General features: G+C 24.5%; 2 protein-coding genes and 6 non-coding genes across 9 annotated transcripts; 5 read left to right on the top strand and 3 right to left on the bottom strand.

Annotated features, from left to right (window-relative positions):
• Positions 1-7,766: 7,766 nt before the first annotated feature.
• On the top strand, positions 7,767-29,118 carry LOC145830030 (sodium/hydrogen exchanger 8-like). 2 transcript variants are annotated; one of them, XM_082937924.1, is made up of 17 exons: positions 7,767-7,965; positions 8,306-8,496; positions 10,184-10,264; positions 10,506-10,564; positions 11,195-11,278; positions 11,807-11,943; positions 17,871-18,014; positions 18,261-18,401; positions 20,684-20,787; positions 21,104-21,220; positions 21,536-21,618; positions 22,241-22,352; positions 23,734-23,879; positions 24,315-24,392; positions 27,319-27,440; positions 27,754-27,844; positions 28,564-29,118. In XM_082937924.1, the coding sequence occupies exons 1-17, from the start codon at positions 7,838-7,840 to the stop codon at positions 28,684-28,686; spliced, it is 1,941 nt and encodes a 646-aa protein (XP_082794050.1). In that variant the 5' UTR covers positions 7,767-7,837; the 3' UTR covers positions 28,687-29,118. The 2 variants fall into 2 exon arrangements, with proteins under 2 accessions (XP_082794050.1, XP_082794051.1); XM_082937925.1 differs by lacking the exon at positions 24,315-24,392 and having other exon boundaries at positions 28,564-29,116.
• A 1,632-nt stretch (positions 29,119-30,750) lies between these two features.
• On the top strand, positions 30,751-30,823 carry Trnam-cau (transfer RNA methionine (anticodon CAU)). The gene has a single exon. It is a non-coding gene; the product is annotated as a tRNA-Met (tRNA).
• Positions 30,824-40,438: 9,615 nt separating this feature from the next.
• Positions 40,439-42,354, top strand: LOC145849713 (methyltransferase-like protein 27). The gene is made up of 2 exons (XM_082954743.1): positions 40,439-40,597; positions 41,693-42,354. Exons 1-2 carry the CDS (start codon positions 40,443-40,445, stop codon positions 42,210-42,212), a joined length of 675 nt encoding a protein of 224 aa, XP_082810869.1. The 5' UTR covers positions 40,439-40,442; the 3' UTR covers positions 42,213-42,354.
• A 5,558-nt stretch (positions 42,355-47,912) lies between these two features.
• Positions 47,913-47,985, top strand: Trnam-cau (transfer RNA methionine (anticodon CAU)). Its single transcript has one exon. It is a non-coding gene; the product is annotated as a tRNA-Met (tRNA).
• Positions 47,986-49,849: 1,864 nt separating this feature from the next.
• Positions 49,850-49,922, bottom strand: Trnam-cau (transfer RNA methionine (anticodon CAU)). Its single transcript has one exon. It is a non-coding gene; the product is annotated as a tRNA-Met (tRNA).
• A 3,614-nt stretch (positions 49,923-53,536) lies between these two features.
• Positions 53,537-53,608, top strand: Trnap-cgg (transfer RNA proline (anticodon CGG)). The gene has a single exon. It is a non-coding gene; the product is annotated as a tRNA-Pro (tRNA).
• Positions 53,609-54,830: 1,222 nt separating this feature from the next.
• Trnaq-uug (transfer RNA glutamine (anticodon UUG)) lies at positions 54,831-54,902 on the bottom strand. The gene has a single exon. It is a non-coding gene; the product is annotated as a tRNA-Gln (tRNA).
• Positions 54,903-58,596: 3,694 nt separating this feature from the next.
• On the bottom strand, positions 58,597-58,669 carry Trnam-cau (transfer RNA methionine (anticodon CAU)). The gene has a single exon. It is a non-coding gene; the product is annotated as a tRNA-Met (tRNA).
• Between the last annotated feature and the right edge of the window lie 60,894 nt (positions 58,670-119,563).

Below are 119,563 nucleotides of genomic sequence, written 5' to 3'. Positions count from 1 at the left end.
TTATTTTGAAAAATGTGTAAAACATTTTGTTGTCAATGATAGTACGATTTTTAATTTGTTATAAAAAGTAATTCGTTATTACAACATCTGTAATCGGTTTTTTTATGACCATTGTATTTTGTTTACTGTTTGTGAAAATTGATACAAGCAAAGTTACAAAATGTAGGAATAATACAGAAACCTTTTATCATTAACTTTAAAGGTTTTTTTTTTCTAGTTCATAATTTAATCATTTAGAAATTAAAACTTATGATAACATGATATGTTTAGAACAGAAAAAATTACTCTCAGTTTTTACAAAAAGTTTACAACACAAAATTAAAAATTAGAATTATATTTTAGAAACAAAACAAAAGAATCAAAGATACAGCTTTGCGTGATAGAACTTTAAGAATTACAAACATTTTCTTAGGCGCTTACTATTTGTTAACACGAAGGTTTATGAGAATTTGATATATTAAAGATTGAACAATAGTGACATAAGTAATTACAATACCAAATAAACTTATTAAACAAACAAGAAGTAAAGTTTCAATCTAAAGTAAAACTGTAACTTGTCGAGATTTGTATGTTTTTTTTTTTGATAAAATTTTTTGTTTTATTAATAATCTAACTTCAGCTGAGTACTAGTTTAAAGTAACATCGGAAGCAAAAACTTTTGACGGAATAATATTTGTTTAATAACTGATTACAGCTAATTTGTAAAGAAGTGTGTTAAGTAAGTGAGAATATTTAAAATTAATTTCAAGTTTGCACAGCTCTTTTAAATAACTAAATAGAGGAAGAGTATATAAACCTAATATTTATAAACCTAAATAGTTTACTAGTAAAAGTATATTTATTTTGGTATTTAATCTATTTTTCTATATTATTCTGCATAGGTTATTTTGTTCAATAACTAGAAGAAAGTTTTAGAGAAATTTAGATGTTTTAATAAAGTTAAAATGATTATGTTTTTAGGACAAACATTTAAAAAGTATTTTATAAACTCTCTTTTTAAGGGTGGTTCACAGTTCTAAATGTTAAGTTAAAATCAATACAAAACTTTTTTAAACCTATTACCACAGTTTTTTACTTTTTAATAATTTACATTCTTTTACATTTTTTTAATTAAAATAATCCATTCCTTTTGAGTTCAATATACTAATCCAGTGGTTCCCAACCTTTTTGATGCCTCGCACCCCTAAAGTCTCTTAATTTGATCTCGCACCCCTAACACTATATGCTTTAATTATTTATTAGTAATTTGATTATAAAATCATTGATTTCATTAATAAATAATATGTATTGGAAATTTTAAAACATAACAAGGCATGTCGATGAAGAAAACAGTGAGTACTCTGAAAGTGCAGAATATCCTGTTTTAACAAAGCAAAAAGACAGATTTATTTCCCAACACAGCAGTGTCACCGTCAGTACACACAGAACCAATAACTTGCATGTCTAAGTCATGTTTCGCAAAAAAAATTCTTGACTTATTGAAAGGTGTCTTTTGCTTTTGTGGTTCTCTTCAGATCTTCACAAAATAATAAACCTTCTTTTATCTAACTATCGTAATCTTCTTTTATCTAACCTACATATCTCACTAGTACTATCAATTGACTGCAATTTTCAACATCGGTTGATTCGTCCAACTGGATAGAGATTTTTAAAGAACTAGCTTTGATTTCAGCAATGACTTGATCCAAAACATGCGAACTTTAATCTTTAATTCGACTTTGAATAATATTATTAGATAGCGGCACTAACTCAAGCTTTTTTGAAGCTTCTTTTCCCAGAACATCTTCTGTCATTTGTAACACACATAGCTTTATTAACTCTTCAGCAATTGTATGAGGCTTTTTAGATTTAGCTACGTTATACACCACATGGTAAGAAGCCAACAAAAAAGGTTTGCTAGTAGATACAAAACCGAACTTTGGAAGTGTTCCTCGTGATTCATAGCGAATCCTTTTAGATTTCAATGACTCAAAATCATGACCTGAAATATCTGCTCTACCATGTCGTTTGTTAAAATGTTCTTAGATGGCTTCAACTTTGAGTTCGAAAATACAATGTTACATAACATGCATTGCGGTTTTTGCAGGCCTTCAATTGTTTCAGTAAAAGTAAAACCAAACTGAACATAATATCATTCCACTTCCTTATCTTTGACATGATTGAGTACTAATTAAACAAACTGTATTCTAAGAAAAATAAAAAAGTTAATTACTAAGACTTTTTTTTTATACAAAAACAATGCTTCAGTCTATGACTTCGTCATTTAGTTTTTTAAGATTTGAAAAAATATTAGAATGGAGGAAAAAGCACTAGAAAAGTAATAAATATTAGGCTTGAACTTAAAACTAAAGTTTTTACACATTTTGTTATGAATATATGTACTAATAAAAATCAGCTGTTCTAAGTTAAGCTTATGTAATGTTTTATTTTTGAAACTATTAGCAGCTAGAAGCTTTCAAAATAATAAAGGTTTGAGTTAAGATTTTGAAAAGTTAACAGATACTTAGTCTTAAATTGTAAAAATATATGTATAAAAGCAAATACAAAAAAAATTGTATGCTTACAACACAAATAGAAAAAAAGTAGATTGAAAAAGGTAAACGGTTTAAGTTCAAAAAAGGAATGAATAGAAATAAAGTTGATGCATTGAATACTTTTGCTGATTTATAAAAATTGGTTTCACTAAAGCTAAAAACAAGTTTTCTTAAATGGTAAACATACAGTGAACTTTACAATTTACTGTAGTTAAATCTTTAAGCACCACTTTCTGCACAATTAAGCTTAATAAAAGATTACATTATAAATGTAATAGACTTAACAGAACCTGTTCTTAACAGCTAATTAAAAACCTGCTGTATATACTAATTTTTATCTAAGTATATCAATAGAAATAGATGCTAGCTCGTAAACTGTTTTAAAAATTAATTGCCTGCTAAGAAAATAAAATATTAAAAGATTAGATGATTAAAATTTACAGGTGTAAAACTCTAATAAAGCTTTACTGAAACTAGCAGCCATTAAATAAAATTAGTAAAATGAATTTACTTCTAGAAAAGCGCTCTTGATCTATGACGTAATAATAAAATAAATTTATTCAGAAAATTAGCGCCAACTCCTTTTTATAAAAAAATGTACTTTTTAACTTTACAAACTTTATCAGAGAGTAAAAATCTCCTTATTTATCATACAAAAATGAAAAGCCATTTCGCACTCCCTGGAATGCTGCCTTGCACCCCCAAGGGGTGCGAGCACCCCTGGTTGGGAACCCCTGTACTAATCAAAAAGTCTTCATTATTTCAATTTGTACTAACTGTATGTTTCTTCTGAAAACGGAATAAATATCTTTATATTAAATATTTTAATTTAAATTTCTTTATGGTTAATTGCTTATTGAGGCACATTATTTGCTTAAAAAATGTAAAATTAACCAATAAGTTTTTTAATTTTGAATTATGATTTAAAAATAGAATTATTTTGTGATGTCGCATTTTTCCATAATGAAATCCTATATCTGATTAACAATTATACTAAACAAATTTAGCTCGGAATTTTAGGCCATAACACCAGAAACAGCTGGAGTTTTGTAACGATGATATAGCTTACGACCCAAAACAGCAAATAACTTTTTTGCGTTCAGAGATGAAACTAAACATTATAGTTTATTACTGAAGATTATCCTCAATACCTATTTGTTTCGTCTGAAAATGCAATGTTAGAAAGTGCAAGTTAATTTAAAGGACTGCTTGGTTTATGTGAAACTATAAACTTTAAACTAATAAAACCGTTTGTGATTGTGTACTACTTTAATTAATGGTTAAAAGAACTTGACAGAATTTTTCATTTAATTAATTATAGGTTTCTATATTAAACAAAAAGTTTTTCTTGAAATAAATTTTAATTATTATTTTTTCTATTATTATAATCTTATTTGACTTTTCATGATAGGAAAAGTTTACTTATAATCATTATGATATCTCGTGAATTAGTTTCTTTAAATGTTTGTACAAAAAAAAAAACTAATAAAGTCTAAAAATAAAAGGCTATATTTAAATCACTCAAAAGCTAATTTACGTTTTTATTACTTGTTAATGTTTTAAAACCGAATTTATTGATCGAAGCAACACCAAAAAATACTTTTAAAGAAAAGATGTGATAAGTGTTGAACTTATAATCTATAAAACTTACTATGTTTGTAAGACAAAAGATAAAAATAGTTCAAAAGGGTATTTTACATTTAAACGCAAGATATATGCTGCAACACATATAAATTTGTATGGTAATAAAACAGAACATCCAATCTTAAATAATAAATATTGTAAGTTTTAACTCCAAAGTCACTTTTAAATTTTTGTAATAATACATTCCTACACTAACACTTGATTTTTGCATTTTGACTTAGTCTTGACACTAAAAACTCTTGAAGTTAAACGCTTAAAGATCAATTACAGTGGTCGAAACAGATACAAAAAAAAAAACTTTTTTTTTCTCTCTTTAACAATTAAAGTAATAAACAATGTGTTACTTTATAGTAATTAATCTTAATATTTTAACAAAATAGGCACACATTAGTTTATATTAATATAGTTAGTAAAAAAATCAAGACGTTTAGAGTGTACTAGCTCTTATTTTCTAAAACATGCACAAAATTAAATTATTTCAAAAGTAACATCTTATTTTGTCTACGAAAACTCTTACTTAATTCAATGCTTAAAAAAGCTAACTCGTAATTTTAGATACGTATTTCAATTGAAAATCATTGAAATGTGTTAAAAGTTTTAGATTTGAAATGTACATTAGACTTAAAAATTTTCTTTATGTACTTATAAAATACTTATTTAGGTAACTCTTGCGTCTTTTACTTTTGGTTACTAAGCTATTTGTTACTAGTGACAGCAGACTATTTTCATCAAAGTACAAAAAAGTATACACACAATAAATTCCCCTTATAAAGAATTAGTCAAGAATGTTTACTTGTTTACACATGATTTACAACTGACATCACAAGTAGTAATTTTGCTGATATATGTACATAACTTGTCATAAAAAAAAATGAAGTGTTTAGTATACATTTTTGATTTATCTCCTTTAGACTTTGAAGAATTGTTTAATTCAGAAAAATAGTTGATAATTGTTTTTTGGTCAAAAAGTAGGTGAAGTTATGAAAGTAATTTTAATGGAAAATTATTAGCCACAATTTTGTATGCTTATTGTGGTTAAGCAGCAACTTTTAAGTGTTTTAATTAATACAACTATAACATGAAAGCCAGTGTTTACTATTTTACAAGCAAAATACAATTAACTAACCTTGTGTTATTATTTTTTTAAAAACCACCAAAACTCCTTAAAGCTGAAATAAGAAATGAAATAAAATGTGGTTTTTAGTTAAAGTTTTGAAAATTAATTAAAACTTTATGTTTAAAAAATCTAGTTTAAAAATGGTTAACTTGTACTGACATATTAATACACCACTTTTTGGAGGACATTAGAAGAGATTTAGAGGGTAGTTCTGAATAAAAATTAGTAAGAACCCTATTTGTTGCAAAGTTACTATACATATAGTTATATAAAATAATATATGTACTATGGAAGCTGAATTAAGTCTAAAATAAGTTGTCTTGTACATCTGTTTCAGTGTTAACAACTTGTTTGTCAGCAAACTACAAACACAAGTACAAAGTTTAATAAAATTTAGCTGTTATGTAATAATATACATATACTCAGCAAAACAGCTTTAAAAAACAAGTACTGCAGTAGATATTTGTAAAAATAAATTTAAATAAAAATAAAAATGCGCAATTAAAATATTTTATTTACTACCAGGTTTACAGGTTTAAGTAATAAAGTTAAAGAATAAAGATTGCTGAATTTACATTTCAGTAAATCGAGCAATCTTTTTTAGTTATGAGAAATAAATATAAAAAATTAAATTTATAAAATCAATTTTTAATTTTAAGTTAATCAATTGATTAATTGTAATGGACAAACTTTCATTAAAATAAGTTAATTTTGGCAACTGCGCAAAAAAATAGCATTCTTAAGTAAAATCAAACTTTGTTAATTTTATTACTACCAAATAAATATTTTAAAGTTAAGAAGTTTAATTTATAAATCTATTCAATGATACTAAAAAACAAGGTATATGTGCACTGTGCAGTAACTTTGTCAAAATTTAGGCTCTATTTTAAACAGGGACTGCATTGTAATAATAATAAAAAGTGTATATTAAAAAGTGTATAAGGCAGAGGTTGGGAGCCTTATATAAGTTCTGGCAAATTTTTCTAGATAAATGTGCTTTCAGGCTGCACTGTTCAAAAAAGTCTTCCACAAGCGCATTTATTGCAAAATATTTGTTGTTATCAGGTAAAAATACTATTTTAAACCAAGGTTTTGATAAAATAACCAACAGTAGAGCAATATTAGTAAGTAATCATTAAATTAAGATCCTAGTTGTGACCTTTTTTTAACACAAAAACTTTTCATTCTGTTTTAAAATGTTATCTGAAAAGCACCTCATGGTCTACGTATTTTGACTTTGAAGGCCTCATTAGTCCTTTTAGACCGTGGGCTGCTGACCCCTTGTATAAGGTGTTGTTTGTATATAGGTGATTCTTCCTAATTGTTTAATTCCAAGCAGTTTTTTAAAGAAATGTTTAGTTGTAAGCATATTTTAACATACATAAGCTGTTTTAAGTTTTTATGAGTTAATATATATATAAGTTACATTAATTTATATGATTCTCAATAAACTTTTATTTTTGCTTTTATGTGTGTTTCTAAGACTATAAACATTTTTTACAGAACTAATTATTTTATTGTACACCAAGATAAAAATAAAAGTTGCTAATTAGCTTTACTCTGGTTTGAAACTAAAATAAAGTTTTATTTATAATGTATAAATTGGTATTGAATTAAAATTTAAACACTCATTATCCAACTTAATATACAAACAATGAAAGTTCAGGGCTCATTAGTTTGTTTTACTTAGTAGAATAGATTACTATATAATTTAGCCACTATATTAAAAAATAAACTTTATAGAGAATTTTAATTGTTAAGCAAGATATTTCAAAGACTACATTTTCAATGATGTGTCATGAAAATTTGATGTTTGGTTTTTAAGATTAATTTTAACTTTTTGTTTAAGTTTAAGTTTTTGGTGCATTTTGTTAAGTTAGACTTAATAACTTAAACAGTAAATTTCAAACATAAATTAAAAGATGATAAAAGTTTTCAAAAACATATAAACAATTTCATTACATGCAGTCAATCATGATATTAAAATAGTCTTTTTGTTAAATTATTTGTGTTTAAATGTTAAATAAAAAATAAAAAAAAGTTTTATTCTGTGATTTGTGGTTAAAATTGCTTTTATATGCAAAATAGTTTTAATATGACTTAATCAAGTATAGCTTTCAGTTATTATTATATAGTAACATAATTTTAACAACTGAGAAGTTAGAAAAAAATAGCAAAGTTATAAAGATATTGATAGAAATAAACAGAGCTGGAAAAACTATTTTGGTTGAAGTAGTTAATTAAAAGAACTAGAAGATAAAATATTTTTTCACAATAAGGCATATATGTATTTATATTTACTATAAGTTTTTTTTGATAAGTATATACAGTTTATATACTCTGTATCTATAGACATATAACTAAGTCTATATTAAATTAAGTGTGTAAACTACTAAGAAAAATGTTTTTGCTTGTACTTTCATGCTTGAAATTTTTTCATTTTTAAACAACAATGTTTTATTACAGCTATAGTTCTTAATTTTCAACTTACAAATAAAAGACAATTTGAAACAATAGAAGTTTAAGTAATTGCTTAGGAAGAATGATAATTAAAGTAGGTTGCGTACTGCTGCTGATATGTTTGTCAGTCAACAGCCAAAAACCAGCTCTTGTTGAGGAGAAAGCAAAGAGTCTTGTGATACCTGCTCCTGATAAAAGTGCACCACAAAAGTAACTTGTTATTTAAATTAATCTAGACATTTAATGTACACTTCTGTATTTTATAGGCTTTAGACTAGCTAACAATAAAACCTTTTTTTCAAAAATTTTTGTGAAATGAATTATGTTTTAAAACTTTATGAAAATATTTAATACATTAATCTGCTTTTTTTGCTTATTATGTTTACAATAAGATTCAATTAGTTAGTTTCTAGATGTGGCTTTAATGATAAAAAGTACTAAATGATAACTCTTTTAAAAACTTTCTATGTTTCTGTAGGCTTTCAGATGTAATAAAACCTAAAAATTTGACAAAAGCAAAAAAATGTTTTATTAATATATAAACAAAAAGGCAACTGGAAATAACAAAACCGATCAACGCAACAAACACGACTGAAGTGAAGGAGACAACCACAGTTGAAGCGACAACAGTGCAGCAACCGGTAGTGCAGGACACACTGGAGAAGATACAAACTGGCCACAAGGCAGAAGTGCAGCAACAAAACGACAGCACTAAAATATCGTTCATTTTGTATGTGCTAGGTTGGTTGTTTTTATTTCTATTGTTATTTTATTCATTTACTAAAATATCGTTCATATTGTATGTGCTAGGTTGGTTGTTTTGTATCTTTATTCAAATATATTTGAATAACTTTATCACAGTATCCCAAATGTCATTATGTTAGTGTTTGTTAGATTGGTTGAATGTTATAAAAGGTGTTTAAGTCTATTTTGAACAAAAAGTTTGTGTATTCATAGAATTAAAATTTTTCTTCTGAACAAAGTTTTTAACATAAAACACTTGAAGTAAATCTGGCATTTCAAAATATCAAAGCTCCAAAATATTATTAATCTTGTATGTGTTAGCTCTTTTTGAGTTTTCTATTTGAATGACCAATTGTTATTTTTTGTTCAATATACAAGATTATCTATGTCTCGCAAATGAATAAAGTAATTGGCACTTCAATATATCTAAAAACTAAAAAATTTGTAAAAACAGTTAAAAATCTTTAAATGTGAACTGTTTGTAATTCTGTTAAAACTGTTTTGGTTTTTTATAAAGTTGTAAAAAGCTAGGTAAATATTTTTTAAAGTATGACATATTTGTTTATTGACTGTTTTGTTAATAGAATATCTAAAAGAATAATTACAAAAATGATGATGACAAACTTAACAACTCTTAAAATTGTTTTTCTTCATTTTCATTTGATAACTTTAATTAAGCTTACAAATATAGAGAAGTATTACTATTAAAGTAATTGACTAATTTTACTCTTCCTTAGTACTACTTTGAATGTACTAAAATTTAAAATATGTTTATAATGCTTCATTAAGAATTTGTAAACATGCTAGAAAAATATATGAAGTAGAAATGTATTAAGCACATCAATTAGAACAATATGTTCTAAATTTTAGTTTTCGTTTGTTAATTTGTATTTGAATATTTCCCTATACATACAGAAACTTAAAATTATTTACATATAAGTTATATTTACAATTACTGCTTTTTATTATCAATTAATTTTTTCGATTTGAATTACTGATCTTTGATTAGTTGCACCTTGTACCAAAATTGTGCCTACTAGGGTCAATATATTTAAAAAAAAAACTTATTTAGTAAGTAAATAGTCATTTACATTAATTGTGTTTTGTAAAGTTTGTTTTTAATGGTGTAAAACGTTTTGAATAGTGCTAAAAAATTTAACTATTTTTATATAATTTTGTGTATTTATTCATGTTTAAACTATTTTTTGTATCTAAATTTATCACTTTCTTAATTTTGTTTTAAAATTTTTAGTGTTTAATAAATCTTTTAGTTTAGTTAAAGCAGGTTTTGATATTAGTGAACACAATACAAAACTATACAAGCTACAAAAATGTATGTTAGCTAGTAAATGTACAAAAAGAGTATAAATAAGTTTTGGAATAACGTCTGAAAAATATAAGTAATGTATAACTGAAATAGTATAGGTCTGACAAATAAAATTGCTTACTTAGGCAATTTGAAGTTGCATATTTTTTACTTTAAAACAATCAAATATTAACTTAACTTTTAGGTTAACTGTAGGTTAACTTTTGTATTATAGGTTAATTTTTGAAAAACACAAGTAATGTATACTTAAAGTAATATAATTCTAAGAAATAAAAATACTTACTTAGGCAATCTAAACTTACAGATTTTTAACTTTAAAACAATTAAATATTTACAAGTTTTATAAATTATTAACAGGAATGTGCATTCTACTTACACATTGGCTGATAAAGTGCAATTTCCACGTTCTACCCGAGTCCATTGCTGTGGTTTTCCTTGGTTTGTTTTTTTAAATATATGGAAAAAAAAATCAATAACATGTATTTGTAAATGTTTTCAAACTATTGCTACTACTTTCATTGTTTTTTTTGGACTGTTTTTACTAAGTATTTAAAATATTCAAAACGCTGTTTTAAAAAAATCAAACAGTAAAAGTTTTAAGTTGTTTTTTTAATAAAAAACATATAATAAGTTTCACAAAACTGAGTTTTTATTTAGCATATACTTATATAACAAACAGGAATGATCATAGGAGGTGCCATTAAAATAATGAAAAACGCTGGCCTAAATGATTTTCAGGTAATAAAAATTTATTGAAGTAGATTTTAAAAAATTAGCTGATAGTTTTTATTTTTAGATGTAAATTTCCTAATACTCTTTTTATTTCAACAGCAATATATGTAGTAAGCAAAGCTAATTGTTTTTAAAGTTTGTCACTTTCCATTCATTAGTCATCTTAATGAGTTTCAAACTGCTTACTATAAATATTATGACAATAAAAGCTCGTTGTTATTTTTTTGTTTGTTGAAATATAAGTATTAAATTAGTTTTGGTCATACAATAAAAAAAGTTTTGCTAAACATATCCATCAAATCTTAAAACTGTTTTAAATAATGTCTTAATCTTAATATAGTACAAAAATTATTTTAATAAAAAATTACACTAAATTAAAACTAAAATTTTCCTTAATAGTTTTGCTAATTCTAGACATATTTGTTTTAATTTTAAAACTTGTAGCCTTAACACAAACTAAAAAAACTTCATTCTTTTTTTCAATGTAATATCAGTTTCCATTTTTTCCATGAAAAAAAACACTTCTTCACAAATTATTAATATAAGCAAGTATTTTATTATTCTAACATGCTTTAATTGATTCAAAGAAATTTATGAATAATGTTTAATAAATTTAAAATTATAATTTATTAACAGGAAGCAGAAATTTTGTCTCCTCAGAATTTTTTCCTCATGATTTTGCCACCTATCATATTCGAAGCTGGATATTCTTTACATAAGGTGGTTATTTCAATTAAAATATTTGTTTTGTACTTGATAAAAAAAGATGTTTAATAACATACCCTATTTCACTGATAGGTTTTTTAGCCTTTGTATATAGTTATTTTTAAAAACAATCTGATAATTGCTTCTAAAAAAAGTTTTAAAATAAATTCTTGACGTTTTATAAATATTTCAAAACTATTAGTTTAAATAAAAAAAGTTTAGCTTCTATTTATTTAAAAAATATAGCTTTTAAACTGTACAATATTTTTTCTTACTTTAAAATCATTACTTATAATATAGTACTTCTAAACATGTAATTCAAGATGCGTGCTAAAAGAGGAAATTTAAATAAATTTAAGATAGATTTTATCAAATAAAAATATATTTCAAAGTTTTATTTTGACTAAGATAAAAGGTAAATTAAAATTTATTTTTGAAATAAACGTATTGGCTAGCAGTTTAAATACAGTTTTGTTTAGCGTATAAAAAAAAGTGTTTTCAACTTATAATGAAATTGGTAACAAACATGTATTCTCACCCCAGGGAAACTTCTTTCAAAATTTCGGTTCCATTCTGGTGTTTGCAGTGATTGGCACTTTCATATCAGCGATGATCGTGGGTGGGGGGATTTACCTAATGGGGGTGGCCGGAATCGCGTACAACCTCACGTTGACTGAAAGGTTTGTTTGAACTGAATATGTAAAAATATGAAAAAAGATCTTGAAAAGTTCTTATACAGTTCTTACTCAATTTTACTCAATATATATATATATATTTATTTATACTTCAAACTAACTGGCTGAAATCGCTTACAATCTCACCTTGACTGAAAGGTTTTTTTGAATTGATATGTAAATATCTAAGAAAAAAAATTCTGACTCAGTCTAGTTTTATATTCATAAACTTATAACTATTGTTTATTGTTCATGTTTTAGGTTTGTTTATTATAAATATGTGTACGCTTCATAATAATATTTTATGTACTGTATAAAATTTTGTGTACTTGTATGAGTTCTTATCTGTTTTAACTTATCATTGTCCCTAAAGATAGTTTGATGGTAAAACATTAAAATTTGGAACTTAAATTAAATAGTGTCTGTTTTTACCAGAAAAAAAAAGATACACATGTTGTTAAAAAGTTGCTTTCAAAAGTATTTTAAACTTATGTAATGTACTGACTTGTTGTTATAAATAATTAAACCTCATTCTAACTGAAAAGTGTGTGTTGAAATTATTGTGGTTACTAATATCAACATGTATGTAACAAATATGTATTTTTCAATACACATTCTAAATGAGTATTCTAAATATACACTATAAATGTATATGCATTAGAAAAATATTTTTATTTTATAAGCACAAGAAATATTTGTTTGTAAATTAAAAAAGTCTTATTGAAAGTTTTTTGTTATGAACTAAATGTTTTATTCAATTCAACAGTATTAAAATATTCAAAATATTTTTTACTAGTATTAAAGTTAGTGTTAAAAAGAAGTAAAAAAATAAATTTATTATCATATCAACTTACATTTCAAAAAAGATCAAAAGAGCTTCCAAATCAAATTCTTTAAAAATTTAAAGTTTTGAAAATTATTTGGTTACAAAAATAATAATAATTAATATTTAAGTAATAGGTTGTATCAATAATATAAACAACAAATCTTTTTAAATAGTTTGAAATTCATGGCTATTACAATCTATAAAGAAGTAGTGGTATAAATAGATATTTAGTAGTGTTTTAGTAAAATATTACTGTAATACTTATTTAGCTTTATACAATTCATGATAAACAAGAAAAAGTTTTTTTCAAAGTATTAAGATATTTACAGTTGTATGCAATTAAAAAAAGGTTGTGATATTGTTTTTTTTAGTAATAAAGCTAAACAAAATGTTAATTTTTTTTGTTGTGTTGAAACTACTTTTTAAAAATTAGTTTTTCACAGTGTTTTTATGTGAAATTTCAAAGCAATTATCTTAAGCAAAAATAAAAATCAACAATAGTTATAACTTAAAGTATCTTAATACTCTTATAAGTAGGATGTAGATAATTCATTATTATAAATCAGTTTTTTACCAAGTTATCTGTTAACAATTTTTGCACATATACTAGACTATCATATGAGTCAATATTTATTGTTATATATAACTGCAAAGCTTGATTTTATTTACTAAAATACATGACATTATTTTTGCAAATTGTTTATGATATCTTTCATCTAAAGTCTAAACAATACTTTAATATTAAATAAGTTGATTAAAAAACGGCAACATTTATTTTTAAGAGATTAGCTTTATTTAACGTTAAGGAAATTTTGTTAGAAAAATTATATTATAAACTTATAAGCTCTTTTTATAAGAATACTATATCATATACAACTGACTAAAAAGTTAAATTGTTTTACCTAAATTTTTAAATTTGCATGCTCATTTAAGTTTCATCTTTACAAATTTATATAAAAATAAGTTTTCAAGGTTTTTTTAGCTATCTTAACTGTGAATATACTTTAATGATTAAACAACCTAATAGCTAAAGTTAGCCCTGTAAACTATAATACATTTGTTTTTATATGATAACATTTAGTTTTGTCATGTTTTTACTATAAATTCTAAAAACTTTAGCACAATAAATATTTTAACACAATTAAATCAGATTGTTTATTTTATATCGTAATTTTTATTGTATTTTCAACAAAGCTAACCTTGCAAGTACTGATTATGTAATTTCTTTGTTTTTATAATTAGTATCTTTTGTTGTTTGTAATATTGATTTAGTTTAGATTACAGCTAAATGTTTAGATAATTAATATTCAGTTATTTCAATTGTTCTATTGCTTGAAATTATTTTTTTTTACGTTGAGCTAAAAAAAATTTCACAACTTGTAGGAAAACTACTTTTTATATAATTTAATACATTTCTTAAATAACTTTGAGTATAAAATTTTTAGTGTAAATTAAAGTTAACAAAAAAAATTTGATAATACGACACATTTTTAATAACTTTGGTTAATTATAAAACTTAATATTTTTCTAACTTTTGTGTTGTGTACATTGGTTTACAAAAGCTTATAAGTATTTGAATACAATATCAGTGAATTTTGTTTGAAACATGTTTAATCCTTTTACAGTGTTGTGTAATGTCTTAAATCGGATAAACATTTTTTTACTCAAACCAAAAATGTTTACATTTAAAGGAATAGTTCTAAGCTGCTGTTTTTTAACACGTTTATAGTCTTTAATAAGTTAAAGAATTTTTTGTTTGTAATTTTCAATCCCGTAATATAAGATTTAAATTGACTGCAAATAAAGTGTAAGTGCAGCAGTATTACAAGCAATTAAAATGACTTGTAATGCATTCATGCAATGTAGCCATACAACTTTTTATCACTTGTATTAAAAACTAGTATTTCTAGTTTTTAATCGTACAGTGTTATGTATAACTTGTAAATTTTAGTCTTTTAAAGTTTAGAAACCAAGGAACTTATCTGATTGTAATTTTAATTTTGAGTTTTCTTAAAGTGTAAACTTTGTTAATGTGTTACAAAAAAAAAACATTTAAAATATTAATTATTGATGTACTGTAAGAAAGCAAAAAAAAAAGCTTTTTAATTTCAACATTTAAGATTTTAAGAATTTTATTCATTGAAACAAACCTTAAATAAAACTTATTTCTTTAAAGGATATAATCAACTACAAGAATTAAATTTAAAACTAACAATTGCAAATTTTAATAACTTTTATTTCAGATAAGGTTCATGGTAATAAGTTTTTTTTTTCATCTTAACTAGAGTAAATACTTTATAATTTTGAGAGAATTTTTTAGTTGTTTTTTGCTTGTATCAACAAAAGTATTACACAATTAAGTCTTATCTTATGTAACTTTCTTACAAAAGAAATGTTTTAAAAGTTTTTCTAGTCGTTATGAAAGCATTTTTTGTTGCAAAAACTGTTTTCTGCAATAAATGCAAATGTATTTTTTTCTCTGCGTAAAGTTCGGCATTGAACTTATAGTTTTATTTTTACAATTTTTTATACATTTTCAATAAACAGATTTAGTTTACAACGTTTTTAATTTCTAATATACTTAAAACTAAAAAAGTCTAATTTTGAAACAAATTTAAAATACTTCTGTTTATACTTTGTCTCACGCTATTTGTATGTATATATAGAGGTAAAAAAAACCTTAACATTTAGAATTTAAATTTATGTTGTAGCACATGCTTGTTCAATTTTAAATGTTTTTCTAAAATTTGATAATTGATCTTAAGACTATTTTTTTTTACAAATCAAATATTAATTAGTTATTAATAGTTTGTAATTACTTTTGCTTTATAAAAATTTTCAGTGATTGTTAAGTTTAAGTTAATAAATTTCAAGAAGAAAAACTTGTAGTAATTCCAAATGCGTTATTTGGAATTATGTTTTCTTAAATTCTTTTATACGTACTAAGTATTAATTTTAATTTTTATTTTCTCTTAACAAATTGTTGTTAGACAAATATTAATCAAATAAAAATCATAACACATACCTAACTCAAATATTAAATAATTTTCAAAATAATAAGCTATATTAATATTTTCTAACCTTTAAAAACTCAAAAAGCTTTTCTCTTTTTTGTTTTGTTTTGAACAATATTACGGTATTGAGTTTATTGAACAAGTATTTTGACGAATGTCATCTCGAGTGCTGTTGAGAACAACTGAGTAAATATTAAATTTATTTTAATCTGCATTCGAGTGTTTATTCAACTTGAATGGAATTATTAGCTTATGATTTTAATTGATTTTCATAAAAATGTCTGCTCAATATGTAAAAATGCACAATTTTTTTTTAAGTTGATAAAACAGTCCTATAAAGTCACTGTATTGACTGAATTAAAAATTAAAGGTTTGTTTAATGATTTATAATGTACTGTACATATTTAGTGATTTTTGTTTTTAGGTCAAACTTAATTTCCTCTAATTTGTCATATAACGTTTGAGTTTAGGCAAACTTGTTTTTATTATATTTAATAGTTTAACTTTTCAAAAGTTTCATACTAACTTTTTAGTAAGTAAATTCTAAACTGTTTGATGATTTGATTTATTTCAGAAAAAAATAGGTAAAAAAAAAGTTTTATACCAAATTTATTTATCTGCTAAGATATATTTGTACAAAATTACTTGAAAGTAAATTTGAAGCATTCTTTTTTGTAAGTATTTTTCTCTTAAGTAAGTTTATAAATAGTTTAAAAACTATTTGGTTTAGTTGTATACCTTTTTATACTAGAAACAACTCAAGAGTTTATAAAATAAAATGAACATAAGAGTTAATAAATCAGTTTTATACTACAATCCACTAAAAATTATTAAGAAAATGAAATGTTTTAAAACGTATAATTCAAATTTTGAAATTATGTATAAAAATGATAAAAACCTTTAGTATTTTTGCTAAATTGTATATAATTAGCACCTTTGAGTTCAAAATTTTTCAACTATTATAGTTTTTAAATGTTGAGAAACTATTATATTAAAAAAAAATTTCAGTAAGTTGTACTTATTACACATATTTATGTAGAATTAAAAAACATACTGTTGTTCTATTCATACTGATATTTATCTAATTAAGTTATTCAGATTTTTTTTTTGATCTTAGTAATCATTACAGTATATAAGCCTGTATACGTACACATTGAACTGTTTATTTATCTATTTATTTATGTTCAATTTCATCTCATGAGTTTTGCATACGTACCCTTAGTATCACAGTTGTTGACCCGTTACCTTAAATTTATTTACCAAGAACTAAATATTAAATAAAAATATGTACCAATATTAAATTAATTTACAATTTTGCATATGGATCACTAGTATCAGGCGTTGGCCTGGTGGCTAAAAGTTAATAATTGCGAAAGTAATTACTAATTAACAAAACTACTTGCATTAGATATTAAATTAGCTTTTTCTAGTTTTGTATACGAATATCTAAAACGTTTTTGTTTGATTTATTTAACTATTACGATGTAAGGCAATATACATGTTTTTGTATAGTTATTTAATTAGTTAAATTTTAAAATTTTCAGTTTTGCATACGGGTTACTAGTATCAGCTGTGGACCTAGTAGCTTAAAATTAATATTTGTGTAAATAGGGTCACAAGTATCAGCTGTGGACCTAGTAGCTTAAAATTTATATTTGTGTAAATAGGGTCACTAGTATCAGGCATTGGCTAAAAGCTAATAACTAGGTAAATAATTGCTAATTATCACCAATAGTTGCATTAACTACAAATTAACTTTTTTAGTTTTGCATACGAGTCACTAAATGAGTTTTAATTAAGTATTACAACGTATACGTGTTTTTTTGTTTAACTATATATTTAGTTTAACTTAAACTTTTCAGTTTTGCATACGGGTCACTTGTGTCAGCTGTTGATCGCTAGCTTGAAATCAATGATAATTGATAGTTATCAAATTTATATCAATTAAAAAGTCTAGTACCTAACTAAAATTTTTCAAGCTTTGCATACAAATCTGTAGTCTCAAAGTTTTTTGGCTCAAGAGCTTGAACTTACTAATAATGAAGATAGATATTAAATAAAAAGGTATGTACAAATACTAATTAATTCAACAGTTTCGCATACGGGTCGCTAGTGTCAGCTGTGGACCCGGTAGCCACAATCGCCATATTCAAAGCGTTGAAAGTCGATCCCACACTTAACATGTTGGTATTTGGTGAAAGTATACTCAACGATGCTGTTTCCATCGTGCTTACAAGGTATGTTCAATTTGCAACTCTTTTAAATTATTCTACTTTTATTCTTATAAACTGAACGGTGCTGGTTCTGTTTCTGTTGTTGAACTGTTGATTATTTTTTTATACTTATGACACTTGACTCTATGTATAGTTTTTATTTGTTTTAAATCATACTAAATTAAAAGATACAAACATAAAGAACTAAAACACACAAACAAGATTTTAATGAATAAAAAAAAATCCCCTAACATAAAACATTTCTCACAGCACGTTCCAGGGCCTCGCTGATCACAACCACTCGAGCACTGACAATTCAACGATATTCTGGCAAGCGGTGGGATCCTTCCTCAAGATGATGATCGGATCCTCCGTGCTCGGAGTCATGATCGGCCTATTCAGCGCTCTCATATCCTTTTGAATTTTTTATATAAAAATATATTAACAGTTTAAATAATATTAGTAAAAAAAATTTTAAACTTCGCAAAATTAGTGAGCAACAAATTATACACTTATTTATTGAATAGTACATATTGTAAGTATGTAATCATCATATATGCTCCATATCTTTTTGAATTATTTTGTATAAATACATTAACAGTTTAAATAGTATATGTAACAAAAATATTTGTTGAACCCACAAAATTAGTGAGCAGTAAATTGTTTGTGAGTAAACACTCATTTAAATAAACATGTGCAAATTAAATATTTTGTTTAATGTTAAAAGCAGTTTTCTGTTTTATTATACTTTTAAAAGTCGTAATTTTTTTGCCACCGAAACCTGGTGGTAAACAAAATATTTTATTTGCACATCTTTATAAAAATAAGCTTTTTACATTTTAGTAAATTGAGCAACCTTTTAGTTAAGACAAATAACTATATATACACTTATTTATTGAATAGTACATACTATAAATATGTAAATAGTATAGATGATCTATATCCTTTTGGTTATTACATTTTTATAAAATAAAATTATAAGTAGGATATAAATATATAAAGAATAGTATGTGTAACAACTATGTTTTACAATAAAAACTACAAGTAATTATTTTACAACTAAAATCGGTTAGAATTATTAAAATATAATACTTAAATATTACTAGTTTCTTTTATCATGATCAATTATATTCCTGGTTGAGAAAATTATAATTTTAGCATAAGAAAATTGTAATATTATGGTGTGCTAAATTAATTAAGGACATAAATGGTGTAAAGTTAAAAATAAATAATTGATAACCAATTAAAAAATGTCATTTACTGAAATTAAGCTACTTGTTGAGTTTAAAAATTTTTATAAGCGGAAAGTAGGAATTTATGTAATTACAAATAATTTTAAGTGGTGCTTAACTAATGGGTCATTTGTGAACAAAAGATTACTATACACATTTTAAATTAAACAAGCAACTGCACTTGGATAACCATTAAAACTGAATACTACCTTGATTTGTATGAAAAATCTTTTCAATTCTGATTTTTTCTCTTTTAAATAATTAGTTTGAAAAAGTAACTTGAATAATGCACTATGTACTGACTGGTTTACAGTTTTCAAAAAGTAAAACTAAAGTTTCTTTTTTTATTATGCTTGAAAGTTTTTTAATGAATGTTTAAAGAAATTATTTACATATCCCTGTATGTTTAATTTACAGTTAAGTAAGTTACTAAAAATATTTTATTATAAAGTAAAAGTGATAGTTGATTAATTGGAAAAATGTTTTATTACATCTCTTTTTATTAATTTTAAAACTTAAATGTTTTCTAAAAAAGTCGAAATATTGAAGTGAGACATATTATATCATGTTTACACTAAGATTTTGAGAAAACTGCTTCATTCCATAAACACTCTAACGATAAAATAAATATTTATGATAGTTTTGATAAACTCAAGCTTCTTAAGTGAGTGTTTATGTTGTGTTTAAGCAGTTTACAAAAATTTCTATCCGCTTTTTAAGTGGCAGGTTACGTAGATAAACGTAATAAAATCGATATTTCATCATACAAGAAAATTTAAACTGAAACTTTTTATAACTTTTTTGTGTTAAAAAAAGCCAGTTTTTTTATCTTTTTTCGAAGTCATAAATAATCTTATAGATAATATAAAAAGTCCCCATCATATACTATCTAAATGGCTCTGTAACAATAATAAAATTCCTTTAACTCATTAATGATGTAAGTAATAAAATGAAAGCATGCCTAGTGTACTTCAAATGTGTCTTAACTCTGTCAAAATTAATTTGTGAACTATATAAAACAAATATATCATATTAGTAAATTTGTGATATTTAAAATAACTTTATAATATAAGTATCAGTTATTTATTCTCAAGTAGTTACATAACTTATTCTAACCTTCTAAACATATGTCATTAGTAATTTAATTATGTGTCCCTTTTTGAACATTTATTATATATGATACAGTATTATATAGAGCATAAGTTGGTTTAAAATAAAACCTCTATTTAACTATCTAAAATAATCTTTACACAAATTGATAATAAACTATTGTGTGTATGAATATCGAAACTACTTATTTATATATATATATATATATATATATATACATTTTCTTTAAAGTATATAAGACTAGTATTGTTTATAAGTTAGCTGATGCTTTAATTTATTTATTTGACCCAAAACTTTTACACAATAATTGATCACAAATCTGAATTATTTCTCCTTAACTCCTTCACACATCACTAAACACGTGGATTTGAGAAAAACCCCTTCACTGGAACTAGGAATGATGTTCATATTCGCCTACATTCCATATGGGTTTGCGGAAACATTCAAATTGAGTGGTCAGTTTTTTATCATTTATTTTTAAGTTATTTTAATAGTTTATTTATATTTTAGCTTAGCTAGATCATTTGAAATAATTCTGTGGCTAGTTGTCGGTTTTATTAAGTTTATCTTTTTCTCTGTTTGTTTGTTAGTAATTATTTTAATTGTAGTTAGCTATTATTGAATATTGTTTGTTAGTACTTGTGGTGATTTATATACCTTTTGGTTTCACTGGAAATTTTTAATTTGGGACTTGTCTGATATATTAACAACATATTTTACAAACCAAATTTTTTGGATTAACGAAATTTCAACACAGTGACAATTCAACAGGTATCATGGCGATATTACTTGCAGCAATTGTGATGTCACACTACACCCACAGCAATTTGTCTCTGGTGACACAAATAAACATGCAGCAGACGTTGCGTGCTCTTGCCTTCATGACTGGTTTGTATTCACTTTACTCAAAATAGTGGCATAAAACTTTCTTTGGTTATTTGAATCTAAAAACGTTGAAAAAATAGTCTTGCAAAAAAGAACAAAATGAAATAAAACAACTCTAATAGTAATTTTCATAAAAAAAATTATAGTATGAATTACGGTAATGTGTTCCAATGTAGTTTAATATTTGATAGATACAAACATGTATTTTATTTTTACTTTTTACCAGAAACAAGCATATATATAAATTTAAACAGAAACAAGTGCTTTTAATTGTTTTAATATTTGAATAGAAATGAAATTGTTTTTACTTTTTAATAGAAACAAGCGTATTCGCCTACCTCGGAATGGCAATATTCAGTTTCGAACACAATTTCCAACCTGCTTTCGTTATATGGAGCATTGTGAGTTTAATTTATTTATTACTGGGCTTAAAATATTTTAGTCTTGACGTAAAAGTTTGAACTTCAAAAACGCGAGTGTTCTAACAAGAAAATTTGTTCTTCTAAACATTTTAAGAATATAACATTAAAGAATAATTTAAATAATTTTACATTTGAATGATCAGTATGTTAGTTCACATTTCTAAGCAGAAAGCTTAAAACTTAAGAATTTTATTTCTAAGGAAGTTATAATTTCAAGTTTTATTTTTTTAGATATGTAATGTTGTTTAACTTAATAAAACATTAAAGTTGAAAGCAAAGATTAATATGTCAATAGATATCTATCTGAAAAATTAAAAAAATTGGTAGTCAAATAGGAACTTGTTTAATACTTTACAAATAAATTATTATAACTTAAAAAGAGAAATAAAAACTTACAAAACTTATAGTTAACAGATTTTGCAATTTAACTGTTCTAAATATATAAAATACTTTTAAACTAATTAAGTTTCGAAAACTGTTTGCTATTAACCTTTGATTTTTTAATTTTAAATTTATTATTACTAAAATGAGGAAGTTGTATTACTTATACTTTTTATGTTTGACAAATAAAATTATTCTAACTTATTTAATTTATCGACAGATATTGCTCCTTATAGGCAGGGGGCTTAACATTTACCCGCTATCGTGGCTACTCAACCATTTCAGAGAAACGAAAATAACCAAGAGAATGCAATTCATCATGTGGTTCAGTGGTTAGTTTTTATTAACAGTTAAAAGTATGAAGTGGTGATAATAATGGATAGAAAATTAATTGGTTTGTATTATGTTAAGTTGTTTATAATGTAAGCTTGTGCAGTTTTTGCGCTAATGATTGTTAAGTTGTTTGAAACAGACAAAAAGATTACATTTAGTATGTAGCTTTAGTGATAATCATTTAAAATGAAACCAAATTTTATTAATGTTAAAGCTTAACAATGGTAGTAAAAAGTAGAACTATGTTTGATAAAAGTGTTTCATTAATAACATTTTTTATAAACTATTCGGTTTGTGGTAAATGATGGTCTTACTTGCTGATTTAAAACCTCTTTGTAAAGCAACTTTTAATATTATTTGTTTTAATTATTTTCTTTTTATTAAAAATGTTCTAACTTTATACATTTATTTTAAAAGCTTTAGTTATCTGCCTATAACTTTAGTATAAAACTATACAAAAAAAAGAACGATTTATTAGAAAAAATTATTAAATTACAGTCAAACTTACTTTTTTTTTGACTTTTTTACCTCAAAAATATCTCAGTACTTAAAAAATTTTTGATATATTAAATAAGTAGAGTAACTGTTTAATTGCCAGATATAGTTAATAAACTTGTTTTAAATAGAAAATTAAAATTAACTGAGTAAGTGCAATTGTTTTTTTGAACAGTTTTAATATGAATGAAAAAAATTTGTCAAGTTTTAGCGATAATAAACCCAAGGTTAATAGATAAATAGTTTCTCTTAATCATATTAGACAAAAAATGAAATGAAGTTAAACAAATAAACATTATGATGCAATTAATTAATAAAGAAAATAAATTTGCAATTTTAGATACTGTTTAATAAAACTATTATTCATAGCTTATTAAACAAGTACTACACATATAACTTTACATACACATACAAAAATAACCTAACTAAAGGTTCTATAATATATATTCAAACATAATTGATATACAATATCAGTTAAAAATTGAACGTAAAAATCAAAGTAACTACCAAGATAAATAACTAATATCAAAGTGAAATAATTTTTTGTTCAATAGTTTTACTTTTTTTACAACTAGATATTAAATTTTTGAATAATTTTTTCTATTTCACTTTTGATATTTTGCTTAATGACTTAAATAGAATTAATGTAAATAGCATAGTGTTGGGCAATTCAGGAAATAAACAAAACTTTCTATAGAGTGATTACTCATAAGTTTGTAAATAGTTGATTTATAACATACCTCATGAGTGTTTAAATATACGAAAAAATTATATTAAACTAAAAAAAATAATTAATAAGTAAAATAGCTTTAATTTAACACCTCTGAACTGCAAGACATTGGTATTTACTTTTTTATTTTGAAAATAATTAAACTTTAATTTCAGGACTGCGTGGAGCCATTTGTTACGTACTGTCACTCCATCTCGAGTTAGATTCTCCCGACAAGCGAAACGTCATAATAACTACGTCACTGATCATCGTCATGTTCACGATACTGGTGCTGGGTGGCGCAACGTTCCCCGTTGTCAAGGTAAATCGATTGTTGCTAGGGTGGTATTATCTGTTGCTATGCTGAATTCATATTTTGTTAAGCGTTATAGAAGCATAAAACAGTTTGTTTGTTTTAATGGCAATTTAAACCAGTATAAAATTATACTATTCCTCCAAGATTTTTGTTATAGTAAACTTTTTTGAATATAATTGTAGTTGGACGTTTAACTTGATTTGTTTCTATATCAATATCAGTGTTAAATTATAGATCTGTTCTTTTTTTCTGACCTTTTAATACAGAGTTTTTGCTTAAAGATATTTTTAAATATAGCTGCTTTGTTATGGTATTTAGACTAGAAATTGTATAGAGTCATTTATAAATCTTATATTTAAAACAAACACATTTTTTTAAAACTTGCACACAATTGAAAACGATAACAAAAATTATAGTTTATACACATAGTCAAAAATATAGTGCTTCGCAATAACAAGAAAGTACAGTTTGAGTAAAACGGAACTAAACAAATGCGACTGGAGCGACTCTGATTTGCAAGTTTGTATAATTTAGCTCAATGGTGTAGGTAGATTACTTGATTCAAAGTAATCTTAAAACAAATCTTGCTTAAACTTGTCATCAAGGCTTTAGTTAGAGCATCAAGCTGGGACTGTAATTGTTAATAAAAGTTTTTTTTTAAATTTTAATATAAACTTTTGATTTAAAAAGTAAACTGTCATCTGTAAGAGCATTATTTTGGTTTAGATTATAAAATTTTACTTTAAAGATACAGGATTAAGTTTTTGGTTGAGGTATTTAAAAAGTTTTTAATTAAGAAAGTAAATGTTTTTAAATATTCTATCTTCTACATGAGTAAAATCATAATATTGTACTTTATGATAAATACGGTAGGTTTAATTGAAACATTTAGTTTAAATATAGTTAGGCATAAGTTATGTTTTCGTCTAGGTAATAACCTAAAACTAATTAGTTCTTTATGGAATGTAGTTTTTTTTTGCAATAAAATAGAAAGATGTCAAAAAGTGATTTGTTTTATCATTATTTATAGATCTTACAATTTGTAAAAGCGTTTGAAAATAGTTATTGTAAAAGCTTTTTTTATAAATCCAACAACTTTATGTTTTTGCCAACAATTATAACTAGATTAATTCTAATCAGCAAACTATATTTTTTGATGAGTTTTAGTTTGCAAAATTAAAACTACATTCAAAAACAACTCATTTGTAGTTATGTTTTGTGTTACTATTTTGTTTTTAGCTCATCCTCAGATATTTTTCAAGTTAGTACAAAAATATTTACCAAAGAGAGCTGTTATTCAAATATGTTATTACTGTTAACATAGTGTTATTTTAAATATTTTATTTAAGTAAATAGTCTGCATATATACCTTATAGTATTTTGAATGTATTCTTTATTAACTACCTGTTAAGCTTTATTAATAAAAAAGGTTGATAAAGTTTGATTTTTGTCAGCATTTTTATTACTTAAATAGCAATATTATTGTTAGATCTATTAAACTTGTAAATTATATTTATGACTCAAATATAACAAAAGTTGTTGTCAAAAAGTACTTGCTTTGTTTTTAAGAATAACCTAATAAAGTAAATATGAATTATTCAATTTACAGTTTGTTTTAAGTTATCCCAAAAAAATAACCAATAAAAAGTCACACTTACGTTATATAGTATTAATTACCTATATAACACTTTATACTAATAAATATAAAGTTTTTTATGAAAGACTTAAACTTTACTTAAAAAGTATATACGTGGTGCTATTTACATGTTTAATTTAGCTGTTAATTATTAATTTTTAACCATAATAGTCAACAACATCTTGTTTATTTACAAAACTTCAAATTATTTCGAAAAATTGAACTTTGAAATGATGTCTTTCTAGTTAGTTTATAAACATATTGTTTATTAATTTAACACTAAATACTTATAATAGTTAAATTTGCTTTAATTATAACTGAGTTTATATATGGTTTGAAGCTTAATTTCTTATTAAACATTTAAAAAGTCAAACAGTCATTTTTAAATGTATAACTAGTCTTGACATTTTTATCAAGTATTTTGTTAAAACTTTATTATTTGTAGATTCTAATGCGTTTGAGTTGTACAGATAAACCTCTGTTGTAGAGCATAAAAATTTTAGCATACCTTTTACATATATTCTTTTAAGTCTTGCTAGTATAAATAAACAATATGATTTAAAAATACTTTTTAAATTATTTATCATATATCAATAAAAGTTTACAACGAGTAACTTTAAGATCAAATAGAAGCCTTATGTAATAAAATTTAAATAAGTTTAAAGTTATTTACACAATCTTTGCAAAAAGGGGTAAAAATTAAATAGCTGTGCTAAATCAAGTATTATTTATTGAACATAACTACTTCTCATATATTTTTGATTTAAACAATTTTTTCACAATTTTATGCTATAAAAGTTAATACTTATCAACATGAAAAGGTTTCAATGTAAAAAACCATGGTGCATTTTCCATAAATTTGACAGAAAGTGAACGCATTTTAATAAATTAAATAGAACATATATAAAGTTCGTTTCATACAAAAATTTTTGAATTGTATTATCTAGTGATATTCTATTGTTGAAAATTTATCAACCATAAAACGACTTAAGTAACAAAAATGTTTTAAAATATGTAAACTGGTACTCTCTGAATAAATGTTTTATTAAAAGGCTATTGTACGATTAATCATTAGACAAAGGTATTTTTCATACAAAAGTAAGGTCTTAACAAACATGTTCTATCTTAATCATTTTAAGTATTGTTTACAACTAGTTAGAATTAAAAATCCCTTAGATAATAGAAGTACTTAGAAACAAGCTTATAGAGCAAAACTTGAGTGTTATGTGAAAAGAAATATTTATTGTTAATATGATCTTTTAATTAATCTAGCATGTCTAAGACTTTTAATCTAGTTCTAGTTTTTAAAACTAAAAAAATAGTTATACATTTAGATGCTTTTTTACAAAATCAAAATAACTTTATATTCATTTTTATAATGAATTTGTCACTTAAAAACTTAAACACTGGTTACAAAATTACCATAAAAGTTGCTTTATAAAGTAAGTGAGTTAATTTATAAAGTCTAAATTTTCAATTAATTATATATATACTATTTTTTTAAGTAAAATTTAGGAGTCTTTAAATTTTTGTCCATTAATTTTTTTAACAACCAGTTATCCATAAAATATAGCACTTTACTTATTTTATTTAGGTAATAGATATTATATCAATATAATACCAACAATATGTTGTATTTTAACTAAAAAACAAGTTTAACAATAATAATGTTTTCACTAACGTTCTGAAGTATAAAACAAGTTTACTTTTTACATACCTTCACACTTTTCAGGAAACATGTTTTTGAAATAACTTTTAAATTAAGTAAATCCAAAGAAAGATTAATTATTTAAATTTAAATTCAAACAGTTCTTACAAGTTGACGACAAACGTACATATACAAGAGTGACATTGAGCAAAACAGAAGAAATGGGCCAGTGTGTTGAAAGCGACCACATCAGTGAATTAACTGAGGAAGAATATGAGGAAAAGTTTGTTTTGATTTTTAGAATAAACACTAGAAATAGTTTATAGAAATGTTAAAATTTTAATAAAATAAAATCTAGTTGAAGAAATGTTTTTTTTAAGTTTAATAATAAGTTGGACTCAAATTGTTATTTGAAAACTCTTCATTAATCGAGTTTTTGTTTTTCAAAAACACAAAATTGTGTAGCAGTATGTTAATAGTTATTCGAAGTTTAATGTTTTTAACTTAATTATTTTTTTCTCTATTGAACAACTTTAATTTTGAAGCGTTCGCTAACATACAAAACTACAAAAATATCAACTTACTTGATAAAACAGGTACTTAAGGAACAATCTGCATTTGAAAGGGTTTGCTTACTTCGATGCCAAGTATCTAGTCCCCTTCTTTACTAGAAGGATCACAAAAAGAGTTAGTTTTCCAAAAATATTTTTAAATAGATTTATCATGTCATTAATATAATAAAAATAATTTAAAGTAATTGAAAGCAAGATGCAATATTTTTTGAAAGAAAATAATAATAAAATTTTAAAACAACATAAAGTTCTTAGTCATAAGTTTCTCATTGACACAGCTTTAAAGAAACAAACAATCAATAAAACAATTAAAATTGTAATTAAAACTTCGTAACTGATTTTAAACCTTAAGCATGTGATGAGACTGGCCAAAAAACACACAAATCTAAGTACAAAACATTAGATTACCAATGCACGTAGATACCAAGATGTTTCCTATTTAAATTACACGAAAATTGGTTCCAGTAGTTTTTATTTCTATAACTTCACAGGAACTTATTCTATATAGAAGTGAAATGCAACGTCTTACAAACAAATTATACATAAGTAATATTAAAATCAATCACTTCTTCACAGGAACTTATTCTGAACCGTAGCGAAATGCAACGCCTTACAAACAAACTATATATAAGTAATAACAATAAATTCATCATTCTTCACAGGAACTTATTCTGAATCGTAGCGAAATGCAACGCCTTACAAACAAACTATATATAAGTAATAACAATAAATTCATCATTCTTCACAGGAACTTATTCTGAATCGTAGCGAAATGCAACGCCTTACAAACAAACTATATATAAGTAATAACAATAAATTCATCATTCTTCACAGGAACTTATTCTGAATAGAAGTGAAATGCAACGTCTTACAAACAAATGGTATGAGGAAGTGAGAAGCAGACCCTCGCCGGAATCCGACGTCGACTCAGCCGATGACGACGAAATCGACGTGTGATGTCACAATGCTTGAGATGACGTCACAATGTTTTGTTGTTGTTTTCCACATTCTGTTGTTTTCTCTTATGCGAAAAGCTGAAAAACTTATTTAAGATATTTAAATGCGTTCGAGTTTAAAGTGATAGAAAAAGTTATTGAAAATTTTAACAAGAACTAATTTATACATTGTGTTTAGTCAAATTGATTTTTAATTTTATATGCAAAATTTTATTTTTTATGTAAAGCTTTACTTAATCGAAAATCTAGTATATTTATAAAATAAACCAAAAAAAAGCTTGCTACAATTATAAGTTAAGTATACAGTTTAAAAATTATTAATAAAACTTGTGTAACTAACCTGACAAGTTAAACATACGTATTTTAAAATTATTTTATTTACTCTTTCATTTACTTTTTGCAATCTTTACTGTTTTCTATATGGATTTTAGAAACTTTACAAGCATTTAACTTATAAACGATATTTTTATAATTTGAATTATATTTATTTATAAAGTTAAAGCATTATTTTTTTTTTGTGAAAGTTTTTTTAAGTTGTAAACGAAACTTATTTTTATTATTATTATATGATATCTACTTAAAATGTAAAAAAAAAAGTTTTTCAATTAAAGTACTAAAGTTTTTTCTTTTTATATTCAAGTGTCTGAGAATTAAGACCGTTTTTATATATAAATACTGCTTTAATATATATGTTGCCAAATTATTTTATTTCAATTGCTTAGTATTTAAACTAGTGTGTAAACTTTTTATTGCTTTTTAATCTTAATGTATTTTTATTTTATTATTAATTTTTTCCAGTACTAACATATCGTTAATATTTCTGTATTTTTTTAGTGGAATGCTTTGTTTTTTATCAGCCATTTTTATCAAAAATATTCTTTTTGTACCTGTTTTAAGGTACGTAGTTTTAAAATACTTTTATTTACTTTTTTAGTCAATAAACTAAGCGTACGTATAAAAATAAATGTATAAACAAGTTAAAACTTTATCTTGCAATGTTATTTTTTCTACAAAACATCAATAGTTTCATTATACGTATAACTAGACAGTTTTGTAAGAAGCAAGATCAATTTTTATTGTTTAAAAGTTAGAAAAGTTCATTTTGAATCTTTAATTTTATGTTATACTGTTAGAAGTTTTATTTTTTAATTTAAATATTTTAATTTCAAAAAATGTAATACTTGTAACATATTTTTATTTCCTTAAATATTTTATCAAAAATTTTAGAAAACTTAAAAAGTTAAATTTTACAGTTGTATTTCTTAGATGAGTCCATAATTAAATATAAACACAAATTTTCTTAATTACTTATGGTTGAGTTTCTAATAGAAATCAATATTAGTATAACTGTACCAAACCTTTTGAAAAGTTGTGAATAAGATTTTTTTTAACGTTTATAAATAAATTAATGTACAAGTTTTATAAAAAAAAAATTAGACTTTCTTAAACATAGTAGTACTGTTATTTCTTAATTAATTAAAAATTATACAGCACATGTTGTAAAAAGTATTTAGTTATTTTAGTTTAACAAACTATTGAAAACTAATTTTGAAAATAAATAAAGATACAATAATGACAAAATGCTATTCACAACTTTTCGAAGGGTTTGACACATCAATTTATACAACCTCAAAAAATTTTGGATTTATTATTTATGTTTGACTCTTTTACTTAATTTAAATTTTGTTATAAGACTAATCCTTTGCACTAAGATAAAGTTGTTATCTATTTTTGTTCCTAATAGTAGTAAATTTTACATTTTTATTTTTTTCTACTGGAGTAAACTTCTACAATGCAATATCTTGTAGACTTTGTAGTATTTATGAATAGTAATGCTATTATGCTTTTTACCGTTCGTAAGTGTTTTGTTTAGTCTTGTATCGAATTCTTTGATGTATTTACATAGCATACCAAGTATAGTTCGTAAACTTATTATTTCTTACAATCTTCTCGTTAAGAAGATTGTAAAATATTGTTCAATATAACAATATAAACATCTCTTATTATTACGTCACTATTGCAACTACACTGATATATATCCATAATAATGTCTACTTAAGCGTGAGCCCCGTTGGCGCAGTAGGCAGCGTGTCTGTCTCATAATCTGAAGGTCGTGAGTTCGATCCTCACACGGGGCATGTTTTTGTTTAGTGTTACTTAAGAAGAAATGTTTATTATAATTTAAAGTTTTAGTTTAAAACTAAATAAACATGTTGTAATCTAATTTGCTGGGTAGTATTAGAAAAATAATTTTTTGAACTTAATTGGAATGCTAGTGATAGTAAAATAGGAATACTTTAAATAACTTTTAATTTAATATTTAATTTATAACAAAATTGGTACTGTAGACTAACAGAAACTAAAAAGTTTCTTTAATTATAGATTTAAAACTTTTTTTAAATAGAAAATAATAGCATAGATTAACATTAAAAACACTTCTAAAATATTTTAGGTTATAAACTAAAAAATATTTAACAATTAAACATTGAAAAGTACAGGTTAGAGTTTTAAAAACTAAACAACATTTAATTAGTTGACAAACGAATTTTGAAGCGTATACACAAAACTGTATGAAAAACTATAGAAAAAAGAACAATAACTAATTTTATGACCCATCTTTACTTTTTTATAATAAAAATTAATAACTGCTTGCTATTGAAGGTTTTTTACCTTAAGTATTAGTCTATCATACACTTGGATATTTTCACTTAGTACCAGTGGCGTCGCGTGGTATTCTTTTTAGGTGGTGCAGAATTTAAAAAAATATCAATTATTTTGATAAAAATATGTTTTTACTGTCAAGTTTGAAAACAACTGAACTTTTACTACACCTGAAGATAAGCTATGCTTTTAAGGGCATAGGGGAGATGAAACAAGTTGATCTTATTTAATGTAGTTTTTACTAAGCTACAAGATGCTTTTTACAGATTTTAAAAATTCAGTATATGTTTTAAGATATAGCCGGTCAAAGTCAAAGGCAACAAAAGGTTCATAATGGGAGGCACATACTAAAACAGTGTTTAAAAAAATGTTTTACCCCCCCCCCCCCCCTCTATTCCCTTAACATCTAAATTATTTTACTGAAATTACTTTATACAGTTTTAATTTAACTACAAGTCATCTTTTATCAATATAAAAAATTCTTAAAATTTTTGAGATACGGTAATTAACAGTCAGAGGTACAAATGAATCCTTATTTTTATAATATAAACTCAAACAACAAATAAATCAAATCACTAAAATCATATCTTTTTTTTATAAGTTGGCCTCAAAATCTTTAGATGTTTCTTTTATAAAACAAAAAAAAAATTGCTAAATTAGATATTTAAAACACCAAGAAAAAAAATGTTATAACAAAAGTTTTTTTTTTGTATATATAAAAATATATATTGATACTTAAAAATTGAAAACTTCTCTTCAACAAAAGTATAAAGTTTTAAAAAAATTAGGATGAAAAAGTTTAATTAAAAATTGTTTTAAAAATGATGGAGAATATTGTATTTTTTGCTGTTTTGGTTTGCTCCTTGTATAATAAACCATTGTACTCTCTGGCTTTGACTGGTTGTAACTAAAAGTTTAATTGGAAATGTCAAGTTTATTAAAGAGTAACTATTAGCTTTCTGAAAAAGTTAAAATAAGAACAACATGTAAAAAAGTGCCTATACACCCTCCCCCCTTACTCCTCACTAATTTGCACATTTTTTTTTTACAAACATTAACATTTTTATTAACTTTTTTTCTAACATTAATGTTTTTTGTTGGAGGTTTAAAATTCAATAGTTTTTTAAGGGTATCTTTTCTTTTTTTAATATTCATTTGTTTTTCATTTTGATGACAGTATTTTTCTCAGGATCTCAACTTTTTTAAGTTTAGTTGTGAGGCTGTTGAACTTTTCAAGAATTTTAAAGATAATTTATAAATATGTAACCATTATAGAAGTAAAAGTTTGGTTAGTTAGTTTTCATGTGGCCATAGGGGTAAAACATTTATTTTTTAATTTTAAATGGCCTTGTTATTTTCAGAGTAAAAATTAAAACTGCTTTAGTCAGCCTGATATTTTTCTAATTTGGTCTGTTTTAATTTATCTTGGGTCATCTTGAGTTTTTAACATTTTTAAGTTATCCTGATTATGAGGCAAGGCAACCATGTTTCAACAATTTTATCTAAAATTTTTGCTTTGTTTATGAAAAAATTAAACCAAAAGTTATATAAAGTAGAGGTAGACTAAATTTTCCTAAAATGTTAAACTACTCTAAGTAATCAAAGTTTCTAAATTAAGGCTATTTACTTTATTTAAATATGTGATTGTTTCAATAATACTATTTTTTATTTAATATATATCTAAAATATTTTTCTGTAAGAGTGAACTAGAAGTTTATAATAAACTTCTTAATTCATTTTTTCAGAACTTGAATTTTATTATTTATTTTATTAACTTTATGTTAACAATAATCAGTTATAGTTAAGTTTATGTATGCAGATTAAAATAAAAAATCAAATTTTGAGACTTTGGTGATTTAGGGTTTTTATCTTTTTTTTCAAAATATGCAATTTATGACAAATCTTTTAATAGAAGAGATCTGTTAAATTTAAAAAATCATGTGGGTACATAAACTCAAGTTTAATCCTTTGCAGTAGTTTGCTTTGTTTTTATTTTATGTTAACAATAGCTTGTAGATGATACTTAAGCAAGTCCTGTTTTAGGGAATTTTCAACTTAGCTTACTTACCGCAAGATATTGATTTTGCGGTAATTCTTGAAGAAATTTTGCTTTTTTGAGTTCATTTGCGGCAGTCAGCTAAGAGTTTGCGGCAGTGAAGTGGGCAAAATGGTCGTTTTCAAAATTGAAGTTTTAAAAGAGATTTCGTTCAAAAAAATAACGAAAACGTTATAGATACTCATTTTTTTTCTTAGAAAATTTCAAGGTGGTGCAGTTGCGGCAGTGCAACACCCCACGCGACGCCACTGCTTAGTACTAATAAAAAATTATTTAAATCACTTACAGAAATAAAAAAACATATTTTATGAGTTTATTCAAAAAGGTAAAAACAAAATATTATTGAAGTGATTTATTAATTAACGTAGTACAATCAAACAAGATTGTGATTAAATAAATTGATTATATATCTACAGAATATTAAGATATTTAACATATTCATAAACAACATTGATTTAAACTTTACAACGTGTATTTTTAACAAACAAAACCAGAGAAATATATGGAAAAAACACATTCTTCAAATTTATAAACCTTTAAAAGAATAGTGTTTCATGAAATAACGATTAGTTTTTTTTAACCTTACATCTGTAAAAGGGCATGTTTATTATTTTTTAATGTTTTTTTTAAATATCAGTAAATTAATATAAAATACATAACATTTCTTATTTTCCTTTCTTTCAATCAAGCAGTCGGCAAATTTCTCACTGCATCTACCATATACATCAGTTTCAAGTTCTAAGGAGACACGTGTACGTATTTCTGCCATTTCTCATTGCTTAGACTGGTTTATTTTTCGAAACAGGGTGTTTCCCTGATCAGGGTCGTACCTGCCCCAATTATCAGGATTGTACTCGCTGCAGGTTTACTCCAAGTTGCCATACTGTCCCACCCACACCCCTTCGTTCTGCGACCAGTTCACGGATTTTTCTGCGAAAATTATCTTATGACGTCACAAGGTTTAAAATTTTAAACATGTTTAAAGCCGATTTACATTTTTGAACAAAATCTCATTAATTTGAGCAATTTTAAATTGAAGTAAAATATAAGAATTGAACTAAATTTGATGTAATAAATGTAAGAATTCAATCTAAAAAAAAATTAAAGAAAAAGTAAAATGTTTAAGAGACACAAAGTAACTGTAAGCAGCAAACTTTATCTAGTGAGTGTTCAAGAAATTAGAGGAAAAGCAAAGATTTCATTTATAGTCAACATGGAACAACTGTGTATACGTTTTTTCGGCTACAAAAAGGCTATTTTCGTAGGAAACCAACAATAGTGCATTGTAAGTTTGTAAAATAAAGTTAAAAAGTGTATAAATTGTAATCTTAAGCTCCCAACAAAGCTTATCAAAGAAAATGTTACTTAATTTTTTAAATAATACCAATGTAGCTTAAACTTGTTGTAAAAGTCATTAAAAAAAGATAGAATTATAGATTTTAACAAATGTGAAAGTTAATATTATTTTTTAAACTTAGTTAAAAAATTACTAGTTTTCTCTCTAAACAATTTTTTTGTATGACTAGTAGTAGAATAAAAATTTCAAAGTACTTCTTTTATAATCTTAGTAGTATAAGCAACATATAAAAAAATAAACGACTAAGGACTTCGTTACTATATATGATTATATTGCATTTAAATATATGAGTTTTAAAAGTTAACTGGCTAATAATACATAAATTAAAAGTAATAAAAATTTCTATAAACATGCTTATAAGCGTTTTACTAAATTAATCTACTAAACTAAACATAACTTTTAAACAAAAACATAAATACGTAAAAGCTAATTTTAGTGAACTATGTTTTAGCTGCCTGATAATAGTTTTTCAATACTAATTCTTACTAGTTTTTATAAAGCTTCAAACAAGGACTTTAAGACACTATTTTATAATTTTAAGTTGACATAAAATAAACAGATAAAAATTAGGCATGTTATAAAAATATAACATTTTGATTTATAACAATATTCTAAATGTGAAATAGCTAAAATGATACGTCTAATTTAATAGTTGCTTTTTGTAGAGTTATTTATATAAGGTAGCTAAAGTTTAATCTAAAAGTTCAAAAAGCAGTTCTAAAGCTCAAACTGTTTTATTTATACTTTCATTGATAAAAAAAATTATACATTTTATGCAAACTACTTAAAATATAATATATATACAGCTGTTATAAAAAAATCAAAAAAAAAAGTTTAGAATATTCACAACATTTTTTTCGTAAGATTAAAAATTTCAGAAACAAACTAAATTCATTCTGGAGTAAAAAACAAAACATACAAAAAACGTTTAAGGAGTTTCAGAATAAATACTTGACCTTAAAAGTGCGACTAACAGCTGTAAATAAAAAAAAGTGTCATTTACAGTATTACTAGTCTAAAATTTATGTAACGACTTTCTACTTTTGCAAATGCATAGTCGTTGTTCAAACCAGTTTTGTTCTACTTACTCGTGGTATTGTTTTCCTTGTAGTTCCAAATTAGCCGTTATAAGGTACCCAACTTTACCAAAACCACCGATATGACCACATTGTCCTCCTATTTGGTCGAACCTGTAAGCGCCCGATGTGATCTTCAACTTGAAATCACCTGTGTTGATTTTAAGGATTCTTGGTGTTATTGTGGCATCTAAAGTTGAAAACTAAAACATTAAATAAAAAAAACTCTCATTAATTATTACTTAGCAAAATTTTATTGAAATTTAATTAAGTTTTATCGAATAAAGTCGAAAAAAAAAACTAGCACTAAATGTTTAAATAAAGAATGTAATGAACGACTTACTATATAAAACTATCGCAAAATGGAGCAAATCATTTACAGTTTTATAGAATTAAAATAAATCTACTTTAAATTAGTTTTGTAACTTCTAAATATATTAATAATCATAATTGAAATACTTGTTTAATTTTCACAAAAATTATTAAAATATTAAATTTAAAATTAAGAGTTATTTAAGACATACTCGTTATTTATTAGCTAATTTTTTATTTGTTGTTGTTCATTTTTTGCATATTATAATTAGAGTTAAGACACTTTAAACTTAAACAACATTAAGTTAAAATAGTTCTAAAGTAGTTTCTAATAGCTAAAAGATTTGCTTAAATATGTTGTTTAAAAAATAAATGACCTTATAGTTTTCGAGCAACATAGTTAAGCAAACTGAAAAACATTTAGTTTAAATCATTTGGTCTGCTCCTTGTAATTTCTTTTACTAGTTTGTGTTACAAAATAAAATTGGAGTAAAAGCAAGTGATTTGTAACTAGTTTAATTTATAAGTTTTCAATACGCAAAGTATCAACTAAGCTTTTTTAAGTACGTTTAAATTACTAAAGCTTCAAATCTATGCAAAAACTTTTATAGGAAAACCAATATTTAGCATAAGTATGTACTCAAGTTATTACTAATAAGTTTTGGGGTGCATACAAACCTATTTTATTGCTATTAACTCAGCTTAAACTCCTTTTTTCAAGAACATACATTCCAAGCTATTTAATACAATAACTAAAATTATTAAAATTCTAATTTCGGTGATTAATTTTTAAGGCTGTTGTAGTTTAATTCAAATAGACTTATACAAAAGTATCATAATTATAATTTTTATATAAATCTCAAGCGTTGTACTTTTAATTTTTTGTCGTGTTAGTTGTCATCTATGTAGCTAGTTCAAACAACATAAAATGAGCTTATAAAAATACGACGTATAGTTTACTTACTTTAATATGTTAAAATTTAAACATAAGACTACCTTTTAATTTTAACTTGTTTTCCATGTAAAAGTTTTAATCAGACTTAATTGACAACAGTCCTATATTAATGTTGTCAAATATTAAATCGGCTTATGTACTAAAGACTGTTACAAAAATATTTAAATAAAAACAACAAAATAACATACATGTTGTTTTTACAGAATTGTTGGAATGTTTTTCAAATAGCATGTTTAAACTTTAACCTTCAATAAAAACAAAACTAATGTTTTTATTAAAAAAATAACAAATTGTAAAAACAATATATAAGCAAAGCTTTATTTTTAAACAAATTAAAAAGCCTTAGTTTAAAAGCCTCTTTTGTTTAGATACAGTTTTAGAAATATTGCAACAAAACATAAAACAAAATGTTTTTTAAAATCAAAGGGTAGCTTACTAAATTTGAGAAGAACGATAATTTCTAAACGCTAGCTGGATTGTTTGAATTGAAAATTTCAACTTATTTGTTTACTGTTGAACTAGCGAGCGACTAGCAAAGTCATTGTGATGAAGTTTTTAAATATTTGTCGAACTTTAACGTCAAGTGCGAAATTTCGTTGGTTTGTTAGCTTAATAAAGAGGAAATTTCGAAGTTTAGTTTCTGTTCACAACTACTTAGTATAAGTGCGAATTAGTGCAATAAGTTTGTAATATTTAGTTTTGTAAACTTTATGCACTTATGAAAATAAAAAGGAATAATTTTGAATTTTGAAAATAAGTTTAAGCTTTGTAACAATATAGTTAATTACTTTTGGAAGTAAAAATTTTAACTAAATTAGTTTTATCAATGCTTTGCACTTTTATGTAAATTTACAAAAAACAACAACAACAAATAAAACTGTTTTAATGCTTTTCAATTAATCTCAGCTTTTTAGCAATAAAGTGTTAAAGTTTTTTTTTATTCCAAACTGCTTTAAACTGTATATTTATTTTTAAACTAGTGTGTGAGTTAAAGTTTTAAAATAGTTTTAAAACAATTTTTATGATAAGTTTTAGTTAGCTTTTTCATTAAAACAGAACATATGTTAAGCAATTTATAATTTTATAAAAATTTATGTTTTAATCTACATATACTTTTGTTTTATTTTTTTTGGCAACGTTTTTTTAGGTTAACAATAACTAACTTAGTAAAAATAGTTAAAGTGTTTTTAAGTATCATATGCAGTAGAGTTGGTTAATGCTGGTTAATAGTAAGATGTTATAAGAAAACTTTAGGAAACAACTATTTTATCTTGTATGGTATTTTATCAAAGCGTATTTTAATGAAACTAACGTTTAAGGAATTTATAAAAAAATATACATATCTATATTTAACATTTATTTTGTTATTGAGGAATAATTACTAGTTTAAACCTTATTTTATTTCCTATTATTAACCAAAAAAAGTACTGTTGAGTTTTTGTACATAAATTTTATATAGTTTCAAAACGTTTTGCTTTGTTTAAATGTTTTTATTTGTACAAACTGGGTTAGAAAATATAATTAGGTGTTTCTAATTAAATATTACAATTTGAACTCATGACTGTTAATGTTAGTAAAAACTAATATATAAAGTATAATGTTTAAAATTGTAGCGATAGTAAATCATAGAATTTCATGAAAAAATAATTTTAAAGTAATGTTTACCAACTTTGATGTTTTTAGTAAAAAAACATGGTAAACAAAACATAACTTATTTGTTTCTTGCATTCTGCAAAACATGTACGCAATAGCAAATGCAAAAACCGCAGCGCATGAATTTCCAGTCTCATAAATACGCTGCAGGAATTCTGTGGTAAAATATTTGTATTCTGCGGTATTTCATATTTATTTTTTTTGCGTTACTTTTTAATGTTTTTTATACCAGTACTTGGAGTAAAGAAAAAAAGTGTTTAATTCTATTTTAATTATTAGTTTTTTTCACACTTTTTATATATATTTTGCATGAATCCTAAGAGTATTCTAACGAAAGTAGATGATTTGTTTTGTTTTATACTTTTGAGGAAGTTAAAGCAAAAATTTTATGTTTTGTTTTCAATATAAAATGTTTTTATTGTTTAATTTTTACTTTTAATAAATCGTTTGTTATAACAAATACAGCCAAGTAAAACATAGAAATTCAAAACAAAATAGCGTTGAAGTAGTAATTATAAATTTTAAAAGTTTCCACAAACTTTGATGCTTATATTCAAAAACAAAAACATGGTAAACAATCATAAATGTACTTGTTTGTTGTTTTTCTGCAAAACATATATGCAATAACGACTGCAAAAACCGCAGCGCTGTATTTCCATTCAAATAAATATGCTACTGGATTTTGTAGTTAAATATTTATATTCTGCGGTTTACATATCGTATCTTTTGTGTAGCTTTTTTGTTATCTTTTTATACCAGTACTTAGTGTAAAGTAATTAAAGTGATTAATTCTAGTTTGTTTTTTGTTTTTTGCGCACTAGTTTTATAAATTTTATAGGAAGTCTAAGAATATTTTGACAAAACTAAATGATTTGTTTTATTTCATAGATTTTAAGAGGATGAAGCACTAATTTTGGTTGTGTTTCAGCTAAGAAGTTTTTTATTGTTGATGCTGAATTTTTACTTTCACTTAATTGTTTAATATTTAAATAAAAAAGCTAAGTAAGTTGTGAAAAAGATTAAAATTTTAAATAATCAATTTAAGAATTTTAGAAAAATTTATAATACTTCATTATAAAACGAAGTTCATGTGTATACTTTATTTATCAAAATAAGAGCCTAATAAAAAGCATTTAAATATTGTTTTCAGATGCATTAAAAGTGAGTTTAAATATTAAAACTAGCCTTCACTCTTTAAAATTTCATAAACTAACGTTTAAAACATTTATTTTAGTTAGATACGAAAAACATCTTACGAAAAATTAAATTGTTACAAACGGTTAAAGTCCCGAATAACAAAAAGATACTTTTCTAAATGTGGTTCATAGTTTAATATTTTAATTTAAACATAAATTTTGTTTTAAATTTATGTTTATAGAATGTTTATCAAAACAATGTATGAATTTTTATTAATTACTGTATATTTTAATAAATTTACTACCACTTTATCTATTCAAACTAAGTACTATTATAAAATATTTTACACAAAATTTAATGTGTTTAAAATAGCAACATAACTTAACTATAAACATTTCTTAAGTCACAATACATTAAAACGTTACCAAAATGGTGAAAAATTGTAACACATGTTTAACTTTTTTTTTGGACTTCACAATTAACTATTGCAAACTAATTCTTCACAGACTCTATTTTATTATTACGTCACACAATACAAACACGTCACAACATGGAAGACAAGCTGCAAACGCTAGGCAAGATATACGGGGACTACATTTGCTTCGACAGCAGTGAGACCACGGTGACGAATTACACCAAGCTGGCCGAAGAGTACGAGAAGGATTTCGTGGGGTTGGGTTACGACACGCCCCACGTGCTCGCCAGGTGATTACCCTTGATTAACATTTTGTTGGTTGTAAACAATTTTATTTATTATGAGTAAAATTTGAATGCACTTCAGCTTAATTAGTGGATTAAAGGATAGTTTTTTTTATAAAGTACACCAGCATAAACTAATATATTTTGATTAAAAATTATTAATGATTAGTTTCGTGGTTGGATGTCATACCAAAACAGATCATATTTGAAAATGAAATAACTAACGCAGTTTTTCTTTAACTTTAAAGCGTTTCTAAAAATAAGCCAAGTAACAAAGCTATTAACTTTATACATCAACTTTGTTAATTTTGTAAGCATTCTACAACACTGATACTTAACAGAGATATCTTAAATTATGAGTTTTTTGGATTATTAGCAGTCAGCTCCTTTGAAAATATACGAAAAATATATTGAAACAACCTATACCAAATTTACATAACTTTCTGAAAGACCATTATCCTTTTTACTTTATCAAGTTATTAACATAATGACCAGATTTTAGCTAGTTTGGACCGACTTTTAACACTAGATATGAATAAGTAACAATACATACAGTTAGCACCTAAATAGATTAGTAGACTATTAATTAGATTAATAAAAAATATATAAAATATAATACTAAAAACCTAAAGAGTATTGTTTCTCTATTACACTAACACATGTTTTGAAGTGCACATTGAGTGCATTATCAATTTATTAGTGGATTATAGAACTGTTTATATTATAAAGTTTACCGACTTTTAACACTAGATATGCATAAGTAACAATACATACAGTTAGCACCTAAATAGATTAGTAGACTATTGTAATAGATAAAAAAAATACATATAAAATCTAATACTAAAAACTAAAGAGTATTGTTTCTTTATTACACTAACCGTTAACACACAGAAACATGTGTTAGTGTAATAAAGAAAATATACTGTTTAATTTGCTATTATTATATATTCCAGTAAACTTTTTTCACTCGGATTTTTCTTAACAAATGGTCAAACCTTTCTTAAACTTATACTTTTGATTACATTTATTATGTATTCAAAAATATGATGTAATATTAATTACAGTACATTTATAAATCTAATCTTTATATAAATCAAACAGAACTGCGGTCAAGCACCTGCCCACCAACTCGCCCCAGACCAGGGTTCTGGACGTGGCGTGCGGGACGGGCCTGGTCGGCGACAGCATGGTCGCGCACGGCTACCGCGGCAAGCTGGTCGGCGTCGACGGGTCCGCGGGCATGCTCAAGGTGGCCCGGGACAAGAAGACGTACGAGTCCCTGGTCGAGACGTTCATTTACAAGGACACCCGGTTGGGCGAAAGTGATAATTTCTATGACGGGGTCGTGTGCTGCGGCGGGTTCGGTCCCGGCCACCTGGACCCCAAAGTTTTGCACGAGCTCTTGCGCGTCACCAAGCGACGGGGGGCAGTGGTGTTCGCGACGCGGTACAACGAGCACGCCACCGCCTACGTGGAGGAATTGAGAAAAGTGATGGGGGCGCTGGCGGAGGGGGGTTTCTGGGAGGAGGAGGAGAAGTACGAGGCGAACTACTTCGACGTGGACTTCTGCGACAACTCCAAGCCGCTGCTGGCCACCATCTACTGTTACAGGAAATTGTAATTTTTATTTTGATATTAATGGTAAAAAATATATTTTTGCTTAAAAAACTCTTTTTTCTACAATAGTGTTTATAAAATGATAAAAATTGTGAAATAGTGAAAAGTTGCAAAGAAACTTAAAATTGTTTTAAGAATTATTAAAATTTGTGGGTTTGATTATTGTCTTTCTTCAAAATACTATTTTTATTGTGGTGTTTATAAAAAATTACAATTGTTTCAGATCTACTGTTACTGAAAATTGTAATTTTTATTTTAATGTAATAAATTGTTAAAAGTTGTTGTTTTGATTTAAATGATTAAAGAAATCTTTTTTTTAATTTTTTGCTATATTTTTTTTCATATAGGTGTAGAAAGTTGTGGAAATGTTTTTAAAGTTATTAAAACTTTTGTATTTAAATGTTTTTTTTTTGGTGAAAAACATTAATTTAGGAGTAGTGTTTATAAAAAAAAAACAATTGTATAAAAAGAAGTTGTGAACAGTTGTACTTTTGATTTTAATCATTAAAAAAATATTAACTTACTTTTTTTTGCTTAATTTTTTTAATAGTAGAGTTTATAAAAAATTTACAATTTTATAATCAGTAATGTCTAGTTCTCAAACTTCTAATTAGCTATTATTTACTGTTCAAAAAAAAGAAAAAATTGTTTGTAAGTTTAAAGATTTAAAATTTTTTGTAAGTGCATTAAAGTAGATTTGTAGTAAAAGTATCCAAGTAATGTTATTGATATTATTATGCAATTTTTTTAGAAGCTATGGATAAATATAGCAAAACATTTTCCTTTCATTCAAAACTGTATTTAGCTTTTGTTTTCTTTTATAAAAGATTGTAGAAAATAATGAGAATTTTTAAAACAATTAACTATTTTAATTTTCTACTGTTTTTCAATTAAATTTGTTCATGCTAAGAAAGGTTTATAAATACTGTTATAGGTTAACAGATATCATCTTAAGGCAAAACTGGTAACTGTTTAGATTTATAAAAAGTATTTAATTTAGAAATAATTTTTTTTGTTTCTTTTAAAGTGAATTTTGTACTGTTAGTTTTACTTAACTGAGTTGGTAATTTACCAAAACACTAAAATAATAAGTTAAAATTGTACATAAGTACTGTGGTTAGAACGTAACTAAATTATTATTTTTATAATTTTGATTTAAAATGAATTTATATTTTAAACATTTCTAGAAAGCTTATTGATTTTTTATAGTAAGTAAGCTATTACATATTTTAATCAAACAATATTTTAATAATTTTGTACCATAAGCGTTTACATAGCTCATTAAAACAGTCAAAACTTTATTTTTCAAAAAAAAAAATTAAACTTACTACTGGTTATATGTTGCTGTAGTACTTTAAAAGTTATACCAGTTTAGTTATGCTTTACTAAAATAAACTTAATTTAAACAAATTATTCAAACTGTTTGAAAAGTTCAACTTCTTTATTGCTACTTAGTTTTAAATCAGTAGCTACTTCTGATTTTTCTAATAAAAACATCTAATTAGTTTAATAAAAAAAATTAATATAAGTTGGTAAATTTTCTTTCTGTAAAACACATGATTTAAAAACAATAAAACTATTTATCTTGTTCTCTTTAAAATTTTAATTCTATACAACTTTACTTAATTAAAACTTAATAAATTTACTATACATAAATGTTGTAATACCAAATAATTTCTAATGTAGCTTACATATTATTTTTAAGTACATACTTTAAAATATTTAAACACTTTTTGAACCGAAAAGTTTTGACCTTTAAATATGGCAAATGAGCTATTTTAGCACAAAGCTTTAAAATATAGATTAAAGCATCACTTCTAGATTTTCCTGTATTTAATTGTAAGCAATTTTTATTAAACTAAAGCAAAACTTGTTATTTAATAAAATTTCTTAATTATGCAACTTTGTTTTGTAACAATCGCAAATATTTACTCAAGGCAGTTCAAAATACATCAAATTGAGAAATTATTGTTTGCGCCTAAATTAGTTTAGATGTGAAATTTTTCACATTATAACTTTGTAACTAAATATATTTAGCTAGAAAAACTTAAATTTATACCTTTATTAAATAAGTTAACAAAATAGTTTGTGAATTTCTTGTCAATAAAAAGTTATTTATTAGGCAACAGTAAACACTTCAACACAAAAACAGTAAAGCTCATGATTAAAAATTTGCTGCAGCTAATTATTAAGTAGTTGAAAGTTCAAATGTTTTTATTTAATCAATTACAATCAAAATTTTGTTTACAAAAGTTTTCACTGTAATATAACTTAAAACGTAAATTATTCAAGTTTAATATTTGATTATGTTTATTAAAGTTAATTAAACTAAAAAAAATTGTTTTCATGAAAACTTGTATGTTTTGTACTGATCAAAAAATAACTTATAATTACTGAATAGAAATAAATTAAACTTTGTAAATCCCGGAAAACAATTTTTAATGTTGGTATTTTACATGTAATAAACACCTCTTACAGTGCTTTATATCTTTTATAAGTCCAACAAAGTTATTTTTTAAAATATTGTCATTTTTATTTTGTATACTTTATTTAATTTTAAATTTATTTATAATTAAAACATAACAATGATAAAGTTTTCTTTAATAAAAATTAATATTTTATCATACTGTATGTATGTTGTAAGTAATAAGTTTATCATTAAAAAAGTAGTAAAAATAAACTTCTACCAATCGAAAATATGATCATAAACTAAATAAAGTGTGAGAATTAATCAAAAACCGTTGTAAACATAATAAGATAAATTTCACTAAAAACTTTATAATAAAAGCATTTTGTTTCCGGCACTATTTGAATACACACTGTACTAAAAGTTCTAAATAGTTTGTCTGTCAAAAAATTTATCATTTTAAAAATAGCTTGTCTGCAAGAAGTGTTGTTTTATTATTGAAACACTTTTATCGTAACTAGGATGTACAAGCTTCATTAAATTATGAGTAGTTGCCAAGAAAGTTGGTCAACTAGTAACTTCATGTTTCTCATAAACAGCTCTTTAATGTTTAGTTGAGTCATCCTTTGGTGGATTTGTAAAATTTAATGGAATTTAATGAGCTTAAATTTAAATAAAAAGCAAACAGTTTGTAAATTAAATTTGGAACACTTCGAGTTTTGTTAGAAACCTTACATTCTTAATTTTATGATTTTTTTTACTTTAACAGTTGTAATTTGGGAACAACTCTATTCAGTTTAAGTTAGCTAACTATTAAAAAAAACTCAAAATGCTAATTAGAAATATAACATTTAGTTTTTTATTAAAGTCCTTATTAAAAATAAATTGTTCAATTTGATCAGGGGGATTTTTATTACGATATATTACGTATCGGCTTTGAATTAAATAACAATAAGATTGTTTAAAATCGAAGTTAAAACCCTTTTTTATACCAGCCTAACATTTAAAACTTTAGTTTGAAAATGTATATAACAAATGATTACTTGAACTAAAGTGAAACTTTGTTCTAACACTTATAATATATTTAACTTTAGAATAATTAGTTTTCCTTATAAATACAATTCTATCATTATGCAATTTAAATTACTTTAAATTAGTGTCTTGTCAACCAAGCATAATAAATTTCAACTTGTATTAACTATTTTCATTAGTAGTTAGGGGGATATACTTTATTGTCAAACTAACTCCGGTAATTTTTCTAAAGATTATTGAAATTTAATTTCTTGATTATGGTAATATTTTAACTAAAATTTTAATTTTCTGCTGCAAAAAGTGAAAAAAGTGTTATAAGATTAGCAGAGTATGCTTAAAAACTTAAATGATATATTGGAAACTTGTTTTTTATGTAAAAAAAAATTATATATTTCTTTCATTTTAAATTAACTCTGTTGTAATTTATTTTTGATATAAAAAACAAAATTTAAAAAACCAAACAAAGATGAAAATAAGATTATTTCTATATAAAAATTAACACTTAAACGGTTACTTAAAATATAAAACACAAAATATCTACAAGTAATACTTTTAAATAAATTTAATTGAACAAAAAAAATCTGGTTCAAAAACTACTTTAGTTTGATATAGTTATCATATACACTTAATGTTTTATTGAAAAATAACTTTATAATAATTATTAAGATTTATTTTCAAACTGTTTGATGTTTGACTTTTAAGTTGGTTAATAAAAAACAGCTGAAGACAGTGCACACAATTTTCAATTAAGTTTATAAAATTCACATCATATTTTCTTAACAAATATTACAGTAACCTCTCGCTTATTTACGCACATTGGGTCCACAGAAAAAGTGCGTAAAAATACGAGAGATCGTAAAGATATGAGAGGTACCAAATATAGTTACTACAATGGCTGTTTTTTGATACTGCTTCTAATAAAAAGCAGACTGGGGACTTTCCCATTTTTAACTGTAACTGGTGCTGGAGAGAATTACGAAGAATTAAAGGCAACGTGAAATAAATACTAATGCTTGCTATGCAAAGCAATTGTTACAGAAGAAGATTTTAAACTAAAAAACGTCAAATGAAAGTTAGTGATATGTTTACTAAAAAAACACAATTGAGATTCGTGTTATTTGTAACCTTTATATTTATAAAATATCACTGCTACTTTTTGCTAGGAAGTTTCATTAGATTTACTTTTTAAATGTTTATTCTTATATGGGGCAAGAGTGATGTATCATTTATTTGTGTTTTAAACTCTCATTATTTCATTGTTAAACACAGCCATATTTCTTTCAGAATTTAAATTTAATCTCCTATTGTTAACAAAATTTCTGATATACTTATTTACAACTAATTTTTTATCAACTAGTCAAGGAACATAAGTTTATAAAGTCTAAAGATATAAAGAGCTAATTTAGCATTTAAAAACATATTTTAAATTAAAAATATACAGTAAACCTAATTTGGGCTATATCACAAAAAGTTAAAATTTTTATTTTTTGATTTTTTAGAATTCAAAAATGCGTAACGTCACGAGTGCGTAAAGATGCGAGAGGTTACTGTAATTACAAAAACTGCTTATAAATTTCAATGTGTTTAATTTACGAGCATAAAGTTAATTTTATAGGCAAATTTATAAATTTTTCAAAAAACTTAAAACTTTAATGTCAATTATTTTCCTTATCTTAAGAACTATCTAAAATTTTTATTTTTATTTTAGAGAACGCACCTTTGTCTTTAATTAAAAAAAAATTGGTTTGGGGTTTAAATTATTTCATGGGGTCCCTCCAAAAACAAAGGTTTTTTTTTTATTATTATGGTACTAAAACCAAAAATAAATATTTTTTAAAAAATTTTTGCCCCTTAGTTTGCATGTTATTTAAACTGTTAGATGTTTATTTTATAAATAATGTTAATATCTTTTACGATTTGGCCTCAAAGCAAAATGATGCATATTACACTATCATTTGCCTTGGCCAAATTAGTTTAATTAACTTTGTTGTAATTCACGTTCTTATTAATTGTTTTTTTAACATGCTAATATATATATACATGTATGTATATATATATAATTTTCTTAATAATTTTTATATATTATAAATATATATATGCTAGGTTTTGCAAAGTTGCTGCAATCATTAAAAAGCTATCCATATAAAATTACCTATAAAAGCATTGCTGATAGACATTTAAACTCACCATGAACATGTTCTTATTGTTACGTCACTATCGCAACTACAATGAAATATATACGTAATAATCTGACCTTGAATGTGAGCCCCGTTGGCGCAGTAGGCAGCGCGTCAGTCTCATAATCTGAAGGTCGTGAGTTCGATCCTCACACGGGGCACGTTTTTATGACTAATTTAAATATATCAAACAGTATATTATAATTGCTGAATAACTATTTTGCTTAAGAATAATAAAATTAAACACGAGCATAAAGTTAATTTTATATATATATATATATATATATATATATATCATTGTACGTAGAACAGTGACGTAACAGTAAGAACTATTAATATAACAGTAAGAATTATGGTGAATTTCAATTTATACCAGTAGAGCTTAAATAGGTTAATTGTTATGGGTATTTTTTTATGGGTATAATAATTGCAGCAACTTTAAAAAAACCTACCTATAATTTTGTTTGCGTCGTACTTTTATCATAGGTATTTTCTAAAGTTAAACTTTGTAAACAAAATTAAGGTTGGAAAATTCATTTCATTTCTTTTACTTTAATCTGAAATAATATAATAAGTCAAATATTTTGAAAAATATTATTATTTTACCCTATGTTTTGCTAGATTAGAAGTTTTAATTAATTTTGAAGTATAATTGCTTTACAACTAAAAGTATTGATTTTTTACTTTAATTGTATATAAAGTTTAAATACGACTTAAGTTATAAAGTTATTTACATCTTTAAACTGGTTCATTTGAAAACTTTGGTCAAAGATAAAATTTAAATTAGTTTTATAAATTTATTAAATTCAATACAAATTAACAAATTAAAAAACTATTAAACTTTTCGGTAAACTTTTGCATAATTTCTGCAATCACTAAATTCATAATTAGTTACCCGTTAAAAGATCGAACCCACTTTGAATTTAGTTTGTTTTAGTCAGACCTAGGCTTATACATAAACATATTTCAAAATAAAACTTAAAAGAATTTTTTTTACAAATATAAAACTTATATTGCTCAGACGCAACAAAAACATAAAAAAATATTCATATATTAAACTTAAACTAAAGTGAAACTTTACTCTAACATTTATAAAACATTTAATTTTAGACTAATTAGATTTCAATTTTATTGTTACAGAACTTAAATAACTTTAGATAAGTGTCTTGTCAACTAAGCATAATAAACTTCAACTTATATAAACTATTTTCATTAGTATTTAGCTAGTTATACTTTATTGTCAAACTAACTCCGGTAATTTTTCTAAAAATTATTGAAAAAATAATTTTTTGATTTTGGTAGTATTTTAACTTATGTTTTAATTGTCTGCATGGTTGACTGCAAAAAGCGTAAAAAGTGTTATAAGATTAAAAAAAAATAGCAGAATTTGCTTAAAAACTTAGATGTTATATTGGATATTTTTTTCTTTAAGTAAAAAAAAGTTGTATTATTGCTTTTATTTTAATCTCCTTTCTTGTGATTTTTTTAATATAAAATACAAAAATTAAAAACCAAACAAAGATAATAATAATAAGATTATTTCCATATCAAAATCAACACTTAAACAGTTACTTAAAATATCAAACACAAAATATATACTTGTATTGCTCCTAAATAATTTTAGTTGAACAAATTAAAAAATAAATTGATTCAAGAACTACTTTAGTTTCAAATTGTTATTATATAAACTTAACGTTTTATTGTTAATTATAAAGATATTTTTTGAAACTGTATGATATTTGACTTTAAAGTTGGTTTATAAACAAAATCAGCTAATGACAATTCATAAAAATTTTCAATTAAATATATAAAATGCACTCATCACACTTTATTAACATATATTCAGTACAAAAACTGCTTATAATTTTTCAATGAATTTAATATTATCCATGTTAGAATAATTTTATTCAGCATAATCAATGTTTATTTTAATCGTAGTATATTGTTTAATATATAAAACAAGTATAACAAAATAATAATTTATGTTAAATTTTAGTTCTCGAATATAAATAAGGAAAAAAAACGTGCCCCGTGTGAGGATCGAACTCACGACCTTCAGATTATGAGACTGACGCGCTGCCTACTGCGCCAACGGGGCTCACATCTAACATCACATAATAACGTATATATATATATATATATATATATATATATATATATATATATATATATATATGTATATATATATGATTGTAATTGCAATAGTGACGTAACAAAAAGAACATGTTTATTTTTAATTTCAATTTCTACCAGCAGAGCTTTTATATGTTATTTACCAGGGGCGTAGCGTAGGCAGGGACACTGGCGCATGCGTGCCACCAAAAAAAAAAAGAAAAATGTAAAAAAAAGAATGTAATATCTTTATCCTTTATAGCTTATTTTTTCTGCTTAACTTGCCTTTTTTCAACTATGTTTATCTAGTATTCAAAAAATTTAACGAAATTTTGAATACCAATTAGTGACAAGTTAGGAAAGTATATGTTATTACTCAATATACTGATTCGGTGCGTAATTGCAAATGTGCACCGATGTTGATGAAAAACTACATAAGGAAAAATTTTATAAGATTATTAACTTCATAAGAATTTATACTCAAAAAGCACGCAATCAATATAGCGCACCGCTGTAGTATAACCTTATGGCAGATTATTTTTCTAAAAAAAGTTTACAAAAATACGTCACGCTTAAAGAAAAATTAAACAATTTTACAATTTATTTTTATGCTACATTGTTAAGACTGCTGCTAGTTTTCTAAACTTTATTTTTGTAAACATACAAGAAAAAGCATGTCGGCCTATAAGAAATAAACTTTGTTTGTGATTTTCATTTTAAACAAATACAATCAAATGAATCAAATTTAAAAAGTATACTTTTAACTATTTTACAAAGTTTAAATAAAGTGTAATAACAGTTATAAAGTTGTTTAATTTTAACTTCTTTGTAACTTTATTAAAATTATGTGCAATGAGGTGTTGTTATCACTGTTGTATTGTATATTAAAGAAATTGATATTTTTTTCGTAAATAAAATAGATACTTTCGTTATATTGAATATATTAGTTTTTAAAGATATAGAGTTTACTGTAAGTAATAAAAACAATTTATATTTAGTAAGTTTATATTTTTGCAAGTATAAGTAATTCTAACGAAGTTTGTACTTTTATTTAATTGTTTAATTTTGTAATATATAAATATTTTTTAAAACAGTTAACGAAATTATTTTACTTAATAAATTTATTTTAATTACATTACTTATAAAAAGTTTTTTTATAGCTAATTACATAAGTTTTAATTTAGAGGATTTTTTGAGAAAAAAATTTGCGCACCCCCTGACCAAAATACCACGCTACGCCACTGTTATTTACTAAGGGTAACTTTGTTATATGTTACGGTTTTAAGAAAAAAATAAAAAAGATCTCAACTACTAGAGGAGGTCACTAACGAGGTCTTTGACCGAAACTTAGTTTGTAAAATAAATTCTTGAAAGATTAAATTCATGGGTAACTTTATTGTAGGTATAATAATCGCAGAAACTTTTAAAAACCTACCTATAATTTTGTGTACGTCGTATTTTTGTTATAGGTAGTTTTTAAAGTTAAAATTTTCTATACAAAACAAAGGTTGACAAATTCTTTTCTTTGATTTTTATCATAAAATTTTCATTAAGTTAAATATTTTGAAAAATATTAGTATTATTACTTATGTTATGCCATATTAAAATATTAACTTTCAAATATATTTACTCTACAACTAAAAGTATTGAGTTTTTACTTTAACTGTAATTAAAAGCTTAAATACAACTTAAATTATAAAGTAATATAGCTTTCAAACTCATTCATTTAAAAATTTGTTTCATATATAAAAATCATAAAAGTTTTATTTAAATTATGGAATTAAGTAATAATTAACAATTAAATTTAAAGAAAAATGGTAAATTTTTGAAAATAATCTGCTATCACAATACTCATAACAAATTACCCATTAAAAGATCGAACAAATTTTGAATTTAGTTTGTTTTAGTCACATCTAGACTTATAGATAAACATATTTCAAAATACAACTTCAAGGAAAGTTTAAGTTTTTAAAAATAAAAACTTATATTGCTCAGATTTAAAAAAAAAATTTTATAACACTAAATAAGATTATGAAAAATTTAAACTAACACATTACTTTAGTTTTATTATTATCAAGTTGGTTACACTGACACTAAGTTTTTGGACTACTTATATTCACTTTTAATTGTTTAGAATTTTTGTTTGGCATTTTATATGCTTATGTTGTATACCTAAAAGTTCAAAACTGTTGTTAAACTATTTGTCTAAAGTTTAATGAACAAATTTCTAAGATAAAATAAAGTATTTAAAAGTAAAAAAATTAATTTTTTTACCACACTAAAATACTCGTCTTGTGCGATAAACAACTTTGTAATGTTTCAATATAAATAATTATCTAATTATTATGTGTGGACTTTAATTTTTGACACTAAATGTTTAAAAACACATGACTTAGCTTTAACTAAGTATAAACTTTAATAAAACACTACTATAAAATGTTTGTAATGTTTTTTATTTGTTTTTTATTTCATACTACTAAATAGCTATTAGAAACGTTCATTATTAGTAAAATAATTATAAAAATATTTTTGATAACAAGTTATAAGTCTTTAGATTAAGTTCGAAAAACCCTTTGGTAATGTTTTTATGCATAAATAATAAATTAAAGTATTTTATAAGAAATTTCAAAAGCTTTAATTGCTAAGAGCTTTATTTTTTAATAAAATAGTTTTGATAGTTTTTATATTTTATTAAAATTGGTGAGCAAGTATAAATATCATACGACTGTTTTAATATACATTGTTTTAAAATCATTGTCTGAATAAATAAACATTAACTATTTTCATTATGCCTTCATCTAGGAATTTTTAAATTTTTGATGTAATTAAATTTAACCTTTGGAGCGGATAAAATATTTCATTTTTACTTACTAACTAGTTTTTAATTAATTATCAAGTTTTGATGATTTTATTAATTTTAAAAGTCTTTTTAGTAAAATTTAAAATAACTTTTTAGATTTCTTTATTTATGTGCTTATAAAATGAACGTATTTTGTTTGAAAAGTTCGTAACAACCGTACTCTAAATATTTTACATACATTAGTAATACTGAATTATATAAACATAGTTATGTAAACATACTTTGGTATGCTCACTTTTTAATTAAGTTTTTATTAATTTAAAGTAAAGTGTTTTTATTATTTTCATATTTAAAATAAAGTTATCTTTGTTTACATTAATTTTTTATAATTTTATTTGTTTTTGTCGTTGTAACTATTAAATTAAAATTAAAAAGTTTTATCATTTGGTTACACTGTTTGATTTTTTTTTTAAATAATTTTTTGATATTTGTTTATGAAAAAACAAGTTTATAATTCATAGAATTATAAACCTTGTTAAATTAAAATAAAAGCTGTTTTAGTTATATACACAAAAGCTACTTGTCAGTTTAGCTAAAAAAAACCTTTTTTTTCAGTTACACTTAATTAAAGTTTAAAAGAATGATTAAAAAATCTAGCTATTGCAGATGGCTACTTACATGGTTAAAAAGTTTTTTATTACAAGCAGAAATTTCACTAAGCTCAAATGCAATCACTTTCTCTCATCTTAACATAAAACGTTTTGCACTTTATATACTGCAAGCAATCCATAGTGATGTGTGGCCTGTTGGTCTAGGGGTATGATTCGCGCTTCGGGTGCGCGAGGTCCCGGGTTCAATTCCCGGACAGGCCCGCCCTTTTTTAAGCTTTTTATGTACTACTAATTAAAAACAATTGTACTTAAAGATGACGTGCTTTATCCATTTTAGCAACACTAAATAAATTTCATGCCATATAAAAAACACCTAAAATAGTGATTGTTTACTAGTACTTAGTAGTTACTTGTCATTTAATTTTACTTGGAACAAAAATTTTAGTGTTAGAAAAAAAAAGTAGTAATATTAGCAATCTAAAACAAAATGCCAAAACGAAAATTATACCTTCCTTAATGAAATATGTTTATTGGTTATATGCAGTAGAATAAAACTTAAAACAAATCTAATAACGCCTATAAAGGTAAGTTTGATACAGCTCATTTAAATATGTATATATATGTATATATTTATATATTGGTAGTTTTTTTTTAAAGTTTTGGTCAATCAAAAGTTTCGGTTATTTACAAAAACGTTAGGTTCTAAATTTCTGCATGTTTTACTAAACTAAAGCTTTACTGAGGAATATATGAGATAGAAATATATCATATACGAAACATCTCCATAAAATTGTTATTTATTATACAGTTAGTCAAGTATTTGTATATACATATATATATATTTGTATAAATAATAAAGTTACTAACGAGTTAGCCTCACTATATAAACTAGTAGAACAGTTGTGTTTATACCTATTAGTTTTTTATAAAATATATACTGTCAACTAAAACATTTATAGAAAGCATTTCTTATTCACAATTACTTAACAAAAAGAAGGTTATTTAGTAAAAATAAAGATAAATTATTTAGTAAAAAGTTCAATCAAACATCCAATATAAATTTTTGTTTCACAATAGGGTAATCTGTTAATAAAAAGTATACTCTTTAAAATCAATTTAGTTAAGTGCAATTTTAAATAAATAAATCTAAGAAAATTACACTTCATTATTAAAAACAGTTTAAACTTAACTAATTCATAATATTTGCAGAAATTGGTACCACAACATTATATTTTTAGAAATTTGTTTTGATTAACTTGTTTTTAAGTTTTAGCATATTGTACAAAAGTTTTATGCCTTAGCTTTGTTTTCGAATAAATGATAATAATAGTAACAAAATTTAATTTAACAATTTCAATGTAAAGCTTTATACTGAAAGCTAAACACTTAATTTTATACCTGAAAATTGTATAATCTATACTCAAAACTGTAAAGTTATGCCATACTATAAAAGACTACTATATCAAACTTGCATTTAAAACAAAGGTCCCGCCGAGACTTGAACTCGGATTACTGGATTCAAAGTCCAGTGTGATAACCATTACACCACGGGACCACTTGGCTAATAAAATACAACAGCGTTTATAAATTAAAGCAGTTTCGACGTGCGGTGCTTTCTGCTGAAGCGTTACGAAACTGTTTGTAAACGCTCAGTTCTTGTAAACTACCCAGCTGCTAAATAAGTATTTTAGGAGAGAAATAAATATGTGTTTAATTTGAAAGTAATATTGAAACTTATCACAAAAGTTTCTTTTGTACAAACGTTTGTTAATTTCAAACGTTTACATATTCAACTTTTTACACTAATTCAATCATGTTACTTGGTAAAAGCAAAATTTAAAAGAAGTTAGGTTTAATAAACGACAAGTTTTTACAGAAATGAAAAAAAAAACCTTTAATAATTGTTATAGAGTATTTCTAAATTATAAGTTTGTACTGGGTTTCATAATTTTTATGAATCAATAAGTTAAATTTTAACTAAAATATAAATTAACAATATTTTTAATTTAAATTTTTTGTTTTTAGAGTTTAAAAGTGCAGAATTACTGATAATTTAAAGGATTAGTTTAAAATAGTTTTTGCAGAGTATTAAAAATTAAAAAATATTTAATTTTCTTAACTTAACAAATAATTGTATAAAAACTTTTTGGCATATTTCAACAAACTTATACTTCCACTTTTTATAACTATTCCACAGTATAGTTTAAAAAGTAAATGTATTTGCTCATCTTTTTATTTTATATGAGCTTTACATCAAATAAGCATCCAATGAAAATCAATTAATTATTAAAATTATTAAAAAACTTATTCAAATTATTTAGAAAAAGTAATCAAACTATTTAACAAAACTAAACTTAAGCTTATCAATTAAATAAATTAAAAAAGTAGAAAAAATGACTAATAAAAAGTAATTTATTTACTTTTTTTTTATCATATTTAGAAATTTTATTTATACTAAAAAAAAAGTCATTTAAATTAAAATACTTAGTTGCAGTCATTTCCTAATTATGTACAAAAATATTATGAATTTTAAGATAAATATAGCTGTAATTTACTTAAAAAAAGTATAATTTAAAATAATGACTGGCAAAAATTTTTTAGTAGAAACTTATAAATAAGTACGATTGCAAAAATAATTAAATAGATTAAAGGCTGCAATTAAATTTATTTAAAATGTTTAGTAATTTTTCTTGCTTAAACGATTATACAACTATATATTCAAAAAGATTATTTTATTCACAAATAAACTACATAAGATTAAACTTCTTTTTACAAATTACTAGACTTAATTTTGACAGACATTAACACAGTGCTTAATTATTGTTATACATGAAAACTAAATCATATACTTCTAAAAAGTATTTTAAAAAACTCTATGCTGTTTTTTTACTTAAAAAATTTTATACTTTATTGTATTTTACTTCATAAAACTTACTTTATAGTAGTAGTTAAGTAGACTGAATAGAAACATGAATCAAATTTCTCATTTTATTTCATTCTTATTAGAAAACAGTTTTAAAAATGTAAATAAGTGCAAGTAATGTAGTAACCAAGTGCTAATTAGACTGTAACTAGTGTTTTAAATTGCTTTTCAAAGCTTCAAAGTTATATTTACTTTGAAAAAAACATTTAATTTAAGATAACGAAAAGAGAAAGTCCATATTTTATCAATTAAGCTAATTAAGTCTCGTTTTTTTTGCTTTTAAGTAATAGTGCAAGATAAAACTGTAAATATAACCGCAGCAACGTACTGCATATATTTTAGACGGGAACGGGTTAAAATTGCACGAAAACAAAATTGCACGAGGGGACTAAATTGCACGAAGACAAATTTGCACGGAGGGTCAATTTTGCATGAGTGACAGTTTTTCACGTAGGGTCATTTTGCACGAGAGTAAAAAAAAAACTAAAAAAAAAGTTATTAAAAAAATCAGAATTAAAAAACTAAAAAATAAATTAGTAGAAACAAAAAACAGGAGAAAAAAAGTTATCTACCGAGGGTAAGGGTTAGGGGTAACAATGATAGTTTAAATTAATCTAATATAAATTACTATTAGAGAAAAAGAACAAGAAAAATAAACAAAAATTAATCTAATATAAAAAAAAATCTATCGACCGAGGGTAAGGGTTAGGGGTAATAGTGATAGCAAAACTAAAATAAAAAACAAATAACAACTAACATAAAATATAAACAAAAACATGATTAATAAATGATAAAAAGAAAAAAATAAGTTACCGACTGAGGGTAAGGGTTAGTGGTAACAGTAATAGTAAAAATAGAAAAAAAAAATCAAAAATTATTTTAAACAGTTAAAAAAAAAATTCAACCAGTACAAAAATGTCTTCGTGTAAAATTAACCCTCCAAGCAAAAGTGTCTTTGTGCAAAAGTGACCCCTTGTGCAAAAATGTCTTAATGCAATATTATCTTCGTGCAATTTTGACTCCTTGTGCAAAAGTATCTTTGTACAATTTTATATGCTATTGCAAATTTGACACCTACCCATTTTAGACAGTTGACTTTTAAACAAGAGTTAAATTTTTTTTCTGGCTATACTTTTTTTTTAAGTGTTCTAGTTTAGTGATTAAACGAATTTTACTTGTAAATTTCATTTTTGCTCAACTGACGATGAATAATGTAAACTAACTTCAAGAAAGTTTTATTTAATTAATTTATGTTATTATTAGTTTTTATAAAGAAAAAATTTAACCCTTACAACTTTTGTCAATTGACTTAATTTAAAGAAAGACCTAATAAGGGCATCCAAATTTAACAATAAATGTATATAAAAACAGTAATAGTAACACATTTTGCTTTAAAATATAAATTTAAAGTATTAAAATTATTCTACAAAATAAAAATATTTACAATTAAAAAAAAACACTAATGCTATGCTATCATAATATTTACTTTATTGAAACCTAATGGACCAACTAGTCACTTGTTAATATAAACTTTTATAAAGTATAATTCACAAGAGCTGTTTGTACAAAATTTAAAATTTAAGAATTCGGAAAATTTTAGTTTTATATAACTTTTAAAACAGCGCAACTGTATGGAAACAAAAAATAACTCTAGAATTTTTTCTTAGTTTTACGTTTAAAGAATAGTAATGTAAAGTAAAAAAAAGTTTTATTTAAAAAAAGGATTAAGTAGAGTATACTATTATTATTAAGAGCAGATTAGTTTAATAACAAATAGTTTTAAAAGTTAAAGTTATTATAAGGTTAAAATATACTAGTGGTTGAAACACATTTTATTTAGAATATTTTTAGCTATTTTACTTTTTAAAAAATATTATGTAACAATTATATTAATTAGTCAGAAACCGTTTTTTGATAAGCAAAAATTGTTTTATACCTGTAATTAAACTGATTAAAGATTCTATAAAACTTTTAATTTTAAAAAACTGTATGTTACAAGCAAAATGTGTTCATTAAATTAATTCTAATTCTGTTTTGTTATGTCCAGTTTTAAGTCTGTGTTTTATTATTTTTATGTTGGTTTTTAAGAGCATATAAACAACAAAATTATCGAGTGAAGTTATACCAAATATAACTTATCATCCAGCATGGTTTCAAATTTACTCATTTTTAATGATTCTAGAACTAATACATTTTTAGCGTTAAATTGAAAAAACGGGGCAATTATAAGTCAGTAAAATTTCTAGGTTTCACAAAAACGATAATTAATTTTTTATTTTTACTGTATTGAATAGAATATTTAAACGTCAAAAAATCAACAAAACCATGCCCCGTGTGAGGATCGAACTCACGACCTTCAGATTATGAGACTGACGCGCTGCCTACTGCGCCAACGGGGCTCATGCTCTTGCACACACATATATATTTATAAACCAGCGCGTTTTACGATTGTGACGTAATAAACACGATATGAAGCAGTAATGCAGTAAACAAAATTTACAAACACGTTTAATTTATCACATTAAAGGAATTTGCTTAAGGGGTCAGTCTTTTTATGGGTATCCTTTTAAAAATTTGCACAAATTTATATCGATGTGACGTATTTTTAAACTTTTTTGTATAAGTAAAAAAACTTTTTACGTAAATTTTTTCATAGAATTCTTTTGTTTCTTAAAACTTTAATAGATTTAAAAACGAGCGTGAACTTAGCTTGAGAGCGTTTATCAGGAATTTTATAAAAATGTCCAAAGTTAAGACCCAATTATTTTCCTTATCTTAATAGCTAATTAAAACCTTTTTTTTTTTATTCTAGAGAACGGTCCTTTGTCTTTAATTAAAAAAAATCCATTGAATTGAGGTTTGACTTTTTAAGTGGGGCCTATTTTAAAATTTTGTATATTTTCTAATTTTTTATTTATACAACCTTTTCTCCAAAAAAACTAATTTTTTTTCAAATTCTTTTTTAATATACTTATTAAAATGAGTTTAATGATGTTGTAATTCTTTTTTTCAATTTGTTTTTTATACCATAAGCCTGAATAAACTTTTTCAGAAAAATTCCAATTTTGCACGATTTTCGTTTATCAGATATACAACCTTTTTTGCAAAAATTAAATATTTTTTAATAAATTTAATTTTTAACAGATTTGTATAGTTATGTTTTATGATGTTGTTATATATTTTTTCTCAGTTTATTATTGCTTTTAAAATATACCATACAAGTTTTACCTAAATTCTTAGCAATGCTGTTTGAGGGATTTCTTGCTCATAAAAGTATACCCATAAAAAGACTAAACACAGCTTGAAATTTTTATATGGGCATCCTTTTGAATTCGATCTAAAATATCTAATTTTTTACTTTTATTTTATTCGTATATCTTTAAAAACTTGTTAAAACTTTTATAGATATTAAATTTAAAAAGGATATCCATGAAAAGACTAACACATCTCTTAAACTTTTGATGGGTATCCTTTTTAATTTGATGTAAATATATAATTTTAAACTTATTTTACCTGCATAACTTCAAAAACTTCATAAACTGTTATATATGTTAAACTTCTAAAGGGTACCCATAAAAAGACTAAACACAGTTTTTAAACTTTTTATGGGTATCCTTCAACTTGCCTGGTAACAATTTTTCCGAAATATAGTTAAATGCTGAGCTTAAACAAATTCTACAACTAGAGTTTTATTAAAGTAACTTTGTTTATGCAAATTATTGTTTTTTACTTAAAAACTATTTCTTGTTAATATACCCAAGAAAATTTAAATGTAAAAAAGACACCAACTTTTATAAAAAGTATTATGTGCTTTCCTTAAAATTGTTTTTTTGCACTAATTTCAATAAACAGTAAAATTTTACAAAAACTAGTGGTAAAAAATGATTCAAATAATTTGATCAAAAACAACTTAGTTAGCTTTAGCATGTTATGTAAACTAAATTTACAAAAATGTCTTATAATAGATTGAGTAAACAAATTAACAAAAATAGCTTTACTTTTTCTGTAAGGTAAATTGAATAATTCTTTTGCTTGTTAAACTTTTATTATAATAAACAAATTTGTAAATTGAGCCTTCAGCTTTTTGCAATCAATGTTGCCATTTCCTTTTATAATTTAATTTATGAAATCATATATATGATTTATCTTACCAATAAATTTAACAATTTATATTTTTTTTATTCTACTCTAAAATATTCATTCGTATTTGCAACAATCCTTTGTTTTTAACCTTTTTATATGAAGTTTATGTTTTAAGTTGATTAATCTCTAGAACTTTTTTCTTTCATCATTAAATGCCTCTATTAATATTTTATTTGTTAACAACTCTTTGCTATTGTGATACTTTAGCAAAAAATAAAACATTGAAGTATATCATTATAACTTTTGTTTTGGTACATATTTATACTTATTTGCGAGTTTCTCTTTGGGTTGTTTATGAATACACATTAGTTTTGACTTCACGTAAAAATATTAGTTCGATATTTCAAATAATTTATATACAGTTGCTTTAAAAAACCACAGTTTTTTTATGTTTAAAACTTGTAAATAAACTTAACACGATAAATTTTTGAATTAAATTAGTCAACTTTAAACTCACAACATATAACTTTAAGTTTACTGTAAAAAAATGTTTCACTGTAAGCTTGATTCCTATGAGTTGAATTGAAAGTAAAAGTGTTTAAATTTAATTTCAACCGCGTCTGATAAGAAATTGTTAAATTGACTTTAAAAATTATTTTAAGTAGTTACTTTCGAAAAAAAAAAGAAGCTTAAAGTTAGAATACATATTGCTCAACGATAAGAAAACAACGCTATAAAAGTATATATTAATATAGTACAATCGCAGTGTTTTAGACTTTTGTAAAAAAAAATTGTGTTTTATAGCAAACAACTAATTTAAAATCATGTAGAATAAGACAGTTTAAAAGCATTTTAGTAAACATGTCCCGGACCAGACATTAAACTGTATCCGTGGAGTGTGATTCGACAACCGAAGGGTTTTTAGTACACCTGGTTCTATGAAAAAAAAAATTGATCTTTTTTTTTAATGTTCAATAAACAATGCATACTTTAATATACTCTGCATAAAATATAAAATAAAAACAGTAAGTTGTGCAGCCAACATTCGTGACGTCAGTTCGAAACACCCTGGATTTTTTTTTATTACAGTGTTGTAGTAACAAAATTTAAAATTATAATATAAAGTTTGTAGAGTAGGATATTTTATTAATAATCAGAAAATGACAACAAAGTTTGTTGAAAAGTAACAAAAAATGTATAGTTGAAGTGAAATTCAACAACCGTTTAACGTTTTATTTTAGATAAAAACGTTTGGCTCGTAGTGCGGGTTTCAGAATTTTTTATAACAATTTACTGTTTTGTTGAATAATGCACATATTCGTGTGTATATACTGATAAGTTTATAGTATTCAAGCTCTATTAGCCACTCAATAAATAAGATTTTTGCTAAAAAAGTTGTGTACAGATCAATACAGAGTATTTTTGAAGTTTTGTCTTGTAAGTAAATCACTTATTTATACTTCTTATCTTTGAAATAACTAATATCGGGCTTAATTAAATTTTCAAAATATAAAGTGACAAATAATCAAAAAGCAGCCAAAACTAAGTAAAGTAATAATTTTTGAACTATAAAGTGTAACTTAGTATTGTTTTGGTTTTTTAGTTTTACCTGCTGTACAACTTAATAACCCTAAAGTTCTTTTGCAGACCTTAGTAGGCCAATCTTTTGAGCACTTTTTTTGTATCGTTCAGCAAACAATACTTATATCAACTATAAAACATTAAAACAAGTTTTAATTTTAGCCATTATATTGTAAAGCCTTCACTCTTTTTCGTTAAAATGACTTGTTGCTTAAAAAACAAAAATAAAATGTGATTTAAAAAGAGACTAGGCACTTGCTCTTTTCGTCAGTTTGTGAAAAATTACGCATTCCTGGCAAGAGATGAGCTTTTTTTAAGGTAAAAAAAAATCAGTCCCAAGTCACAGTTAAAACTAAAATCAATTTGCTGATTGATTACGCTGGAAGACTTAGTTTAAGAAATTAAACGGTTTCAAATTAAACAAACAATGTAAGTTCAAAAATTATATTTTTAAAGCTTCATAAGGTTACATGACAATTCAAACGTTTAAAATTTCGGCAATTCAATTTCTTATAAAAATATTTAAAAGACTACATCTCAAAAATAAATATAAATTTGAAAAAATAAAAGTGCGTATGTAGGTCGTATTAATACTACAAGCCATTTTTCATATTAAAAAATAAATAAATTGTTTATTGAGATATTGACAATTTAATATATTTTAAAATATATTTTAACTATATCTCAAAAATAATTTAAAATAAAAAAATAAAGCTTATAGACATTAACAAGAACTTCATACGTTTTTTTTTCCAAGTGTATACTTTGTGTTGTTGCCCAGCAAATGTTTTTTTAACAATTTAAAATATCCGAATTCGATAGTCGTGCCTCCCTTAATAACTTTTGCTTCAACATAGGGGTTGTCCAGATGAAGCAAAACCTATTGTTAAGTATTTCGTTCACACTTACATCGGTGCCGAAGGTCGAGAACCACTTTTTCCGATAAACTTTTGGAGTGTTTACGAAAGAACAAGGTCAAATTGCTTCCGGACAAACAACTGTGTTGAGGGTTGGCACAGACGATTTAAGTCCGTCATGCAGTGTGCCAACCCTGGCGTGTTTAAGTGTGTGCAGACAATTGTCAAGTAACAAAAAACTCAAAGCTTGGAAATTATGAGGTTAAACGCAGGTGAACCTCCAAAAAAGAAACAAAAACAGTACAGAGATCTTGACCAGAGGTTGAAAAGAATTGTAAATAGTCGTTCTGAAAAAACTATATTAAAATACCTTAGAGGTATTGCCCATAACCTTTAATAACTAGCGTTTGTATTATTATTCGTTTTTTTTCATAAATTTGTTTAAATAAGTTCATTTTAATGTCATAAAGATTTAAATTCATTGTTGTGTGCTGTTTAGTTCTTTTGAAAATTTTGACAAATAGTTTATACCAATAACATTTTAGAGTATTTATATAGTATCTTTTATGTTAACTTTTTGTTCGAGATATTTAAGCAGGCAACTTTAATTTGCTTTACACCTGTACCAATTTAGTCTTTTTTTTTTCATTAAGTTGTTTAATTTGGTTTATTTATATGTCATAAAGATTTAAATTTAGTGTTATGTATAATTAAGTTCTTTTGAAGATTTAGAAAAAAAATTTTTGCCACTAACATTTTAAAGATTTATATAGTATTCATTATGTTTTTTTTTCTAGGCATTTAAGCAGACAACTTCAGTTTGCTAATACCTGTACCAGTTTTGTTTTCGTTCGTTATTAAATTCTTTAATATGTTATGTTGCATAACAACTAATATAGTATATTACACCTATTAGATTTAAATCTAAACTTAGTAACTATATTTATAATATCATTATTAATATTGATAAATTAATATCAAGTAGTGTAAAACTCTAGTAAGTTATTACAACTTTATTAAAAGCTTAGAAGCATTGTCTAACTAACATGACCATAACTTTTAAAGATTAAAACAGCTTAAAAAATTATTAAATTTTTATATATGTAAAACGTTAAGATCTTGAAGTTTTCAGTAATAGATAAATACGACATGACACAAAAGAGTGTGTATTTGTATGTTCTAAAAATTTTACAAAACTTTTTTTTTTGTACTATAGTTTCTAAAAATGGTATAAAAAGACATTTAAAAACTTCATGTCTAATTAATAACAACTTAACTGTTTTTCAAAATCAAACTTTAAGTTTTAAATAAGCTTAGCTTATTTTATTCCAAATATAGTTCACAAAGAAACTAATTAAAGTATAAGTGCCTAGGTTTTGATGCCTGGATCCTTCGTATGACAATAAACTTACAATAATAATTAACATAAAGTGATGATCATACCAATTAGATCATCAGACCACAAGCACTTGGTAGACTGAGACCCGATCTGAGTATAACAAGTGTTTGTGGTTTGATGATTGAATAGGTATAATCAAACCTTTATGTAAAACAGAGCTTGCCTCACGGCACAAGATTTTCTGAACTATTTCTACCGGTTTTCGCCAAAGTTGTCATTTAATTAACAATTAATTATTTTTATAGCTAAGACTAAAAAAAATAATACTTTTATAGATAAATATCTTGTTAAGACCTTTCACATAAAAAAATTATATTAAAAAAAACACAAACTAAATGAATTTTAAACGTTTGCCTTTTACTTTTTTGTTATTAAAAGTAACGAAGATGCAGTTGGATTTAATCAGAGTCGGCAGACAATTGTTTATCTCGGGCCAAATTTCATGTTTCAATTTTTTCCGCGAGCCGTTGTTTTATTCAATTTTTGTTTTTAGTCTGTTTTAGTCACGTTTATCTACTTATAGGGATCAGGCCTGGCATGTTTAAAATGTATATTTTTTTCTAAAGTCGAAAACTATTTTTTAAAAAAACTTGTGGCATATTATTATTTCTATCATTATTTACAAGGTTATTTAAATTAAATAACAAATTTTTAATTTTCATGACCACTTATCTGTTTAATAATTAAGAAAGCAATCTATGAAACGTTTTGTGTTTCAGAAAACAACACGGTACACAACAACACAGTGATGCAATAATACAGTTAATAAAATTTGATATCCATTTCCTCTTCTGGTTCGGTTTCATAAAGTGTTGTTTTTTATCTTTCTTTCAGTCTTTTGCATTTTGTTTATAGCCATTTCAGGTTGTCATTTACAAACAACTCTCAGTGACATCTGAAAAAAACTAAGCTTAAAAACAGGTGTAGATCATTATGTACACTTTTTATAATCAATTTCTATTATTTTATTTGTATTTTCTTTTTAGTAGTTAAAAAAAGTCTTTTTTTATTTAATGCACAGCATATCACGTATTTAAAATTTTAGTGATTTGGTTAAACTAGTTAAAATATAAACAAATATTAATACTTTCATTTTAAACAGTGTAAGTTTTTCTTTTAAAACCTTTAAATACCTTAATAATCTATCTAAAGTTTTTCGGGTTGCAACTTTTTGAAACAAAAAAAGTACAACAGTTACTTCAACCCAGTCACCGTGTTTTTAAAAGTTAAAAAAACTTTGCAATATTATATAAGTAATTTATATAAGTATGTAAACTTTTGTTGTTTAAAAGGAAAAGTAAAGTCTAAACTTTAAAGAAAAACTTCTAGATTTACTATCTGTCTTTTTTCACATCTAAGGCTTAAGCATAATAAATGGATTTTAAATGATATTCAGGAACTTAAAAACAAACTATTATAATTTCTTTTTCTTTTTTTGAAAATTTCAATTTAAATTTTGTTTTGTTTAGCGGACCAAATTTACATGCTTGAGGGCCACATATTTACACTTCGAGGGCCGCAGTTTGCTGACCCCTAAATTAAATGGATTAATTTGTAGTATAAATGGTAGCTTTCACTTGTAATACTCAGTTTTTATAAAAATTATATCGTGTGACGTATTTGTTTAAAAATTACTTAAAAGTTCTAAATTATTAAATTTTATACTTAGAAACAGTAAATTATAATTGATTGTCGTGTAATTGTGATTGAGATAATACAAGATTATTTTTTCTGGCACATCCTTTAGTTTTCTAAAAGTTTTAACATAGTCATATTTGTATAGTAAAACTTTAATTTATTTATCTTGACGTTGTTTAACTTTTATTAGCTCTTATGGTTATACTTATATCAAAAACAACAGTTCCTTTAAAAGCTGCTTGCCGGCTGTAGCTATTCAAAATTATATTCAGTAATCAAAAAAACAAATATATTTTTGTCAAAAATTCCTTATAATAAGCAAAAATACCAAATAACAACTCAAAAAACCTCACAAAATAAGTTCAATCTGTAGTACAGTTTTTATATTCTTAGGTCAATTTATAAGGGACAAAAATACAAGATTTTATAAGTGTTTTTTAAATAAAACTTGTTTAAGATTGGTACTTTAAAGTGGTGAGATTTGTTTAAATGATACTTGATTTAAAAAGAAATAAATAAACAAGGTGCTTGTTTCGATTCGGTTGGATTTTGACTTTGGTTGATTTTGTGTCGGTAGGATTTTGATCGGGTTGATTTTAACTCGGATGAATTTTGATCGGGTGGAATTTGAATCGGGTAAATTTTGATCGGGTGGATTTTGACTCGGGTTGATTTTGATTGGGTGGATTTTAAACCGGGTGGATTTTGATCGGGTGGATTTTGAAACGGGAGGATTTAGAGTCGGGTTGATTTTGATCGGGTGGATTTTGAACCGGGTGGATTTTGATCGGGTGGATTTAGAGTCGGGTTGATTTTGATCGGGTGGATTTTGAACCGGGTGGATTTTGATCGGGTGGATTTTGATCGGGTGGATTTTGATCGGGTGGATTTTGAAACGGGTGGATTTAGAGTCGGGTTGATTTTGATTGGGTGGATTTTGAACCGGGTGGATTTTGATCGGGTGGATTTTGATTGGGTGGATTTTGAAACGGGTGGATTTAGAGTCGGGTTGATTTTGATCGGGTGGATTTTAACTCGGGTGGATTTTAATCGGGTGGATTTTGATCGGATGGATTTTGAACCGGGTTGATTTTGATCGGGTGGATTTTGACTCGGGTTGATTTTGATCGGGTAGATTTTGACTCGGGTGGATTTTGATCGGGTGGATTTAGAGTCGGGTGGATTTTGATCGGGTGGATTTTGAACCGGGTGGATTTTGATCGGGTGGATTTTGAACTCGGGTGGATTTTGATCGGGTGGATTTTGAACGCGGGTGGATTTAGATAGTATACCTTAATTTTAGTTTAAAGTAAAGTTTAAGGTAAGAAACTGTGTTAAATAGTATAAAACATTGAAAAGATAGTGTAAAGCTACTTTATATGTGTATTTTAATAAAAAATTTTGATGATGACAAAATATTTTTATCTATATTATGGATATTTTATGTCAAATCAAAATTTATCTACTTAACATGTACAAATTGTTTAAAATCCAAGTTTTTTAGTGAATTTTATTCAAAATACCAGGTTTTTTTTTAATTCTCAAATTCCAGTTTTTTCCAGGATTCCAGGTTGTTTGGCCACCTTGTAAGTAGTGTTTAAGCAATATCGTTTAAATCGGGGTTTCAAAAGTTGGCCATAAGTTTTAAATGGGCACTTTGACTAGTAAACGGGCCGTAAGGCCGTCATTATGCCTATATTTTGGAGTTGATGGTTGTGAGCAAAAAAAGGTCTTATGAGTAATTAAGGGTAGTTTTGAAACTTACACCGGATAAAACAAAAAAAAATATTAAAGAAAAGATTCGGGTCCGACTGGATACTTACTTTATGGATCACGAGTACGCACAGAAGTTTTCAATAACTTTTTTTGAATTTAAGGAAATATAGTCAATTTAAGGTTTATAGATTAAATTCTAGTGATTGTGCATAAATTAAGAAAAAATGATTAGTTTTAGATAAGAGATTAAAGTTTTGGTTGGAAGTTATGAGAGTTGAATTTTAAATAGAATCAGGGTATAAATTCTGTAACTAAAAGCTATATATTAAAGAAAAAAGTAAAATTAAAAATTTTGAATTATGTGAATACCGTTTTTGATTTTTAAATTTCAAACCATAGGGTGAAGGGTTAAGCTTTAAATCTAAGGTTATACATTAGAGATTTAAGAAATAGAACCTTAAGTAAGGAAAGAAGTGTTAGAAATAAGGGGTAATATGTTAACCTTGCAAGAAATAGCATTGCAAAATTCTTACTCACTTAAAAAATCAACCTTGGCAAATCTGATACCTAAATAGTATAGTTTGAAAACAAAACATAGCAGTTATGACACATTACATATTTATGGAAATACATTGATTTTACCTGGAATTTCAAACACAATGACGTTGTTGCCTACATCATCAATGAGTTCTTCAACAAGAGAATCATGACTACTGAGCTGGTTATTGTTGCTGCCTATAAACTTTATACTAACTCTATGATTTGTGCACACTGATTCACATGATGCAACCGAATTGATAGTAATTTGAAAACGATTTAGATTGTTTTTCGTAAAATAATAAAATACAAACTTTCAGAATTTTTAACTTTAAATAGACAGTAAGTTCTATTCATTATAATTTACAAATAAAATATTAAAAATAAAAAAATTTGCCACTTACTATTATTTAGTAAACAATTAAAAATAAATGTTTATAGAACTTAAATATAAAATGTGCTTATAATTAAATGAATTTTCATCGTTTTTAAACATCTTTGAATACATAAATTAATATCTATCTTTATTTTTTGGTACAAAATAAACAAAACACTTAAAAAACTACTGTTTTTACTAATTAAATCAATTAAAAGCTTAATAAAAGTAATAATTGTATTTTTCTAAATTAAAATAAAACTGCTGTTAATTTTCAAGTAAGAAGCAACAGCTATATTTAGCAAAAACTTATAGTTATAGTCAAGATATTCATATTTATTGAAAACAAACACAAATAGAAGTACTTTTCGACTACGCTTATCTGTATTTAACTTGTGGTTATAAACGCTGTATTAATATTTGCTGTTAATAACTCATAAATTTAAACCTAAAAAAAATAATATAATGTAAGACAGCTATACTGATCAACTAAATGGAGTATAAAATTAGTCAATTTAAGTTCAACAAAATAAACAATATGGTCGTTGAGAAATTTAGTTTATTGCACAGCTCTGGTTTTAGGCTAAATATGCGAATTTACCCTGGAGTTTTTAGACCAGGGTTTCTCAAACTTTTTTCAAAGGGCCTCCTTAAATAAAATCAAAAAGCTGTGGCCTCTTCCAACAATATTACTCAAAAAATACAATTAAAAACATTTAAGAATTTTTTTGGCTCTTCATCATCAACCCCAGAATATCTAGTGTAAGTTTCAAATTAAGACCTCATGGCCTTTTATATACAGTTCTAGCCGTACTAACACCATAATCCTATAGAAAACTAGGAAAGCTTTTAAATTCCTAGTGAAATATTACAGTTTAAAACAAGATAATATAGAAATAAAATTATGATCTCTAGAAGATTCTGAAATAATTGGTCAGTAAAAGAAATAAAGAAAAAGCTTAAGAGAAAAACTAGTGAGATTTGAGTAAAATTAAAGAGATTTTTGATGAATATAAAATATACAACCAATGATAATAAAAGACAAAAAGTTTAAAAGAAAAACTAGTGAGATTTTTACTGCACATCAAATATACAACCAGTGATAATAAAAGATAGAAGGAAAAGTTTAAGAGTAAAATTAGTGAGATTTTTAATGAATATGAAATATACAGCAAGTGATAATAAAAGATAAAAAGAAAAAGTTTAAGTGTAAAACTAGTGAGATTTTTAATGCTTATGAAATATACAGCTAGTGAAAATAAAAGATAAAAAGAAAAAGTTTAAGAGTAAAATTAGTGAGGTTTTTCATGCACATGAAATATACAGCCAGTGATAATAAAAGATAGAAATTAAAAAAAATTAAGTGTAAAATTAGTGAGGTTTTTAATGCTTATGAAATATACAGCAAGTAATAATAAAAGATAAAAAGAAAATGTTTAAGTGTAAAAATTAGTGAGATTTTTAGTGAATATGAAATATACAGCCAGTGAAAATAAAAGATAATAAGGAAAAGTTTAAGAGTTAAATTAGTGAGGTTATTAATGCCTATCATATTAAACAGCCAGTGATTAACAACAATTTGTCATTTATAAACTGTAGTTTAGTAATATGCATGGACTTACTAACCATATCAGATATGGTAGATATTTGTTATGTTTGTTTAAGGCAGGGGTCGGCAAACTGCGGCCCGCGGGCCAATTGCGGCCCGCGAAGGGTAAATCTGCGGCCCGCGAGCATGTTATTTTTTTGAATGGCATGCGGCCCGCGAAAGAAAATTTTGTGGCCCGCGAGCATGTAAATGTGGCCCGCTGAGCAAAATTATATTTCTAGTTAAATTTTTCCGGTAATTCGACTTAATTTGATTAGTTTGAATTGAAGTCTCTCTACAACATTTTAAAATAATTTCAAGTAATTACTGCTTTAGTTTAAAAATGTGAAAAAGACAGATTAGCGTTCTAACAGGATATGTTTCTCAGTTTCATAATTACTTCTTTTTACAACAGTAAGTAATTATCTGAAAAAAGAGTGTCAAGAGTGCTTGGATTTAATAAGCTGGTTATATAATACCTCTTTATTAAATAAACTAAATGCAAATATTTTCCATTTTGTATAAAAGTAATGCACAGTAATTAACTTAAGTGTCATTTCTTTATAGCTTAGATATGCTTTTTAAATATTTTTTATACCTCAGTTTCTTTTATAATTTTTTTATTTGTAAATGTTATATTTTAGTTTGAATACATTTAAAATAACAATGTAATAAGAAATAAGGTTCATTTGATTTTTGATTTGACACATTTTAATTTTTTATAAGTTTTCTATGCACACCAACTTAAAAAAATTGTCATATTTTAAACCACTTTTTATTTAATATTTTAGTTATTTTAAGTTTAGTTTATGCATACTTTTTTAACATTGTTATTTATACATGTCATATCTAAATTTATACAGACACATTTAAAATAATATATATGACATAAGTTGATATAGCTTTTGTTAGGTATACAGTCCATTTTTCAAACATTGTTTTTTTCAAGCTAAGTTAATCTTTATGCCTTGCATATTAATACACACAATTGCTGTTTTTTCGAGCTACTTATTTAATATAAACTAAATATAGGGATGGTAAATTTATAAGTCTGTACATTGTTAATCAAAATAGTTCAAATTGAAGCAAATAAACAACTAAACATCGCCACACCCTCAGACTATCACTATTTAAAGACTTCAAATCTCAGGCCAACTAAGCCATTTTATAAGTTTTTGGCAAGAATTGTTTTTTGTATACAAAAATATCAGGAATGTTTTTGTTGACTAAGGCTGGCTTTTTTGCTTGAAAGAGTGGCAAATTAAACTTATGATGTATGTTTTGCTCAATCCACAGTGTTAGTTTAAGTTTTAATATATTGTAAATTTTAAGTCTTGCAGCTGATATAATTCAAAATATTATTAAAATTATTGTTTACATTAAAGAATGAACAATCAGTGTTGCCAAAAAAGTTAAATCCCGGAAAAGCTTTGAATTTGTGAATTTACGGTTAAAAATTCTAGAAAAAAACTTGAGTTTGAGAATTTTTGAAAAAACCTGAAATTTCAAACAATTTTTACATTTAAAGTAATGAAATTTCGATTTAACTCAAAAAAAATTACCAAATAAATGTTTTTTTATTAAAAAGCATATTATAGTAGCTTAACAGTATTTTTTAATATTGATAAATGTTTTAAGACATTTTTTTAAACTTTAATTAAACTTTATACTAAAAATAAAAGAAGGAATTGTACTTCCAAAAACTCCGTATTGGTACATTGAACTTTTACTTGAAAAATTTTAACGATTGTTGTGCTTCGCATTGGAACTAAACAAAGAAATTCTACCAAATTGTCAAAATTAGTAAAAACATCTCTAATAAAAATTCTCAGATGAGCAATAGTTTTTCTATCAGTGCTCTCATGTTAACAGTTTGATTAAAGTCCTAATTTGATTTATACGACTTTATAACCTTAATGCATTTCCTAAACACGACTTCATGTTGTCATTAAAGAAATAAACAAAAGTTTTTCATTACCGCCAACATCAACTTTTTATAAAAGTTTTCAATTATAAACGATAACTCATTTTAGGTAATAAATTTTGCTACATTATTAGTTGCCTTAACAATTTTTTCTGATTTTTCTGTAGTTACTGAAGATAATAATGTGCTTTGTCGGAAATGACTTTGGTGATTTTTTTTATTGTTTCTCGCAATAACTCCTAACTAACGCTTTTTTTACTCTTGTAGCTCGTCTTATATTTTACAATTAATATTTTTAATTGCAATATTCTTATTGCGAATAAAGAATTGCTATCATGCTTAATAAAAATAAAGTTTCTACTTCGCTAATGACTAAATAAAATTTTATACTTTTGTTAACTTGTTTAAAAAACTCAATTGTCCATTCCAGTTGACTTATATATTTTTGGCATGTAGTTTATATACTGTTAATAACCTTTGTTATTTTTTTATGTAGTGAACTTTATACTAACTGAATTTCTACACAAACAAGCTATTTTAAAAGCTTAAAAACTTCGGTGTGTGTGAAGCTTTTATTTCAAACATTTTAAAGAAATCTTCCAATTCTCAAAATAGTTTTTATGACTGTTGTGTAGTTTACTAATTGCATTTTTTTTCTTATTTTCTTACACTTTGTGTACTTTTTGATAATGGTGATATTTTAACTAGGTATTTAAGCTTGATTAACAACTATTTATTAGCTTTTTCAAGTTTTAATAAATTTAAGCTGGTTTGATACATCTCAGACGTTTTTGCTTTTTAGTGGCAACCATGTAAAAGTCTAATTATTAATAGAATATTTTATTAAAGTATTTCAAAATTAATTATGTTAAATCATTTGTTTTAGCTTTCTGGAATACAAACTTGTATTAATTTTATTATGTTAACTAATTGCTAAATTTCTTATTGAATGTAAATTATTTAACTCGCAAAAACTTTTTTCGAAGTAAATATTCTTAGAAATATGAAAATGTGTTGATAATATAACAAATGTATAGAAGTAACCCATAAATTGTCTTTCAAGTTAGGTTTTTATAGAGAGTTAGGTTGTAGGTAAAATTAAAAAAGTATTAAGTTTAACTTAATAAGTGCTTTTGGAAGTACATATTTTATTAACAATATTAGTACATATTTATTAAAGTACATTAGTCAATGTAAATCATAATCTAATGAATATTAATTTGAATAGGCATTCTATGAATAGCTAAAAGTCATTTTAAATAATAAGGTTAATAAAAGTAAAACTTTTCTCTAGTGTGACTAAAACTAAAACCATAAGATTATTCAAATGTCACTAAAACTAAAACTGCGGCCCGCGAAGACTTTGGAAACTTGAAATTTGGCCCGCGACCACCAACTGCCTGCCGACCCCTGGTTTAAGGTTTTATTTTGTTTTTTTTTATATAATAATTTACGAATTTTTTGAAAGAAGAAATTTTTTTAATTTTCTAGTGAATTAAACAAAGAATTTTACATAAAAATGTAATTTTTTAAGTAGTAATCGTGTTTTTTTAATCCTTACCACAGTCATATATTAATAAAAAAAACTTAAATTATTTATATTGAATACAATGTCTCCCATATGCATATATTACTTTTGACAGTTGTTAAAAACAACTTTTTTAGTAGAAAAGTGTTTTCAGGGTATTAATTACTTCTTTTTTTGAAGTTTACTACGAATTTTTAACGCATGGTTAATAAGTTATAGTATAGAATGCAACGTATAGATCAGGGGTCGGCAAACTGCGGCCCGCGGGCCAAATGCGGCCCGCGAGCACATTATTTTTTTGAATGGTATGCGGCCCGCGAACGATAATTTTGTGGTTCGCGAATATGTAAATGTGGCTCGCTGAGCAAAAATATATTTTGAGTTAAATTTCCTTGATTAATTTGGTTTTAAGTCCCTGTATAACAATTTAAAACAATTAAAAGAATTTATTGATTTTGCTTAAAAATATGAAAAAACAGGTTAGCATTCCACCAGGTTTTTTTTCTCAATTTCATAATAACTTTTTTCTTACAACAGCAAATTATTTTCTGAAAAAAGATTGCAAAAAGTGCTCTGAATTACTAAGGTAGTTATATACTACCTATTTAGTAAATAAACTAAATGCAAATGTTTTCCGTTTTGTACAAAAGTAATGCACAGTAATTAACTAAAATTTCATTTCTTTACCGTTTAGTTTTTTTTACACGTTTTTATACCTAAGTTTCTATTACAGATGTTCTATTACTATATGTTATGTTTTAGTGTGCACAAAAATATTTTAAACAACATAGTAATAAAAAAATAAGGTTAATTTTCTTTCGGTTTTGACACCTTTAATTTTTTAGAAGTTTTCTTTGCATTTTGAGCTAATTCCTATGCATACCAATTAACAAAGATGCTCATATTTTAAACCAATTTTTATAAAATACTTGAGATAAAATCTAGTTAATGTTAGTTTTCTAACATAATTGTTTCTACATGTAATATATGTAGTGTGTACAGACACATTTAAAACAATATATATGACATAAATTAAAAAAGTTTTTGTTAGGTATACTTTTTTAATTTTAAAACAATGTTTTTTAGTAAAATAAGTTATTTTTTATGCGTTGCATACTAATATAATCAAAATTGTTCAAATTCGATTAAATAAACAAATAAAAATTGCCACACATGAGACTATGAACATTTGAAGACTTCAAACCTCAAAACAAAAATTGCGTCATAAATTATAGTCATTTTTCAGTTTTTGGCTTGAATTGCTTTTTGATGCTAAAATATCAGGCTAGTTTTGGTCACTCGGACTCACATTTTGCTTTAAGAAGTGGTAAAAAAATTATGATGTATGTTTTGTTCAATGTATTGGTTTGAATTAAATATATTTTAAATGTTAAAGTCTTGCAGCTGATATGTTCTAAATTATTGTTTATATTAACTGTATTCAATTAAGTGTGAGCAACTAGTTTTGCCAAAAAGTCCCGGGAAAGCTTTGAATTTGACATTTTTCGCTAAAAAATCTGAACTAGCCTTGAATTTTAGAATTATCGAAAAACCTGGAGTTTTAAACAATTTTTACATGTTAAGTAATGAAGTTTCGATTATGACACAAAAATTCTACCATATAAATAATTTTTATTGAAAAACACATTTAAAGTAGCTTAATAGTACCTTTTAAACTTTTCTATATAATTTAAGAAATTTTTTTTTACCTTTAACTTAATTTTATAGTAAAAATAGAATCAAAAAGTTGTACTTTAAAAAAATTTATATTGGTGCATTGCACTTATGTATTAAAAATGTCTTTACCTATTGTCGTGCTTTGTATTGGAACTAAACCAAGAAATTCTTCTGATATGTCAAAATTAGTAAAACCACCTGTAATAAAAATTCTAAAATGAACAATATCTGTTGTACCAGTTCTCTCATCTTAACAGATTGATTTAAGTCCTAATTTGAATTATGCCGCTTGATAATCTTCAGACATTTCCTAAACACGACTTCTTGTTATTATTGAAGAAATAAAGAAGGTATTTTATTAGTGCCAACACAAATTATTTAAAGATGTTTTCAACTCTAAACGGTATCTTTTTTTTAGCTATCTTTTGCTACTTTATAACTTTCCTCAACAGTTTTTTTCTGATCAGTCTGTAGTTACTAAAAATAATCATATGCGTTGTTGAAACTGACTTATACGATTTTTTTTTCGTCTCTTGCAATAACTCCAAACTTTTGTATTATAGTTCTATAGCTCATCCTATAATTCACATTTCCTCATTTTAAATGCAATATTTATATTGCAGATATAGAATTGCTATCAAGCTCAATAAAAAGTAGATTTTTCTAATTCATAAATAGCTTAATAAATTTATAAACATTTAAAAAAAAATTTAAATACTTAATTGTCCATTCAAGCTAGCTAATGGATTTTAGTTATATAATTAATTCACTGTTAATAAACTTCAATATTTTTTTATTTTGTGAACTCTATTTTATTTAGGGTTGCCTAACAAACAGGTTAGTTTTAAAAAAAAAACTAAAGTCAGACTAGCTAAAGCTGTTTAAGAAATTGTTATAAAACTCAGGTGTATCTGAAACTTTTATTTCAAGCACTTTGAATAAATCTTCAAATTCTCAGAATAGTTTTTATGAATGTAGTGTAGTTTACTAATTGTAATTTCTTTGTATGTTTACATATTGTGCTTTTTTATAATAATGATACTTTAGTTATGTATTTAAGCTTGATTAAAAAAAAGTTTTTAGCTGTTTTAACTTTTAGTAAACTTTTGATATAATTCAGACATTATTTCTTTTCAAGTGGCAACCGTGTAAAAGACTTATAAATTACTAATAAGGTATTTTATTAAAGTATTCGAGCATAAACTATGTAAAAAAATATTTAGATTATCTATAGTATAAATAGGTGTTAATTTTATTTAATTAACTAATTACTGAATTTTCTAAAGAGTAGTAAAAGCAAACTATTTAAGATGGAAAAACTATTTTCAAAAGTTAATTTTTTTTTAATATGAATAGGGGCTCGTAATATAAAAAAGTATAAAAGTGACCCATGCATGTTTTTCAAGCTCGGTTTTTATAGAGAATTAGGTTGTAAGTAAAATTAAAAAAAATAATTTATTAAGTTTTACTCATTAAGTGTTTAAGAAAATAAATGTTTTATTAAGACTTAAGCATATTAAGCAATGTAAATTCTATACCAATACATGATTATATATTAAGTAAGCATTCTATGTGTAGATAAAATTATTTAAAGTAATAAAGTGAATAAAAGTAAAACTTTCTCTAGTGTGTTTAAAACCAAAACATTAGTCAAATATCACTAAAACTAAAACTGCGGCCCGCGAAGATTTTGAAAACTTTAAATTTGGCCCGCGAGCACCAACTGCCTGCCGACCCCTGGTATAGATGATTTACTAATCTAACAATTAGTTATAAACATAACTAAAAATAGTCAATAGAGTAGCTTAAATACATAATTAGTTTAAAGTAGAGAAAATAGCAAGTATTTATTTCTTTAGTAATTATTTCTTTTGTATAACAGCTCTTTACCGAATACATCTTAAAGAATAAAATTATATCTATAGAAAGCTTTTATACAGAAAAATAGCTAGTGCTTAACAACAAGCTTTATTGCTTAATGAATATGAAACAATTTTTTTTAATAATTCTAAAATTAGATATTTTCTTGTCACTATGTCTACAAACAAGTTTTAAACAATATAATGAAATAGTTTAATTAACATTGTTTCCTGAAACTAACAATTTATTTATCTGTTTTGTGTATTTTTCTGAACTTTGCCTTCAAATTTTGTATCTAAAGTTTTAACCTTATTTTACTTTTTATTTTTATAGGTTTACCTATATGAAAAAGCGTCGATTTTTTTATTTTACTTCATTAGACTAACATATGAATTTTTAAGTCATGCTGAGTTTCGATAGTTATTAAACTTATTTTAAAACTAATCAGTTTATAAAAGTTCAGTAAAAAGTGTAATTTTTTTTAAGGTTATACCACAATTTAGATTCTTAATAGTTTAATATGTTTTTTGTTTATCTCATTAAAGCTAAAATTATGATTTTCTACATTGACATAAAAAACTCAAGTAGTAAAACATTTATTTAAACGTTACACTTTAGTTATTAGGCTTGCCACACACTTTAGCTTCACACTTAACTCAAGATAACTCACAACAGTTTGAAATTTTAAAAGTATTAGGATAAATTAGGCAAGTATAAAATTTTAAATTAAAATTTTCTAATTATTAAATGAATATTAGTTGATTTAGTTTAGTTCAAAAACAAATTTTTAACAATATACTAAGATAATTTAATTAACATTGTTTCTTAAAACTAACAATTTACTTATCTGTTTTGTATATTTTTCTGAACTTTGCCTTCAAACTCTGTATCTAAAGTTTTAACCTTATTTTACTTTTTATTTTTATAGGTTTACCTACATGAAAAAGCTTCAATTTTTTTGTTTTACTTCATTAGGCTAACATATGCATTTTTAAGTCATGCTGAGTTTTGATAGTTAACAAACTTATTTCAAAACTAATAAGTTCTAAGAATTTAGTAAAAAGTATAAACTTATTTTAAGGTTATGTCACAATTTAGAACTCTTAGTAGTTTATTATGTCTTTTCTATACTACACTAAAGCTAAAATTATGATGATCTAAAAATACATAATAAATTGAGACTAGTCAAAAACTTTTTTTTAATGTAGTACTAAGGTTACTTATGACAGGATTGTCACACATTTTGACTACTCAGTTAATTCTAGATAACTCACAAGTTTGAAGTTTTTAAAAGTGTCAGGATAAATTAAGTACAAAATTTAAAAAAATCAAGATGACTTAGGCCAGATTTGTTTTTATATAGTACAAACTCAGGATACTTATAAGAAGTCTAAAAATTTCAGGCCAGTTTTTTTTCTCATTTCTAAATGAGATTTAGTTGATTTAGTTTAAATCTTGTTAACTTGTAAGCAATTTTGTCGAAAAACTTTATTTTTGTTCATTTTTAAAAGTAAATTATTTATTTCAAGGTTTTGAACAACTAAAGAAGGCTCAGGACAGTTTAAAGTCAGTTAGAAAAGTATTTATGACTGAGTGAGAGGCGACATTGTTGGTAACTAAAAGATATTGTTTGCCATTTGATAAAAAGCTTATATATGTATAAAAACTAATACTATATGTTAGAAATCTAATTTGTTTTATTTGTCTGTAACATACCTTGTTTAAGTTGAAATTATGATGAGCTCGAATATTTTTCTAAAACGCAGGCTCAACTATAAAGTTGTAATATTTTTTTACTTTAAAATATATGTTAATCATTAATAAACAAGACTGTTAGTTGCTAGTTGGTTAGGAGTTGTATTAAAATTTTAGTATAAACTTTAGACTCAAGTATTTCTCTGACATTTTTCTGTAAAAGGTAAGTTTTTCCCTAAAAGTTTTATTTTTCTCGATTTTTTCTTCATATACCAATGTTTAATAAGAAGTTAATAAAAATTAATTTATAATTTTGTACTCTAGCTTATTAATATGCTTGGAAATTATACCCTTATCAAATGTGGTAGTTTTATGGATTGTCTGTTTAAGGTTTTATTTTTTATAGGATAATTTATAAATATTTCCAATATATAAATTTTATTAGTACTTTAGTAAACTTATACATAACTTTTAAATAAAATATAATTTTTAGATAGTAGTCATAAGACTGTGGTAAGGATTAAAAAGCATTATTTTCTTAATAGAAAATAAACTCAATAATTTTTTCATATTTGAAACAAGTTTTTTTAGTACATGAAGTAGTTTTAGAATATAATTAATTCTCTTTATGAAGTTTACTAAGAATTTTTAATGCATGGCCATTAAGTTGTAGTATAGGAGACTATCTATAATTATGTTAGTATTCTAACAAACAGTTATAAACAAATATTTAATTATTCAATAGAGTAACTTAAAAAAACAATTAATTTAAAAGAAAGAAATGATGATTTTTTCAAATAAGAACTATTTACTGAGCTCGTCTTATAGAAAATTGTTATACTTTTGAAAAGCTATAAACTATTTTAAGATTAGTTTTTTGTTTGTCATTTTGTCCATAAACAAACTTTAAAAAAATGTACTCAAAAAAGTTATTGAAATATTTTTCTAAAGCCAACAAAACACTTATCTGTATATTTTTAGAATTTGTCTTAAAATGCTCTATCTAATCTAAAGTTTTAACCCTTTTCTTACTTTTGTAATTTTTTAGTTAGATATTTATACCTACTTACAACTTTTTTTAAGGCTTACACAGGCTTTTTAAGTCATGCTAAGTTTTAATAGATCATAAATTGATTTTAAAACTAATCAGTTTATAAAATTTTATATAATGTATTTATATATTTTTTTAATTTTATCAAAATTTAGGATTCATAATAGCTTTTTATGTTTTTACTTTACCACCTTAAAGCTAAAGTTATGACTCTCTACAAATACATAAAAATTGAGACTAGTCGAAAATTTTTTTTTTTAATGTTGTACTAAGATTACTTATGACAGGGTTGTCACATACTTTGACTACTCAGTTAACTCAAGATAATTCGAAAGTTTGAAACTTTTAAAAAGTCTCAGGATAAATTAAGCTAGTATGAAATTTTAAAAACTTAGGATGACTAAGGCCAGGTTTGTTTTTATATGAAAAACTCAGGGTAGTTTTAATATTTCTGAAAATTTCAGCCCCGTTTTTCTCTATCTAACAAATGAACTTAAGTTGGTTTAGTTCTAATTTTGTTAATTTGTAAGCGATTTTATTTAAATCGAGTTTTATTTAATCATTCTTTTTTTTTATTGACTTTGGAAAATTGAGTATTTTTTCATGGTTTTGAAAAACTCAGGAAAGTTCGGACAATTTAAGGACAATATTCCTGACTTAACAAGTGTTAATTTTGTTGTAACTAAAATATAATGTTTTAAATTAAAAAAAAATGTTATATGTGTTAAAAACTAATACCATGTGTTAGGAATCTATTTTGTTTACTTTGTCACATACCTTGTTAAAATTAAAATTATGATGTTCTTGAGTAATATTTTTTGTTAAGAACTTTAGTTAATCATTTAAATAATACTGTTAATTTAATCTTGATAAATGTCAAAAAAATAAAAGCTAAAGATATAATTTATTTCTATTTGTACTATTTTTCTAATAAGAATAGTTGGTACTATGTCTAACAGTAAGTTTAAAACTCGATGTTGTAGACATTATCTTATCATACTCATACTATCTAAGCTTAAGTGGTTCTCTAAATTTACATAACAAAAAAGTAAAAACAACTTATTTCGTGAAAAATATTTGTTTTATCTGATATTTTTAGTATACTAAATGACCTTATATAATAAAGTTAAAATGACTTTTCACTATGTATACACTGCTTTTATTTTTGTCAAAATTAATTAAAAAATACGTTTTTTCGAATTCTTTAATTCAATACCCTGCCTTTACTTTTCCAGATGAAATATAAAATTAAGAAACTATAATTAAAGGCCCGTATAAGCACAATGTTATTTAAGTATGATAATATTTTTCTATACTTTTTAATACTTATCTAAAAACTTAAAACTAAATACTAATTAACACAGTATAAAATAGTAGGATTTTTTTTAATATTTAAACATTTATGCTAAACAGTTTTTAAATCTATTTAGAAACTGTTCAAGTTGTATTCTAACAAAAATCTTATTTTAATGCTAATCAGACATTAGTTTTGCTATTTAAAAAGTTTAGAAAATACCTATAATCTTTTAACATTACTACTATCAGTAATAAAAGCTTAAATAAAACATATTAAACTAATATATTTTAGTAACAAAAAAATATTTTTTTCTGTTATAAGTTGTCCACAAAATTACAAAAATTTACCTATATTTACCTATATTTACCTACCACAAAATATAAAAATTAGCAGCCTACAAAGAATTAAATTTTTTTCAATTAGACAGTTTATCTATTTTAATTTTAAGACTGAAATCTAATCTATATAATTACATATTTCTTTTGTTTAATCATGTATTATTAAACAGTCAAAGATTCTTAGTTTCAGAGACTATACTTTCTATTAAAAAGCAGGAAAAGTTTAATGTATTTTGAAAATTTAATAAGTATAGTATAAAGTAGTTTAATTTTAAATCAGTTTCTAAACTTTTTGTTCAGTAACATTGAAGTAATTTAAAATTAATCTGTTAATAAATGTTTTATTATTAAATTTGTCACATTATATTAGCTTAAATTTGTCAGTTAGTCTTATACTAAGTTGTGAAGTGAAAAAAAAATGTAACAGCTACAATATATACAGAAACTTTATTTCAAACTTTTATTTATTAATGTTTACTTAAGTGTAAAATAATAAAAAGAGATAATCTTACATGTATTCTGTTTTTTATTTATTTTTTTCCTATAGGTAACTTTAATTCATAAGTTTATCAACTAAATGGCTGAGAAAAAACATTCTAGGAAGGTGAGTTCTAAAAAGGACATGTTGGAAAAAGTAAGTGAAATTTATAAAATTTATTTTGACCTAGTAGTCTAGCTATCGTAATCATGAAAAAAAAAATTGCATGTAATAATTTTGGAACACTTTAAAGGATATACCTTTTCTGAAGTTTGCATCAGTAAAGATACATATAATAAGAAGTCTTCGAAAATGACATTAGACTTTATTTGTATTAAAGTTCAACTTTACTTCTATAGATTTCATTCATCTCACACTAACCTACTTAAAATTATATTTTACTGTTATATGTAAGTTTTAATTACTAGTATTTTGAGTATATTGGTCATAGCTTTAATTATTTTATATTTTCAACCTTGTTTTATTGTTTGTTGTCACATTTTAGCCTATAGTCTTACATCCTATTTGTTTTTACACTTTAGTTAAAGTTTATTTTACCGTTAAACAGGTTTTATAAATACATAAAAAATAAATGACCTCTTTATAAGCTTTTTATTAATATTATATTATTTTAATTTTGAAGTAACTTTAATTGCATACCTTATGAGGTAACTGCCTGTTAATTTTTTAACTTCGGAGAAAATTTGTTAAGTCTTATAGTTTATTCCAAAGAAAAAATTAAACAAGTAATTTAAAATAAAAAAATAAATGTATAAACTAGCTAACTATTTTTTTTTGTAACCACTTTTCAAAATATTTGTTATGAATTTTAGAATTATTTTAACATTTTTGCATAAGCTATTTTTTTATAAATTCTAACATATATTAACCATTTTAAAAACTTCTCTATTGTTGCTTATAGTTTGACTCTAAATGTGACTGTTGTTATTGTATGTTAAAACAATATTTACTAAATATGGATAATTAGGATTAATTTATTTTTAATGTTTTGTTTTTAAAATATAATTCTTATTAAGTAACTACAACATAATTTAATGGGTAAATGTTTTTATGAATAAAAGTATTAGAGTTTGTTATTGTTCTGTTTTTCTGATCTTATATATACTAATGATAAATTTTTGAATCTTTTGGTTTAAAACAAAAGTGTCTTAAACTAAACTATAGTTTATTTAACAAAATGTTTATGTTTTGTTGGGACATTTTAATAGTTATTGTATTCAATTTGAAAAAAGCATACATTAAATTGCCCTGTGCAAAAACAGTTTTCAATAAGTTGAAAACTTTTGAAAATTGGTTTAAGTAGTACCCTACTAACTATCTAACTTAAAATAAAAATAGTTCAGAAATAAGAAAAAAAATTGAGAAAAAAATTAAACCTGTTTATTAGTCTATAAATATGCTTTCTTACATATACCATTTAAATTTAGATAATTTTTAAAGTTTTACATAGTTGTTGATGATTTTTTTCAGTTATATAAAGTTAAATTACTCTTTAGATACTACAATTCAGTTTTAAGTTTTTTGAATCTGTTTCAAGTATTAATTAAATCTAACTTAATCATAGAAACTTCTTTAAACAGCATTTACAAATATTAATTAAATCAATTAATCAGTTTATGGGCAATTTATATAAAATCTCTTTCTATTAAACTTTATTTAATTTCAACATAAGAACTGAAAACTTGTATTAGTCATAGAGATATTCAGTTGTACTTGTCTAACATATCTGAAGTTAAGGTCTAGTCTTAGTTCTATAAGCTGCTATCAACTGGAAATATGGTAAACAAAACTCTATTTATAAAATTCCTCTCTCTGTGATCTCTGTTTGTTTCCTGCGTGTTTTTGTTTTCTGCATCATTAGGTGAATAGGTGCAGAATTTAGTAGAGAAACTAAAAGATGTTTTAGTGATATTGATATATATTTTCGTCTACCACTTTGTTTACTACAGGGTTGCAACACACCCATGCTGTCCAGGATAATTCATGCTTGTTTGATTTATTTAAAAACACAGGCTGGATTGGTGGTTGTTGCTTAATTTCATGCTCGAGTTTTATACTTGTTGTGTTTCTTGAAAGTTGTGCTTTATTGTGTCCTTTTGTTGTTATTTAAGTATTTTAAGGAAATAAGCTTTGAAGGTTATGTTTTAAGGTTTTAGCTTAAAAATATTACTTTTTTTGTCATTTTAATAGGCCAGCTCAGACTACCTTGATGTAACTCATGTTTGGTCTATCAGGCTGGTTCTATTGCCTCTGAGAGCAGCATAGCAGCTCTGTTACTAGCAAGGCGTGTGTTATGCTTGTCATTGTTTTTAATTGATTTAGTACTGTTAGTTTAACACATCTATTTGCTTAATTTCGAAAGTTATAACAAGTAGGTGATCTTAGTTAGTAAGAATCTCATAACATAGTAGTAACTTTGTAATGTTAATTTTGAATAATGTTTAAAACCTCTAAAATTTTTAAAATATACTCAATGATGCCTACTTAAGTAGGAATACTAATAAGTTATCACATCTTAGACATTTCTTACGATCCCAATATAATTTAATAATAAAAACTTAAGAAAGTTGCCATTTTATTAAGAAGAACTCGCTATAAAATTACTCAAGTATAAAGTTTTAAGTTTAAACCAGTCCTAAACTTTTCAAATTGTCCCCTTTAAAAATATTAAAAATGCTAGAGCCCCTGCCAACAAAAATACTCTAAAAACTACCATCTAAAAACACCTAAAACCTTTTTATTTGCTCTTCATCTACAACTCAAGAATATCTAGTGTAAGTTTTAAAATTTTACGATTGCCTAAAATTTTTAAAACGCCCCCTTCCGCCCCTTTACTAGTTATTGCCCCCCGACTTACTAAAGTAGCCCACTTGAGGAAGCCCTTGTTTAAACTAATAAATTTGATTCAGTATTTAGAACGCTTTGTTTTTAGGGTTTTAATAACTTTGCTTCACAGTACAGTATATATATATAACTAAATTGTCTAAGTAATCTTTTAAGTCTTGTGCTCTAATTATTTTATCAATTTTGGTTTTAAATTTACTGAATTTTATGTAGATGGAATTTTAATTTGTAAAGAAATTGACTTAATTATGTTCTATTTTGGAAGAGTAACTAAAATTAATCGAGTATATTAGATATGACTTAATTAATGTATTAGATATGAAATGAAAATTATTATTTAACTCATTAGTGTTTAGTTTAAAGTTAATTAACGTAAAAGTTATCTTTACATTCATTTGCAGTTACAAAGCAAAAATTTCAAATTAAATTTAAAAGTTTTAAAGTGTTTCTGCAGGGTTTTCATGAACTTAGGCTGTTGAGACCAAATTGAAACGATTTGTTTTCATTAAAATGATGTAATTAAAGAATATATTAAATCCTCGTATATAGTTGTTGTGAATTGGTAAGTATTCGAGCTTGACGTTAACAACTTTTTTAATTTAAGACCCTTAACATCTAACAAAATAATAAAAGCTTGATAAATTCGGATAGTTTTTTTATTTATGGCTAAAAAGTTTGACAAGGAAATTTGTTCGTAATGAGTTTGATCAGAAAGAAATGACCGAATGGTGAATGTGCTTAGTAGTATATAGTCCTGAATCGAATAGATAATACACTAAATCACTTTTTGTTATTACTTTTTTTTTTCTTTTGTGTTTTCATGTTGTTTACTGTTGTACAGCAAAATAAATTTAATTTTAAGGTTAGTGAAAATTATGCCAAACCGGAAGTAGGCTTCTTCATGATGTTTCGGTTCGCTCTGTACAAGCAGCAAGACCAAACTTTCGTGCAGGCCTTACAATGGATAAGAAGCAACTTCCCTTACTATGAAAACATGGAAATTGCGGGTTAGTTCATCAATTAAATGAATTAAAATGTTAATATAACCATTCGTATTAGTTGTGAGTTAAAACTATAATGATCATTTTTTTTAAATGAAAGATAAAGTTTTAAAATTTTATCAACAAGCTATAGTTAAAAATCATACTTGTTTTTTTTTTCTACCTTGCTATGAAATTTGAAAATGTCTTCGAAATTTAATTGTAGAAATGAAAATGAAATTCAGGAACTGCACAACTGATACACTTTTGGTGAAATCGACCCCGGAAACCCATATAAATTTAACAACTTTTCGTTTAAGTGAAAATTGCCTTGTAAGTTTAAATTGTACTTATTATTAAATTTTACTTTGTACATACTGTTTTATCTTAACCTTGCTATTTGAACAATAACTAACTTTAAATTCAACCGTGTTTGCTTTTAAGCCCTCATTTATTAATTATATTATGCATTTTTGATGCAAAAACTAGCATTTGTGATACAATTTTTTTAAATGAAAAGATCTCCTAATTTTAAATTTTAAACAACAGTATTTAGTAATTTAGTACTTTAGTATAATTAAGTTTAATCGCTCGTGAAAAAACTATTTATTAAAACTTTAAAATCTAAAATTCTTTAAAATAGATATTATTAACTTTTAAATACTGTTCTAACAAGTTATAGCTATTTCTTCTGTCGACTATTTATGTTATAAGTTTTCTAACAAGTACGAAATAGTTAACTACCAAAAAACTTTTAGAAAAGGTTTGGATCAGACTTGGAAAATATTACCAAGAAACTGGAAAAGGGAGAATACAATAAAAAAGTTAGTATGTCATCAATACGTTAACTTAGTTTTTATCTTAAAAAATAATTGCATTATACGATGAAGCTAATTTGTTGTTAGTTAAAAGTATACCAATTCAATGAATTTAACTTTAGGTTAGTGGAAATTACGCGCAACCAGAAATAGGCTTCTTCATGATGTTTCGGTTCGCTCTGTACAAGCAGCAAGACCAAACTTTCATGCAGGCCTTACAATGGATAAGAAGCAACTTCCCTTACTATGAAAACATGGAAATTGCGGGTTAGTTCATCAATTAAATGAAGTAAAATGTTAATATTAACATTTGTATAAGGTGTGAGTATAAATAGAATGATCATTGTTTAAAAGGAAAACCAAACATTTTAAAATTTTTGTAGACAAGCAATAGTTTATAATAAAATTGTACTTGTTTTATCTTACTGTGATAATTGAAAAATGTCTTAAACATTTAATTTTAAGACATGAAGAAGAATTTTAAGAACTGTCCGGGTGATGTTTTTTTAGTCAAATCGACCCCGAGAAGTCATACAAGTTTAACAACTTATCGTTTAAGCGAAAATTGCCTTGTAAGTTTAACTTATCCTTGTTATTTAATTGTTCTTATTGCATACTGTTTTATATAAACCTTGCTGTTTAAACAATAACATACTATTTTTTTAAACCTTGTTTTACTTCCATAAGTTCATTTATTAATTATATTATTAATTTTGAATGCAAATACTAGATTTGTGGTTGAAGTTTTTAAATTAAAAAAAACCATAAGTTGAAAAAATAGTATTTAGGTAATTTAGGATCGTTTTTAGTAACATAGTTTAATCAAGTCGCTTGTAAAACTTTATTTATTGGAATTGTAAAATTTGAAATATATACAAAAATAATATTGATTTTTATACATCAACATTTCCAACAAATTCTAGCTATTTGTTTTTGTCTATCAGTCTATCAGTTATGTTAAAAATTTATAACAAACACGAAATATTAACTATTAAATAACTTTTAGGAAAGGTTTGGACCAGACTTTGAAAATATTACCAAGAAACTGGAAAAGGGAGTATACAATAAAAAAGTTAGTATGTCATAAACACTAAATATTTTAATTTCATTATTACAAGTTTGTTTAATAAGGTTGTAAATTTAACTTTATGTTGATTTCAATTACTTTTTTTAATCTTTGTATAATTCTAAACTAAAAGTTAAGAATAACTGTAAAGAAGATCTAGTAAATCAAATGTTTTCTTTAAAAGTTTTTAGTTGTTTAAAACATTAATGTACTTATAATTACAATTCTGTTGTAGTTTCATAAAAGTTTATTGACTAACGAATATGTTATAAAAAACAGATTTCAGGCAATTTATATTATTATAATATGTATTTTTAAAAGAGAAATCATAAACTTTAGAAATATGTATCGTGTTAGGAATTGTTGTCAAACAATAACTTACTTTTTTCAAAGATAGTTTCATGCTGCAACTACAAAAAAGTACTAAATGTTTACATAAATTGGCGTTTAAATCATATAGTCAATTTTTATTTAGAAAAGCAAAATTGATGGCAGTCCGGGAATATCGTACAATATGTTATTCAGATTTGCTTTGTTCAAAGAACAATGCGATCTGAGTTTTGATCAGGTATTACAATGGATCAGAAGTAACTTTCCATTCTATCAAAAATTACAGTTTGATGGTAAGTTTATTGGTCTAACTAGGCAAAAATAAAAAAAAACTAGCTAACTGTAAACCTTTCATTAAGATTTTTGAAAACATGTGTTAGTTTCTAGTTAATTTTAAATACTTTTTTGAATGACTAAAACATAAATTGTGAAATTTAATTCAAGTGGTGAGAAAGATCTTCAAAAACTCAAAGTCCGACAAGTATTTATCAAAGACAACAAAGGAAAATGGTAAAACGACTTATAGTATTACTGACAGTTGCCTTGTAAGTTTTTTATTGTTATTTGTTTTTATTGATATCAAGTATACACTTAAAAAAAAAAAAACTTATGTAGTAGAGATTTTTCAAAAATAATGTTTGTAGATATGTAGATTTTTAGTTATTCATAAAGTTTAAAATATCCCGATTGTACCAACTTATGTTATATCTATAAATGAACATAAATAAATTAGTTTGAAATATAACGTTTTGTTCCTTTTTAGAAATTAAGTCGTTAAAAATTTTTACAAGTTAGCAAAGTCTCTATCTATGACACAGCTTTTGTAAAACTATCAAACATATAACTAACAATTTAAAATTTTCAGGAAAATTTCGGGTCGGAATTGGCGACAATTGATAAAAAAATTGAGAGTGGTGGTTACAGTAAAAAAGCTAGTTTTAAATATCATAGTTTTATCTAATACTTTATTAATAACTTAGCGTAATCGAAATTTCAACTGTAAAAGTTAATTTTTTCAAGCATTTAGTTTAGTTTTACTTTTTGATTGGTTTGTTAATTTCTAATTTTCTTATAGGAAACTTATAGTTCTGAGTCGCAGGAAAACCAACGAGTTGAAGGCGGAGAGCAGAGTAAAGCAGTTAGTGTTATACTGTTAATCACTTCTAATATTTATAAACTTAAATTATTGTTATTGGTTAAATTAGCCTTAGTTTGTATTATTGTTGTTATTTATACCCAAAACACTTATTAAGTCAATGACAAGTACATTATTAAATCAAAGTATATTATATATGACATGCGTATATTTATTTTAAAATATTTTTTTAGTTTGTTAGTTATTTTTGTGTTATAGGGAAGACCCCTAAATACAGAAGAAGGAGTTGCCAAGAAAAGAGAAAAATCAAACAATTTTAAAGAAGATGTCTTGATTCCACATTTGTCTTTAAACGTTTGCAATCATTTTAGTTTGTCTAAATAAGAATCTACTATTACTCATCTATTGTAAATATTACAGATAAATATTTATTTTAGTAAAAGTTGTTAATGAAAAAATTTTAAGAAAATTAATATAGTTGCAAATGTTAACAAACTAGAACTGAATACTTCTATTAATTGTCATTAGAATAGTAGTACTTTATATAGTTCACTCTTATTTAGAAAAGCATAGTTGAAGATCCGGGTATACCATACTTGATGTTATTCAGATTCGCTTTGTTCAAAAAACAAACAGATTTGAATTTCAATGAGGTGATAGAATGGATCAGAAATAACTTTTCATTCTATAAACAAATGCAAATTGATGGTTAGTTAATTATTTATTTATCCGTAAAATTAAACTTTTTTTTGAAAACTAGGTTAGTTTCAAGTTTATTTTACAAACTATTATTTTTGTGTAACTCAAAATAAAATTATGAAATTTGATTAAAGTGATTAGGAAAAAATTCAACAATTCAAGATCGGACAAATGCTTAAATAGTCATGCAAATGAAACTGGTATAACAACTTACAGTATAAATGAAGGCTGTATTGTGAGTTTTATACTATTACCTTTTTTTATTGAAATATACAACCCTTTGAAAAATAAGTTTGTGTAGTAGATAATTTTTAAGAATATTGTTTGTAGATATATTTAAATATATATACCTATTTATTTAAATGTTTATTCAGCCTTAAAAAATCCAAGTATACAAACATATACTATATCTCTAAATGTGTAGGTATTTAATTAATTATACAATATATGTATTTTAGTTTTGATTTAACAAAAGAAAAAAAAAGTTTAATCAAATTTTTTCAACTCCTTTTTATAATACTTAAATAAAAACAATAACTTTTACTTCTAAAATATAAAGTTTTCTGTAACAATTTGTTCTAATAAATGAATTTAGGTTTTTACATAAATTATGTTAAAACAATAGTCATTTCAGTTTATTTTATTACTTTTTTTTTTATTAGCTCATTAGGTGTTTTTGAACAATTACATTAATAAGTTTAAAGTGTTTCATCTTTTTTGCCTGATAATTTTCAAAAGTTGAAACTATTAAACTCATGAACTATATTTCAAAATTACTAAATAAGATGTACTGATTTTTGTGTATTAAATTTAAGAAAACAAAATAACCGTTATTACTACTATTGTGCTTTATAAATTCATAGTAAGTCAAAATAATATATATTTTTTTCTAATAAACTTATTAATTATTCATAATTTACATAACGTTTACGATTATTAAATTATTACTATAACTAGATCTTGTCGTAATCAGTGTTAAAGTTATTGTAAACAAATCTGATTATAGTCAATATTTTGCTAATACTAAATTTAAGCATTAAAATATTTTAACAAGTTAGTTAACTCTCTCTATATAAGACATTTTTTTTAACTATAGATATCTGACAATTAGAATTTTCAGAAAAATTTTGGATCAGAATTGGAGACAATTGATCAAAAATTTAAAAGCGGTGAATTTAATAAAAAAGTTAGTTCTATAATAGTTATTTTTTTTTAAGTTTAGCTTAATCAAAGTTTGATTTCATATACAACTTAAAGTTTAGTTTGATTTACATTTAGTTCAATTTTCCTTTTTGATTAGTTTATCAATTTTAAATTAATTTAGGAAACTTCTAGTTCTGAGTTGGAAGAAAAACAAAGCGGAGAACATAGTGAAACAGTTAGTAAAGTTCTACTACTTTAATATTTATAAATTTAAGTTTTTACGTTTTATTTCAATTAACTTTAGTTTATATTAATATTGTTATCTTTACCAAAAACACTAACTAAATCATTAGCAAACTAGTATCTCTGTTAAAATACAACCTAATCTTCATTTTCAGACATATAAGTAGTATAGGTATATTTATTTTAAAACTTATTTTCGTATTTTAGTTATTTTTGTGTTTCCAGGTAAAACTTAAAAATGCAGAAGGAGTTGCCAAGATAAGTGTTATGCTTAATAATTCTAAAGAAGATGTCGTAGTTCGACATTTATCTTTAAACGTTTACAATTATTCTAGTTTGCTTAAATAAGAACCTACTATTACTTATTTATAATAAATATAACAGATAAAAAATTGTTTTAATAAAAATTTGTTATTAAAAATACTTATGAAAGTTAAAATAATTTCAAATTGTTACTTAAATAGAACTAAGTATTATAGAAATTGCCATTTTAGTAACAGTACATTATATAGTCTACTTTTATTTAGAAAAGTAAAGTTGGTGATCCAGGTATATCTTACCTGATGTTATTCAGATTCGCTTTGTTTAATGAACAAACAGATTTGAGTTTCACAAGAAGAGTATGATACACAATAAAGTTTACAACTACTGTTTAAACTACTAAGCAAAAATATAAAATATATTTCAGTTACTTTTAAAAAGATTGAAAAGAAACACAAGTATTTACCATTTTTTAAGCGACTAAATAAAAATACAAAAAAAAAAAACCGCTAAATTTTGAGAAAAACTGGAAAACTCAGGTTAGAACCCGGAAAAACGAAAGCTCACGATGGATTTGAACTGGACGAAAAAATGAGATAACATTGGCCGATAGTAGAACGGTTGCTGGTAAGTTGAGCAAAACGTTTGCTTCGACTGAAATGATGAAAAGGTGAAGTAACGATGACGTGATAATTGAAAACTTTGTTATTTTATAAAAAGACACAAAACTGGCAGCTTCGCCCTTATGTTGTGGAAAGCGCGCTGGATTAAGCAAAACTCGTGGTTATATGCAGAATTGATTCGAGAGAATTCTCTTTTCTCAGGGAAAAATTTCCATTTGCGAAAAAAACTTTCTATCTTTAATTGAGCACTTGTTTAACACACTTTTCAGCACTAGTAAATGTTATTTTTAGACTTGATGGTAAATACTCGAAAGAATATGTGTATATCAAAAATAAAAGTGGAGTATTTCTACTTTTACTTTTGGTAATTATTATTATAATAGTTAATAATTTATAATTAATATACATTATTTCTACTAATTTTCAAATAAACATTAGTACTTTTATTTAGGAAAGTGAAACTTCTGAGCGGCCTGAAATATCCTTTCGCATGTTATTTAGATTTGCTCTGTTCAAAGAACACCGCAATCTAACTTTCATGGAAACTATACTTTGGATCAGGAAAAATTTCCCTTTCTATCAAGAGATGCAGCTGGATGGTTAGTTTACTAGTTTATCTATGCGAAATTTAATTAAAGCTAATTCTATTTAAATGTCAGCCATGTGTGTTTAAAGAATAATAGAAGTTTAAAACAGAGACATTTAAATGTTTTTAAAAATATGACTTGTCAAAATTTCTCCTAACTTCATTAGTTTATATTTTGTTAGTTAGTAACTAAGTTTAAAATTTTATTTAAAGATGTGAGAAAGTGCTTCAAAAGCTCAATGTCTGACAAATACTTATCAATGACATCAAGTCAAAGTGGTAGATCAACTTATAGCATTACTGACAGTTGCCTTGTAAGTTTTAATTGTTATATGTTAAAATTTAGATTACTTATATTATGTAATGTTAACAGTTACTTTAATTAGATGTTGTTTTTATTTAAATTAGTTGTAACTTATCTAGATTTTTATGTTTTCAAGTTTCTTTATATTTTGAATAATTCAGCTTTGATCAAACAAAAAAAAAGAAAAACCTGATTTTAAAATTTTTAAATAATTATAATTAACTAAATAGTTATATGAAAAAAGTAGCCCTGTTTGATCACAAATTGTTCTACATTACATGTGTTTAAGTAAAAATATTATTTGGTTATGACATAATTTTTAACATTTTTCAAACGTTTAACTAATTATTATATTTCTTTCAGGAAAATTTCGGGTCGGAATTAGAGACAATTAATCAAGAATTTGAAAGTGGCAAATACCATAAAAAAGTTAGTACTAAAAAATAAAGTTACTTATATAGCTTGTTATAATAAAAAATCAAATAGCTTAGATCGTTTCAGTTTACCAAAAATGCTCCATAGTTTTTTTTTATTAAGTTTTATTTTTAGAATTATAATTTTAGGTTGTTTAAACTTAAGTTCAATTATACTTATTTTAGTGCTAACAAACTTGAGTTTATATTTATCTTTAATTAATTTGAGCTTAATTAAAAATATTAAATTATAGGTTAAATTTATTTAAGATTTTTCAAAAACTATGTGTGCTAACTAACAAATGAGTCATAAACTTTTAAATTAGTAATATGAGCATATACAGTTTTTGAAAAATCATTTGGGGTTTTTATGATTTTAGGAGAAAATCTAAGAGATAAATAAAAGTGCTTCAACAAAAGTGAAGTCTAACCCCATTAAGGAAGCTAAAATTATTCCATACTCATCGTTGAAAATTTGTGAATATGTAATACGATATTTATATAACTTTTAATGATAAATAAAAGTATCAAAAACTTATGCAAAACCATTATAGTTTTTTAGACATTTAAATAAAAAATAGCCTTATTTTATTTAAAAATGTATTGCACACACTGTACAGTTTAATTATTTTAAAAACTATCCTGTTTATGAACCTTAACAACTTAATTTACTAAAAGTTGATTGATAAATTTCTGGCAGTTTCGGAATCCCAAGTTAAAACTGCCCGGATGTCCGAACGAAACTCAAGTAGGTGACGTCAAAAGTCTTAGTCAAAAATCTTCTACACAAATCACGTCAGGTGCTAGTGACAAAAATGATGGGTGCGTAACAAAACCAGCAGATGGAAGTTCAAACCTTAAAATTGCCTCATCAAACAACAGCAAGAAAAGAAAATTGACTGTTACAGACAATTGCTATAACAAACAAAAGAGAAAATTCATTCATAAGGAGTACAGAGGCCCCACCGAGTTCCTATTCGAAGAATTCAGCATCATTTCCGCTGAAACCTTTGAAGAGCTGCAGCTTGGAGTCAGTCCAGTTCAGACAGTTGAATGTAAAAGAAAAACTCAATTTGATGTAAATAAAGTTTGTTTGACTAAAATGTTCCAACTGCTAAACTTAATTTTATAGTGTATATACTATTTAACTTTATTTTGTTTTGTTTCGAACTTTATATAAACTGTCTATTGTTACATAACATATGTTTATGTAAACTAAAAAAGAACTGTTTATTGTTACTTTGATGTTATAAAGAATTACTAATACAATTTAAACAGAAGACTATAAGGAATTCTAAAAAAAAAATTGACATTTCCAGAACGCCACAAAAACATCGTTCATTGAAAAATCCTTCAAAAATTGGTTAGTTTTTTAATCGAACTTTAACTGATCGTTTAATTAACGTTTTATATTTTCAATATTTTAAGAGTAAGACTATATTAAAACTAATATTTTATAAGTGTATTTTGTTTTTATAATACTTTGTTTGAATGCATAATTAACAAGTGTCAAAGCTTTATTTTCAAACTTTAAATTTAAAATTTTTACTTACGGGCTGAATTTTTATGAGTGTGGGTTTAATAGCTTTTCCTTGTTTGTTTGCACTTAACTATTTTTAGATATAATTTGGGATGTTTCCATAATCTTCATATTTAAAGAGTTATTTTCTTGTATTTACACAGCTTTCTACAATTGTAGGTTTAGGAAGTTTTATTTAAATTTCGAATATTTAAAAAGTACAACGAAAATTGATAATTCGTTTTGTTTACGAGTTCACTATCAACTTGTTTTTTGTAATAAATATCACTCGGTATTCTAAGTTAGGTATTTAAATATTAATAAAACAAAAGTTAAAATTGTTTATTTCTGTTCTAGTGTTGTCAATAACAATATTAAAACATGTTTAAGTAAAAACATTAAAATAAACTTACAAGTTATAAATATTAATTTGTACAATATTAAATAGCTGAAGGTGACCACTGGAAACTGTTTGTACAAAAAAATTGTAACAACTCAACAGTGGAAAATTTTAACCCTCTAAACTTTGTTACTGATCCTAGACTACGAAGATCCATAAAAAGAACAAGTTTGTTTATTAATTAAGCTTTTTAGTAAAGTAATATACTTGTAATATAGTTTTAAAGTGAAGTTGTAATTTTTAACATACAAGAACTGACAAAAATATCTTTTATAAGTGTTGTTTAGATTTTAGATTTATACAGATGTTTATTTTTTATTTATTTAGCATGCTCAAAAATATTAACTACTTTTATTAGTATCTTCCAAGACAAGTATTTTCTAGTTAATGTTTTTAATCGTATATATATTTAAAAAGTTTTAATTATAATTTTTCATTACTTTATAAAATTAACTTTCTATTTACACAAATAGTTCAAATCTTAAAAAGTTAACAATTGTTATTTATGTTTTTAAGAAATGATAACAATTTTTAAACTTTGTAAAATAAAACTAGTTTTATAATTTAAAACTTTAAAAACTGTAATCTTAAATTTTAGAAATCCTTAAAAATCAATACGACAATTCTAAAATTTCAATACACTCAAACATAATAACAGTCTTATAAAACATTACAAGTTTTATTAAATTAGTTCATTATTTAAAAAATATCTCAATTACTAAATATCTTTAAAAATATATTTTTATACTTAATTCTGTTTTCATCCATAAATAAAACTTTTACTTATAAATTTTGCTTTAACGGTCATTAAAGTACTTTTAATAACAAGTCTTTAAAAAAATACTATCATCAAATTACACCTTTCATTTGTTGTACTCAGATGAATTAGTCGAAACTGCAGAAAGGAGAGAAAGAAGGTATTTAGAAAGAAACAAACTGCAGAACTCAAAAATGACCTCAAATAATTATAAAAAATTGCAATATGTTGCAGAAGTTCACAAAAACGGCTCAAATCTGCATTCTGATAAAGACAATGAAAGTCTTAATCAATCCAAAGAAAAGGAGGCAATTTTGGATGAACAAGTACAAAACAATGGTAATACTTCAGTGGCAACAAATGATGTAAGGTTGGGAGATCATACTTATTCAAAAATTCCAAAAATTTATGATGTAAATTTGGGAAGCCAGTTTAAACAGCTAAAGGCTATGTTCGAAAATAATCAGCAAATAAGCAAAAACAAACCAGTAGATAAATTTAACGAAAAAGATTCAATCTCGTTTAGTTCAGTAAAAAATGACTTGCTTGATAAATATTTTAAAGAAAATTCGTCAGACCAAATAGAAGAGCCTGTAGAAGAGTTTGGAGGTCTTAAGAATGATGCTAGGAGTGACAAAGAAAGCTTATCGAGTAAAGAAAACAATATCATTGAATCGGTTGCAGAAAAATCTCTTAATATTAAGAGTGTCGCACCAAGCGGTACTAGCTACAACTCAAACAAGTCTAACAAAGAAGTTTTAGTTGTGTCAAAAGATAACAAAAACTGTGAAAACAGCTTCATTAAGAAAGTTGATAAACAAAAAGACACTCTTAAAGCAAGCAAATCAAATTCAAAGTGCTGCTTTGATGGCATTAAACGTAATCTCGGCTCACAGTCTACTGAAGGTTAGCTTCTATTTAATTTTAGCTTAAAATTTTTATCTTAAATAATTAATCGTCAAAAAAGAGTTTTTTATTTTTACTACTAGTTTTTAAACTGTTTTAATAAAACATGTTTTGGTTTTTGTAATAAGATATTAATTAAAATCGCCTTACTGCAGTTATTTTTTATTGTATTTAAAGTTATAAAACTAAAAACTTTTAGTAGATGTGACGCGAATTGTTAAAAACAAAAATACAGAGAAAATCAACAACATTGAAATAGGTAGTAAAACTAAAAAGCTTGATTCAGAAGATCCTAACAATGCAAGTTACACGATCAAAAACTTGACAAACGAAATAACTTTACCAATCACTGGTGAAAGAGAAATTTCTAACGAAAGTATTTCAACGAAAAATATTTCAACTGAAACAAATACAAACAACACTGTGCAAGAAATCAAAACTTCAAATAGTACTTATTGTGCGCAATCAGCTGTAGTAAAAGAAACCAAGAGTGAAGAAACTAATAAAACGGAAATTCCACAAGATAAAGCAATTTCTGAAAGTTAGTTTTATTTTTTTAGATTTTTTTTTAACATGAACTTTCTTTTGACTAATTTAATAAACTTTCAGTTTAAACTTATCTTTTTACACGATGTTATTTGTTACAGCTTAATTAAAATAACCTTCATAAATAAATTTTTTAAAATCTATATAAAAAAAGTTACTTCAATAATAAATCAAAACGTTTAACTGTATTTAGTTGAAAAGATAAAATATTCGTTTTTATAGAAAATAATATTTCAAAAACAAGTAAAAGAGTTGTTAAGAATATATATTATTAAAAGTTTATATCATTATAGCAGAAAATGACAGTGATACGAATACTATTGAGAATTACGAGCATCAATCAGCCTCAATTACCGAAACAGTCACTACGGAGGTAAGATAGTTTAGTAACAACAAAAATTTAAGTTTGTTTTTTTTAAATGGTCTACTAACATATTTTTAAACTCTTATCTGTTATTAAATTGTTTGTATTTATTAAGTATTTTTTGAATAAAAAACAATGGTTTTGCTTCTACTAATTGTAAGTTAAGATAAATAGTATTGTTAACATATCAGGTAGTGTTTAGTTTAAAAACGTTTATTATAGAAAAAGGTTAAATTTGTTACACTATTCTACTCTAAACTGCTTTTTTTTTTGTAACAAAGTTGTAATCTCTATTCAATCTAAATAAATCTAGTCTTAAGATTTTAAAACTTTTTTACAACTATTAAAAGTTTATAGAAATATTTTAAAAACATAAAACGATAAAGCTTGGCTTTTTATGCATGAATACTCCTTCTTCTATATTTGTGTTATATTATTCTTTTATTACTATTTTTTAATTATTAATAATTAGTTTTGTTAGTCACCGTTGTACAAACGACTTTAATATGTTAAAATCTTGTTTAAAAAAGCTATGAACTACTGTTTTATACTTATTATACATTTACTTAATATAAAAAGGTAGTATTATCTTTAAATTTGTGACTTAACAATAAATAAGCTAATAACAATTTTAATAAATATTTACTATTTGATTTATTTTAAATGAAGTGCTAACTTAATTTATTATTTTTACTTGGCAACCCTATAGTATAAAAATATCAGCTGAAACATACAACTTTTTAGCACATATTTCAATTATTTTTTAGTAACTAAATTCATATCATCATTACTTTTCGACACAAAAAAATGTACAACCTGAAGTGAATATAGTATTAAATAAGTCCATTGTTAACGTTATGTTTATTTCAGGAACGGAAAAACTTTGTCAAACCTGACATTGGCTACCTATTGCTATTCAGGTTTGCATTGTTCAAAGAACAAGGCAGCTTAAGTTTTAATGATGTGATGGAATGGATCAGAAGTAGATTTACATTCTACCAAATGATGGACATTGAAAGTTAGTTGTTGTAATATTTATAAATTTTAATCTTTTAAGTATTCATCTACCCTTTTTATAATTTCAGAATACGAGTTCGTTTTAATACCTTTTCACGTTTAAACATCTTCATGTGACTATATTTTTTGTTTAATACTTTAATTAACTATTAAACCTCATTAAAGAAATGGAAAAGCACTTCATGAATTCACGTTATGACCCAAGTTTGGAGAGAAATGTTTCTGAAAACAGTATAATGACTTATCGTATTAGCAAAACCTGTTTGGTAAGTTTATATAATTTATATATTTGATAACGTTTAGAGTTACATTTAAACATAAATATCACACATTATCTAACCTAATAAAACTTAACTGTTTAAATTAAATGTTAAAAAACTTAAACAATACTTGCAGATAGTTATTAATTTTTTGTGAAGTCTAATAAAGATCTGCTTAAATTTTACTCAGGTATTTAGAAACAATTTTGTTACAAGTTCTTATTAATATTTTACAAAATATGCTGTTGAACTCTTTTTAGGAAAAGTATAGATCCAGTTTTGAAGTTATTGCTAAAAGCATAGACAGTGGAGATTACAAAGTGAAAGTTAGTTTTTTAAGAAAAGTTAAAAAAACATTTTTTAGTTTAAGTTTTATGGATAATGGTGGTTTAAAAGTGTTTTAGTTGTATCAGTAATATAGAAATGTCTAAAGAATATAAAAATTGTTTTAAAGCCTGCCCCCACTTGTAGGTAAAACTTTATCATAAGGTTAAGGAACATTGTAAATAAACTTAATGAAGTAATTTATAAAACCTTGTGCAATTTAGGAAAACAGTAGCAAAGTGACAGCCACAGAGGCTTTGGACGACGTATATTTAAAACAAGTAAACCAAAAAAACGAGGAAAAGAAAAAAGAAACTGAAAGGCTTACAAGTGAACTCAAAATAGATGTATGTTTGCTTAAATGCTACGATACCTAGTGTATAAAACTTCACATAAATACCTAATATCATATTATTTTATTGTTTTATATTGTTTCAAATATTTTAAAACTTAAATCAGTGCTTAAATTGCAGCAGTTTGAATCAAAATTATATAGTTCAAAAACAACTTACTAATTAAAACAATTGTAAACTACTTCCTAAACTATTGACGCGTTTTATTTCAGCAGGTACTTTCAACTGCACCCACGAAAACTGATGATGAAATAGCAGTCACTGATCCTGCGGCAACTCTTAAGCACATGTTGAAAGAAGATAACATCCCCGGAAATGAAACTAACACCCAAGCAATGCCCGCATCTTCAACAAAACTGCCTGAGAAAGCGCTCAAAGTGATTGCTGGAAACAACGGTTTTGAAGAAGTGGAAAAAAATAATGCGACGAAATTAAGTTTTGCTGAAAAAATTGATTACGTAAGAAATACTGTTGAAGTTTCTCAAAGTCACGAAAACGAAAAACAACAAGCTCTTTTAAATGAGCCATTGGATTTAAGAGTCAGACGAGGTTCTATTAAATCTACTTTACCAGATCAAAGTAGATTATTTTCTTATAAATATGGTGAACGGGACTTTTTCGAAAAAAATAGTTAGTATTTTGTTCATGTTTATAACTATTTTTTAGTTACACTTTAATTTTTTACAAATTTTAAAGTCTTTATCAAAAAAAAAATTATACTTTGTTTTTTTTAAACTAAAGTTTTTATGAGTTTTTACGCTATAAAAATAAATTTGAATTGATTTTTTTTTAAATAATTTAAAATCGAGTCATACAAAGTAAAAAGACACAATAAATAATTTTACCATAACTTTAGATATGATTAATAAAAATATCAATTCAATAGAGCGTTTAACGAAAATATATTTATTAATTTAAAGAATAAAGGATAACTAAATTTTATAAAGTTTAATTATAATACTTATAATAAGAAAAATGTTTTATTAAATTTCTTTTTTCTACAATGTGTTGTATTTTTTACGTATAACATAAAACTAAATTATTTTACAGATGAAAGTGCTCAATTTGAAAAGTCTGCAGAATCTTATTATGAAAATAAGTTTAAAGAGATTTCTAAGAAGTACGACGAGTTGTTAAACAAACAGAAAGATAATTCTGAATTTATAAAAGTAAAAACAGCATTTTACGATTTTGTGACTAAAACATAACGCTAATAACCAAAAAAAAAAACCATTTTGTTATAATTAAACGCGTTAAAGTTTTAATTTACAATTGAATTCAAACTCAAATTCAAGAAATTTGAAACATATTATTTTTACTCAAAATCAAATCTCCTTGTACTCGCAGTCAAAGTAAATTAACTTAAAACTTTCAATTAGTGAATTTAACTCTAACTTCAAAGTTTTATTGACTTCGTAGTTTTCATTTCTTTCATTTAAGAGACTAAAAGAAGACTATTTAATTTAGTTATTTTATTTGTTTTTCGTAAACACATCTTTTATTTATTTTTTAGTGTTTGTTCTCAAATTTGTTAACTTTTATGTATAATTTGTTTAACAGATGGCTCAAGATGTTAGTAATGATCTAAAAGTTGAAGTGATCAATTTAAATTCTAAGAATAAATTTCTTAAGGAAACAGTTTTAAACCTCGAAAAAGAACTATTAAATAAAGATAGTTCAGCCCAAATAACTGATGTTAGAGTTTTTGTTATTATATATTTTTCATTTTGTTACTTTTTCATGTTTATTTTTTTAAATTTTTGTTAAAATAACTAAAAAGCAGTTAAAAGTTTTAAATCTTGACTCATATTTTTTTCAAATAACATGCTTATGACAAAAAGCTTTTAAATTTAATTAAATAATAACTTCAGTCAAAAGAGGAAATAGTTGAGAGCGCAAAGCGAGAAGAACTGTTAGAACTTATGAATTTGCTTTTGAAGATGAAGTATTTACAAAGCGATGTTGTAGAAAGAACAAATAAATTAGAGACTTCCGAAATTAGAGAAGTTTGTTTGTTTTAATTTGAAAATTAAAAATTAGTTAAGAACTATTTTTATTATTCAATAAGAGTTTAGTAGTAGACAAATTCAAACTCAATGTTTTACATAAATAAACCTTCTCTAAATCGTAAGTAGTACTTTTTGTAGATAAAAAGTATAAAGTAATGTATTTTTACAGAAACTCGTTAACCAATTATACATATTCGATGATGCTTATAAGAAGGTCATGAGCATTAAAGATGAAAATTCAATATTGAAAAGTGAAGCCAACATTTTACACAATTGCAGTAAAGAGAAGTCTAAAGCAATCGAACCACTTAAAATAAAAGTTTGTGATTATTATACTATATAGTTTGTTAGTTACGGTTTTATAATGTTTTTGATTTACTACACTAAAAAAATCGTATCCAGGCTTAATATCTTCTTTTACAAAAATTACTATTAACTTAAAAAAATAAGATTTCAAAATCAAAGTCTGTATGTAAATTAAGGTAGCATAGATGTTTTTTCTATTTAAATATTTGACTAAAATATAGGAAAAATGTTTTGCTGAAGAAAAAGAAAGTTTAAATATGAAGCTGAAGCTTGAAACAGAATCGAAAGAAAAGCTAACATTTGAAAATAACAAGCTGAAACAAGAAATTTTTGGTAAAGATGACCAGATAAAAGCAATGGAAGAAAAATATGAAGAACTTGTTAGAAATATGTCGACAGAGGAAAAGTTAAAGTTCGGATTGAATATGTGAACATGTTGTATAATTTATATATTTTGTGTATTAACTAATACGTTTAGGTTTGTTATAAGTTTTCACTGTTAAAATGAAAAAAAACTGCCTTATTTTTTACGTATTTTTGTTTATAATATCTGTGATTAAACTTAGTTTTTAGTGTAAAATGTTTAAGATAAACTTGTTTACAAGTTGATACCCATAAATGACTAAACATTTTATTACTTTAAATCCTACTACCATCAAGTATGAAAAATTGACTTTTAAAATTATATTAAAATATTTGTATTGTATTTTAATGTTGTTTGACTAATTTAGTTTTATATTTAAATGTTTAAGCTACTTAACATAAATTGGTATAATTTGTTTTTTTTTTCTTTAGTACATTTTCTTTCAATTAGTCATCTCAAATTTTTTGGTAAACTTACAAAAAGGTTTTAATATTAAGTACTCGTGGTTGTGATTAGTTTTGATGACTTAATTCTTTAGGTTAATTTTAAGATAGCAAAATTAACAAATTTTACTAAGATTTCTAAATTGGTCTCATTGAATATCTCTTGACATAATAACTTTTATAAATCATTTAAATTTCGTTTTTTTTGTTTCATTTCGTTTCAACTCTTTTAAAGAAAAAAATATTTTACAGTCAAATATAGAAATGATTTTTGATTTAATATAACAATTACTTAATATATTTTATACATATGTTTAAGAATATTATTCGCTTTAATATAAAACTTTAACTTAGTTTAGTTACTATCACGCCAGTTTTCAATCAGTTGTAAATACTTTGTTGTTTTATAAAATATTAGAGACGTAATTGGGAAATTTTAAATACAAAAAAAGTGGGCACCGGTTCTTCGTACCAAACTCACGTCCCAGTGGGATCGCCGTCTCCATCTGAAAGGATGACCAACCCATCGGGCTTGCAAGAGAGCTGACCACTGATCGCATTCTTGCACACTTGCGTGGTCGTCCCCATGGGGAGCGGCCACCGGGACTCGAGCTCGGGACGCAGGGCCGGCGGTCGCAGGGGCAAACCGCTAGGCCATACAGGTGCCCGTCTGTCTACTCTAATTACAGTATATAAACTATTTAGCTTTGATTAGTTATGTAGAAACTTTTCAGTTTGTTTTCAACTAAATTCTTTGTATATAAAGCTATTAAAAAAAAGATTGATGTAAAACTAAAGTTATTTAAGATATAATAAAAGTGAGAACTGGATTAGTCTGGATATTACACTAAATTAGCCAAAATTAGCCTGAAACTCAAACAAAAACCTAGCATGTTACTAATAACTACCAAATACTGTAGAAAAACTGATATTTAAGCATAAAAATTAATCAAAAACTACGCAATTTTAATTAAAAAAAACTATAATTAAAACTGCAATGAGATTCTTTAAAAAAAAACTTTAGAAAAACCTAAACTTTCCAAATAACGACGCTTAAGTCAGCCTGAGCTTTAGAAAATTTTAAAGTTCCTAAGTGATAAAAATTCAACACTATACAATTTTTATCACACAGGCAAACTGCAAGATATAGATACCCTTTTAAATTCCTCTACATTTTTTAACTTACAAGGCAATCATTTCTACTGCTTAACTAATGATATCAACTTTTTTATCTTATATATTTTGTTTTATGAAATAAAAAAAATTAAACATTTCTACTACAGTTAACTCTACTATAGTTAATTTTAGTTTATTTGTATTTAATTTGTTTGTTGCTGCAATAAAAACTAAGTTGTTATAAAGTTAAATTCTTCAAATAGAATGTATAGTTGAAAATTAGATAAATATTTTTATGATTTAAATTTTTCACTTAGTATCATGAAAACAAAGTATTTTGATACACTGAAAAAAAAAATTAATTCATATGTTTCTTACAATTTATTGTAATTATATCTAAAATGTCTTATTAAAAAAAAACTATTTAGTTAGTAGATAAATAAATAGTAGATTGCAACACAACAACTATTACATCACAGTAGATCACAGCATAACAACTATCACATCACAGTAGATTTTACCACCACAACTATCACATCACAGTAGATTGCAACGAATATTAAAAAAACTGTCAAATCAGATAACATAAACTTCCGTGCAAAAAATTATGCATTTTAGAAACCGTAAAAATCTTGAAGCATTAAAGTTTTAAATTTTGTAGAATCAAACTTAACAAATTAGTTTATACGAACAAAAATACTTGAAAATAATAGTTTTAAAGTTTTGTCTGTTTTAAAATATTTATTATTAATAGATATGAGTTAACAGAAAAAACTAGATAAATTACTCCTGACTAATCTTGAAAAAAAATCTGCTTATAAGTTGGACATTGTTTTAATTTTAATAACAAATTGAAAATATTAAAAAAAAATTTTTTATAAAAATAGAACTTAAAAACATTAAATTTTGTTATTAATACTCAACAGTTTTTGTATATTGTGTATACTCTGAAAATCGGTGCTTTATAACTTATCATTTATTATCTTAATTTGTCCTTACCATACAATACAAGTAGCTAAATTTTTTAAATCGTAAAAATTCAAAACAAGTAGACAAGCTTGATGAAACGTATTTAAAGCTGCATAATAAATAATTGAAAGAAAAAATGTCATATTTGATATCAGTTTTCAGACAAAAAGTCAGTGTATTTTTTAAATTAATTTTAAATATCAAAACACAAACTAAGTTACAATGTTTAAGTCTGTCTTTTGTATTGTATTATACAATATTTTTCAAGAACTTATATTTTGTTATCCATAAAGTTAAATAGCTATTTTACAATAAATACCTTTAAAAAACTGTATTTTTCCATGAAAGGAGATTTCATTAGTTTTTTAAAACCTGCTACTAAACTAAGTTAAAGTATTTAATCAAACCAAGTTTGTACTTTTATTCAAATATTTTGATACTAAAATTCATAAACAATAAATTTCAAGTTGTAAATTTAAATTAAATATTGTTAGAATGCAAGGGACTTCTTGAAAACATCTGTAATTAGTTCAAAATTTTAAAATCATTATCAGATTATTAATAAACTTAGATTAGAGGTAATGATACTTTGAATATTAAAAGAACTTTATAAAAAAAAATAACAAGTAAATCAATAAAAACTGTTATGCTTTCAATCATTTCAGCTAAGTTGTTGAACAAACATCAAATAAGATAAATAAATACTTTTTTAATATTATTCAAATATGTTTTGCTATAATATAATAAAAATGCGGAGGTGCCGGGCTTCGATCCCTCTCCATTTGAGCTACACCCCCATCTGGTTACAAGCGATTTGAGCGTTTAAAATGCATTTACGTTTTCATTATTATGTCTCAAATCTGTGGTTTCATATGCAGTTTGTGACATTTTGATTACACTAACTCATTAGGGTACGTTTATAATTTAAATTAATGGTTTAAATTTCTAGTTTTTCACTGTTAGGTATTCTTTGAAAAAACCAATGTTATATTTATGTCATAACACCTTGTGCTCTGTGCACGTGGGTTTCAACAATCTCCGTCGTTATTTTTTTTTTTGAAATTAATTCCAAAAAGTCGTATAATGTTTGTAGGTTTAGTGTGAACTCATTTACGAATATATCAATACAAATATATTGGTTAAATTATGTTTATTTATTACAAAATTGAATCTCACTTATTATTCGTTTAAAAAATCAGTAACTTTTTTATTTAAATATATGGTTTTTTCAACCTGTATAAAAATATATTTGTGTAAAAGGTATATAGTGTGTACTTAACTACTTTAATTATCTACTTACTGTAAAAATACCTCAAACGTCATTAATATGTCACAATATTTATAGTTTTTAAATTTCCTAAAATTCTCTAAAATATTTCAAATAAAGTAAAGTTTTTCTGGTAATTATAAGGAATAGAACTATTCCATATATGAAACATTTATAAAAGACTATGGTATTTGTATAATTGAAAAAAATGTATTGTAATATAATAAAAACAATTCAACTATTCTTTCTTAATAAGAACAAACGCTTAAATTTATTTTTTTGAACAGTTATACTATAATATATACATATGAGTTAGTGTAAAGCTTTAAGCAAACCTAAGTTTGCTGATAAGTTTTTTGGAAAAAAAAAATCTATTTTTATAAAATAAAATAAACATGTTATCTATAGTATAGATAAATAAAATTAGTTTTTCACAAGTTTAATAAAAAACAACTAAAGTTTTTATGATAAAACATACACTAATTACTTTATATAAAGTTGTATATTAGTACTTACAATATTATGACGAAGTAAGTATTATATTTTCAACAAAATTAAATTTAAAATAGATATTTCATAAATTCTATAAATGCTAGAGTAATTATGATACTGATTATAAAATGACCATCAAAAAATGTGTTGGGAGTGGGAATTGTACCCAGGCCCACAGTAGCGGACCAGAACACTCTTCATCGCATTGTTATGGGGCTTTTCGGTTGACGTAAAAGTGTAAAGCACAATAAATTACATAAATGAAATCCTGACTAAACAGTTTGAATTGAATAAAATCGTTCAAATTGTTACTAGTTGAATTTAATAAGTTAATAAGTAAAATGCTTGTTAAATGATTCACTGCAAAGCATAAAGAAAAAGCAGCTTCAAAGAACTCTTCTCTCTATAATATCGCACTGCGATGAGACTTTTTGTTTGACTCTGGTGCTTTAGACCACTCAGATATCCTGGCTTACAATTACAGGGATCTTAACAGCTTATAAACGCAAATGATATGCACAAGCTTAAAACACTTGCAAAATTTTTAAAAAGCTACTTAAGTTTAATGACTTTTATTTTACTTATAGTTGTGCTACTTAAATAATTTAAATTGCTTTTAAAACAAAATAATCATAATGTTAAGGATTTTTTAATACCTATATTTAACATTATTTAAAATTTTACTAAAAAGTATTACTCAATCAGTTTTCTATTAAATCCTACGTAATTAATAGAAAAGTGTTTTAAAAACGTTCAACTTATCAAATGCTTTGAAATATTAATGTGAGATATTTTTAATAAACAAAAATGTTTAAATACATATAATAATGGTTAAATACATACATACTTACTATAATAAAATATACATTACTAGTTATATACCAGACATTAAAAAAGTTTTAACTGCGATTAAAAAATTGTTGTCAATTATTAAAAAATTGTCTAATAATTTCTATTTTTAGATACAGATTAATGATAACCTATTATTTTTCTTTATCTTCAATTTTTATTAATTATAATTTTTTTTATCTAAACTAGAAGTTATGGTTGTTTTACAACAGCTTTAGAATTTTTCTATAACGTATTTTTTCTTACAACTAAAAAAATAATTTAAGATCTCCCCTTTTTATTTAACCTCACTTTAAAATTTTCAATAAGTACGTGAAGAAGTTGCTTTATCTCAAAATACTAATACAAATTCTATAATATGTAACTTTTTTATTAAAAGATCTTTAAACTAAAAATGAATGTTACTTCACTATATTATATGTTTTCACTTTTTGTACTAACTTTAAAATGCTTGTACTAACATTAATCTCTACTTGAAAATGGTTGATGATTATAATCGAAACTAGTCGTAGAAATAAGCAACTAAAAATTATTGCAGATTTCGTTAGTAATTTTTGAAGTGCAACGTTCAAAATAATTTAAATACGACGAAGTAAAAGAAATCAAATACAAAATTGTTGTGCAAGAAGGAATAGAATTAAGATAATTTTTACATTATTTTGTATTCTGCAATTTTTTATAAATGATCAAAAGTTGTTTAAAAATAAATTATGTGATGCTAATGACCTAAATGTTTTTCTCCAACTCAATCCATTGGCCTTTTTTTGTTTTTTACTTAATCTTCTTCTATTTTTTAAATCCTTACAATAAACTTTGTAATATTTTAAAATTGAAAATAATATTTTATTTTACCCTCGAAAACCAATGTAACTTATAATATATCTTTAAGTTACATAATTTATGTCTTACAATTTTGAAACATTTTTCCAGCAGCTAAATAGTATTTGCTTATAAATAATATATATAGTACCTTACCTAATTTTTATACTAATTAAACATTCTAAAAATAAAACATTATAAAATATTTTATAAACTTTTAAAGAAGAATGTTATAAAGTTTTACTGTAAATGTTTTAAGATTTTTTTGAAATTGATGTTAAAAGTTTAGGGTTGTAACTGATTGTCACTTCCAGTGACTCACTTCTTTCTGATATAAAAAAAATTTAACTATGTTTTTTTATGAAATTTGTTACATATAAGTATTATATTTTAAGATTTTAACTTGAATTAACAATTTAATATAGAGTTTTTCACTCTTTCGAGTGAAACAGCAATCTTGATTGACCAAAAACTAGTTTGTAAGTAGTTCTTAAAGCTAATCTAAATTAGAAAAATATAACTATATTGACCAAAAACTAAACAACAAATTAATATAGCTTTAATGAATCTAACATCAACTTACTCAACAAATAGTTAATTGAAAAAATAGCTTAGTATTCAGAAAATATCAAACTAGTCTGAATTTTTCAATAAATGTTCAAACAAACATGTGTCAGCATGAACTTTCAAAAAAAAAACTACTTAGCCTAAGTTTTCCAAACTTTTAAAATTGCATTAAAGTTATTCTTAGTACTTTGAGTATGTGAAAATAGTTTTTTAAACAACTAAATGCAATGATTGATTTCTAATCTAGTTTAATCAATATCAAAAATAAATATCTAGCAGTAAATTGTGCTGCTTTTAACTTTTTAAAACTTTTTATTTCTATAATAAATACCAAGAAGCAAATTTAAATGAAAAAAGTAGTTAACGATTGGTAGTATACAGTAAATTTAATATTTAACTGTAAATATTTAATACTTTTTAATACTTTGTTTGATAAATACTTTTGAAATAATGATTTTCTTTTCTTTATTTCAGCCTAGTTTAATATAAAAAGTTAGATAAAAATCAAAAATATAGTAATTAAAAAATGTAGAATGCAAAAAAAAAAAAATGGTAATCTAATAATTTGCAATAAAAATAAATCTAACTGTGATAACACCAAAGTTGTATCAAACAATTTTTTTTTTAAATCAAACATACAAAGTAAAAATTGTTAATAAAATTTGACAAGGTTGTAATCCTTTTAGTCAAAACTGTTCTGATTGATTAGAAACTGTCTTGAATTAATCTGATTCAGTAATAATTGTTAAGTTTGCTTTTCTTAACACTAAAACAAAATCAGCCGGAGTAAAAAATTATCATGAGCTTAAAATTTTTTAAATACATATTTTATAAAAGATAATAAATATATATATGAAATAAATGAACTTTAAAATATAAAAATCAGTTTATTCAACAACATTGGAACTTAAACAAAAAAAAACATAAAATTAAAACTACAACAAAGAAATTTCATTCAATGAAAGAAAAAACATTGAAAAAGTAAAAAAAAAAGAATTTTAAACTATCCTGAGAATTTTAAATATATAAGCTGTCCTGAATTAAACTAAGTTTCTTTGATTCTGCATAAGTTACAACAAACTAGTCTAGATCAACTTAAGTTAAAAAGAGAAAGCAAAATCTGAAAAGTATGTAGCAGTATACTTAAAGTATTATTATGGTAAAAAAATAAGATAATTAAAAAATTCATACTTTTCAACAAAATTTTTGACATTATGTATTCAGGACAGAGACTTAACAGAAACACCACAACTATACTACTTTTCGCAAGAAAAAAAAAACATGCTTAGTAAGACTGTAATTTAAAAATTTTTTTAACTAGGCTGAGTGTGTGGCAACCTTGAATCATACTGAAACCTGAAAGTTAAAAAATTTGCAACTTTTTAGAGCAAAAATCATTGTTGAGGGTTAAAAAACCCTGAGTTAGTTCTAACTAGTCTAGTCATCCTGATTTATGGAAAAAAATATATATTAAAAGACGAATTAGAAACTAGAATTTTTTTTTTGTTAGAACAACGCAACAGACAAAACAAGTAGAAAATAAAAGTAATCTTCAAAAACAAAGTTTTCAAAATTTTAAATTAATAAATGTAAGTAACTTGAAATCTATTAAAAAGCATACCAAACTTGCCTGAGAATTACAAAAAAAACCCAGAATATAATGAGACAGCCTGATGTTTTTTTAAAAAACCTTTATAAAATTCTAACTAGCCTCAGTGTGTGGCAACTCTGTATTAATTAAAGCCTATAACTGTTGTAAAATAATTTGGAAACCAAATGAATAATAGTGCTCAATCTAGAAATAGAGAGCTAAGTTAATTAATAATTTATTGACAAAAATTGCTACCTTACTAACCCGGTTTCACCTAAAAAAGGATCTTCAGAGTTAGGTAGCAATAAAAATGAAGCACACTGATATATATAGAAAAAACAATCAAACTAATTGGCACTAATCAGGTTAATCAGCACTAATTAGACATAAATTAGTAATTAAGTAATTTATAGATACTTTTGAGTGAAAATAATTAATAACTTTATAAAAAAAAACCTTTTAAAGTTTTAACCTTAACTTAACTTATTATGCTTAATTAGTAAATTATCATAAAACTTATAAAAGTCTAAAAATTAAGTTTAACATGTAAGATAGTAAAAATAGTAAAAATAAGACACAACAAGCAAACAATAAATCAAAAATAACAAGATCTATAATGAGGACACATAGCGGTTAATTCTTTTCTGATATTTAGTGATTTGATTCTATCTGTTTCTGCTATAGCCATTCTTTCCAGATTGCAGATTGAACAGTTGTCGGCTTTCTTCGGGACTGAGCCTTTAACTTTGTATAGTACTTGCCAATTGTTGTATATATATATATATATATATATATATATAATTTGTATATAACTGTTGTAGAGTTTGTATGCACTATTCAATCATTGATAAAAATATAACAATTAGTTTGAATGATTTAAAACTTAAAACTGTTAATAAAATTTTTTTCATCACTACTACCATGCCTCTATTCAAAGAGAATTGTTACTATACTTTATAAACCTTAGTTTAACTTAAATTATTTTTTTATTATAGAAAATTTCTTTAATGCTGTAAATATAAAAACTAGCTCTAAATTTTAATTATTGCTTAACTAATAACATCATTATCATGTGAATATCCTTGTAGGAATAATTGCTTATTTTAAATAGTAGATCACATTAATAATTTTAATTAAAAAAAGGTAATTTTTTTCATTAAGCAAAATGTTATAGTTTACAAATATTAATAATAAATAAGTAAATAATAACTAATAACCTTTTAATTTAGCATGATAGCAGCTGGATGATGGCTTCTTCCACATCAGTCAAAGGGCTTTGAGAATTTCCATTTGTCAGCTGCAGGTTGGTCTTCAATGCATTGTTTATATAAAGAATGATGTGTGAAATTTAATACACCAGTGTACACCTTGAAGACCACTGCAATATGTTATAATAACAATTAAAACTAGTTTATTTACTGGAAACAAATAAACAAACTTCTTTTTTATTCAAACAACTATAAACTTAAATACTCACTTAAAAAAGGAATTTTTTAATACTGATTATGTTAACAATTTATCAAAACATTTGTACGCACTATTTATGAATTGTATCACGTTTCCAAAAAAAAACTTAACATTAAAAAGTGAATTTTGCGAGCATTACAACTTGAATCAAATTACAACTGGGGAAAGAAAACAAATCTATCAAGTTTTGGATGGCCGTTTGTTTTTTAGTATTTGTGAAAAAAAATTATAATATTTTCGTGAAAACCAACGCATCATGGCACTAAGAGTTGCATATGTACAACGAAGTTTTTTTTGCAATTGAAATCTTTTTTTTAAATACTAACTTTGAATATGAAATGTATTCAAAGCTGCAACTTTAATTTAAAAATTTCGCTATTTTTGTTTTGAGTATGTACAGGAGCTTCAGTTATTAAAATACTGAACTATTTACAAGCATATAAGTAAACAAGGAAAAGATAGACAAGAAAACTAGCAACAACTTATTTTGATTTATTTAAAATACTTAATTCTATATAAAGTAATTGAAAAAACTTTAAGTCGGTCATTGTTGTAGGTAAGCCTTATATTGGCTTTCAATTATCCTAATTATTGATGAGTATTGTTAACCAGGAACTTTTTATTACTACAACTTTTAAAGTTTTAAACGTAAATAAAAAGTTTTTTTAAGTAATGCTAATTTTAAAAGATAAATGCTAAGTAGACTAATTTTACTTTAGCTATTTTGAAAAACATTTAAATTACATTATATTCGAGGAGAAGTATGAAAACAAAACAGTTTTTTATTGATGAACTTCCTATATTTATATAACTTAGAATTTTTAGATATATTTTGAAAATTAAAATTTACTAAATTAACGATTAAAATTTTATGTAAATAATAGCTACAGATTGGGAAGCACAGCATGCAAATAAAAAAACAAAAACAATTTCTTTTTAATTGTACTGTTTTACGTTTATCAATTAAACTGTTTAGTAATTTAGTTTAATATTCAAATCAAGTCAAACAAATAATCTTTTTGTTAAACCTTTACTAATTCTTCTAGATATTAGTTTTTAGAAGTAGTTAGGTTCAGATTAATCATAACTTGATTTGTTAATTTAATATATATTAATCAAAATTTTTCAAAGTTATGATTTTACTAAATACTTGTTTTGTAGAATGCAAATAATGAGTTTTTAATTTACTTAATATTATAAATATAAACTTATAGTAATTAAAGGGGAAAATTCAAATATGCACGAAGACACTTTTGCACAAAGGGTCACTTTTGCATAAGAGTAAAAAATAAAATAGTACGAATAAAACTAAACAGTAGAAAAAAAGTTAAAAAGTTACATACCAGTGGTAACGGTAATAGGGATATTAGTGATAGTAAAAAAATACATAATAGTTAGAAAAAAAAACAAAAAAAAATTAATAAAAAGTATATATTTTTAATATCAAGAATACAAAATAAGTGACTAAAGGTAAGAGTTAAGGGTAACAGTGATAGTTATAAGTAAATAAAAACAATAAAAAAATATTGAAATAAAATTAACGACCAAGGGTAAGAACTGGTGGAACCGGGGTTTAGTCTTGGGGCCGAAAAATCCTCTCTTTTTGATAGTTTATTTCCATTCATCATTGTGATGTAGCTTAGAAAAACTAATTGAAATTTAAACAACGACTTTAAAGTTTTGAATAGAAATGTGATAACTTAAACTAAAATAAACTTTGAAACAAAAATTCAGTCTATTTTAAGATAAAGCATATAGTTTTATTAATAAATATCTATGTTAAATTGATTGAGGCAGCTTTATCATAAACAACATTATGAAAACGTTTTATTTAAACTTTTTATCAAGAACTTTCAAAAACAACTTCAATACTCTAATTGTAAAACTAAATATATATATTAATCTATCAACTACTTATTATTTTCTCTACTATGTTTTTTCAACTGAAATAAATATATCATGATTGCCACACATTCTAATTAACTCAGGCTATGCACTTACTTTCAATAACAGTTCTTATTAAAAACCAAAACCTTATTTTAGCTAAGTTACTGCATATATTGTTACAAGTTGACTAGTTTACTAAAAAATAAAATAATAATATAGAAAAATCCGGTAATTATAGTAGTAAGTACATGTAAAAAGATAAAATTTAAATCGAAAAATAAGGACTATCATGTAAAGTAAAATGTTTATATAATATTATAATATATAAAATAAAGTATCCTTTCAGTTAAATCTTATGTTTAGTTCCTACTACTAAAAACAGACAAAAAAACTTGTACTTTAAAAAACTTGAAAGAAAAAGATGAACTATAAATAGATAGTGTATTTTATTAATAAAATTACTTCTTAAAATTTAGTTAATCCATTCAGTAATTATGATTTTAAAACAAAAAAGTTCTAGTTGTATAGATCTACAGATTAAATACATCTATTGTATTAAAAAATATAAGGAGCAACATAAAGTTAAAAAGAGATTAATAAAATCTTGTTTTGAAAAGTACATATACAAGCTTTTGTTACTGTATTTTCAGTCAGTTTTCTAAAAAGAAGGTTACTTCTCAGAACTGCATTTTGTATTCAATAAATAAGTGTATAGTTCAGATTAGTAAGTATCAGGTTTTTTTTAAAGTTCTTGTTTTCAAAACTTAGTCTAGTTAGAAATTTTACAAAGTCTCAGGCTAAAATTATATGTTTTATTGACTTAAAAAATATGTTTTTTTCTTTTACTAGATATCATGTCCAAGTTTATTATTAAATATAAAATAAAGTCCCCGCCTCTTTTTGTACGAACATTTGATAGCTGCAGTAAAAATGAAACATCTGAAAAAAAAAGAAAAAAATTGTGTATTATATTTAGTTTTTAGCATTCCTGGTTAGTTTAAAAGTAACTTTTATATAACAGAACATTTTTAATGTGCTTTTTTTTTTAAGTATTTCTTTAGAAAAACTTTAGTATTGTATTTTTTATTTTTAAGTTTTAGAGCTGGGTATATGCACTGTCATGGAAAAAAAGAAGAAATTATTATTGGAAAATTAATGATTAATACAGGGGTCGGCAAACTGCGGCCCGCGGGCCAATTGCGGCCCGCGAATGGTAAATCTGCGGCCCGCGAGCACGTTATTTTTTTAAATGGAATGCGGCGCGCGAGAGAAAATTTTGTGGCCCGCGAGCATGTAAATGTGGCCTGCTGAGCAAAAATATATTTCAAGTTAAATTTTTTTCGGTAATTCGATTTAATTTGATTAGTTTGGTTTTAAGTCTCTGTATAACATTTAAAAATAATTAGAAGATGATACTGCTTTAGTTAAGTAACTATCTGAAAAAAGAGTGTAAAGAGTGCTTGAATTTAATAAGTTAGTTATATAATACCTATTTATTTAATAAACTAAATGCAAATGTTTTTCATTTTGTACAAAAGTAATGCACAGTAATTAACTAAAGTGTCATTTCTTTATAGCTTAGATATTCTTTTTCAACATTTTTTAAATCAAAATTTCTTTTATAGATTTTTTATTTGTAAATGTTATATTTTAGTGTAAATGCATTTAAAATAACAAAGTAATAAGAAATAAGGTTTATTTAATTTTTGTTTTTACAAATTTTAATTATTTAGAAGTTTTCTTTGCACTTAAATTAATTTATATGCACACCAACTTAAAAATTTGTAAATTTTATTTGTAAATATTGTAAATTTTTATTTGTAAATGTTATATTTTAGTGTAAAAGCATTTAAAATAACAAAGTAATAAGAAATAAGGTTTATTTAATTTCTGTTTTTACAAATTTTAATTATTTAGAAGTTTTCTTTGCACTTAAATTAATTTATATGCACACCAACTTAAAAATATGCTCATACTTTAAACCACTTTTTATTTAATACTTAAGTTAATTTAAGTTTAGTTTATGCATAATTTTCTGACATTGTTGTTTCTACATGTAATATCTAAATTTGTACAGACACATTTAAAATAGTATATATGACATAAATTAATAAATTTTTTTTAGGTATACATTTTCATTTTTCAAACATTGTTTATGTCAAACTAAGTTTACTTTTATGCCTTGCATATCAATATACACATTTGCTGTTTTTTAGAGCTACCTATTTAATATAAACTAGGTTCAGAGATGGTAAATTTATCAAGTTTGTACATTGTTAATCCAAATAGTTCAAATTCAAGCAAATAAACAACTAAAAATTGACACACACTCAGACTATCACTATTTGAAGACTTCAAATCTCAGGCTAATTAAGTCTTTTTATAATTTTTGGCTAGAATTGTTTTTTGTATACAAAAATATCAGGAATGTTTTTGTTGACTCAGGCTGGCTTTTTTGCTTGAAAGAGTGGCAAATTAAACTTATAATGTAAGTTTTGCTCAATCCACAGTGTTAGTTTGAGTTATAATATATGTTAAATATTAAGTCTTGCAGCTGATATAATTCAAAATATTATTTATATTATTGTGTACATTTAAGTGTGAACAATCAGTGTTGCCAAAAAAATTAAATCCCGGAAAAGCTTTGAACTTGATAATTTATGCTTAAAAATTCAGGAAAAAAACTTGAATTTGAGAATTTTTGAAAAAACCTGGAATTTCAAACAACTTTTATATGTAAAGTAATGAAATTTCTATTTGACACAAAAAATTTAGCAAATAAACATTTCTTTATTAAAAATATAAAAGTAGCTTAGCAGTGTTTTTTAATATTGATATATTTCTTAAGACACTTTTTAAAATTTAATTAAACTTTGCACTAAAAATAAAAGAAGGAATTGTACTTCTAAAAACTTTGTATTTGTGCATTGCACCTTTACTTGTGAAATTTCACTGATTGGTGTGCTTCGTGTTTGAACTAAACCAAGAAATTCTACTAAAATGTCAAAGTTAGTAAAAACATTTCTAATAAAAATTCTCAGATGAGCAATAGTTTTTCTATCAGTTCTCTCATGTTAACATATTGATTAAAGTCCTAATTTGATTTATGCGACTTTATAACCTTAATGAATTTCCTAAATAGAACTTTTTGATGTCGTTGAAGAAATAGACAAAAGTTGTTCATTACTGCCAACTACTACCAACATAAATTATTTAAAAAAGTATTCAATTATAAACGGTATGTCATTTTAAATAATAAATTTTACTACTTTATAACTTGCCTTAACAATTTTTTCTGATAATTCTGTAGTTACTAAAGATAATCATGTGCTTTGTTGGAACTGACTTTGGTGATTTGTTTTTTTATCGTTTCTCGCAATAAGTCCTAACTAACATTTTTTTAATTTTTGTAGCTCGTCTTATATTTTACAACTAATATTTTTAAATGCAATATTCTTATTGCAGATAAAGAATTGCTATAATGCTAAATAAAAAACAAGTTTTTATATTTCGCTAATGACTCAATAAAGTTTTATACTTTTGTTAAAATTGTTTAAGAAACTTAATTGTCCATTCAAGCTGACTTTTACTTTTTTTGGCATGTAATTTATTTACTGTTAATAACTATCGTTATTTCTTTATGTTGCGAACTTTGTTTTAACTGGGTTGCTACACAAACAGGCTATTTTAAAAGTTGGAAAACTCAGGTGTGTGTGAAAATTTTAATTCAAACACTTTAAAGAAATCTTTTAATTCCCAGAAAAGTTTTTATGACTGTAGTGTAGTTTACTAATTGTAGTTTTTTCATGTTTTCTTACACTTAGTGTACTTTTTTTTGATGATGATATTTTTACTAGGTATTTAAGCTTGATTAAAACGATTTATTAGCTTTTTTAAATTTTAATAAACTTAGACTGGTTTGATACAACTCAGACATTTTTGCTTTTTAAGTGGCAACCATGTAAAAGACTAATTACTAATAAGATATTTTATTTAAGTATTCGAGAATTAATTATGTTAAAGAATTTGTTCTAGTTTTCTGGAATACAAACAGGTATTAATCTTATTAAGTTAACTAAATTTTTAAATGAATGTAAACTATTTAACATGCAAAAACTCTTTTTTGAAGTAAATACTCTTAGAAATATGAAAAAAGGCATGATAATATAACAAATATATAAAATTAACCAATAGATTGTCTTTAAAGTTTGATTTTTATATAGAGTTAGGTTGTAAGTAAAATTACAAAAGTATAAAGTTTAACTTATTAAGTGCTTATGAAAATACATAGTTTATTAACACTTAAGTATATTAGTCAAAGAAAATTTTATTCTAATAAATATTAATTCAAATAGGCATTCTATGTATAGCTAAAATTTTATTCTAATATATATTAATTTAAATAGGCATTCTATGTATAGCTAAAAGTCATTTATAATGATAAGGTGAATAAAAGTAAAACTTTTTTCTAGTGTGACTAAAACTAAAAGTTTATTCAAATTTCACTAAAACTAAAACTGCGGCCCGCGAAGACTTTGTACACTTGAAATTTGGCCCGCGACCACCAACTGCCTGCCGACCCCTGGATTAATACTTAACTTTGCTTAATACAGCTTAATTCTATAAATAAAAGTATATGATTTTTATACAATTAATGTAGTATATGAAGTACACAATTACAATTTTTACTATATTTTACGACATAAACACAGTTACAATTTTTTGCTAGGTTAAAACAAATACTTTTAATTAGGAATGCTATCAACTGGGTTTTATAAACAAGTTTATTTATTTTAACATTTAAAGTAATGCAGCTATCAAAGCACCTATGATTTTTTTGGCAAAACCAGTTTTACATAAAGATTTTTTTATGTTTTTAAGCAAAGATTTATTTTTAACTTTAGAAAGCTAATTATTGTCATGCTTATAAAAATTTAAAATTTATTCTTTGTTTGTATCTTAAATAGCACTCAGTATAAGAGTAGTAAAATTTATAAACACTTTGATATTTTTACACAAACAAAATATTACCTGTTTTAGAACTTTTTCTTTTACATATCAAAAATAAATAAAATTATGTTTTAAACAGTTGTTAACTTTTGTTCCTGTTTTTTTTTAATTCGAAAATAAATACTGAAAATATGAAAATATAGTACATTGAGTATTAAACATTTGTTAAACTTGACTAAAAATATTAACTTATAAAAATTGATTTGTTTCACACATAGGTTTTCCTTTTCTCATACAAATATAAGTGTAGTATACTAATTCTCACAATCATTTACATGTATTATCACCTGAGAAAGTTAGTAATCGATATATAATAAAATTTTAATACTTAACAGCATTATAATAATATTAATACATATGATTTAGCTAATAGTTTTTTGTTGAAAATATAAGGGATTAACTTAAAATTTTTTAAGATTTGTTATAAATTTTTATTTTATTAACAGAGTAGCTCTCAACAAAAAAAAGAAAAATTAGTAAAATTATGAGCTTAAAACTTAAGTTACCTTAACATAAATTAAGAGTAAAATAGTTTTCTTCTAGTTTTAAAAAAAGTATTCAGAATTAATATATAACTTAAACAAATACTCTTTTTAAATATATTAAAGTTTTTTAAAGCTTTTTTATAAAAGACTTCTTCA

Source organism: Thalia democratica, chromosome 2, assembly GCF_965202585.1.
Source record: "Thalia democratica chromosome 2, ktThaDemo2.hap1.1, whole genome shotgun sequence".
In the NCBI taxonomy this organism is placed as follows: domain Eukaryota; kingdom Metazoa; phylum Chordata; class Thaliacea; order Salpida; family Salpidae; genus Thalia; species Thalia democratica.
The sequence above is the reverse complement of the archived record's forward strand: the minus strand, read 5'-3'. Positions and strand labels throughout refer to the sequence as shown.

What these genes read in the sequence shown, in the direction of transcription:
- LOC145830030 (XM_082937924.1), top strand. Translation starts at nt 7,838, where the DNA reads ATGATAATTAAAGTAGGTTGCGTACTGCTGCTGATATGTTTGTCAGTC. An exon ending in GATAAAAGTGCACCACAAAA is followed by an intron (nt 7,966 to 8,305) that starts GTAACTTGTTAT and finishes ATAAACAAAAAG; the next exon opens with GCAACTGGAAATAACAAAAC. An exon ending in TGCTCTTGCCTTCATGACTG is followed by an intron (nt 21,221 to 21,535) that starts GTTTGTATTCAC and finishes ACTTTTTAATAG; the next exon opens with AAACAAGCGTATTCGCCTAC.
- LOC145849713 (XM_082954743.1), top strand. Translation starts at nt 40,443, where the DNA reads ATGGAAGACAAGCTGCAAACGCTAGGCAAGATATACGGGGACTACATT. An exon ending in ACGCCCCACGTGCTCGCCAG is followed by an intron (nt 40,598 to 41,692) that starts GTGATTACCCTT and finishes TAAATCAAACAG; the next exon opens with AACTGCGGTCAAGCACCTGC.